This window comes from Henckelia pumila, chromosome 2 (assembly GCF_033568475.1).
Source record: "Henckelia pumila isolate YLH828 chromosome 2, ASM3356847v2, whole genome shotgun sequence".
In the NCBI taxonomy this organism is placed as follows: domain Eukaryota; kingdom Viridiplantae; phylum Streptophyta; class Magnoliopsida; order Lamiales; family Gesneriaceae; genus Henckelia; species Henckelia pumila.
The window spans coordinates 123,987,025-124,127,337 of NC_133121.1; the positions used below are offsets into that span (position 1 = coordinate 123,987,025).

The 140,313-nt window shown below is 36.4% G+C and overlaps 17 protein-coding genes and 2 long non-coding RNA genes across 31 annotated transcripts; 14 read left to right on the top strand and 5 right to left on the bottom strand.

The window, feature by feature from the left end:
- The first annotated feature begins 24,628 nt into the window (after positions 1–24,628).
- On the top strand, positions 24,629–32,839 carry LOC140880629 (uncharacterized). 3 transcript variants are annotated; one of them, XM_073285237.1, is made up of 21 exons: positions 24,629–24,852; positions 24,935–25,011; positions 25,188–25,265; positions 25,370–25,501; positions 25,924–25,974; positions 26,066–26,209; positions 26,316–26,438; positions 26,578–26,655; positions 27,922–28,014; positions 28,086–28,208; positions 28,799–28,882; positions 29,210–29,308; positions 29,447–29,644; positions 30,229–30,304; positions 30,618–30,721; positions 30,797–31,053; positions 31,137–31,223; positions 31,326–31,556; positions 31,766–31,844; positions 31,947–32,010; positions 32,448–32,839. In XM_073285237.1, exons 1-21 carry the CDS (start codon positions 24,762–24,764, stop codon positions 32,564–32,566), a joined length of 2,388 nt encoding a protein of 795 aa, XP_073141338.1. In that variant the 5' UTR covers positions 24,629–24,761; the 3' UTR covers positions 32,567–32,839. The 3 variants fall into 3 exon arrangements, with proteins under 3 accessions (XP_073141338.1, XP_073141339.1, XP_073141340.1); XM_073285238.1 differs by having other exon boundaries at positions 28,086–28,202; XM_073285239.1 differs by lacking the exon at positions 24,629–24,852 and having other exon boundaries at positions 24,999–25,073.
- An 88-nt stretch (positions 32,840–32,927) lies between these two features.
- Positions 32,928–36,172, bottom strand: LOC140880631 (uncharacterized). Its single transcript, XM_073285244.1, has 7 exons — positions 35,879–36,172; positions 35,709–35,798; positions 35,190–35,270; positions 34,957–35,088; positions 33,952–34,170; positions 33,731–33,823; positions 32,928–33,374 (listed from the first exon to the last, which is right to left on the bottom strand). Exons 1-7 carry the CDS (start codon positions 36,119–36,121, stop codon positions 33,213–33,215), a joined length of 1,020 nt encoding a protein of 339 aa, XP_073141345.1. The 5' UTR covers positions 36,122–36,172; the 3' UTR covers positions 32,928–33,212.
- An 875-nt stretch (positions 36,173–37,047) lies between these two features.
- LOC140880630 (O-fucosyltransferase 16-like) lies at positions 37,048–42,502 on the top strand. 3 transcript variants are annotated; one of them, XM_073285240.1, is made up of 10 exons: positions 37,048–37,338; positions 37,431–37,481; positions 37,650–37,740; positions 37,831–37,907; positions 38,440–38,528; positions 38,610–38,793; positions 39,309–39,490; positions 39,793–39,895; positions 40,442–40,773; positions 40,865–42,502. In XM_073285240.1, the coding sequence occupies exons 1-10, from the start codon at positions 37,171–37,173 to the stop codon at positions 41,301–41,303; spliced, it is 1,716 nt and encodes a 571-aa protein (XP_073141341.1). In that variant the 5' UTR covers positions 37,048–37,170; the 3' UTR covers positions 41,304–42,502. The 3 variants fall into 3 exon arrangements, with proteins under 3 accessions (XP_073141341.1, XP_073141342.1, XP_073141344.1); XM_073285241.1 differs by lacking the exon at positions 37,431–37,481; XM_073285243.1 differs by lacking the exon at positions 37,048–37,338 and having other exon boundaries at positions 37,655–37,740.
- Positions 42,503–43,765: 1,263 nt separating this feature from the next.
- On the top strand, positions 43,766–44,834 carry LOC140880632 (uncharacterized). Its single transcript, XM_073285245.1, has one exon. The coding sequence runs from the start codon at positions 43,979–43,981 to the stop codon at positions 44,696–44,698; it is 720 nt and encodes a 239-aa protein (XP_073141346.1). The 5' UTR covers positions 43,766–43,978; the 3' UTR covers positions 44,699–44,834.
- A 10,602-nt stretch (positions 44,835–55,436) lies between these two features.
- Positions 55,437–58,383, top strand: LOC140884109 (lysine histidine transporter-like 8). Its single transcript, XM_073290780.1, has 5 exons — positions 55,437–55,810; positions 56,084–56,220; positions 56,660–57,090; positions 57,666–57,797; positions 57,888–58,383. The coding sequence occupies exons 1-5, from the start codon at positions 55,443–55,445 to the stop codon at positions 58,374–58,376; spliced, it is 1,557 nt and encodes a 518-aa protein (XP_073146881.1). The 5' UTR covers positions 55,437–55,442; the 3' UTR covers positions 58,377–58,383.
- Positions 58,384–59,140: 757 nt separating this feature from the next.
- Positions 59,141–62,726, top strand: LOC140883089 (cytoplasmic tRNA 2-thiolation protein 1). The gene is made up of 10 exons (XM_073289399.1): positions 59,141–59,362; positions 59,435–59,549; positions 59,949–60,091; positions 60,452–60,571; positions 60,836–60,948; positions 61,100–61,192; positions 61,329–61,369; positions 61,507–61,573; positions 61,659–61,770; positions 61,947–62,726. The coding sequence occupies exons 1-10, from the start codon at positions 59,252–59,254 to the stop codon at positions 62,109–62,111; spliced, it is 1,080 nt and encodes a 359-aa protein (XP_073145500.1). The 5' UTR covers positions 59,141–59,251; the 3' UTR covers positions 62,112–62,726.
- A 1,681-nt stretch (positions 62,727–64,407) lies between these two features.
- On the top strand, positions 64,408–68,981 carry LOC140885480 (L-ascorbate oxidase homolog). The gene is made up of 8 exons (XM_073292469.1): positions 64,408–64,803; positions 64,994–65,103; positions 66,325–66,595; positions 67,058–67,160; positions 67,285–67,630; positions 67,725–68,090; positions 68,192–68,270; positions 68,508–68,981. Exons 1-8 carry the CDS (start codon positions 64,669–64,671, stop codon positions 68,718–68,720), a joined length of 1,623 nt encoding a protein of 540 aa, XP_073148570.1. The 5' UTR covers positions 64,408–64,668; the 3' UTR covers positions 68,721–68,981.
- Positions 68,982–69,967: 986 nt separating this feature from the next.
- Positions 69,968–74,740, top strand: LOC140883177 (uncharacterized). Its single transcript, XM_073289544.1, has 16 exons — positions 69,968–70,136; positions 70,325–70,698; positions 70,896–71,016; positions 71,173–71,290; positions 72,043–72,167; positions 72,382–72,453; positions 72,787–72,855; positions 72,963–73,043; positions 73,124–73,243; positions 73,316–73,390; positions 73,480–73,560; positions 73,721–73,794; positions 73,866–73,926; positions 74,057–74,112; positions 74,177–74,317; positions 74,400–74,740. The coding sequence occupies exons 1-15, from the start codon at positions 70,026–70,028 to the stop codon at positions 74,256–74,258; spliced, it is 1,620 nt and encodes a 539-aa protein (XP_073145645.1). The 5' UTR covers positions 69,968–70,025; the 3' UTR covers positions 74,259–74,317; positions 74,400–74,740.
- A 436-nt stretch (positions 74,741–75,176) lies between these two features.
- Positions 75,177–77,484, top strand: LOC140883176 (uncharacterized). Of its 2 annotated transcripts, XM_073289543.1 has the most exons (3): positions 75,177–76,561; positions 76,655–76,994; positions 77,095–77,484. In XM_073289543.1, the coding sequence occupies exons 1-2, from the start codon at positions 75,252–75,254 to the stop codon at positions 76,983–76,985; spliced, it is 1,641 nt and encodes a 546-aa protein (XP_073145644.1). In that variant the 5' UTR covers positions 75,177–75,251; the 3' UTR covers positions 76,986–76,994; positions 77,095–77,484. The 2 variants fall into 2 exon arrangements, with proteins under 2 accessions (XP_073145644.1, XP_073145643.1); XM_073289542.1 differs by having other exon boundaries at positions 76,655–77,484.
- A 747-nt stretch (positions 77,485–78,231) lies between these two features.
- On the top strand, positions 78,232–79,377 carry LOC140883179 (thioredoxin-like protein CDSP32, chloroplastic). The gene has a single exon (XM_073289547.1). The coding sequence runs from the start codon at positions 78,373–78,375 to the stop codon at positions 79,270–79,272; it is 900 nt and encodes a 299-aa protein (XP_073145648.1). The 5' UTR covers positions 78,232–78,372; the 3' UTR covers positions 79,273–79,377.
- Positions 79,378–79,500: 123 nt separating this feature from the next.
- LOC140883178 (pentatricopeptide repeat-containing protein At1g20300, mitochondrial) lies at positions 79,501–81,855 on the bottom strand. Its single transcript, XM_073289545.1, has 2 exons — positions 79,964–81,855; positions 79,501–79,695 (listed from the first exon to the last, which is right to left on the bottom strand). The coding sequence occupies exon 1, from the start codon at positions 81,622–81,624 to the stop codon at positions 80,017–80,019; it is 1,608 nt and encodes a 535-aa protein (XP_073145646.1). The 5' UTR covers positions 81,625–81,855; the 3' UTR covers positions 79,501–79,695; positions 79,964–80,016.
- A 529-nt stretch (positions 81,856–82,384) lies between these two features.
- LOC140883405 (uncharacterized) lies at positions 82,385–84,099 on the top strand. Its single transcript, XR_012150385.1, has 3 exons — positions 82,385–82,687; positions 82,772–82,794; positions 83,813–84,099. It is a non-coding gene; the product is annotated as an uncharacterized lncRNA (long non-coding RNA).
- Positions 84,100–89,023: 4,924 nt separating this feature from the next.
- Positions 89,024–91,304, top strand: LOC140883406 (uncharacterized). The gene is made up of 3 exons (XR_012150386.1): positions 89,024–89,921; positions 90,006–90,029; positions 91,048–91,304. It is a non-coding gene; the product is annotated as an uncharacterized lncRNA (long non-coding RNA).
- Positions 91,305–98,602: 7,298 nt separating this feature from the next.
- LOC140878331 (uncharacterized) lies at positions 98,603–101,402 on the bottom strand. The gene is made up of 3 exons (XM_073281933.1): positions 101,000–101,402; positions 99,381–99,889; positions 98,603–99,304 (listed from the first exon to the last, which is right to left on the bottom strand). The coding sequence occupies exons 1-3, from the start codon at positions 101,400–101,402 to the stop codon at positions 98,735–98,737; spliced, it is 1,482 nt and encodes a 493-aa protein (XP_073138034.1). The 3' UTR covers positions 98,603–98,734.
- Positions 101,403–103,633: 2,231 nt separating this feature from the next.
- On the bottom strand, positions 103,634–104,727 carry LOC140878332 (RNA pseudouridine synthase 2, chloroplastic). Its single transcript, XM_073281935.1, has 4 exons — positions 104,633–104,727; positions 104,294–104,372; positions 103,825–104,000; positions 103,634–103,733 (listed from the first exon to the last, which is right to left on the bottom strand). Exons 1-4 carry the CDS (start codon positions 104,725–104,727, stop codon positions 103,634–103,636), a joined length of 450 nt encoding a protein of 149 aa, XP_073138036.1.
- On the bottom strand, positions 103,868–109,981 carry LOC140879815 (pentatricopeptide repeat-containing protein At1g20230). Of its 8 annotated transcripts, none has more exons than XM_073283733.1 (8): positions 109,467–109,981; positions 108,975–109,118; positions 108,584–108,817; positions 108,261–108,463; positions 105,489–108,126; positions 104,749–105,154; positions 104,294–104,372; positions 103,958–104,000 (listed from the first exon to the last, which is right to left on the bottom strand). In XM_073283733.1, exons 1-5 carry the CDS (start codon positions 109,785–109,787, stop codon positions 105,660–105,662), a joined length of 3,369 nt encoding a protein of 1,122 aa, XP_073139834.1. In that variant the 5' UTR covers positions 109,788–109,981; the 3' UTR covers positions 103,958–104,000; positions 104,294–104,372; positions 104,749–105,154; positions 105,489–105,659. The 8 variants fall into 8 exon arrangements, with proteins under 8 accessions (XP_073139837.1, XP_073139831.1, XP_073139830.1 ...); XM_073283732.1 differs by having other exon boundaries at positions 103,968–104,000; positions 104,633–105,154; XM_073283730.1 differs by having other exon boundaries at positions 103,931–104,000; positions 104,294–105,151.
- Positions 109,982–124,942: 14,961 nt separating this feature from the next.
- Positions 124,943–133,013, top strand: LOC140884700 (calcium-dependent protein kinase 29). The gene is made up of 8 exons (XM_073291541.1): positions 124,943–125,663; positions 131,017–131,160; positions 131,274–131,426; positions 131,515–131,630; positions 131,768–131,938; positions 132,108–132,235; positions 132,608–132,707; positions 132,820–133,013. Exons 1-8 carry the CDS (start codon positions 124,943–124,945, stop codon positions 132,904–132,906), a joined length of 1,620 nt encoding a protein of 539 aa, XP_073147642.1. The 3' UTR covers positions 132,907–133,013.
- A 602-nt stretch (positions 133,014–133,615) lies between these two features.
- On the top strand, positions 133,616–135,413 carry LOC140884846 (uncharacterized). Its single transcript, XM_073291726.1, has 4 exons — positions 133,616–134,018; positions 134,376–134,478; positions 134,872–135,033; positions 135,132–135,413. Exons 1-4 carry the CDS (start codon positions 133,744–133,746, stop codon positions 135,318–135,320), a joined length of 729 nt encoding a protein of 242 aa, XP_073147827.1. The 5' UTR covers positions 133,616–133,743; the 3' UTR covers positions 135,321–135,413.
- Positions 135,414–136,929: 1,516 nt separating this feature from the next.
- LOC140880346 (uncharacterized) lies at positions 136,930–140,287 on the top strand. Its single transcript, XM_073284701.1, has 9 exons — positions 136,930–137,183; positions 137,374–137,501; positions 138,140–138,220; positions 138,317–138,405; positions 138,554–138,628; positions 138,888–138,952; positions 139,031–139,105; positions 139,349–139,534; positions 139,998–140,287. The coding sequence occupies exons 2-9, from the start codon at positions 137,379–137,381 to the stop codon at positions 140,081–140,083; spliced, it is 780 nt and encodes a 259-aa protein (XP_073140802.1). The 5' UTR covers positions 136,930–137,183; positions 137,374–137,378; the 3' UTR covers positions 140,084–140,287.
- The last annotated feature ends 26 nt before the right edge of the window (positions 140,288–140,313 follow it).

Genomic DNA, 140,313 nt, shown 5'->3' on the forward strand with positions numbered 1-140,313 from the left:
TGGAATGATTGAATAGAATAAAGATTGATATGAATGTTTTGATGCTATGTTTCAGATTTGAAGCGTTCAAAACATAAGAAATACGAAGGTATAATGACGACATCGCGAGTCAGGGATTTTGAAACTCAAGATCGATTCTTCTTAAGTTGTCCCGCCAAAACCACATACATATTTATTTTTTTGATTAATTTTGATGTTGTCGATCCATCTCAGGTAGTGGATCTTTGAGTTTGAGTCGTTATGATTATGATATGAGATGATATTGAATTGATTCTATGCCAAGATCTGAGGCGATCTTATTTTCAAGTCTGAGACGACTTCGATAGATGGATATCCATGTCAAGATCGGATACGAATCTTGATGGCAACGATGATTTATGAATCAATTCTTATTCGAAGCGTTAATTACTCTATTTGTTGAGTCTAGTTAAATAGAGTTGATATGATTTATTTAACGCTTTTGATATGTTGCTTATACTGAGATGATTTCTCACCGGAGTTTATCCGGATGTTACTTTGTTTTGTATGTGTGCATTGCAACAGATAGGGCAGGATCTGGTCTGAGACGACATTGACAGCATGAGAGCGAGACTTAGCACGTGAGGACTCGGGTTTTAAGTTGAAACTATGATGTAGAATACATCAAACTAGTTTGAAGAAGTTTATAATTTGAGTTTCACTTTTGAAAGGTTGTATAGTTGGTTTTTACTTACCTTTATGAGCTATTAGTTTGATGTATGAAATGCATGAATTAATACTTGAGACTGGTTACAAGTGTATGTGCATGTTTTTAGATTTGATAACATGCTTGGAATTGATTTTGATGAAGATTCATACCTTGTACCAATGTTTGACAACAAAAGTGATTCTGCAGATTTCTGAAGCAGAAGAGCCGCTCGATCGGGTGAACTCTACCAATCGAGCGAGGCCCTTAAATTTTAAAACAGAGAATCGAGCATTTTGGGCTGGCTTGATCGGTAGGATTTGACCGATCGAGCGAGGCCAAATTGTGTTCAGACCCGAGAGCATGATTTTCTTGCTCGCTCGATCGGAGGCTCCGGAATTTAAAAAAAAAAATTTGCACTTGTTTAGTTTATTGGTTAATTGTATGATTAATTGTTTTATTAATCATTAATTGCCCTAAGATGAGATTAGCAACCCGGGGTCCCCACAGCTATCCCACTAACGATGACTGCTTTTACCTTTCAATGCAAGTAATTTCAACTCTGGATAAGCTACAATAAGCGTCTCAAAATAAGGAAGGCCAGAAAAATCCGCTGTCCAACACCTTCCTTGCTGTCATTTTTGCTCCAAAATGGCCACCACATGCATAAGAATGAAAAAATATGAGGATAGGGATTACCTCGCTCACGAGGACACATCGACGCATAACTTGATCAGCGCAGTGTTTCCACAAGTAAGGATCATCCCACACATAATAATTTGCATCGCTTCTCACCTTGTCTTTTTGCGCCCTAGAAAATTCAGAGGGAAACCCATTAGTAACTAAACAATTCACAATATTTGCGTACCAGGGTAATTCGGCGCTCGCTGAAAATAACTTCTCATCAGGAAATTATTCTCGCAAATTCAGCTCCTCATCAACATGAACTAGGCGACTCAAGTGGTCAACAACTCGATTTTAGGTCCCTCTTTTGTCCTTGATTTCCACATCAAATTCGCTCAAAATTATTATCCATCTTATCAGTCTTGGTTTTGCCTCCTTCTTCGCCATCAGAAAACAAATAGCTGCATGATCATAGTAAACAATAACTTTAGCACCAAGTAAATAAGAGCGAAATTTTTCTAATGCAAAAACAACAGCTAAAAGCTCATTTTCAGTGGTGGAGTAGTTCCGTTGGGCATCGTTCAGGATACACGAAGCGTAATAAATGGCATGCGATGCTTTCCCAACTTTTTGGCCTAAAACCGCGCCAACGGCATAGTCACTGGCGTCACACATAATCTCGAATGACTTGCTCCAATCCGATGGCTGGATTATTGGTACAGATGTCAAGGAGTCTTTGAGTTTATCAAAAGAGGTTTTGCATGGTTCATCAAACTCAAACGGGACATCTTTTTGCAACAGCTTACACATGGAGGATGCGATCTTGGAGAAGTCCTGAATGTACCTCCTGTAGAAACTTGCATGGCCAAGAAAAGAACGCACTTCTCGCACACATGTGGGATAAGGGAGAGACTGAATAATATCAATTTTAGCCTTGTCTACCTCTATTCCCTTGGATGAAACAACATGACCTAACACAACACCTTGCCCAACCATAAAATGACATTTTTCAGAATTTAAAACTAGGATGGTTTCGACACACCTCTTAAGGACAAGCGCAAGGTTAGACAGACAGTTTTCAAAGGAATCACCATAGATAGTGAAATCATCCATAAAAACTTCTAATATATATGCTCAATGAAGTCCGAAAAAATACTAACCATACACCATTAGAAAGTGGCCGGTGCATTGCAAAGTCCAAAGGGCATCCGTCGATATGCAAAGGTGCCAAACGGGCATGTGAATGTCGTATTTTCCTGATCTTTCGGCGCAATAGAAATCTGAAAATAACCAGAATACCCATCAAGAAAACAATAGTAAGGATGACATGCTAAACGTTCAATCATTTGATCAATAAATGGTAAAGGAAAGTGATCCTTTCGGGTTCCCGCATTTAAATTCCTATAATCTATACAAACCCTCCACCCGTTTTGAATGCGGGTGGGAACCAATTCATCATCCTTGTTTTTCACCACAGTTATCCCGGTTTTATTGGGTACCACTTGGACTGGGCTGACCCACTGACTGTCAGAAATTGGGTAGATGACTCCAACTTCAAGTAATTTCAAAATTTTAGCCTTGACCACCTCCATCATCAATGGGTTCAACTTCCTCTGCGGTTGACGTGAGGGATTCGCTCCATCCTCCATCAAAATTCGGTGCATGCATGTGGACGGGCTAATTTCCTTGATGTCTGCTATAGTCCACCCAATAGCAGTCTTGTGCTCTTGTAGTACCTTGACTAGTTGTTCCTCTTGGCCGGCTTCCAAACTATTGGAGATTATGACTGGTAATGTTTCTCCTTCTCCAAGGAAAACATACTTAAGATGGTTTGGAAGCATCTTTAGCTCGACCACTGGTGCCTGCAAAATAGATGGAAGACGCCTAGTGTTAGGGATTGGTAAAGATATGTAAGAGACATTACCTGCAGGAGGTAGTTTAGGCGAACTATTCAGAATTTCCTCAATCTCCTTCACTTCCTCGCTGAATCCAATTCCATCATCCTGCTGAATGGGTGCAATAATAGCCACCTCTAGATCATCTTTTCCTGCATGCTCACAATAATCTTGTGCCAAGTAATCCACAATATCAACAGAAAATACACAATCATCACTATCAGGAAATTTCATAGCATCATAAATATTAAATTTCACAACCTCGCCATCAAATTCCATAGTAAGTGTGTCACTGTGAACATCAATTTTAGTCATGGAAGTTTTCAAGAATGGTCTGCCTAACAAAATATGACTATTATGATCACCATTTTCCATGTCTAGCACATAAAAATCTGCATAAAATACTAATTCATTTACTTGCACTAACACATCCTCCACTACTCCCCTAGGGTATGCATTAGACCTATCAGCTAATTGAATAAAAATTCCAGTTTTGTTCAATGGGCCAAGTTTCAAGGATGCATAGATAGAATAAGGCATAACATTGATTGATGCTCCTAGATCTAGCATGGCCTTCTCAAGTCTAACATTTCCTATAGTGCATGGGATAGAAAACATACCTGAATCCTTGCATTTTTCTAGCAATTTCCGTTGGATCACAGCAGATACATTTTCACCAAGTTCCACTTTTTGACAGCCCTTCAATGTCTGTTTTCTCTTTGCTGTGCACAATTATTTCAGCGTATCGAGGTACCTGCTTAATAGCATCTAACAATGGAATATTCACCTCACATCTACGAAAAGTCTCATAAAGATCCTTTATCCCTTCATCTTTTCTAGATTCCTTAAGTGCTAAGGGGAAAGGGGCAACATGCTTATATTCAGAAAGTGGAGGAAACTTACCTCTAGGCGCGTCTTCCTTGGTTGCTTCGCCATCAGTCGATTCCGGCTCTTCTTGTGGCTTCTCCTTGGGTGAAGCCTCCACTTCTTTTTCCTTGATCTTCAACTCCTTCCCATTCCTTAGAGTAATTGTACTTGCGTTTTCTCTTGGGTTTGGAATTGTTCGAGATGGAAAAGTGTTGGAATGTTCTGCCTCCAACTTATTGATGACGGTGGCAAGCTGTCCTATCTGGGTATTCAAGTTTTGAATACTTGTTCTTGTTTTCTGTTGAAAAGCTACAGTGTTAGTAGCAAGGTACTTAACAATATTTTCAAGGAACTCACCTGGATTTGGAATTTGAGGACGCTGCTGTTGTGGAGGATACGACGGCCTAAAATTTTGATTGTGCGATGGTGCTTGAGGCCCCGATTGATTTGCTTGAGGATTCCCATATCTCATATTTGGATGATCCTTCCAACCAGGATTGTAGGTGTTGGAATAGGGATCATATTTCCGCTGTGGTGGTCCAGGAAATCCTCTGGTGGCATTGACCTGTTCAACCTATTCTTATTGAAGTGTGGGACACATATCAGTAGCGTGTCCCACTGCAGCACAAATCCCACATGCTTTTACGGATTGTCCATTCTCTATAGCCATTTGACGCACAAGAGTCGTCAATTCAATTAATTGTTTCTCAAGGGAAGAGACATTTACCTCGTTGTTCTTTTTCAGTACATGCTCATTCCTGATGGTGCCAAATTGTTGAGAATTGGCAGCCATATTCTCAATTAAGTTCCTCGCTTGCACCGGTGTTTTATCCATGAACACACCTCCACTTGCCACATCTAGCATACTCATGTCATGAGGCAACAAACCTTCATAGCATAATTGAATTAACTGATTTTCACTTATCTAGTGTTGCGGACAGCTAGCACAAAGCTTCTTGAACCGCTCCCAATATTCATGTAGTGATTCCCCCTAGTATTGCTTGATTCCATAGATTTCCTTCCGGATGTTCGCAGCTCTAGAGGCCGAAAAATACTTATCCAAAAAGATTCTTTTCATCTCCGTCCAACTTGCGATAGAACCAGAGGGCAAGTAATATAGCCAATCCTTAGCAGCACTCTTCAAATAGAAAGGAAAAGCTCTAAGCTGAATCTGCTCCTCTGTCACTCCATGGGGTTTCATACTCGTGCAAACCATGTGGAATTCCATTACGTGTTTATTCGGGTCATCACCTGCAAGACCATGAAAAGCAGGTAATAAGTGAATTAATCCAGACTTAAGCTCAAAAGTAGCATTATTTTCTAAAGTAGGAAAAGTAATTCATAAGGGTTGTTGATTGGGATCAGGAGTGCCCAATTGTCTTAAACTCATATTAGCATTGGCAGCCATTTCTTCTTCTGGAAAATCAGCTCGAGCAGCTTCCTCGTGTTGCTTCCTACGAATTTTTCTCCTTCGCCTATGCAAAGTTCTTTCAATCTCCAGATCGTAGAAAAAGTCTTCTTCAGCAAGATCACCTGAAATCATGAACAAGAAAGAACTAGAAACAAAGAAAAGAAAAGATAGTGAAATGAATCAAAACAAAAAAAAGAGAAAAATAACACAATAAATTAACACTGTTCCTCGACAACGGTGCCAAAATTTGGTAGCGCTTAATCGTGTCACGCCCAAATTACCCAACTCAATCAGATAATCACTAAAAATGTAGTAGTGTGAGTAGGGATCGTTTCCACGAGAAAAGGTAAATTTAATGTGTTCTAAACAAGTAAAAAGGGGGTTTGAGATTTGAGATTAACTACTGAAAATTTTAAGCAATTAATAATCACTAGCATGCAAAATTGAATATTAAACCTGAGAAATCAATAAGAGACAAGACTTGGTATCGGTCGACTACACCCTTGATATTCACTCATTCAATCATCGATTCCTTAAAAATAATTAATCTTATTAAATATTCGTCATTGAAAATCAAATTTCTGTTTCACCGTAATTTTAGTTAATTAGAAAATAACATTCTAAATTAACTCTTACCAATAAATTAACCCGGATTCCAGCGATCTAGATTTAAATTTAAGGTAGCATTTAAACAAGTAAAACTGACGAACCTATACGATTTAATAAATTCAACAGCATAAAGTATCAAACGTAGTTGCTTCGCAAATTAGTTCATTCAAAAAATTACGGATTTGAATTTTAATTTAGCTATCGTTTGCAAAACAAAATCCTAAGATGGCCAATCCTAAAATCTTGCATACAAACATGAAATAAAACAGATCAAATTGATACTTAATAAGAATTAAACACTGAAAATCGAATCTCATGAATAAAATATATCAAGGTTTCGTCTCCCTCAACCAAATATAAAAGTTTAGCTACAACGATTCATGAAAACTCAAGAAAAATTCCAAAGAAGAGAAGAAAACTCGAGAGAAAATTGAAAGAACAAAATCTAGCCGCCTTAGAGGTTGTCCAAGCCTGATAATAATCCCTCAAAAACGGAATTAAAAGCCTAATAAAGACTATAAACTAAAATAACAAAGTTTCCAAAAATATAAAAAAATCCTTCCCGAACAGCCTAGCGCGCTCGAGCGCATTGAGTACGTTCGCTCGAGCGCATGATTTTATGCGTGCTCTCTATTTTCAAACTTCTCGGCCCGCGCTCGATCCTATTGAGTTCATCCGCTCGAGCGCGTGATTTTATGCTATCCCACTGCCTTCATAATCTGGATACCGCGCTCGATCGCATTGAGTTCGTGCGATCGAGCACATGGAAAATGGCCAACATTCTGCCTTCGTTTTCTTCAACTTGAAATCTCCTACACATTAAACCCGGGAGTACGTTATGAATGTAAATGCATGCAAAAGACAAAACTAAGATAAAACATGAACAAAAACAATTAAAAACATGCAAACTAATAAAAAAATAACAACAAAATATGCAAAAAAGCACGACTATCACGGATCAAGTTACTCTTGTTGATATTATCACCCCTCATCCGCAGAAAAGAAGAAGAATAGTCAGGTTTCCTCCTCGGATTCCACTGCCTATTCCACCTGCACCAGTTCCAGCTATTCCCCTCTCCTTGGTGGAAAGCATTGTTCCGCCGGTGACTCAGCTCAACATCTCTATACTTCAGTCCGGATTCTTCAAACAGCCTGATGATGTACCAAATCTACTGTCGAACATTCAAAGGATTATTGATCTGACTGCTGAACACATTATCAAAAATGTGAATATAAAAATGAAGTTGTTTGACAAATGGGTTTTTCATTGAACTGAGGATCGTTTCTCCAACATCAAAGAATTGAACACACTAGACAGAATTGCAGCACTTGAAGATAAAATTCTTGAATGGGCTGAAACTAAAATTGTATCTAGATCTTTGAACAGAAGAGAGTTTGTTCAACTTAGGCTACGGGAAAGCACTCTTCGAAATCACATTCGAACACAGCGAGCCAAGTTCAATCCAACCAGTCTGAATATCTTTGATAAGAATGCCGCATTTAACCAATTGGAGAACGATGTAAGAGTGGGTGCCCAGTGAGCCAACTGTGTGGCTATGGGCTTTGTTGACTCTTTGTATAAACAATCTTTTGTTTAATATTATTTACACTTTTATGGCAATGACTTTATATTACTTCATATTGTTATATTGTGATATACTATTGTTGTTTTGATAAAGACCTTGAATATACTATAGTGTATGTAAGATGTGGTAGAACATGGAGATGTCTATCATGAAATACATCTTATAGTCACTGTATGTTCTAAAACCGTTCCTAGTCGATTGAGCCGTCCGATAATAAGGATAAGGATCGCTCGAGTTTGAGACTAGCATTTGCGATGCGGAGTACCACGTTTCATTGGTAGGGAACATGGAGATGTTCGAAGCATGCAAATGGATATTCATAGGATGAATAATCGAACTACCCTATCCGGACTTTCCAAGTGGTTATCACTTATCGAGTGGATAAAGTCCGCGGTTTTGGTTGTACACCATTAGTCCTTACGACTTGAAACATCATGGAGACTCTATATGCTAGTACTGTGCTTTGACTCGTTTACCGACTCTGAGGGGGTCATCAGGTGTCGAGATTGGGTACAGTTACGACACATATAGGAGTCAATGCATTGTTGTCAAGGATTCACCACATACTTGCGAGTGTGGATATCCTATGCGATCTGAGGAGATATTAGTGTGACAAATCTCTGGCCAGAGTACTTGATGTGATTTAAGAAATGGTTTCTTAGTAGCACATGCGATGTCACTAATTTGATCTTCAAGATGTATTGCATAGTTATCGAATCTTGAGCGACTCTCGATATACCAATGGTTGTTGATTCGATCGGGATATATGGATGAAGGGACCGTACTGTACGCTAACCAAAATCTACTGGTTCTTGTAGGCACTATCAGTGATACCTAGGGAATCATGGGGCGATGTTGCTAGGCGCTTTACCATGATTCGTTGGGCAAGTCGGAAAGTGTTGTTCCGAGTCACAAGGAGTTGTGAGCCCACGGCTAGCTGTATCCCTGAACCATTGAGGGTCACACAGTGTAATGGAGTTTTAATCCCCGTTGAGATAGTTAAATTTAAAGAGTTAAATTTAATGAACTAAGGAGTTGGACTTCTTAATTAAGAGTAAGGGAGTAGGATTTCCTAAAATGACATAGGGATGGACATTTTTGGAAACCACTGAATTCGGATTCAGGAAAATTTATTTTGACTTTAAAACGTGCAGAAATGGTTTCTGTGCACATTGGTGAAATCGTTTCATCAATCGGAGTCACGATGAATTTTATATTAATTTCTGAACGAGCGGGCTTTGCTTGTCAGGCCCCAGCTTATGATTAATGGGCCCTAAGGTGTTAGTGGCCTGCATTATAAATAAGTTATTTCAGTACAGAAATTACACACAACAGGTCATAATTTTTGAGAGCAAAAATCGAAAAACCCTAGCTCTCTCAAATAATATTTCGGCCGCCCCCTTGCTCTGTCACAGAGAAATTCCGGTCTGTGATTTTGAATCACAGTAAGGAATAACGAATCAAATTCGTGTATTCTCTTCGCAGAAAACTTCTGATAGATTTTCTAGTGCAATCTATCAGAGGGATTAAACCTCTGTTCGTGGACCTGATTGAAGGCGTTCATCGGTTCCAGGGAGAGACAACAAGAGCAGAATTGTTCTGTTGGTGTCCATTAATCTCGTTGCGAGATTTGAGGTAAAATTTATTTAATTGTTATTTAAATTTTACACACACAATAATTTAATCGTTGAACGGTTGATACCCACACTATGGAATTGTTCCATAACAAAATTTTTAAACTTCCGCTGCACCGGGTATCAATCGTGATTGATCTGACCGCCAGTTTTCCAACAGTGGTATCAGAGCCAGGTTGCTCAGATCAAACGATTAAATTAATCAATTGTACAAAATTTTTGAGTCTCGGTTTTTGAAACAAAATAAATATTTTTAAATAAAAAAAAAAAAAATTTTCGGGGCAAAACCCGGGCAGCGATTGGATCGCTGCCCGGTGGGGCAGCAATTGTTGCTGCCCCGGGCGGCGCACGGCGCCGCCCAAAGGGGGCGCACGGCGCCGCCCAAGGCGGCGACCGTCGCCGCCCAGGGCAGCGCTGTGCGCTGCCCAGCGCAGCGCTGGGCGCTGCGCAGGGCAGCGCTCGGCGCTGCCCTAAGGGGGCAGCCGGGCTGCCCCCGGCCCGCGCCCCGGGTGCGGGCCGGCCCGGGAGTGTCCCGGGCGGCCCGCGGAAAAAAATTATATTTTTATTAATTTTAATATTTAAAATTTTATTTTTGGTCCGGTCAAAAATTGTTTTTGATTGGTTCACGAGATTTCGGATCGAATTGTTCGAGTCCGTAAATTTTAAAATTGATTTTGGATAAATTTGAATTTTTGGAAAATTTTAATATTTTATCCGTAAATTGAATTTTGAAATCAATTATTTTGGTACAATTGATGATAAGATATGATCTTATGATATATTGAGTAAAATATGATTTTATTTGTAAAATTGGATTTTATAGATAAAATATGATTTTATTTGATATGGAGATAAAATATGATTTTATATGTGAAATGTGATTTTATATATAAAATATGATTTTATCTTGTTTAAATTTGAAATGCCACAGCATGTTATCCAATAAATTAATTTTGAATTAAATGTTATTGGATAAGGATGATCGATTGCCATGACCAATTTTGTAGGTGTATGTTAGGAATTTACATTTTGTCTTTATTGTTGTTGGTTTTATTAATGGGCCTGGTTTATGGCCCGATATGAATGTCATATGTAATAAAAGTGGGCTTGGTTTATAGCCCGTTCCCACCCCCTAAAAATGTATCCCCTACTTGTCATTGTTATTTATTGTAAATACATTAGATTTAGTGGGAGATCAAGATTTGAAGATGGTGGGCCCAGCAGACAATGAAGACTGAAGAAATGTAAATTGGAAGCATATGTAATAGGATTGCATTTGCATACTGCATATTACCTAGGATTGGACTAAGACCCGTGATTGGCAACCACGGGTCAATTAGAAATGGAATCGATCATCCTATATAATATGTGATATTATGATTGTATGCATGTTTAGACATAAATTGCGTGAATCCGGCAATGCATGCAATAAATTAAATATGATGAGACAAATATTTTTATAATTAAAAATCCCTCATTTTAAATATGATTTAAAATTTATATCAAGATAAATAAAGGAAATTTAAATATTGTTTAAATGTTCCTACCTTCCATCAACGGTCAATGTATGTGATGCTACCCGCGGATACGGTCCGGCTCATATTATTGGGGGGGCCCGTCCGTCGGAAAGCTGTACATTGGATCGACAAATGTTGTAAGTTGGGTGGAACTCCCATGGGATCGGCTCATATTATTGGGGGATCCACATGGCGACCGTCCATCACAACTTAATATTGATGGGTCATCTTGACATGTCACTTTAAACGGCGTCATATTATTGGGCCCTTATTGGACATGAGGTAAACACATAGGGGTTGCTTTGGAAGCAATTGGGCTCTACCTTTTGAGAATTATGGTTGGCTGATATTATTCGGGACCATAAGTTTGTCAATTGGACTCCATGTTCTCACTAAGGAAAAAGTTTCCCGTTTTCACTAGAGGGTGGTGAAATCGTTAAAATAGTGGGAGTGAGATTCATAAAATTAAATTCGCCTATTTTATGTCTTAGTAAATTGTTAAACAATCATTGATATATGTCTGTTTTCCTTTTCAGTATTTCATACAATGAATTCGCGAAATCCTTTATTCTCGATCCTCGAACAAAACAAGCTGACTGGCGCCAACTATACGGAATGGTTCCGGAAGTTGAAGATTGTCTTAACTTCGGAGAAAATGCTCTACGTGTTAGAGAAAGCACCTCCGAAGGAAGCACCAGCTGACATAAGTCCGGAGAAATTGGCCAAACCTGATGCATGGTGTGACCATGACATCAAGACCAAATGCTATATGCAAGCCTCGATGTCTGATGAACTCCAGAGGCGATTTGAGGACACGGTGAATGCTGCTGACATTCACGCGCAACTCAAGGAACTTTTTGGGGCTCAGTCGAGGGCTGAAAGGTTCTCTACTGTTAAGGAGTTGATGACGTGCCGCATGCGTGAAGGGACTTCGGTCCGTGATCATGGGGTACGAGTGATTTGGCTCATACAGAAGTTAGCGACCCTTGATTTGGTGTTGGAGCATGAACTCAATGTGGACTTGCTGCTTCTATCTCTTCCTTCTTCATTTGATGGATTCGTGATAAATTTTAATATGAACAAGATAGAGGCCACCCTTGAAGAGATGGTCAATATGCTCGTTACATATGAATCCACACTTAAGAAGGATAAGCCAGCTTTCTTGGTGGGCTCCTCATCTTCTGCTAAGAAGGGGCCAAGTATGAAGGGCAAGAAACGTTCTGCCCCACCCAAGAAAGTGGAACCCGAGAAGAAGCAAAAGACAAAGGCTTCAAACAATGGAAAATCCAAGGATGTTTGCCATTACTGCAAGAAGCCGGGTCATTGGAAGCGCAACTGCAAGGAGTATCTTGAGCAGTTAGGAACTGCAAAGGGTATGTTCTATATCGAAATAAACATGTCACTTAATACAACTTCTTGGGTATTGGATACCGGATGTGGATCTCACATTTGCAATGATTTGCAGGTGATGACAAGAAGTCGCAGGCTTAGAATGGGTGAGACCCAGCTGAGGCTCGGGAATGGTTCCAGAGTTGAAGCTACGGCCATTGGAGATGTTTGTTTGATTTTGCAGAATGGTTTTAAATTATTGTTGAGAAATGTTTTATTTGTGCCAGATTTAATTAAAAACATTATTTCTATTTCTATGCTTGATAGAGATGGTTATTCTTGTAATTTTGTGAATGGGATTTGCAATATTTACAAGAATGAATGTTTAATTGGAAATGGACAACTTGAAAACGATCTATACAATTTAAAACTAAAAGACGTTCCAGTGAATTGTATTGACAAACCGGCGACAACAAACAAAAGGAAAATCGATAGTCAAAACCCGGCAAACCTTTGGCACGCTAGACTAGGTCATATTTCCTCAAGGAGGATGAACAAGCTAGTGGGAGAGGGCATGTTTGATATGTCTGATATTAACTCTCTACCTACTTGTGAATCCTGCCTAAAAGGAAAAATGACTAAATCTCCTTTTAAGGGGAAACCTGAGCGTAGTCAAAATCTGTTGGATTTGATCCATACAGATGTTTGTGGTCCATTTAGAGTAGGGACTCAACATGGCCACACCTACTTCATTACCTTTACTGATGATTATTCAAGGTATGGGTATTTATATTTAATGAAATATAAGTCTGAAGCATTTGAAAAGTTCAAAGAATTCAGGGCTGAAGTAGAAAACAAGCTAGGTAAAAGTATTAAAGCACTTCGATCGGATCGAGGTGGAGAATACTTGAGTACCGAGTTTTTGGACTATCTGAAAGAGAATGGGATTCTCTCTCAGTGGACTCCTCCTATGACACCACAGCTTAATGGTGTATCGGAGCGTCGTAATCGAACTTTGTTGGACATGGTTCGATCTATGATGAGCTTCACTGAGCTTCCACCTTCGTTTTGGGGCTATGCGCTTGAAACGGCGGTATTGTTGTTGAACAACGTCCACACTAAAGCAGTGGACAAAACACCATACGAGTTATGGAATGGCAAAGCTCCTAAGTATTCGTACTTGAGGATTTGGGGATGTCCTGCTTACGTGAAGCGGACAGTGGGAGATAAGTTGGATAGTCGATCCAGCTTATGTTATTTTGTAGGGTATCCGAAGAATTCAATCGGATATTATTTCTATTATCCTGCTGAAACAAAGGTGTTTGTTTCTAGGAATGCCACCTTCTTGGAGAAGGAATTCTTATTGGATAAGAAAGGCGAGATGATGGAACTCGAAGAAGTTCGAGAAGAACCCGAAATACAAAATAACGATCCTACACCTCAGGAACCATTGCTGGACACGCCTGAACCTAGAAGATCCGAGAGGACTTCTAGACCTCCTATTCGATATGGTCTTCTTCTTGAAGGGGATCAAGATGAACCCGACATTGGATGTGATCCAAGAAACTTCAAGGAAGCAATTTCTGATGCGGATTCGAATTTATGGCTTGAAGCTATGCAGTCAGAATTGGATTCGATGCATACAAACCAAGTTTGGTCTTTGGTAGATCCTCCCGATGGAATTGTTCCGATAGGGTGTAAATGGATCTACAAAAGAAAGCTTGGGCCTGATGGTAAGGTATTGACCTACAAGGCGCGATTGGTGGCTAAAGGTTATACTCAAAGGCAAGGAGTTGACTATGATGAAACCTTTTCACCAGTTGCAATGTTCAAGTCCATAAGAATCCTGATTGCCATAGCTGCATGGTATGACTATGAGATATGGCAAATGGATGTGAAGACTGCTTTTCTTAATGGAGACATTAAGGAAGAAATCTATATGAAGCAGCCAGAGGGGTTCACATCCATGGGAAGCGAGCATAAGGTATGCAAGCTTCAGAGATCAATTTATGGTCTAAAACAAGCATCAAGAAGTTGGAACCAGAAATTTGATGAAACAATAAAAGATTTTGGTTTCATCAAGAACCCGGAGGAACCATGCGTGTACAAGAAAGTAGTTAAGGATGCGGTGACATTCTTAGTACTTTATGTTGATGACATCCTACTCATTGGGAATGACGTAGGGATGTTGCAGTCAACAAAGATATGGTTATCAGGTAGATTTTCGATGAAGGATTTGGGAGAGGCATCCTACATTCTTGGGATACAGATCTATAGAGATAGGTCTAAGAGAATGATAGGACTCACTCAATCAACCTACATCGATACCATATTGAAACGGTTTTCAATGGATGGGTCCAAAAGAGGACATCTACCCATGTGTCATGGAGTTTCTCTATCCAAGTCTATGTGTCCCAAGACTGATGAAGAGATAGAGAATATGACACATGTACCATATGCGTCAGCTATAGGTAGTATCATGTATGGGATGATATCTACCAGACCGGATGTAGCATTTGCTCTGAGTGTCACGAGCAGATATCAGTCTAATCCTGGTCAGATGCATTGGAAAGCCGTGAAGGACATTCTTAAGTACTTGCGAAGGACTAAGAATATGTTCATGGTTTATGGAGGACGAGAACTCAAACTGGAAGGCTATACCGACTCTAGCTTCCAAAGTGATGTGGATGACTCGAAGTCAACCTCTGGATTTGTGTTCATGCTCAATGGCGGTGCTGTCTCTTGGAAGAGTTCCAAGCAGGACACCACAGCGGATTCCACCACTGAGGCTGAATACATTGCAGCATCAGCTGCTGCTAAAGAGGCCGTTTGGATGAGGAATTTCGTCCAAGAGTTGGGCGTCATTCCTGAATTTGTTGGTCCAGTCCCGGTGTACTGCGACAACACGGGTGCCGTTGCTCAAGCAAAGGAACCAAGGTCTCATCAAAGATCCAAACACGTACTGAGGAAATACCACATAATCCGGGAGATTGTGGAAAGAGGAGACATCAGTGTCGAACGAGTGGCCTCTGCAGACAATATCGCTGATCCGCTTACTAAGCCCTTGCCAGGACCATTGTTTGACAAACATCGCGAAGCAATGGGTCTACGTAGTATGACTAGTTGGCTATAGGGCAAGTGGGAGATTGTAAGAGTGGGTGCCCAGTGAGCCAACTGTGTGGCTATGGGCTTTGTTGACTCTTTGTATAAACAATCTTTTGTTTAATATTATTTACACTTTTATGGCAATGACTTTATATTACTTCATATTGTTATATTGTGATATACTATTGTTGTTTTGATAAAGACCTTGAATATACTATAGTGTATGTAAGATGTGGTAGAACATGGAGATGTCTATCATGAAATACATCTTATAGTCACTGTATGTTCTAAAACCGTTCCTAGTCGATTGAGCCGTCCGATAATAAGGATAAGGATCGCTCGAGTTTGAGACTAGCATTTGCGATGCGGAGTACCACGTTTCATTGGTAGGGAACATGGAGATGTTCGAAGCATGCAAATGGATATTCATAGGATGAATAATCGAACTACCCTATCCGGACTTTCCAAGTGGTTATCACTTATCGAGTGGATAAAGTCCGCGGTTTTGGTTGTACACCATTAGTCCTTACGACTTGAAACATCATGGAGACTCTATATGCTAGTACTGTGCTTTGACTCGTTTACCGACTCTGAGGGGGTCATCAGGTGTCGAGATTGGGTACAGTTACGACACATATAGGAGTCAATGCATTGTTGTCAAGGATTCACCACATACTTGCGAGTGTGGATATCCTATGCGATCTGAGGAGATATTAGTGTGACAAATCTCTGGCCAGAGTACTTGATGTGATTTAAGAAATGGTTTCTTAGTAGCACATGCGATGTCACTAATTTGATCTTCAAGATGTATTGCATAGTTATCGAATCTTGAGCGACTCTCGATATACCAATGGTTGTTGATTCGATCGGGATATATGGATGAAGGGACCGTACTGTACGCTAACCAAAATCTACTGGTTCTTGTAGGCACTATCAGTGATACCTAGGGAATCATGGGGCGATGTTGCTAGGCGCTTTACCATGATTCGTTGGGCAAGTCGGAAAGTGTTGTTCCGAGTCACAAGGAGTTGTGAGCCCACGGCTAGCTGTATCCCTGAACCATTGAGGGTCACACAGTGTAATGGAGTTTTAATCCCCGTTGAGATAGTTAAATTTAAAGAGTTAAATTTAATGAACTAAGGAGTTGGACTTCTTAATTAAGAGTAAGGGAGTAGGATTTCCTAAAATGACATAGGGATGGACATTTTTGGAAACCACTGAATTCGGATTCAGGAAAATTTATTTTGACTTTAAAACGTGCAGAAATGGTTTCTGTGCACATTGGTGAAATCGTTTCATCAATCGGAGTCACGATGAATTTTATATTAATTTCTGAACGAGCGGGCTTTGCTTGTCAGGCCCCAGCTTATGATTAATGGGCCCTAAGGTGTTAGTGGCCTGCATTATAAATAAGTTATTTCAGTACAGAAATTACACACAACAGGTCATAATTTTTGAGAGCAAAAATCGAAAAACCCTAGCTCTCTCAAATAATATTTCGGCCGCCCCCTTGCTCTGTCACAGAGAAATTCCGGTCTGTGATTTTGAATCACAGTAAGGAATAACGAATCAAATTCGTGTATTCTCTTCGCAGAAAACTTCTGATAGATTTTCTAGTGCAATCTATCAGAGGGATTAAACCTCTGTTCGTGGACCTGATTGAAGGCGTTCATCGGTTCCAGGGAGAGACAACAAGAGCAGAATTGTTCTGTTGGTGTCCATTAATCTCGTTGCGAGATTTGAGGTAAAATTTATTTAATTGTTATTTAAATTTTACACACACAATAATTTAATCGTTGAACGGTTGATACCCACACTATGGAATTGTTCCATAACAAAATTTTTAAACTTCCGCTGCACCGGGTATCAATCGTGATTGATCTGACCGCCAGTTTTCCAACAGACGATGCTAATCTGATGACAACAAATGCTCAACTTACGAGACAAGAATTTCCATCCGAAGCACCAGTCAGAGTTCAACCTTCATCTTTGTCTCCTCCGTCTGATACAGATGAACAATCACTGATAGATGAACTTATTCTCTCTGTCGAACCAATCAATCCAAACATTTCATCAGCTAAGGATACTTCTGTTCCAGAAGAGTCATTGATCATTTATGTTGTTCCCACAGATCAGTCTTCCCAGGAACTTCAATCCAAGGAACCACTGATTCCTCCTCCCTTTGAAGATGCGTCAAGTGATCAATTTGTCAATACAGAACAGCCTGACTCTTCTGTCCCTCCTGATTTTTCAACCATTGTGAGTGATATAGAAGTACCACTGGCTGCATCTACGGTTCTCAACACTCTACTAGTTGAAACCATTATCTCTGTTGCAGAACAAGTTGCAGATGAATTTCAATTTGATACCTCTGTTTCGGATGATTCCCTTATTGCCGAGATAATCATGGACTCTCCAGAACGAACAAAGACCTATCCTATTGATCCGCACACAACAATGGTACCATTTGTTCCAATGGAAGAACAAAGTTATCTCTTGTCTGACGATTCTCTGAAGATAGAATTTTCTGAACAATTGGTAATGGATCTGCCTCCTATCTTTGAGATATTTAGAACTGATCTTATTCATACTATATTCAGGCCTATTACCATTATGTTCAAAGATAAGTTGGATCTTCCATCTACATCTCTCTCAGAGATCTCCATCACAGATCCAGATGAATCATTCAAGCTTATGAAGGATATTGCTCTTACACCTCCTGTTGTCTCTGCTCCACTGATTCAAATTTGTGCTTCTACTTCTTTTGACGCCACTGAGCCTTCTTTCTCTCATCCGACTGATGTCAGATCAACACTTGACTAATTCACTCACTCAGCTCTCTACTATAGTCGGTGAATTGCATGTTAATCAGATGCAAACTTCTACGGAGCTTCGTGATTTCAAGTCACATGTGCTGACAATGGTGAATAACATCAGTGAATCTGTCTTGAACAGTCGAAAGCAACAAATCGCCGAATATATCAAAATTCTTGGAAATCTTGAAAGCTTTACTGCCTCCACTGAAGCTCACAACAAGCAGATTCATGACACATTTGGTACCCAACTCACGGTTATTCTCGACCTTTTATCTGAGGGTGGTGATGCCAAAAAGGGGGAAAATATTACCTTGTCAAGAGCCAAAGGCAATAGGGAAAGAAGTAAAAATTTCCAGATCAGAAGAAAAGCAAAGTCAAGCAGATCAAGCAGATCAAGTCAAGGAATCTTCTGAGAAATTAATTTTTGACATTTATTTTGTCTAAAATTACTATTTGATCTATGACAGAAACTTTTGGAAAAGTTTTACGATCTATCGTCTTCATCATATTTTTTATCCGGATATTAACTTGGTTTTGACATCATCAAAAAAGGGAAAATTGCTGGAGATCAAACTCTAAAGTTTCGGTGATAATAATTCAAAACAAAACCAAGTAAATAAATTAATCAGACTTGTCAAAGATTAAAGGTTAAAGATTTCAATCTACGAAAGTTGCCAGATCAAAGTCCCGTGACAAAAATACAGATCAAACTCCATAGATCTTATTACACTGGATCGATCGAAACAAGAACAGATAATCAACAACCAGATCGAAGCCTCATCCGGAACATAACCGTTGCTGTATTTGAAGAAAACGACAAAATCATTCAATAAGATTTTGAACGTTGATCGGCCTACGTTTTTAAAAGTCAAGATTTGTGAGCTATTTATTAAGATATGCTTGTGGCCCAAAATTAGAAATTGTTGGCGGCTCACTGTCTACTTTTGAAGACTATAAATTATCAAGCATTTCGAAGATTCAAGGCACGAGACCAAGAGTGAAAAATCACAAGAAATCAAAATCAAAGTTGAAAAAGCCTTCACTCAATACACTAACTCAGATACACACTTTATCAGATCAAAGTCTCGATATTCTAAGTTAGAACATTACAGATCGATCAATCTCAAAGAAACACTCCAAATCGATCCAGATCAAAGATACAGCTTTCCAGATCAAACCACCGAAGCATACTTTGTTGCTTCACTTTGTAAACTCTAAGTAGAAAAGTTGTTCTGCTTCGAGTTAGAGTTTTGCTAGGAGTTCCTATCAAATAATTGATTGTATTGGATTTGTACAAAGGGATTGTATAAGTCAAAGTCTTCTAGTGGAATTATCCTGAAAACAGAAGAAGGGGTGACGTAGGAGAATTCATCTCCGAACATCCAGAAACAACCCTATCTCTTTAATGCACTTATTTCATCTCATCTGCATTAGGTTTATTAAGCATTCAATCTGTGAGTAAGATTACTTCCGCCTGACTTGCTCAGATCTTTCAAGCAGATCAAAATTTTTAAGCAACAAAAACTTATGTCTGATTCTTACAAATCAGATCGAAGAACCTTTTAAATTTTTAAATAGTGTATTCACCCCCCCTCTACACTTATTTCGATCCTAACAATATATATATATGTATATTAAAATTTTCAAATCTTTGGAATTATTTTTTTGTTGTATTTAAGAAGGGCCTAGAAGTTAGTAGTGATTTTTTATATTTTTAATTAAGGTAATGATTTTGTAGGATTCTAACTCGCAATAATATATAGTGATTTTTTATAGTTTTAATTACAGTTGTGATTTTGTATAGTTTTTTTATACAAAATTAAAAATGCAAATATTATGCAATTTTTTATTACGTAATATTGTGATTAAGTCTGGAATTTAAATTTTTTGAAAATCCTCCACAATCAAAATATGCCAAATATAGAATAATTGATTTAATAATTTGAAAAATTATGATTTTTTAAAACTATTTTTTCTGTTTCTGTTCTGAAAATTTTCATTTTCTATTCTTAGGTTGGATTTTATTTTAAATATTTATTTATGATTTTTACAATTTTTTAAAAGCAAATATTATCAAAAGAATGAAATTAGGGAATAATGTAAATAATGTTGTGTAATTTTAATTGGATATATATATATATAGGCAAATATTATGAAATGTTTAATTATATTAATATTGTTAATTTCATAATTAAAATTTGAAATGTTTTCTATTTTTTACGGGCTGAAAAATAATTAGTGATTTTTATATAGTTTTTATTTTATTTACAAATTATATATATAGACAAAGATTATGTAAATATACATAAAGACTATGGAATTATATATTTGTATATAAATATATGTAAATATTTCTACGTAATTAAATATTGATATATAAAACGGAATGATTTTATATGTTTATATATATATATATATATGTTTATATTTATATTAAAATTTTTGTATCTTTGGAATTATTTTTAGGGAAAATTGCTTTTTTGGTCCTATATGTTTGTCACTTTGCGATTTCAGTCCTTTATATTTTCAGATTTCAGTTTTAGTCCGGTATCTTTATTTTTTTTTGCAATTTTAGTCCTTTTTCTGACGTGGCGCTGATGTGGCACCAATTCAGTGCTGACGTGTACAGTACCACGTAAGCATTTTCGAATAAAAAGGACCAAAATTGCCAAAAATCAAAACTTGCAGGACTGAAACTGAAATATGAAAACATAGAGGACCAAAATCGCAAAATGACAAACAAATAGGACTAAATTTGCAATTTTCTCTTATTTTTAAATAATTCATGATTTTCAAATTTGTTTGGAAAACAAATATTGTAAATATATGTATATGTATATAAAAGATGCAAAGATTATGGAAGTCTTAATTTATATATATGTATATAAAAAATTCAAAGATTATTTAATTTTTAATTAATTTAATATTGAAATTTAAGTATGGAAATTTTTATTTCCGTTTTTGGCAATACACTTTTGGCGGGAATTTTCCAGAAATGGCAAAACAATTATTATATATACTAGTGTTTCACCCGTACGATGCACGAATTATATCTCGCATGTAGTATAATTAAATTGGTGAATGATGTGAAAATTTTCGAGTCTTAAATTAAAATATAAACAACTTTAATTTTACAATGACTGATAAGAATAACGTGAAAAACATTTAAAAACTATAAAACACAATCTTTAAATAAAACAGATGTCGTGTGTGTTGTACGTGATGTTATTTTATACAATTAATGATTAAAAAAATAGTAAAAATGAACATTTGAACAAATAGTTAAAATTCAAATTAGCTAAAGGGATTATATATCATACAATTAGAAAACAAACAAATTATCTTATAAATTTTGGAAAACTTTCTTAAAAACAACATTTGTTGTTGAATTTTTATGGTTATTCTTACCATCACATATCAAGATTTTGAGACTCTTAGAATTGATAACTCTAGATAGCGACATACAACTGATCATGACTAAACACGAGATTTTTAAAAAAATTCCTATATGAGACAATGATTGACTCTGACTTTTGTTGATTGTCATTGCATATGATACAATAAAAAGATACTGTCTTCTTTGAAATTTAAAAGAAAGTCTTGGATCATAATGCGTCAAAGACATTCTTGTAATAAGAAATTTGTGACCCACATTATTTCCATTCAGAATTTGTCCTTCCAAACATTGGTTTCCGAGCCTCGTCAATATCAATATAGTGTCATTGCATAAACCAAGAGAATGATCTATGTTCCGTAGCAACATAACCGGAGTTTCAACCTTCAAGTTAAACCAAGAGAATAATCTATGTATATTCGCTGGTACAAATCTGTTTCGTTGTTCTGAAATAAAAAATTAAATTTTAGATGACTAAATATTCTTAAAGATCCGTGATATAAAATCTATTTCATCTCGGATTATAATTTTTTGGTATTTTGAAACAAATTCCATGTTTCTACCGATGAACATATTCTCTGAACATATTTCATAGATCATTTCGTATGATCAACATTTACGTTTTTATTTGTACAATCTTCCAAACGAAAAAAAATATTTTGATATTGGAAGATTATCCATCATTTTTTAATATTCTGAAACAAAAATAAGTTTCACTCTTAAATTTTTCCGTAAAACAAATAATTTCCTGTTAATAATTCCTAATGTTATTTAAATCCTGATATGTATGTTAAATCCAGATTTAAATAACGTATAAACACTTTGAAATGTTGCATGTAATTATAAATGATTTTGGGTAATTATTATGTGGATGACTAATAGATGAATTCGATATATGCATGTACTTAAAATCATATGTTATTTTAATATCCTTCTACATTGAAATTTTAACTTACCATAATCTACACAAGTATAATATTTATTCAACAATGTTTGTTTATTTGCATATTATCAATATAGTATGAATTACTTATGATATCTTCTCAGAGTTAAGTTGTCTATAGTAGATAATACATTTTTATTTGAAATTTATTGATAACAATCGAAATATCATCTTAAGCAAATGCTTATATATCTATATCAATTTCAGATGCATACCACCAAAAGGGGTTAAATTACAGAATTACAGGTAAATAAAAATGGTAAAGACAATTTTCAAATAATTTATTTCAAAGATACATTATAAGGTATGCATAGCTATCAACTCAATCACAAAAGTTAAATCAAAAGTATAAGTTAAAGAATTACCCTTTGTTTGAATGATATTTTTTTCTGTTTTTTGGGGCTTATAACTGTAGATTTTTTCGGTCGCTTCATTGTTGTTTGGTGCATTTGAAATTCTACAGTATTTGTTATGTTAGAATACTTGCACTTTCACTGTCGCAACATTGGGGTCGATCTTGAAATTTTCTTTTATGTGAGTACGTGGTAATTGATTTTGTAAATATATGTTTAGATTTGAGATAGAGTTTTCAATTCCTCGGCTATGAGATTGGGTTTGCGAATTTCTCTGGAAGATGGAGGAATGGTTTGATTTAATATGCTCCATATTTTAGGGATTTTGTTGATTGATTGAATCTTTAATTGATACCGTACATTAAGAAAGCAAATATATTCTAAAATTTGATTGATTTTAGTATGTTACAATTTTAGTATGAATTTTCAAATTACATGTTTCTTTAATATATTATGGAATGTGTTATATTTATTTGTCCGTATTTGAATTTGAGATGAGTGATTTAATTTAAAATATGCTCTATATTTAGGAATTATATTGATTGATTTGTTGAATTTTTATTTGATATGAAATTTTTAATTGCTTCAAAACATATTTCAAATTACTTGTTTCTTTAATCTAATTATAGAATGTGTCAGATTTGCCGGTATTTGATTTTGATTGAAACTAAAATGTGAATAAATGTTGAATTTAAAATTAAATTAAAAATTTATGTAGATTGATTTTTGGAATCTTTATTGATGGGTTAATTTAGAAAACAAAGGTTATGTCAGATTTTTTGCCAAATTGGTTTGCATATTATCACGTATAAATTTTTTAATATTTATATGGTGTTTTCAATGTTATTATTTTTTATTAATATTTTTCTTGCCTAATTGGTTTGCAAATTATCACGTATAATATTTTTTTTACATTTATATGGTGTTTTCAATGTTATTAATTATTAATTAATATTTTAATTTTAGTCATGCATGAAAATGTTATATGCTTGTGAAGTTTTAGAATTTATAATCTCTTACGTGAGCTTTCATAATAAAATAAAATGTATTGTCATAAAAATAATATTAGATAAATATATATATTATCAAATTCGAATTTGTGATATGAATAAATTTAAAACTGATAATATTGGTACATTGCTATATATATATATATATATATATATATATATATATATATATATATATTATGTATGAAGAATTTTATATAATATTTTCAAATGTATATGAATTTTAAAAATTAATTGTAATTAAATAAAGTGATGACAAAGAATCAAATTTTGAACTAAAAATTGATATTATTATATATATGTGAAATTAGTTATTATATATTTTTATTAGCATACATTTAATTAAATTATGAAAATCTTATTCAATAACGTTTCAAAATTTGAAATTTTTTTAGTGTACAAATTAAATGTGTTATGTATATATAGTAAATTAAAAAAATTTCATATGTTTAGTATACATTGAATCAAATTATGTAAATATAAATTATTATCATTTTTAACTTAAGTTTTTTAGCGGGATTTTACTATATATAGTAGAAACTCCACTTTTATATATAATATAGATATAGATATAGATATATATATATATATTTTAAAATTGTTTTATATTTAGAAGTCAAAATAGTTTAATGCCCTTGGTTAAATTTTCAACATATTATTATTTTTGTTTTCGAAGTATGTACCAAACAGACACTATTATTTATCACTACATTTGTGTTTTTGGGATTATAAATTTATAAACCCCACTTCCACCCGGTTTCGGTAAAAGAAATATTAAACAGTACTTGGCCCAACATTTGGGCCCAAACCAGACTTAAGTTTTATAGGTTACCGAGAAATAAAAGCGAAGGACGAAACGTATGATGCTTCATGCTCAGCTCAGAACACACCATTCACTTCCTCTCTCTCTTATATTGCAGTAATAAAAATTTCTGGCAAGAAAAAAAAAAGAAAGAAAAGGGATCAGGGTTTAGGGTTTTGTCCGTGTGACAAATTTCCCCAGAATGGGAGGTTCTAGAGTTCAATTAAACAAACATCATAAATCCCGATTTGCTTCTAAATCTTCACGGAATGTTCACAAAGTTTCTTCAAAAGGTGAAGATGTTGATTTTCGAATTGTTTTTATCTATCACAAATAGTCTCAATTTCGATGTTTTTTTTGTTCTGTTTCTGTCAGATAAAATCAACAAGTCAAAACCCGAGCTTAATGTTGTCAAAGGAGCGAAAGCTGCTCGACTTCAGCGCAACAAGATGGTATCATTTACATTTATGTAGATTACTGCATTCTTTTTACTAGATTTTCTATGTCCATAGGTGTAAGTGCACTGGTTTATATCACAAATTACTGGTAAATCGAGTCAAGTAGCGTTAGTTGTTGAAATGTACTGAATCGTTCCACTGAATTCTAGTTAACAAACATGCCTCTGCAGATAAGGGAACAGAAGAGGGCCGCGGTATTGAAAGAGAAGAGGGCATTGTCAGGAAACATGAGCCCTCCTCGCGTTGTTGTATGCACTCCTTTTAAGCAACTACACCGATAAAGTTTCTGCTTGTTTGAGTAATTATTTTATTTTATTTTTAAGTACGTTGCGATGTTGTGTATGTATCTTAGGTGTTATTTGGCCTTTCGGCCTCAGTGAACTTGAATTCACTTGAAGAAGACATCTTAGCTCTGTTGTCTGGAGAGAGAAATGGAGCAAAATTTCCTGCTGTTGCATCACCTGATTACAAGATGAGAGCCACAGTATGTTCGCAATATGGTCTATATCCCCAAACTTTCGTGTGTATGTCAAGGATGGATTTTATAGACAGCCCACTTTCTTCTATAATATTAATGTGTATGGTAGCTTAATAGTTTACTGTTTACCTTTTCGTGGTTGCTTTTGTGCTAGAAATATGTAATTTTGTGGGGGTTCGGTTTTTTAATCGAGAGCTTCAGAGGGGTTATGGCTTAAATTTTGGACTTTTATTTCCATCAAATTCACCAAGGATAGAATATTTATTAACTTAAGTACCAATTTAAGTTCGGAGCTTGTGCCTGTTCGTTACTAGGAAATATGTGAACTGTGATGAAGAATAACAAATAATTTCCTTGGTAATGTTGTTTGAAAATCGATAATGTTAATGTGCAAGTTGAAGGGCATTAACTTCATGTGTTTGCATTAGGTCTTGAAAGCACCTCATGGTGATTTGCTAGCATGTATGGAAATGGCCAAGGTAATTACTGGTTCATTTTTTAATTTGCAGATCTAATACTTGTTACTATCGAATTATCTGTACTTTTTATGCTGACACGTTTTTTTCGTAGATTGCTGATTTGATTGCATTTGTAGCATCCGCGAATGCATTTTCTGAAGAGAGTGACTCTGGTTTTTTAATTGATCCATTTGTATCTCAATGTCTCTCTGCATTCAGAACACTTGGTCTCCCAAGCACCATGGTGCTAATTCGGGTATATGATTTTTTCCATTGTCATCTCTCTATGCCCAGCCGCTCATACTGTTAGTTGTAGAATATTGGAAGGAAATTATGTGTTGAAACCTCAGAGGTGTCTGTAGGATCTTCCTGATGACTTGAAAGGGAAAAATGAGCTGAAGAAGATGTGCATGTCTGAGCTTGCTTCTGAGTTTCCAGAAGATTGCAAGTTTTATTCCGCAGATAAAAGGGATGAATTGCATAAGGTCTGTAAATCGTTAACTAATTACCCTTTTTCATCGCAATGTCATTACCAAACTGAGGCAACTAAAGCTGTCCGACAATCCTCAGTTTTTCTTGGCTCCTCACTGATACTTGTACTCTTTACTTCGTTTGTGGTCATAGATCCTCTCACTTTTCAAGGAACAAAGGCTTAAGGTGCCGCATTGGCGAAACCAAAGGCCTTACCTTGTGGCTCAAAAGGTACATTATGGCAAACTTTTAGGCTGTCTTGTAGAATTTTCAGTTCCTTTTAGTTGCTTGAATTGCTTGTATCATAGTTTTCCCATTTAATTTCCTAATCTTCATTTAATATATTTTGCACTTGAATAGAGTTTTGTTTAAATCCCCCTGAACCCCCCTTGTGATGCTGCTAACGAGTTTGAGATGCATGGATGTGGTGAAGCCGACTTACTTTTCTCTATTAACATCGAGATTATTGTTTTTAACTCTTATTTAATTTACATTAAAAAATGAATTACTATTACTTTATAATTGTTTCGGGTGAATCCATTTCCTATCGAGTAATTCTTGATGACAAAATGTAAGGTGGTGTTCGTGTCAAATTGTTGAACTTAGTTTTTAAATGTGATGTGCGTTGGGAGCTTTTTTTTTTGGTAGCAATTTGTGGGATATATATTTTAATGTGATAAACTTCTACAAGGGAAGGGACGAAGGGTACTAGGCCAATATCTTCTGTGTAATCAAATGACATAAAGCAAAGACAACCATAAAAAAAATAAAAGTTACAATTAAACTTTGACCAAGAACCCATGGACGGGCTTCCTTGTATTTTAGCTTGACTTCAAGTGAGCATGTTAGAATTGCCACAACCACCCCGACTGGTTACATATCTTTGAAGATTATCCATAGAGCCAGCTTTGTCATCTTTGAAGTGGATATTAAATATTTTAAATCTTCCAAATCTTTATGACTCATCTCAAAATTTTGTGACCCTATAATTGAGGACTGGAACATCATTGGTGGCATATCATGGTATAGGGAGATGGCAATTTGCATGCATGGGTGAGGAGTTATGTCAGGGACCAATAGTAGAGGCCAGAGGGCCCAATTACTAACAATGAAAATCCCATTATTAAAATAAGCAACAAGAAGAATATACTAGAAGAGAGTAGAAAGGGGGTCACGTGGAAAGAAGGGGTTGTTCTCTTGTAGAGAGTATTAACTCTGTGATTATATTTCTTTCAGTGTCATTACATTTGAATATTTCATCTTGAATCTTGTTCTTCATTTCTGTTAGAATTGTAGAATTTCTTGGGTTGGTTGCAACAAGTTATACGTAAGATTGCCAAGTTACAAGGCCACCTATAGTTTATCACTGACAAAATAGTAGATTGCATGTGAATTGGCTTCTAACTCGTGGGAAGAAATTAGATGCTGCATAACTCAAGAGTCTCAGATTCAAGGAATCTTGCTTTTCTTATATCGAAAGCTTCAATATTGTCTCAGGTTGACCTTGTGGCCAATGATTGCAGCTCAGAACATTGTATCATTGTCCTTACGGGTTATCTTCGTGCTCGTGGTCTATCAGTAAATCAGCTGGTGACACCCTCGGCCTCAGTAGTTGATTTACTGCTATGATATCTGTTAGTGTCTGAGTTTTTCTGGATCAGGTACATGTAACTGGTGCAGGGGATTTCCAGTTGCACAAAATTGAACTTCTCAAGGATTCGTGTACTCTGAATGTACAAAAAGGAGGGGACTTAATGGATTCAGAGGGAGTAAATGATGTACAGGTATGCCATTAGTTTAAACTTTAATGCAGATTTATTCAGATGGATCACATTTATGATGTGACTACTTGCAGTTGCTGTAACTGACCCTATTCCATGAACCAAAGGACGTACTATGTCCAATCAATGCCCAGGCCCATAGTTACACAACATGATATACGATAGAATTTGTTTATCTTTGCGCCTCCATGTCAACATGTTTGGTGGTTATTTATGTATCTGTTTTATCTTACGGAGGATTTGGATGGTCATCGAAGGAGTAATCCATGCTATTATACTCTATTTACTTGAGTTTCAGTGTGGTTCTTTTCGAATGTAGCGTAGAAAAGACAAATCTAGGATAGACCAACTCTATGGATTTTCAATGTGAATTGGCTGTCGCCTGTCAGAAACTTAGCGAACAATTTTGTAGGGTAACATGCTACTGTTATGGTATCTTTAGTCGCACGTTAAGTTATTTAATATGTCATGATTAGAACTTGGGTTTTTTCCACAGGTGGAGGGTGTTTTATCTTCATACTAAATTTGACATTGAGCTCTTGTCCACTTGTATCCAGTTGTATTCATTTTGTTATTTTTCTTGCATATTACAGGTTGTGAGGAGCCTTACCCCTGATCCTATGAAGCAAGAACCTTTAGTTGTTGAAAATATCCCAGATCTATTGGCAGGAGAACAGGTTGATATCTTGTGATTGGTGCTCCATGCATTTTCAGCTTCTGGATAATTGATTCTGTTCTATATCTTTTGCTTCTGTTTGGACCTCACATCAGGAACCTTGACTTCAATTTCATGGAATGCTGTCCTCAATAAAATTATAAGATGATTTCTTACCTATGCATCTTGTGTGACAGCTGTTTGCTATGTCGGCAGTTATCTGAGATAACTTGTTGTACACTTGAAAAGCACGATTCCAATATTCATTAAATTTTCTTCTGATACGTATCTCTTTCCTTCATCTTTATATTATCTCTACCGAGTACCTGTTGATATTTTCTTAATTCAGACATGGCCAACAGAGGCAGAAATGGCTGAAGGTGACAAGTATGAAGAGGAGATAAGGGTGAAAAAGAAAAGGCTTCCTAAGGGCACATCTGAGTATCAGGTGTGGCCATGCTTGTTTCCTTGTTTAATCTACGCTTTTCTTAAATGTAAATTTTTTTAAAGGGGAGATTGGTAACACACTAGGTCACTTCCTATGCATTGTTATTAAATGCTATTACTGTTGTAAAAAAATTTACAGGCTGCATGGATTATGGATGATTATGGCGATGATTATCCAGCCAGTGATGAAGATGGAGCTGATGATATGGTGGTGGAAGATGGCGAGGCCTGCTCTTCTGATCAGAAAGTCGAGAATGGCTTTGAGTTAGACGAGGATCAGGCTTCACTGAATTTGAGAGATTCTGATGAAGAAACTGACTTAGATTCTTCAATGATGGTAAATAGTTGATCTTATCGGCCCTAAAACCAATGTCATTAACCTCTAAAAGCACTATAAGCAGGAGGCATACGCCTAATGCATTACAATGAAGTGATACTTGGCATGAGTTCCCTTCACTGAATTTGAGAGATTATGATGAAGAAACTGACTTAGATTCTTCAATGATGGTAAATATGTGATCTTGTCGGCCGTGAAGCCAATGTCAATAACCTCTACAAGCACTATAAGCAGGAGGCATATGCCAAATGCGTTACAACAAAGTGATACTTGGCATGAGTTTCATATCTTCTTTAACTGTAACAAGTTCTTTTAAGAGCACTCTTTGGAACAGGCCACCTATGGTTGATTTTTGTGGTTTTTTTTAATTATTTTTATTCACGAGAAATACCGCACATTATCTATTGATGAATACTTCAGTTGTCTCAATCGATAATTTAAACAGAACACATTAGTTTTCTCACTCTAGTGGGGTTGTATTGTTCAATCAAAAGTAATTTGAAGCTCATTTTTTTAATGTCTGCTACAATGGTTGATTATTTTTTTTCCTCTGAATGTGTAAATGAGGTTACTTCGTTCTTCAGGAAGGTGAGAATTTAACAAAAGAGCAGATAGAGGCTCAAATTCGAAAAATCAAAGAAGCACATGCTGAAGATGAAGGTAAACCTGTTCAATATTTTATTTATTTTCCAACATTTATCTAATTTTTCACTTTTTAGTCTGTAGTCAATTACATGAATTATAAGCTATGGTCTTGGGTTGTATGGCTATTTTATTTTGATTTTTCCCAGAAGAGACCTTGCACAGTTTGATGTTTGAATAATATGTCTTGTATTGGTATACAAAAAATCTTTGAGCATGACATTCATTTAATTTATTGCCATTGTATTTGACTTTCTTCTCTAGTTCGTGTTTACTGAAACCCATCTAATTCTCATCCGGTTGCTAATTGTGTCTACCCGTTGCAATACAGAGTTTCCTGACGAAGTGGATACTCCATTAGATGTCCCAGCTCGAAAACGGTTTGCCAAGTACAGAGGTGTCAAGTCTTTCAGAACCTCTTCATGGGACCCCAAAGTATGTTCGGTAAAATTAATTGAACTGTCCTGGAACTTTGTCGGCAATGTTCTGAGGACTTTTATTACTTTGTAGGAATCTTTGCCACCTGAGTATTCCAGAATTTTTGCGTTTGATAACTTTTCAAGAACGCAAAAGCATGTACTTGCAAAAAGTCTTGGTATGGAACAAGACACAACTGACTCTGTACCAGTTGGCTCGTATATAAGAGTTTATATCAAGGAAGTTTCAGTTAACGTTGGATCAACGCTGTGCAAATTGGTGAAGACCATGCCAGTAATATGTTCTGGTCTTCTGCAGCACGAGTCTAAAATCTCTGTCCTCCATTTCAGGTGCTTTTTATCTGATTTCTTGTCGCATCAATTACTTTATAAATGCATTTTTTTTGACAATTTTTAATTTTATTGTATTCTAGCATTCGGAAGCATGACACGTATACTGCTCCTATTAAAGCAAAAGAAGAACTCCTGTTTCATGTTGGCTTCCGCCAGTTTATATCTCGGTAATTTATGTTATGTTAGTTAAGTTGCTTTAGAAGACATAAAAGTATGATTCTATTGTCTTATCTACCAATGCTTATCTCATTCTAAATTGGGTACTGCAGACCTATTTACTCCTCGGACAGTATCAATGCTAACAAGCACAAAATGGAGAGGTTTCTTCATGCAGGGCGGTTTTCCGTAGCTTCAATCTATTCTCCGATTTCTTTTTCATCACTTCCCTTAATAGCCTTCAAGAGCCATGGAGAAGATGCCACTCTAACCATTGCTGCTGTTGGTTCATTGAGAGGTGTAGACCCTGACAGGATTGTTCTGAAGAAAATTATTTTAACTGGGTATGACAGATATCGGCTTCTTCTTGTGTATGCCTTAGACAAATGTGATCGTTCTTAGCTTAATATTTTGATGATTAGGAAACTTGTTCATAATGCAACTCGTTTATGAATAATTAGTTTGTGTCGATTTTGGAATTGATAACATGGTTTTGCATTCAATTTACACTTCAAAATTGGATAAATAATTCAGCAGGATGCATCTTATGCAGTTATCCACAACGTGTTTCGAAATCAAAAGCAACTGTGAGATATATGTTTCATAACCCTGAGGATGTGAGATGGTTCAAGGTTAGGAAATCTGTGAAATTTAATTGACCAATGAAGTTTAAAGTCATTCGAAATTTATTTGTGTAGTGGTTTCTTTGTTCACTGGTCCTCTGTTGGTTGCAGCCTGTTGAAGTTTGGACAAAATGTGGTCGTCGCGGTCGCATCAAGGAACCTGTAGGCACACATGGTATTTCCTCACCCTATTGAAATTTGTGAGAAGGTTTACTTATGTGGAAAATGTTACCGAGAGTTTAAAATTGAGCTTATTTACTGGTGTGCGCATATGCAAATTCTTTTTACCCGTTAAAAGAATTTTCTGATGGATAGTAGAGGCCTGCATTTTCCATCATATGATGAATTTTTTTTTTTTGCTTTGTTTCCTATACAAAATGAAGGTGTGACTTTGTGGCACCTATTTTCCTCTATTTTCCTCGTTTTCCCTCACCTGCGCATAACTAAGAAACACATTATCCAAACACAATCAATTCTCTTTTCTACAACTTTTGTTAATTTTTGCTATGCAAAAGTGGACTGGCGAAACATGTTCCATTTGTCTGGATTGATGGCATGATTGTATTTTCGATCGCATGATTGGTTTTTCTATTGTTTCGTTTTCTCCTTCAGGTGCAATGAAATGCATATTAAATGGGGTTCTTCAACAGCATGACACCGTTTGCATGAGTTTGTTTAAACGAACGTATCCAAAGTGGTCCCAACAATGGTACCCGCTACAAGATGCTTGAAACTGCAAATTACTGTCAACTGGGAATGAAGCTCTGGTTCCGATTTGATCACTTATGTTTGCTCGCTACCTTTTGACAGAGCTCACAAGGGAAGCAAAATTTTTGATTGTACACTAAGAATCTTTACATTATTTTTTTCATTTAGTATCAGTGTCTGCTTTCGATATTTTGTGCTACGGCTTGGCTCACCGTATCTACCTGGATCCCGTGAGCAAGGACAAAAATTAACCAATTGTTTTCATCTTCTTACAGAAAACAAATATGTTCTCAGCTGATTTTTTTTCATAACGATGTATATATTACACTAATATATGACAAAACACATCTAAGAAATCAAGTTAATTAATCTAATTTATATGACTCGAGTATAGAGCCGTGTGAAAACTCGTGTGATGCAGAAATTTTAGAGACGTGGGAATTCAATTGAGTTACAAGTATGACGATGGAATGGTGAAAATCCTTATTGAATTCCTATCGTGCTTGTGATGCCACTTTCAATCACAAACGGAAGGCATGCTTGATGCTTTACCTTATAGTGGTCAATTTTCTATCATTCTTCGATGAAAAATCAGAGTTTTTCATTCCACTTGCAGTTGCACAGATGTGATCTGCTACTCCTAGCATGTCAAGAACTTCAAACTGACCATTAGATGTTTTCACCTGGGGGGAGCTCCGCGAGTTTTGGTGGAGCACCAAGAACCCGTTCCATGTCAAAACGGACTTCAATATTCCTGATACCATAACCAACCACCATGAGCCAGTAAAGCAGCTTGGCGAGTTCTGGAGCACTCGTCTCTGTCACACTAGTCTGTAGTAACCAAACACAAAATTCTTGGATGGAATTATTAAGTAGGTATAAAAAGAGAAAACAACTTGAACCCATGCCTACAATTAGACTAGCGGTAGAGATCAACTTAGTAAACACAGAATGCTGATGTAACTTAGCAAATGTGAAAAGCAAAGCCACACACACTAACAGGACTTCATTTTTAATATCAGCCTTCACTTATCATTAGCATCTTGTCCAGTTCTAACACACAACAGCTGCAACAATATGCCCGACAAAAATTCTTCAAATAAAAAAAAAAACGATGACAGGATTTGATAATCTAAAGTGTATTGCTACCAAAGAGTACAAGCATCAGCAGAAGCTAGTAAATTTACCTTCATTTGACTCGGATCCGAGACAGCCAATAATCGTCTTACAAATGTGTTCATCGCCAGCACAGCATCCTCTCCCGCAGTACTGGTCAGCTCCTGAATAATTCTTATTTCGTAAGTATTGACTTGTTTATTTATCTGTTCATTATGGTGTCTATGGGCCATAATGAGTTTTTAGAATAATTTATTTGCTTCCATGCACCAAGTGCAGACAGATTTCTGACCTTGAGATTTTGAGGCTCGAGAGATTTTAGATATTCCATCAGTTCATTTTGCTCATTTGTAGATTTTTGAGCCACTTGTCGATTTAGTTCCTCAATTTCCGCTTCAAGTAGTTCGATGTATTTTACTGCATCAATCTTTTCTGGACCTGAGATTTTGTTCCACCTTATAACTTCACCAGTCACTTTTTTCTGCGTACCTGGGGCATAATCTGGCACATCCTAAACCTCAAAGAGCAAAGTCAAAAATCTGACTACATTTTTGTTATGTTGGCGAGGTAACAGATACAAACATGATAGCATTAGAACGCAATAGTAAAAAACGCACATATTGGTAAACACGCTTATGGTACTCGACACCGTTCTAGACCCTCGAGATTTATATATGTTAATGATCACCAGCCTGCCTAATCATTTGATGATCTTGAAAACGGATCTTCAAGTTTTATGTTTAACTATTTTTTGTTTGTGTAATTGTGTTGGTTATCATGTTGTGTGAATAATGCTGGACATTGAAGAGATGATTTCAGTAAAATAATTAACGAGTTTGATAAGAATTTGGTTTCTATAGTTAAACCTAGATGTTCTCTACGAGGATAACAGTGGTGCTCATTTGGAAGCTATTCTTATATCTACTCCTGCTGAGTCAGTGGACTACATGGGTCATGGGTCTATTCAGCAAAATAAATAATGGGTTTGATAAGAATTTGGTTTCTCTAGTTAAACCTAGACGTTCTCTAGGAGGACAACAGTGGCATCCTTTTGAAAGCGATTCCTAGATCTGCTCCTGCTGTGTGCATTTCCTTACTGTGTAAAAGCATTGATAGCTTCTCTTTTTCTTAATTCTAAATGCTAAAGGCACGTATTCGCAGTATCACTTTATCTAGGTAGACATGGCAAGACACGTCTCTACAGAATCTCTGTCTTTACCTCTCATGCACGAACATTACATGAAACGAATAAGAAAGGGGAATTGGGAAAATTCAAGTTGTAACCTAAAGAACTCACCTTTTTCTCTTGTGGCTCAGGAAGAGCAACTTGTTCCAGGCTTTGTTGCAATTCCAGCCGGTATTGAGCATTCCTAAACATATATCCAGTCATCAAGACACTATACATTAGCTGTGCTAGATTTTCAGCGACCTGCACGAAAAAAAATGATTATCATTGCATGGTATGTTCCCAGCTTTTGCGATACAGAACTGCAAAAGTAAAACTTCAGGATTAACATATTTTATACTTACAGTGGTTACTGTCACCGCAAAAAATTGTGGGGGAAGAGTACCAATCATGTTCGTCACTGTTTGACGCATGGCATCAACTACCTAAAGTAAGACCAACATAGACCATTGAAATAGAGCATAACTGCACACATTCTTAAACTTAGAAAAGACTGAATCTTTATTTAGTCATGCTGCTAGTTCAAGACAGAAGTTGGATTGAAGGTATGATCTTAAAATGGGTTTGAAGGCATGCACTTCAAGTCACTCTAATATCCGAGATTTTGATTTGCGTTTCTTAATGACAGATAGAAATGCTTGAAACATAAATAGAGCATCTGAAATACACAAAAATTTCAAAATTATCTGGACAAAATTACAGCTATCCAAACAAGTCTGAGTGAGACTCATTTTATGAATTTAAAACACTCAACCAACAGTTAAAGATAAGGAACCCAGAAACTTCCGGCACCAATATTCACCCAACACCACAGCTCAAAGAAAACGAAACATATATATATATTTCCCATTAGTTAAAAACACCTGCTGAGGAGCCCTTTTGATGAATAATTCCATAAATTCGGGCTGCACAGTTTGCACGTACTCCAACAAAATCTCTTTCCTGCTCTTCGGCTGCAGTATCATTCATCAAAGGGAATTAAACATTTTTTTTCCGATAAAGAACAAAACTTTCTAATCAAAAAGGAAATTACCAGAGTTCCATTGGGAGGTTTGGAGTCGCCGGCAGCAGGGGAACTCTTGAGGTCATTGTCATCGGCATTTCCCAAAGAATCAACGGATTGAGCTCTGATGACGGCTAACTTCTCTCTGCGGATCGATAATTTGCTAGGGATGAAGAAGGAAGAAGGCGGAGTAAACGACGCCGTAGAAAGTGAAGGAGAAGTGGGTTTTGATAATAAGAAAAAAGAAGAGAGCTTCAACGTTAAAGACGCCATTTCAAAAGAAGCAAATATCGAACTAACTCCCCTTTCCTATTTTGTACTTGTTATTTTCTCTGTTCTCTCAATAGTAAAATTACTTCAAAACCAATCCAAAAAAGGCCCTCGAGATTTCTCATTTCCAAAATAAAAATCATCCAATCAATAAAATATAAATTTTCACAATCACTCCAATTTTTTTTTATTTTTAATAATGTAATATAATACATATTATATAATAGAAATTTTCACAATCACTTTATTGACTTCACTAGTCACAAACGGACACGTCCTTTCGTGTGTAATAAATACATCAGTGAAATGTGAACAATTGAAAAAAATGAAGGTTCTTTTAGATAATTCAAAAATTATAACATTAAATTTGTAAATGTAATGTAAACAAAAAGTAATCTAATTAACTCATAGTTATGGTAATAAAATTAAATACATCTTATTATCACTCTTTGAATTATATTATCTATTTTTTTTACAATGAATGATATTATATTATATTATCTTATTCTTTTTTATATAGAAAATATCATATTATCTTATTCTCTCTTAATAAAATCTTATAATCTATCTAGTATATAAAATGATCTTAAATGATCTTAGGTTGTGCTTGGATGAAAGTATTTCAAATCTATACGATTTTAATATTGACAATGAAACATAGATAAATCTTAAATTCATTATTTACATATTAGTTAGATGAATTAAAATGCATTTCAAATGACCATTTTATTGGATGAGTTTAAAATCTATCATAATTATCATGAGATACAATATAAACATAAAAAAAAATAAAAAAATTGATGTTTATACTTTATGATAGTATTTTTTAAAAAAATAAATGTATATTTGAAATTTATGAATTTGAAATATTATACATTTATACGAGAACAACACAGCCTTATAGCGGCTCGTGTTTAGAGAATCAATCCCATTGTCGAGTTGTGCAATGGTCCAAACGTGAAATTCCAAGAATTGCTTCCCAACTTAAATGATTGTTCCCTCCACTTCCGCTCAATCATAGCATTTCCCAACCCCATCCGCCGCCGTTTCACATGGCTGTTCCGCGGCGGCGTCACCATTACTCCCGCCGCTCACGGTACTTGATACCCACCATCTCCGCAGTATCCGCCGCTCTTCTGTTCCTTTACCTTTTTCTCTCGTTCCTAGCGCCATCTCACGTGGACAAGGATCACCTCCGTCACCCTCTTCGCTCCATCATGGTACCTCAGAAATGATTAATCTTTATCTGGGTTTTGGTTATTACTGTGTGTTTGTGCATTTGGATTATCATTCTTTTAATCGTATACCCCAGATGGATAATGGCGTTGGAAAGGGAAATCTAGAGCCTCTGTTTCGTGTCCCGGTTAGGGTGACTTTATCTCAGCTTAATTTTCACTTTGATTACTTCGGAGTTAGCTAGTGGAAGTTTTATACTGATTGGTTTACTTCTGTTGGGACCAGCTGGAAAAATTTACATTCCAGCTAATCTGTGTTGTATACTGATATCATGTTTATTGGTCATGAAATGTAGAATAGTGGAGGCGTGCAGCATCGAGATCTTTGGATGTCCAAGAATGCTCAGTTTTATCGTGGATGCAGCAACTCCAGCAGCAAGTTTTTAAGTGTGTAGACTTGGTTATAACTTTTAAAGGTGGTTGCTGATAAATCTATTTCTGATTTTGTTTGTTTGGTATATTGTTTTTGTTTGACAGAAGCTACTGCAATCACTAGACCAAATCGATATTTGGCGATTGCAACCAGTGGAGGTCTGAACCAGCAGAGAACTGGGGTACTGAGTTTTTGATTTGACATTTTTGTCATTTGATCACAAAGAACTAAGAAGTGTTTATAATATCTTTCAGTTGTCTGTTTGTCTGCTGAGAGAGACATTTACCTTTATCACCATGATCAGCAACATTGGTATTGTGGTCATATATCAATTTTCTGATTCATAACTCATTATTGAGGATTTTCATGGATCATAAAAGCATGCAGAATAAGCTAGTACATATTGGGGTTTTTCTTGTCACATGATTTTTCTTCATGCAAATTGATTGCTAACAGTTCATTTTTCAAAACAAAGCAATCTTGAAACTGTGAAAAGTTTATCATAAAGCACATCCCTTTTTCTTTCCATATATCTGCATATATACATACATCTCACATCATGCTTAGTGACCTCCATCATGTGCCAGTAATGACCTTTCTTCAAGAAAGATAGAGGCATGAACAGTAGTCCAATCTTAATTGGTTTTCTGCAATCAGTAAAAGTTTTACTCAAATGCATATATCAGTGCTAAATCCCTACACCATCTTGGCAGATAACTGATGCTGTTGTTGCAGCTCGCATTTTGAATGCCACCCTTGTTGTTCCAAAATTGGACTCAAAATCATTTTGGAATGATGCCAGGTATTGTCTTTAGAAAATTTAGCCTAGGTTTTCACAAATTTATGGCTTCTTTTAGATGCTTAATGGCCCTCTCTTCCACAGCAACTTTTCGGACATCTTCAATGTTGAATGGTTTATATCATATCTAGCCAAAGATGTTAAAATTATTAAAGAGCTTCCTAAAAGAAGAGGGCAGATATGGACTCCCCACACGATGCGTGTTCCAAGAAAGTGCAATGAAAGATGCTATATTAATCGTCTAGTACCTGTACTATCAATGAAGCATGTGAGTCATGGTATCCTCTCATGAATTCTGTTCTTCGGTGTATCAATTGATTTAAGTACGCCTTGGTTCTTTATGAACTTTTTTATGCAAAAAATTAGTTGCTCTGCTCTTATTTGTCATGCTCAGTCAATTTTTCACATCTATGCACAACATCAAGTGAAAAAACTAAATGGATGTCAAATCTGGGAAACAACTGTTTTACTAGAGGTTGTTGTGATTTTGTGCTTTTTGTTACTCTTTAGTCATTAAGAGGAGCCTAACATGGTAGCACACTTCATTGCTAGAAAGATAACCATTAATTTCTTGGTGTATTGACTAAAAATATTGAAATTGTGTGACTAGAACAATGAGTTGAGGTGGTTTTCTGCAAATTGGTTCTTTAAGTCCTCTTTTCAGCCAAAGATATGAAGTTGTGGGCTGCGTGATGAAAACTCAACTTTGCATGTTGGTGCTGATTTCCCTTTCTTTTTTCCTTTATTCCAAATCACTAACGACTTCATTTGTAATTGTGATAGGCTGTTCAGTTGACCAAATTTGACTACAGACTTTCAAATAAGTTGGAGACAGACTTGCAGAAGCTCAGATGCAGAGTGAATTATCACGCCCTGAAGTTCACTAGTCCCATCCTTGAAATGGGTGCAAAGTTAGTACAGAGAATGAGAAGTAGGAGCAAACACTATATTGCCCTTCACCTAAGGTGCCTCCGTACCTAAATAATACTATGTTTCCGCAATCATCTGATTTTATTTCACCTGATGGATACTAGGAAAATATTTTATTGGACCCTTCTTGTTCTGTTGCATTCTTGTCATTTGTTTTTGTAGATCTTGCTTGGGCTAATTTTTAGTCAAATCGATGAGAGTAATTTGTACTTTGGGAATTTGGTCCAACTTCTCCTTGTTGCATTCTGGTTTACTTGTTTTGCGTGATTAAGATGAGGGCGAGGTTTTTTTTTAAAATTTTTAAATTTTTTTTATGAGATTGTATGTTTTGTTACAGGTTCGAACCTGATATGCTTGCATTCTCTGGATGCTATTATGGAGGAGGGGATAAAGAGAGGAAGGAACTGGGTAAAATACGAAGGAGGTGGAAAACTTTACATGTAAGGCTTTGATGTAATTTATTTTATTTTTCTAAAAAGTCTATTTTAGTTAAATCTCAACAAGACATAATAAATGTTGAGAGAACAATGATTAATTTATAATTCATTCCCATAGTGAGATTTTTCCAGTGGGTGGTCGGTAGGAGGGGTGTTTTTTTACTTGTGATTTGGTTGTTCTGAATTGCCAATCCCCAATGTAAGTGGGAGTTATTGGCTTGTGATTCGACTGTTATGGAATGAAATGCCAAGATGTTGAATTTGAAGAAAATGCGTAGGCGTTGGTGTTTGTGGATGTGCAATTAGCAGCACAAGAACCAGAAAATTAAGGATTCATCATATATGCTTGTGCTGCCAAAACCCTTTAAGGTCTAGTTCCTTAAAAAACAGGTCTCAGGTTTGAGACCCTTAAACACAACCCTCGCCCAGCTCAAAACAATATACATGTATTTTGTTGTGTGTGGTTGTGTAGTTACACTGTTAATTTGCATAGAAATGATATATATATTTTTTGAATTATATTTCATACGATTATTGATTGATATGCAGAACAACAACCCAGATAGGGAGAGAAGGCAAGGAAGATGCCCTCTTACTCCGGAGGAAGTTGGTCTGATGTTAAGAGCACTTGGATATGACAGGGAGACTCATTTGTATGTGGCATCTGGAGAAGTATATGGAGGGGAAAATACGTTGGCTTCGTTAAAGGCACTTTTTCCAAATTTCTATTCAAAAGATACTATTGCAACAAAAGAAGAGTTGGAATCGTTTTCTGCATTTTCTTCTCGAATGGCAGCTCTAGATTTTATAGTCTGTGATGAAAGTGATGTATTCGTCACTAATAACAATGGGAACATGGCAAAAATTATAGCTGGACGAAGGTATGTCTTGCTTCCTTCTTTGTTTCCTCCAACTTTTCTAGAACTGAATTGAATTTCAGGCCGTGTGATGATAAGTTGCATTCGATTGCAGGAGATACTTTGGACACAAGCTTACCATCCGTCCAAATGCCAAAAAATTGTACAAGCTGTTCTTAAATAGAGACAATATGACCTGGGAAGAGTTCTCCTCAAGAACCCGTAAATTCCAAAGGGGTTTTATGGGACAGCCGAAGGAGGTGAGGCCAGGCAGGGGGGTATTTCATGAGAACCCATCTTCCTGCATTTGTGAAGATTCTGAGGCGAAAGCAAATACGATTTCAGTTCCGCAAAAACCTGGTATGGGCTCCATTAACATAGATGCGGATGTTGCAGTGGATGATCAAAATTCGAATGATGAAGAATGGTCTGACCCTGAAGATGACGATGATCTGAATAATCAGACAGGGAACATAATGTACAACGAAACAAGTTTCGACTATGATACTCTGTTGTCCGATGAGCCTGAGTTGGAAGAGTTGCTTTCAGACTAAAATTATACACATATTGGTGTCTATAGCATTCTTGCTCTAACAATGTGCTGCTACTGGCACATAGTTTAATCACGGGCAAAGGTGTGTGCTGACAATGTTCTCATTCGACAGCTCCGGGATATGCCTGAGGTGCATGAAGGTAAGTCGTCCTTCGGTCATCTGGCTAAGATTTCAAAGAAAAATCTGACCATGTTCCTTGGAACACTTGGTCCTGTCACTGGAGCGGATTTATAGCAACTAATCTGACACCTGAGTATAGAAGTCATTGACCAAATCACTGGTTTTTAGGCAATTTTGGTATTCTATATTTTTAGATAATTTTGTATTTTTTGTGTTCGAAGTAGCATCACATGACTTTGGGAATTTCATAGCGGAGGCCAAGAATCGAATCGTTGTTAAGAGAAGGCTCTATTCAATTTCAATGGACGTGGAAGTTATTAAGAGACATGTAAATTCTATTCAATTTCCCATCTAAATTGGATGTCATGTTAAGCAATTGCAAGATGTTGGCCTTCAAAAAAAAAAAACTATAGTTTCAAGATTCGACGATGACGGTGGTGATGACGTTGAAATAATTAATTTGAATAATGTTATTGGTACAACAAATATCGTGTATAACAATAACTATTATATCGTGAGATTTTGATATTATATCGAAAGATTTTGTAACGTATTATGAAATTTTAATAAATTAATTTTTTCTAGAAACTATATAGTAAGGTACTTTTGGAAAAAGAAAATAAATGAATAAAATGGCTTGAGTTCCAGGCTTTCATACTCCATTTATTGAGAAAAGGGTTGACCTCGAAGGGGAGTCATTCCACATGAGTCAGAGGCTCATTGGCTCATGCGGAGGGTAAATGATGTGCACGAGCGGCAGGGACCTGAAGGAGGGAGCACATGACCCAATCCCCAAAGCATATCCCACAATATTTCAACAGGAAATATGCTCCACACGAGGATCGAACCCGCAACGCTGAGGAATTTTTTTCCACGTCACCTCAGGCCTTACCAACTCGCCTATGTCCCTGTGGGCTTTGATACTCCATTTATTATTTATTATAAAGTGACCATATCATTCAGTTCAGCATTTTCAGTGCTAGCCGCATAAATGTTGTTGATCTTTACTTTTGTTGCGGATACAAACAAAACTAATCAGCCATACCAATTAAGATCACAGCCAAACGCCAGCATCGATGTGCATTCATACAACAGCCTGGAGACAACACAAAATTACCCTAACAAGGATGAATTTTTCAGTGGAAGGTTAAAATGTTGTAATATTAATATTAACGACCAAAATATACGTTGCGTGCATGTTTGTCTGTGTTCTGGGGAAGATGTTTTTCAAGTGGGTCGAAGTTTCCTCGAATAAAATCGATTTACAAATTAAACTATTAGCGCATGATTGAAAGCTAGCTGAACTTTAACACTTGAACAACCCCAAGTTTAAATTATTTAAAATGACACCCTGTCGCTTCGAAGACGAAAAACATAAGATATATACCATGTAACTTTAACCTTTTGCGTGATTTAAAAAAAGTATGATAGTATTGGTCTTCCCTATATATATATATATGGGCCTATGGCCAGCTCGCATGTAAAAGTATTTCGTACAGACCTCATGCACGGCCAAAAATCAGTGGTATGTAAAACTTTACAACATAATTATTTTCATGGAATGTAAAACCGATACTTCATATTTTATCACGTAAAAAAATATCTAAAGTTTACATCCCAAATTTTAGAATTCAAGAATTTCAAGGGATCCCTCAATTAATATTCATCAATATCGCCGGAGAATACCAAATGACATAGTATGTGTAAGTATTAACTCCAACTAGCTATTAATTACTAAAATTTATCTATTTCATCTAGCTCTAAAAATCAATAATGATAATTTTGAAACTTGTGATTCCAATTTTGAGGGAAGGTACCATGAGGATTTCAAATCGTCTTATCTAAGCACAACCTTAAGTTTCCAAGTTTTATTACGGAAAAGTATTCACATACGTATGTAAGGCTTCATGAGATAATCGAACTTATCAGATTTCAACATGGTTCCGGTTACTTCTACGAATCATAAGAAATTTTTTTAGAAATCTAAACAAAAAATATTCGATTTTTCGATTCCGATTCACTTGCATCTCACTTTAATATCAGCATGATGTTACAAATAAATATTACATATATGTTGAAGAAATTGAAAAAAGACGAGCCAGAGCAGGAATAATAGGATAATATTGTTTAAGCATGGAGGCTCACCAAATTGGAATTTGGAACAACCAATTAATTAACAAATGTGTACATGCAATCTTGGAAGCTTCCTGCTAGCAACTTTGGTCCCCTAGTTAGCACAACAATTCAGTACCAGAAAGTATGCACGATCTTTCCAGTCCTTTTCCTATTCATCCATCTGAGAATCCAATTCCCAATTAATTTCTTTTAATTTAATCATTAATTGGTTCTTTATTATGATTCTTGTTAGTTCAAATTTCGTGATTGAATGAAATAAAATATCAGACGGGTCAAATTTAAGTTTCTTTATATATGTCCTAAGATTGTCTTATTTGAAAATTCAAAAGTTTTACACAGATATATATATACATACAAGAAAGAATTCTATATCGCCCATTGATATTGAAAGTGGTTGAGAAATTTGGTTACCTGCAGAAATGTCGAATCCCAATTTTGATTTTGATTTTGATTTTGAAGGTCTGAGAGATTTACACGATTCAGTGAACGATCTGCTGCATTCTCCGGCGACCAAGCTGGAAATAATCAACCACGGGAACGAGAAATGGGCGTACGAAGTCTCCGAGGCGTCGCTGAAAATGGCGGACTCGTGCGCCGCCGCCAAGGATCTCCTTCTCGTGGCCAAGGACCACCTCCAGCGCCTGCAATCGGCATTCCGCCGTATATCCGCCACAAGTACCGAATCGGACAACGCAGGGAATCAATTCGCGCCGTATCGCCTCCCTCGGAAGCAGCTGAAGAAGGCGATCTTAAAGCGGATCCAGTCGATCAAAGGGGTGAAGAACGGGTATCTCGCCACCGCGACGGAAGATGATCCGAAGCTGGCGTTGGTGGTGAATCTGCTCAACGAAGTGCTGGTCGCCATCTTGTTCGTGGTGAAATCACTGTCTCCGTTGATCTCCACGCCGAATCTGCAGGAGGGGAGATCGAAACCCATGGAGATGTTTAAGCAGCTGAGACTGACGCGGGTCGACAGCTTGATAGTGTGGGGAAAGTACGACGCGGCGGCGATTCGGTCGGCGTTGAAGAGGCTGGAGGCGGTGGAGGTGGTGGTGGAGGATCTGGAAGGAGAATTGGAGCAGATGTTCAGGCGGTTGATTAGAACAAGAGCTTCGCTTCTAAACATCATCAATAGCTAGGAAAAATTGAACGGCTTCCACTTTTTATTTTAATATTCTTTTATTCTTGTTACATCAAAACTACGTACAGATTGAAATATTTTTGGGAATTTCTAACCATTTTTATCATAAAATATATTCATTAATTCGAATACAATGTGAAATCTTTTTAATTTACTTATGAGCAACAGTACCACTACAAAAAAAAAGATCGTCATTATAATTGTTCGTCGCGACAGATTATAATTGTTCGTCGCTATTCTGTCGCTAAATTAATTTAACGAAGAGAATAATTGTTACGTGACATCATGATTGTGTATCAATGAAGCTCAAAAAATTTTCATACGCTCGGGAAGGCTACTGTATGCTTGTTATTATTTGTTTTCCTTTTAATTTTTTTTTTTAAAAAAAACACAGTTTTAAATGATCTATTGGATATCATCATATCATGTGTGATTTTGAATTTTCAGGTGATGCTAAATATTATTTATACTGAATCTCTTTTATTGTCCTAAAAATGTGGCCCATTTTCAATTTTTAAGGCCAATTTTTCTGTAAGATGTTGTTTACAACCAAATTAGATACTGTTGTGTTGCTTGAGCCAGGCCCATATGTATGTGGCTTCTCCATTCTCCACCGTGTGTTTTTCACCCGGTGCAGCCCATATGAACCAAGTTCTTTTATTTATTTAATTTTGTTTTTCAAAAAAAAAAAAAAATTTGTCCTCTCCACGAATTTAGAGTGTTAGACATGATACGCTTTACTAGAGATTAGAGTCCAAGAATGAGAATGCATTAATTCTTAATTTGATTTTTGACCAAAATTGTTCACGTGTTTTTCTTTGACAAAGGATGCCAAAAATACAAGTCAACAACCCCAGGTGGCTGTTACCTTGTATGTACTAATCTTTTGAAAATTATCACGCAGAAACTTTCAATGTTAGAACAATTTTCAAGCTTTGGGGGAAAATTAGTTAATAATACACGTATAATTTAAGATGCATCAAAATTCATATATGAGAAAAAAAAAAAGATTGGATCGATCGACTTTTTTTTAAAATAAAAAATAAAAAAATTTGGGTAATCATATACGTACATGCAACGAAAGGTGTGACAAAGAATTTATCAAAGTATAATAGGAGATCATAACGAATAGGGGAAGAAAGATTCAAAGACGTGGTCATTTTATTTTATTTTATTTACAATATAGATCACTTGTATTATTTGAAATCGATCAAAAGGAGTCAAGCCATGATTCTGGGAATATCAAGGATTTGAATTCACGATCATTATAAGTTTGCGTCGTTAAGTTCACTAAACGACGACATTTATCGTTCACCAATTCATATAAAACGGAAATTTCAATTTTTTTGTGTGTATGAAATGTAATGACAAAGTGAGACTATGACACACATAAACACACTCTTCTTGTGTTCTACGCAAAAACTTATATAAAACAATTTTACGATAAAGTTATTCTAACGATGACACAAAATTTCTCTTCAATTTTCAATTTATACTTACTGATTTGAAAATTCTTAGGTAATCAATTTTCAATTTATACTTATTGATTTGAAAATTCTTAGGCAAATAATTAAAACGGGAGAAATAAAGGACTAGATTAATTAGTCAATCATCGTAATCATATTACAACTTAGAGAGTAGCTAGTTAAGATCATAGTACGACTGCTCCAAATATATCAGTGATTCATGTTCAATACGAAATACCTAGCATAGCAAATTTATTTTTATAATTTTCTTTTTTTAGTTATTATCACGTGTATCCTCTCTACTCAATACGACTAAATTATCTAGTTAGTTTGGGATACCAAAAATTGGTTGTTATACTATGATTGACACACACACACACAAACAAATCAGTATCATTTTTAAACCAAAAAAAAAAAAAACACTAGAGAAATTAAGTTATGATATGTAATTTATTTGAGAGAAATGATGGGTAATTTCTTCTTTATATAGAACCTTTTATATATCATTATTAATTTGGTAAAATAATTTCAAATTTTTTTTTGGAAATAAATAATTTCAATTTCAAAAGGCTATAAATGTACATTGTGCCGGTTAGAATTATTCGTCCACCAATGACCAATCTAATATTTGGTCAACACTTCAGACATAAATAGTCAAAACAAACAACATTAATTTGAGGCATCAAAAGTCAAATAAAATCCAGGTCCCCACTGTCCACCATATGTTTCCTAATGGCTAATAACATCGCAAGTGGCGACATCAAAGTTAGCATGCACAACACCGTTAACCGAATACATATTTCATTTATCAACACGTTTTGTTACGTTCATAAGCAATCATGTGTAGTTTCATATTTTATTTGGGGACAAGTTAGCGAAATATAATTAATTATATTGTGATATATCATTTTTAAAAAATAAGTAAATGAGTCAATTATGAATAAATCCCCAAACCCAAACATTTCTTTCTCCCAACTTCCTCCCTTAAAGATTCTTTCTTTGCACTTCCTAAGGACCACAAATTTGATTATTTTAATATTTAATTCTTGTACTCAATATGGGTTGTTTTGTGCTTATATCTGAAGGTTTTATACTTATATCTAAAGATCTCTATGCTTATATCTCATGTTTTAATGCTTATTTTGGAACAAAGAATTATGTGCAAAAAATGGTATCAGAGCTTTAGGTTAAATATTCAGACTTAATATTATTCGTTAACTCATACTTTTCTTTGTTGAGGGGAAGATTTTTTACAAAAGATGACTTCAAACGAAGGTTTGAATCAAGAGGATTTTATTTATATGAAATCCTATAAACAAGTTAATCTGTTCACAATAGATTACTTACGACAGAAAGATGATTTCTAACTCTCAATTTTTAGAAATTACCCCAGATTCCTCTAAACTCTCCGGAGATCTTAGAGAAATTCAAAAGACGGTACAATATTACAGCAATCAGCTGTATGAAATACCTCGGCAGTTTGAAGGAATCCTTAAAAAACAAGAAGAAATTCTTGTAACCCTAAAGGATCTTCAAACTAAAATCACAAATCTAGAACAAACATCAGGTTCTAAAAAAGGAAATACAGGAGGAAGGTTACCACTCTCGTTTGGTACCGAACCGTTGTTACATCAGAAAGGTAAAACCAAAATGGTTCAAAAACCTTTAACTGATGATGAAAGGATGATTAATCTTATAAAAGCGGTATCAGAGAAAAACACTATCTGATGACTACTTTAGAGAGATTAAATCTCGAGGATCTACAAGATCTCGCGGATTCTTTTGCGAATCTCAAAGTAGTAGATCTAAAAATGAACTCCCCTGAGGGTGAACAACCCATAGGGAATCCCCCAAGATATGCGGTTAAAACAGAAGAACCACATAGTGAGTTTCAGGTTGGAAAAAATTCACATCCAGCAGGAACCAGATCAAGAAGGAGTAAAATCCCACTCCATCAAACTCCTTACGGAAAAACTGTTTTAGATCCAATACATCCTTACGGGGTTATGTTAAACCTTGATGTTTTGGACTTTAAAAATAGAGAAGATCTTATAGATGATTGGACGTCAGCTATGAGAATTGCAGCAGGGACATTAGATCTCAATAAAGAAGGATTCATTAAACTTCTAGAAATGAGTCTAATGGGATCTGTCAAGATTACTTGGGAGATGACTATGCCAGATACGAAGGAATCAATCTTAGCAGGAGAATCCCTCAGCGAAATTGGAGAAAGAATGGCCACCCTATTTAAAGCACAATTCATAGGGGTAGACTATTTCAACAATCAAGATACATAGAAAAAGAGAAGATATACTCAAGCTCTGTATAGCCTCGAGTTACATGATATCTGTTTAGTTGATGAATAAATTATGTTATTCACTAAATACAGATGGAATTCAGGAGTCGAGGAAAATGTAGCTATTCAGCTATTTTTTGCAAAAATGCCAAGTCCCTGGAGAGAATGCTGATTAAAGAATACGTTCCAGGTCATCTTGACACTTTGGAAAGACGCGCGTCCTTTTTTAAAGGAAAATTGGCAGAATGGTGCCATATGGCAGCATTACAGAAGAACTACAAGAAAATAAGGGGTATAAATAAACGTACACCTTTATGTTGTAAAGATAATGATCTTCCAACGATCATTGAAAACAGATCACAGGGATTTAAAAGGAAGAAATTCAGAAGTAATCCCTACAATAAAAGAATGAGAAGTTCTTGGAAACCAAGAACATTTTGGTCCAAACAAAAGGCCAGATCTTATAGGTCAGGAAGAAGAAGTGGACCTACAAGAACATCCTCAGTAACAAGCTCATCACAAAGCAGGGGAAGAACACCATCAAGAAGAACTTTCAGAAGAACTCATACAAGAGCAAGTGAAAGTTTCAAGGATTGCAACTGCTGGACATGTGGAGCAAGAGGACATATATCTACAAATTGTCCAGAAAACGAGAAAAAAAGAGTTAAACTCTTTGAAGCAACACCAGATATGGATGATGCGGTCTTCTTTCAAGATTTAGTCCAAGTATATCAATTTGAGGATATCCCCTCAGATGAAAGCATATACGAAGAAGAGATATTGTTTAGTCAAGAAGATTCTGAGGATGGATCAGAATCAGAATCAGAATAAAGAAGAAGTGTTTCGGCATGAAAAATATGAAAGTTTGGCTGGATTCTTTAGCCAAACCACGATATCTCATAATATGGTCCAAAGGATTATGAGAGAAAATCCAACGTTACAAAAGTACCAGGGATTTTTGGCAGGACAAGTAGAAAGAGTCTTAGGCAACCTAGGGCTTAGACAAAGAAGACATAATTTGATTTACAAAGTATCCAGAAGGGAAATGGCAATTCCCATGGAGTTAACAAGTAATCAAATAGAGATGCAGTTAATTCCTTTTGAAGAAATAAGAGAGGAATTGCAAAAGTTGAAAGGTGAAGTAGCAAGGACGATGTCTTGGATTCATATTGGAGCAATCCAAATAATGATCAAGGCAACTTTTAAAGAAGGAATAGATTCACCCATAGATATCGTAGTATGCGATAAAAGAATAGGGAATATTCAAGATGCTGTCCTGGGTACTATCTCAGGAAATCTTTGTGCAGGAAAAATTGTAGGAGTTATCTATCCAAGAATAGCCTACAATTTAGCTGACATGGACTTTAGTCGAGCCTTGACGTTGCATCAAAACTTCAAGGAAAAGAGACTAATGAAGGAAGGTAATAGACCATATTCTATTACATATCAAATTTCATATACTCTTTCTAATACTCATCATTCTGAATTATTTATTAGAAATGAGTTCATTGAAATTCCAGAGATCTTTGGGAAAGTTGCTCATGCAATATACCCAGAAAGAATCGAGTTTCCTTTAATTCAGGAAACAGACATTCAAATCCAAGACAGACCGGTTCTATACAGAGACCTTAAAATAGAACCTCGAAGGTTATCTTTTCAAGGAAACCGAATGACAAGTAGGAGATGAGACAAATCTCCTATTCAAGAAATTCCACCAGAAGAAAAAGAGTTTTCTATAATAGGAAAACTTAGATCTCCAGAAGGATGGAAAGAAGTGAAAATAGTATTCGATATTACAAGTCATCGGAACCAGTTCCCTTGTAACTCGATTTACTATTTGGAACAACATGAAAAAGGAACTTACCAAGGATTGATAAATATTGGAGAATTGGAAGTTCAAATATATGAAATTCCAGGAAAAGAAGTGGATCAACTCATTCTTGGCCTAGAGTTTCTGGAGGACCATAAACTATGGAAACGCCTTGAAAAAGGAATAGAGTTCATGGCAAAAGAAAAGACTTGGAAGATTCAATAAGAATTCTACGAAATGGAAAACCAAGAGAATTGGATAAGGGACAATCCCTTAATCAGATTCAAGAACTCTGTTTACAAACAGAGGAAGAAGCAGCTGTTGAAATTAGTAAGTCATGAACATGATTTACTAGATCGCATTGAAGAGGTAGAAAGGAGTAACCATACTCTACCTTCTGAAGCCTTAGGAAGACTAAAGGTGAATAGTCTTAATCGGATTACTGAGTTACAACACAGTCTGTTAAAAATGGCAGGGCCATTTAGTAATCCCTTTAAAAAATGACAACGAGTCCTTTCTCCATATACATTCCGATAGGGATGTTGTATGAACAATATAAGGCTGAATACTTTGCAGCTTATATTGATTCGAGAGCAGGAATTTGTACAACAAAAAGAGGAGTCTTCCCTGAAAAATGTGAAGAAGATTTGCCAAAAATTGTTGGACGAGATTTCTCTCGAAGAATTTTAATTCTTTGCAAAGGAATAAAACAAGCAGAGATCATTATAGGAGGAGCAGGTCAGACACCTTGATACAAGGTAAAGACACCACCAATCTATTTACATGATACAGGAGCTGATATCCTGTTAGGAAATAACTTCTTCTAAATGTTTAAGAAGTACACACAAGACAATGAGTCAAGAAAACTTATGTTCACTACAATTTGTGATCATAAAATTATCGTTCAAAGACTCAAAGTTTTTTTTTATCGACAATTGCCGATAATATTTCGTAGCCAGCGTGGTGATAAGGGACAACTTTTTTACCCTAAAATGAAAGATCCAAGAAGGTTTGGAGAAACCATGTTGAAAATAACAGAAGAACAAGAACTCCAAACAGAGGATATGGAGCTTCTCAAGGTAACTCTAAATCATAGAGATATAGAGTTAGAAAATAAGGTATCCCTTGAAGATGTCAAAAAGAGGCTCAAAGAAAGTTATAATGAGCATCCTTTGGCATGGTGGGATAGAAATCAACTCAAAGCCTGTCTTACTCTAAAGGAAGGCAAAGAGTATGAATTCGTCAGATATAAGCCTATTCCGATGAACATAACAGATCAAATGGATATGAGAATGATTCTCAAGGAACATTTGGACCTTGGTCTAATCAAAAAAGGAGTTTCACCATATAGTAGCCCAGGTTTTCTGGTCAGAAATCATGGTGAAATAAAAAGAGGGAAACCCAGGTTAGTTATTAACTACCAAGGTATTAATAAAATCCTGGAGTTTGACGGGTACTTCATACCTAGTAGAGAACATCTAATTAGCTGTGTACGAAATGCTAGAGTGTTCTCAAAATTTGATTGTAAGTCTGGATTCTACCAGATAAGAATGGAAGAAGGCAGTAAGAAATTCACAGCCTTCTCTACTCCACAAGAACACTATATTTGGGAAGTTATGCCTATGGGATTGGCTAATGCACCCCAGATATTTCAAAGAAAGATGGATAACCTTTTTAGAGATTATGTCAACTTTATGTTTGTTTATATTGATGATATTCTTATAGCATCAAAAAATATAGACGAACACGTTAAACACTTAGAGATTTTCTCTAAAATTTGTAAACAAGAAGGACTGGTGTTATCTGAAAAGAAAGCAGTCATAGCAACAAGGAAAATTGAATTCCTCGGTATTGAGATTGATGAAACAGGAATAATTCTACAACCCCATATTGTGGAAAAGGTAAAGAATTTTCCAGATAAACTCAAATATGTAAAACAACTCCAGAGTTTTCTTGGAGTAGTTAATTTTGCAGGGATGTTCATTAACAATCTAGCAATGTATAGAAAGGTGTTCAGTCCTTTGTTAAAAAAGGATGCTAGGTTTATATGGACCGATGACCATACTAAAGGGGTAAACCAATTAAAAGAGATATGTAAGAATCTCCCAAAAATGGCTATACCCGTAGATAAAGATGATCTGGTATTATTTACGGATGCCAGCGACGATTGGTGGGCGGCAGTCCTTACCAAAATCACTCCAGATGGGGAAATACCATGCAGATACTGTAGCGGTCTTTTTTCAGAATCTGAGGCCATTAGATGGCATATCAACGAGAAAGAATTTTATGCGGTTAAAAGGGCTTTTGAAAAATGGCCATTATTTTTACTTGCTAAAAAATTTACTCTGAAGGTTGATAACATCCAGGTAAAAGCTTTCCTAAAGAATAAGATTGAATCTAAACCTGAGAAAGCTAGGTTATTAAGATGGCAAACATTATGTCAAAATTATATTTTTGATATTGTTATTATTAAATCTCATGAAAATATTCTTGCAGATTTTTTAACAAGAGATGGAAGGCAGTGACGTGGATTCCATCCTGAAAATGTAGAGGCATCTCAGGGAACACCTTGGGTTGCTTCAAAACGAGTTCAACCAGTTAGCCATTAATGCTGAAATGGCCGGCAGGTTACAACAAGATGATCGGATCAAAGTATCTAATCGAATTACAGGATGTATGCAAGCTCAAAGACAACTATGAGCTGCTATTCAAGGGCCAATTGTGAAGGCTATAGAGAAACCATTGGTTTCTCATAAACAAGATATACTAAAACCATTGGTTTTACAAGAACAAGAAATACAACCACCAGTTATGAAACAAGATGTTGAGGAATCTAAAACTCAAGAAACAAGAGCTAATCTATCATCAGCCTTTGATGATCTGGATGAAGCAACAATTGATGAGGATAACTCATCAAGTCAACCCTCCGCCTCTGGGGTAAAAGAGGAAGAGATCAATCTTAGGCCCAACACTGACAAGGGCAAATCTAAGATTGATACTAATCCATCTATTATTTTTCCATTCCAAGTTTATCAACAGAAGTGGAAGAAATTGAATACAAGGAATGAAATCAACCCGAACACTTGCAGGGTTGATGTTGCAGGAATATATCCAAGGGTTTGGCTAAAAAACAATGTCAATCCTAAAGATGTAAAACTCTGGTATGAATTTGGGGCTTTGGCCTCAGTTTATACAACGTCACCAAGCTTTCTGGAGATATCACAGTTACCAAAATGGATTCAGAAAGCAGTCCAAGAAACATGGGCAAATAATGATCATTTGTCCAGAGGAGATGTGTTTGAGTTATATTTTTTCAGTGCAGCTCCAGAACCAACAGTGAAAGGATCACACGAACCCTTTCATTTTATCAAGCTGAGGAGACCTGATATAAACAGTCATAAATTTATCAAGGATCCTAAAACTGAAGAAATACCCTTGGTATCCACTTTCGGGGAAAATGAGATCTCAACCAGAAGGGCATGGGGTATTTGGGTCTGTCTTACTGAGATGGACAAAGTCAAGTTTCTATTCAAATTTTATCAGAATTCTGTGAACGGATCGTTCCTGTTGAACACAATGACAGGAAAAACTACAGCATTTGCGAAAGAACTCTTCGAAAAGAAGAGAAATCTTTTGTGGAACAACAAGCTGCCGAGGAGTAAAGAAACTCGCCGAAAATTTTGTAACATGGCTCATATTGGACGATGGTCAGAGAATATCTGCCCAGAATGCCCAAGTCAGAAGGAGCCAGAATTTGGAAAAACCTTTAGACCCCGAACGGATCGAAAGGATTTTTCCGAGACAAGCAAAGGTGGACAAAGACCACCAAAGATGCGTTTTCACAGGGGACTACTTCAAAAGCAAAAGATGTCCCGACAACAATAAAGCAGGCATGTGAGGAGAATAAAGTCAAAATAAAGTGGCAGGCATGTGATTCCTCCACTAGTAAAAGATGCCATCAATAATGGCATAAAAAATTCAAGACAGCTGCCTCCTCCACTAGTAAAAGATGTCATCAATAATGGCATAAAGAAATACAAGACAGCTGTAAGATTCCCTGAAATTTCTCGGTGAAACAAGTGGAACTACAGCTATAAATACAGGCATTTGAGGAAGCTGAAGACATCGATCATTCCCTTCAGTTTTCTTACGAATAAAATTGTTGTAATATTTCTCTTTCTATTGTAATAAGTTTTCGTTTATGTATTTCAAGAACGAGCCTACTATGAGTAGCTAAACAAGTTGTCTTCCCCTCTTCAAAGGAGTTGATTTCTGTAATAATATTATGTCTGAATAATTTTTTTTAAAGTCTCTTGTTCTTTCATGTTCATATTTTATAATTAAATTTATATATCATACGCCTTAAGGTAGAAAATGAATTAAGGCTGTGCTGGGTGTCGTTGAAGGAGCTTGTGCAGAAACCATCTGTTGCGACTGCGTGGTTGGAGTGTGAGGAGCACTTCGTAAAACTCGACAGGTATGACCCGACGACATTATGGTCAAAGAGGTATTTAAATTTGATTTACTTTACGGAAGCATGTTGGACCCTAATATAAAGTATATAGGCTGGAAACCTTGCGCAACCAATAGTTCTTCACGACATGAACTGGTTCGATAGGTAAAACAACGCCAAAGTACAAAAGATTAGTTGAATACTTGTATAATCAAAATTGGGGACCACTAGGGAGTGCAAACTAAAAAATTTGAATGTAGGGAGTTAGGAGAAATTTATGTTTAGATTTAGGGATTTTAAAATAATTACCCCTAAGTAATTATAATTTTGGTTATTTATTTACGTAACGTTAATATAGTGCTGACACGACATCAACATAATATTTAACTATGCATTAGCGACCAAAACTAGAATTTTAAAAATATATACATTCAATAATATTCTCACTTTCTCATTTTTGGAGCATATGAAAAGATTTCTCCGAAGCTACATGCAAGTAAATTTCCACAATTATAGGTAATATGTATTGACGTTTTGCGTATCTAACTTCCAACGAAATCCAACGCCTAAGACTAAACGCTATCGAATATATCGTTTTCAGCTAGCACAAAATTCCTTGCTGCAACCTCCACATTCATACCTCTATAAAATCACCCACATATAATTACCAAGTAATCACCTGCGCATATACACACAAACAAATTAAACGAAAACCCAATGGCGGAGTTGATCGAAGAAGGCCCGACGACAGCTCCGCCAGCGGGTGGCGGCGACATATCCGTCCCGTCGTCCATGCAAACACAATACAACTCACCTTCACTATCTCGGAAGCCACTGCTCTCGCTGATCGTGCACCCGAATTCGGCCCCGGCTCAACCCCGTTTTCGAACTCCGAATTTCATTTCCCCGCTGGGGAGCCCGTTGCGAAGGGCGATCAAGCTGACGAGGCTGGATCCTCATGATGCTTGGCTCCCCATCACGGAGTCTAGGAATGGTAACGCTTTCTATGCCGCTTTTCACACGCTCTGTGCGGGTATTGGGATCCAAGCCCTTGTGCTCCCTGTTGCCTTCACCATTCTTGGTTGGTAAGAGATGGAAGAATAATTCAACCTTTTTGTTGCAGTGCAAAATTCTTTATTTCTTGAAATTAAGCTATAAAAATTTAATTGTCTACAAATGTCCACTCGAGAGCTTATTCACAAATTTTTTTTTTTTTGAGTGAATAAATTGTGATAATTTACTTGTAGAAATGTGATATTTGAGGTTGCACAAATCCTCGTTCCAAAATTTCAAATTTAATCGTCTACACTTGCTTTTCACATGCACTTTATAATAATGGGCAAAATGATCATTTGCAGGAGTTGGGGGATCATAAGTTTGACGGTGGCATTTGCATGGCAACTATACACTTTCTGGTTGCTCACGAATCTGCATGAATCCGCTGAAAATGGGATACGTTACAGCAGATTTCTTCAACTCTTCAACGCTACTTTTGGTACTAATTAATTGTCGAAAAAATAAGTTTTTTGGTCCATTAACTTGTTCATATTTTGGTTTTGATCCATTAATTTTTTCGATATGGGTTTTGGTATACTAACTTTGCATTTTCAATGTTTTTTTGGTCCAAACGCATATGTGTCAACTTCTGATTGATCCAAAATGAAGACGTGGACCAATCAAAAGATGACAGTTGGATTAAAAAACACCGAAAATGCAAAGTTAGTGTACCAAAATCCACATCGAAAAAGTTAATGTACCAAAACTCAAAAGTATAAAAGTTATTTGACTAAAAAACTAATTTTCCCTTAATTAATGTCTATTATACTCCTAGTTTCATTGTAATATAAATCTTGTATCATCGTGTGTTCACAAAATTATAGTATATGATATCATGTAGTCTTTAAGCACGATGACATGCATTAATATCATGACAGGAGAGAAACTGGGGAAAATCTTGGCGCTATTCCCAATCCTGTACCTATCCGGGGGCACATGCGTGGCCCTGATCGTCGTGGGCGGCGCCACCTCGAAGCTCTTCTACCAAATCGTCTGCGGAGGCCACGACTGCGCCGCCAATCCCTTGACCACCGTGGAATGGTACCTGGTCTTCACCTCCGCCGCCGTGCTTCTGTCTCAGCTCCCGAATCTCAACTCCATCGCCGGAGTGTCACTCCTCGGCGCGATTACGGCCATAGGGTACTGCACCATGATGTGGTTCGTGTCTGTTACAAAGGGCAGATTGCAAGGTGTTTCGTATGATCATGTGAAGCCGAGTACCAATACCCAAAGCTTTTTCGAGATTTTGAATGCGTTTGGGATCGTTGCCTTTGCTTTTAGGGGCCACAATGTGACTCTTGAAATTCAGGTACAGTTTTATCACTAATGCCAAATTCTTACCTCATAATAAGCCAACAACAAACAAGATAGGTACTAGAGATTTTGTTGGGAAAACGGTTTTTTTAGTTCATTAACTTGTCTATTTTTTGTTTGTGATCTATTAACATTTCAATGTTTTGTTTTGATACATTAACTTTTAATTTTCGATAATTTTGGTCAAACGACTGATATGACACCGAAAAAATAGTGATATGACGGAGAAGTCGATGCCACCTTGGCGTGTCAGTTTGTGATTGACTAAATTTGTGGGATGACGTGTCAAGTTGACACATCAATAATTGGAACAAAATCACTTAAAATTAAAAGTTAGTGTAGCAAAACCAAACTTTAAAAAGTTAATGGACCAAAACCGAAAAATGCACAAGTTAATTGAACAAAAAAACATTTTCTCGATTTTTAATTTAAAGGTTCACTTTTTGCTCGAGTTGAAGGAGAATTTGTTAGGATTAGATCTTGAACCCGAAACCTCGTTTCAAAATTGGGATCATGACGTAAATTTATACCAAGTCTTTTAACTCAGCATTGACTAATTGGTGCCTGCAGGCAACTATGCCTTCAAGTGAAAAGAAGCCATCTCGGGTGCCCATGTGGAGAGGGGTCCAAGCTGCATATTTCATTGTTGCGCTATGCTTGTATCCTCTTGCTATAGGAGGATATTGGGCATATGGGAATAAGGTATATTGTATCACAAAAAATGTACATGGCCAAAACTATATATTATCACTAGTTTGTTATTTGAAAGCTGACATGTTTTGCAATGTTCAGATACCAGCCAATGGAGGAATGCTGTCGGCGATCTACGCCTTCCACGGTCGAGACACGTCCCAAACAATCCTCGGATTGATAAGCATATTCATCATGATCAATGCGTTAAGCTCATTCCAGATATATGGCATGCCTATGTTCGATGACATGGAATCAAAATACACCAACTTCATGAAGAAGCCATGCACTTGGTGGCTAAGGGCAGTATTCAGGGTCATGTTCGGCTACGGTTGTTTCTTCGTGGCCGTGGCGATCCCGTTTCTCGGAAGCTTGGCTGGATTAATTGGTGGGATAGCTGTTCCTGTGACATTTGCCTATCCTTGCCTGATGTGGATCAGGATCAAGAAGCCCAAGAAAGGTGGATTCATGTGGTGTTTGAATTGGGGATTGGGGATTTGCGGGATGGTGTTGAGTGTGTTGCTGATTGCGGCCGGGGTTTATGTTGTGATCGACACTGGGATTCAAGTTAGCTTTTTTAAGCCTCACTAGCTAGATTCTCTTATACCAGCTAATGTGACATGTTATGTAATTTTTGAATCCCTTACTATATTAGGAATAAACTTTTGCCTCTTATGTTAACGAGCTTGTCACACTCGTTGCACATAATGGAACTAAAAAAATTGGAGAATCCGGAACACAAAAACTAACAAGGCAAATATACCACCATTATTGATTTCAAATACACGAAAGGATCTTTTGAACTTTCACCAAGTTTTGATACAGATTATTACCAATGCTTCGTTGATTCCAAATTCGATGTGGTACTCATAGTTTTAAAAGCTATCAGATTTATTAGTTTTTTTCCCCCAAATTTTAAGAGAGGAATACGTAATATTTAAATATAATTGGATTTTCTGGTCAAAATTTAGGGATGCAGATGTAATTATTCGTTAATTAAATAAGTTTTCAAATAACATCGAGCAACTAGGCTGAAACATGCATGATGAGACGAATTAATTTGGAAACAGAACAACTCAAATGATGAAAAGAACTGTAATAATATATAATTAATTAATGTTTCATACTTTCATTTAATTTTAAGAATAATATGTATAAATTTAATCACTCATGCAATTTTTAATAGTTTAAAAATAAAAACGTACTACTGCAATTCAAAATATTTTTAGCTTCAAATTTTTTTTTTCCAATCAGAAAATATATTTTTAATATTCAACAAAGATTGTTTATTTGTTTTTTTAATTAAATTAAATTAATTAAAAATTAAATAAATGGGAAAACAGAAACGTGAAAAAAACCGGAACGAAGGAAAACGAAGAGAAACTCAGAAACAGGCCGCTGGTGTTTTCACAACCGTCGCCGTAACATAGTCCGTCGGCAAAAATATCCTCCGATTTTTTGTCTGAATGGCGGCGGAGTTGGCCTCGGCGACCGAGACCAAGCCGAAGGGTGGTCGTTTCTGCTGCATCTGCAGCACCAGACGCGCAGCCCTCAAGCGCCCCAAAACCCTCGAACAAGTATGTATTTAATTTTTGTTTGGTATTTCGAAGCTTCAACTAAGTAAAATGCTGATTTTCCCTCGGTAAAAGATATGCAGGGAGTGTTTTTACTCTGTTTTTGAAGATGAAATTCACAGAGTGATCGTAGGTAACAATCTTTTCAAGCCCGGTGAACGCATTGCTATTGGAGCTTCTGGTGGAAAAGGTGAGAAAATTCGATTGCTGTTAATTACAAAATCCTAAATTTTGTTAATGGATTAGGATTTTCAAGTAATTAGAATGGGAAGCTATTATTTATGTATGTTATGTATCTTATTTATGAGCCTTCCAGCAATTTAGTGCAGGACAACTAAATACATTTTGATGCACAAAGATTATGCTTCAGGTGGCTGGAATTAGATATTTATATCTTTTCGAAATTAATATTATGTGTAAGCTTATATAGACCAACTGGAATTTAGTCGAGGAGAATGTAATTAATGGTGAAGCTTACAATTTCAGAAAAATCATGTGAAATTTTATTTCATTTGTTGGCAAGGTCCTTCTGCACCTTGCTAGTCCGTATGAGATTTATTAACCTTTGCTGTGGATGGGATTGTTGCAGATTCAACCGTCCTTGCATACGTGATGTCGGAACTAAATCGACGGCATGGTTATGGGCTGGATCTTTTCCTCCTTTCTGTCGATGAAGGTATCACTGGTTACAGAGATGACTCACTTGAAACGGTCAAAAGAAACGAAGTTCAGGTAATAATGTGATGGCTTTGTAGCTTTGCTGGAGTTGCGAATTGCAATTCATGGATTTTGACTAGAATGTTCCTCCTTATAATAATGATTGTGGCAATTGCTATTTTTTCATTCTATGTTAAAAAAACCGCTGCAATATTACTTTATTCTGTTTTTTTGTTTTTTTATATATTACTATATCGAAACTATGGATTATGAAGGTTTCTTATGATCTAAGGAACAGATACTGTAGGCTTTGTTTGTTCTCTAGTGCTTGATTCCTTCTTTTCCATGTATCATATTATCACATATTTTTCCACTTTAACCTTTTCTGTATTGTCGTCATATTTATTGGTTTTTGTTGTCATTTGTCTTTGTCAGTATGGACTTCCTCTGAAAGTTGTTTCTTATAAAGAAATGTACGGGTGGACAATGGATGAGATTGTGAAGTTGATAGGTTTGAAGAACAACTGCACGTTCTGTGGTGTGTTTCGTCGCCAGGTAAATAGTTATTTATTGAGATTGTAAAGTTGATAGCTTTAAATTTGGCTTCAGCTAGTATATTTTCGACATTATGCCATTTTGATCTTTTTTATTTCTTTTATTATAAGTGAAGAAAATAAACTTCACGCTCTAGAATAGTTCGATTTTTGGTACCATTTTTGTTGCTTTTTAAATTAGTTCATCAGATTCTCTGGATTTCAAGACTTTAAACGAGGGTTTGATGGCATGATTTAACTTTTTTATTTCATTTTTGCGCTCAAGGCCCTTGATCGTGGTGCTGCATTGTTGAATGTGGACAAGCTGGTTACTGGGCACAATGCCGATGACATTGCTGAAACGGTTCTTTTAAACATATTACGAGGTGACATTGCTAGGTAATGCATTTATATTGAGATCTCATAATTGACTCTCTATCCTAAAATTTACATCTGTTTAAGCCATAAAGAAAGGATCATCAAACTGAAGGAGAGAAATGGTTGAATATTTTTTATATCTGGCAGAAGATTAATATTTTTAACCTTTCAGGTTGAGTAGATGCACATCAATAATCACAGGAGAAGATGGACCTATTCCAAGATGCAAGCCTTTTAAGTACACCTACGAGAAGGAAATTGTGATATATCCTTGTTTAACTGCTGTATTTTTCCTTATTCCGTATTATTGCTTGATCTGCTTCAGATGTTTAGAAGTACATATATAGTATTTTACTTAATTAACAAATAACAGTAAATCGAAGACCTTAACTGTCTCCCACGTATGCTTACTTCAAAAGGCTGGATTACTTCTCAACAGAGTGTAAGCTCGTGTCTCCCCAGCAGTTTTGCCTATGCTCATCATTTATTTTTTGTAAATCATGCATGCATGAGCTACCTCAGTTACCTTTTTCCTGCTTTAGGTTCTTTTTTCCTCAACTGCTTTGAGAAATTTTGCAGGCATTTACTCCCCAAATGCATACCGTGGATTTGCTCGGGAGTTTATAAAAGATCTGGAGAGGATGAGGTCAAATCCCAAGTCATTTTATGCAGTAGTTGAGGTGTTTCTGTATTTGTTTCTCGCTTACTTATAGCTGGTTTCATCGATTCAGACCGAGAGCTATTCTTGACATCATCAAGTCGGGTGAGGATTTTAGGATCTCTACTTCTACAAAAATGCCTGAACAGGGAAACTGTGAAAAATGTGGTTACATTTCCAGCCAGGTGAGAATGCCTCTACCTTTGCCCTTGGAATTGAAACAAGTAATTTTTTATGTCTCTTCACTGATTTAAAAACGTCACTATGGAAGCCACAGTAAAAAAAATAGTCGTAGCCAAATATGGATTAGAATGTATACAGAAAAATGTGTATTAATACTCACACCCTCTGATGTATCCAGAAATGGTGTAAAGCTTGTGTGTTGCTAGATGGGCTGAATCGTGGTCTGCCAAAGAGGGGTATTGGGCGTACACGAGGCCTTGATAATGACTGTAACAAGGACACAAGGCAAACTAATGGAACAAAGAGTCTGCAAAGTAAACAATGTGGGCCATTGGACTTCTAATGCTCCTGTGCAAATTCAACCAACGTAAGTGAGTATAACACATCAATATCACCCAATTTTTTTCTTACTCCATTTCACTATCTTGTGCATGGCTCTGAAACTTGATTATGTGAGTTATTAATGTAATCTTTGGAGTGTGACATGCCAACTAATTGTGATTTTTGTGCGGTCCCGTTCTAGCTAATCTTAATTTGTCTATTGTTCCTTCAAGAATCTGCTTACATTTGCCTTCTGCTTTGTATTTAATTTAATGTTACGCTGTGTGAGGGTGATGGGCTGAGATGTCTATATTGTGAAAGTTTGTAGACATCGTTTTAATGTAAAAGAAACTTTTGATGTGTTCAATTGCCTGGTTGCGCATCTTTGCATTTACACATGTGATGTACTTTCGTTCATATTTATGTTTGATTTATAAGTAATAAAACTAACCATGATTTATAAGTAATAAAACAATTTGAAATCTCTCATGATCAACTATATAATGAAAATTTCTCTGTTATCAACAAATATTGAGTGGCAAACTAATAATTTCAATCGTGTGAATATTAGAAGGATGGGGTTACAACATTTTCTCTATGTGATTGTCTCACAAATCTATATATGTTATCTATGAGACGGTCGACTCGATTCATATCAATAGTCAAAAGTAATACTTTTGACATAAAATGTAATATTCTGGCATCATTTACTCCAGATTGAAGAATCATCTTATAAAATTATCTGTGGGACTGTCTTATATAAGAAGAGTCATCTTATAAAATTTAACATGTGAGATTGTTTTATATAATTTTTGTGTTAATATTTAGGCAAGTATTTCAAAATGTATTAAATTTGCTTCATCTAGTCGACAGATCAATTATGCTAATAATGTCGAGATCTGAGTTAAAAAGAAAAAAGAACATGGCATGTGTGAACAAAAATCGGTCCCCATGTTGGACTCTATAGGCCCACCACCGACACATTATTTCGAAATTTTCCCACCCAATCCTTTTTATTTAATTTTTCCCAATTGTGCACATGCCTAGCATCGTATTGTACTGAATATTTGTTGCGAGATTATAAGATCACATAACTCGGTTATATACATCTCAAACCAAAACCTAATTATGTCGTTTGACCTATTGCTGGATCATTGTAACCCAACTGCAACTCGGGAACATGACTTTCGTCCTATTCTAATTTTATTATTTATATATTAAAACATTTTAAATAATATTTACTCTTTACAATATATTATATATTACAAAAACTCCAATGAAATTTTCGTACTATGTTGTGCATTACAAAAACTTCTATGAAATCTTCGTACGAATCTCATTTACGAGATAGATTTTCGAACCAATTCGATCCATTACTTTTTAGGCTACTATGGACTAAGTTGGCTCGTTTCATATATATATATATAAATTTATTGTGCTAATTAATTTTAAAGATATGATTAATTAAATATTCAAAATTTTAGATAAATTTAAAATAATATTTAGTATTTAAAAAAATTTAAAACTAAATAAGATATTATATATAGATTACAAATAAGTTAATTACTCTAGACTCACTCTCTAATCTTATTAATATATTATATGCATAAATAATGATATAATTGTAATTCTTTTTAAAACTTACCCAATAGGGGTTATACTTAATATATACTCCCTCCGTCCCAATTATAATGTCCATGTTTCTTTTTTTATTTGTCCCAAATATATAGTCATATACCATAATTAGTAATATTTTTTTACACTCATTTCCTAACATACCCCTATTAACTACAACTTGAAAATTGTGCAATCATTTTTTAATACATTAAATAGGGATAAAATAGGAAGTTTATATAAAATTTGATTTCCCAATAAATTTTTCTTAATCTATGTGAAAATCCAAAGAAGACATTATATATGGGACGGAGGGAGTACTAGTCTTGAATGTGATGTGTGTGTATATATAAATTTGTTTTTATCTAAATTAAATTTCATGTTATTTTGAGAACTTGTATAATGAATTAAATATTTAAAATTTTAGATTAAGATAAAAAAATATATAATTTAGTAATGAAAAAAAAGATAAAATATGATAATTAAAGATGAATTACAAATAAACTAGTTACTCTATAATCTTTAACATTATTAATAATATATAGATATAGATGATGATATAATTGTAATTCTTATTTAAACTTTACCAAATTAACTAAAAAAAATATTTAACATAAGGTCCAGATTTTTAATTAAATAACAAGGCATACATCATTCATTTGTACATCTATAAAAATGAAACAAAGAAATTTGATTTATGAAAAAATTCCATATTTCCAGAATATTACACCCCCACTTCTTCATAGCCACACAGCCTTTCCCACAGTCGCAGTCTGAATGAACAACACCACTTTTACATAAATACACACACACAACTTGTGTGTGTGTTTATATATATATATATATATATGCCAGCAATTACCTCCATCGTTTAAAACTCCTCCATACCATTAAGCGCCCCACAAAACATCCAGTCCCCATTGCTGGCCTTTTGTGGCCAAAAAAGAGAAGAAAAAAAAAAGAAAATGGTGATGAAATTTGCAGCAGTGTTTTCTGTGCTTTGTGTTGTTTTCATGGCGGTTTCGGCAGATGATCCCTACAGATTCTTCACATGGAATGTGACTTACGGCACCATTTATCCCCTCAACATCCCCCAACAGGTTTCTGTTCTGTTCTGTTCTTTACTTCTTTTTTTTTTTTTTTTGGGGTAAATTTATGTTGTTTAAGTTTAGATCCCTGGAGTGTGGAACAGTTGTGGAGTAGTTTAGATCAAGCAGCAGTTTGGGTGGTGGGATTTTTGTGTTTGTTTGTTTATTTATTTGTTTGTTTTGTTTTGATTTGATTTTTCAGGGTATTTTGATAAATGGGCAGTTTCCTGGTCCTGAGATTTACTCTGTCACCAATGATAACATCATTGTCAATGTGTTCAATAGCTTGGATGAGCCTTTTCTCATTCACTGGTGAGAACTCGTGATTTATTATAATACTAGTACACTAATTATATGCATTCCAATGTGTACATAATATAATTTTATAAAAATAATAATTAAAAATTAAGATAATGGGATAGCGAGATAAGATGTGAGAGTTATAAACTTTACTATCTTATTTTCGATCGTCTCTTTTTTTGTTGAATGTCTTCATTATATAAATTAAATCATGTGTTGATTTGACATTTATTTTAAAGTTGGGATGAAGTAATAATGTTATGATTTATTAAAGATTAAAATGAAAATTGATGCATGTATAATAAATGTTACACAACACCTTTGACCGTGTAATCTCGATTCTCAATGAATAAATCTTTCCATTAATAGTATTACTGTAAGTTCAAAAATAACATAACCTTAGTTACACCTGTTAGATAACTTTTGTAAAATAAATAGAGCTGCTTTTTTAGACATCGATTGGGTCTCATCTATTCCCCACCGAATCTGCATTTTAGCCAACTTCTCTTTCTTAGATGGTTTCACATTGATTCTTTCCTTTGGAAATAAGGCACCGGTGAAAACTTTAGGATCATTCACAAAATATTATTTTATAATTTGAAAAACTACAAATTTACAATTTTAAATATTATCAAATCGAGTACCAACTTACGATTTGATGACGTTAATAAATATTGCAGAATAAGCTTGCTTTCCATTTATTTTTATTTTTAAATATAAAGATTACCTATAATTACTTTTCAACTAGGAAAAAAATACTAATAAAATAATAAACAATTATATGGACAAGGGTCCTGAATTTGACAAGATAAAATATGTAGGCGCGGTACAGAATCCAAGGATACAACAACCGAGGACGATGACTCTTTGTGTACTAAATGTCGCATATTTTAATTGAAAAATAGCCATAAATTTGATCTGCCTTGCTTGTTCTTCTTCCATATTTAAAATTAGATCTGACATTATTATTATTATTTATTATTTGTTATTTATTATTCGTGCACCAACCTACTACTATGTCACATGGGGTGGGTTTTAAGTCTTGGTCTAGGAGACAATATTTACCATTGGAACCAATTACATACTTGTCTTTGTTTTTTTAGAATCGACTCAAACAGATAATCTAATATTTTTTGAATAATTAAATTAAATAAAGATAAAATAGAAAATGGATTTGGCAATTTAGCAACAAATACTTGTTTCTAATTCAGAAATTGGTCTGAAAACATGCAGGAATGGGATACAGAACAGGAGGAATTCGTACGAAGATGGAGTGTACGGGACGACATGTCCGATCCCACCGGGGAAGAACTTCACATACATCCTTCAGATGAAGGATCAAATCGGGAGTTTCTTCTATTTCCCGTCATTGGCCTTTCACAAAGCCGCCGGTGGGTTTGGCGCCATCAGGATTCTGAGCAGGCCCTTGATCCCCGTCCCTTTCCCGCCTCCCGCCGACGATTACTCACTCTTGATCGGGGATTGGTACGCCACTAATCACACTGTAAGTATTCTCGCTGTATTTTTGCAGTGTCGGCAAATATTTGTGGGGTCTCCTTTTTTGGGTTTCCCCCAATAAATATTAAAAAAATATTACTTTATTCATTTATTAACAGCTGGGATATGGGGTGATCCAGTTTTCATGTTGGGATTTGGGCCCAAGCTGACTGATTTGAACTTTGATTCTACTCGTCACACCGGGGTTTATTCCTTGATTCTCGTAATTATTATTAAAAGAAGAATTGGTTATTTAATATACATGGATTAGTTGTGAATTTGCCTTGTAATTATGGGTGGTAACTTGTAAAGGATATGTTTTTGGTTCAAAAACATTAAACACAAACTTACGAATAATAATAATAATAATTATCATTGCATTGTGTCACTTTCTTTGATCCAGAGTAATCCAAATAGTAATTGTAGATTGGCTATTATTAATTTTTATATTATGTTATACTATACGTAGGATTTGAAGGCAAAACTTGATGGAGGCAACAAGTTACCTTTCCCGGATGGAATTCTTATCAACGGACGTGGTCCTAATGCCACCTCCTTCAATGTTCAATCAGGTCTAATTTTTTCTTTTGGGACTATTTCTTGAATGATTTCATGTTTTGGGTCGGGTTTAGGACAGGAGTTTCGATACGAAATGTGCACTATGAAACTATATATGAAAGTACCTTATTGTGACAGGGAGTACGTACCGGCTAAGGATATGCAACGTTGGATTGCAAAACTCACTCAACTTCCGAATCCAAGGCCACAAGATGAAAGTGGTGGAAGTTGAAGGCACACATACGTTGCAGATCAGCTATTCGTCCCTCGACATTCACGTCGGACAGTGCATGTCTGTTCTTGTGACAGCAGATCAACCTGCTCGGGCCTATTACGTCGTCGTGTCCAGCCGTTTCACCACTCCTGTGCTTGTCACCACCGGTTTTATTCGATATGCTGGCTCCAGCAGTCCTGCCTCCGGACCGCTGCCCGGTGGACCGACGACTGAGATTGATTGGTCCCTCAACCAGGCTCGTTCAATCAGGTATATATAGGTTTCATTTTCTTGATTCTTGATATGTAGGCATTGGACAAAGACTGGTTAGTTACGAGCTAATGAAATATTCTGTTGCCTCTAGGACTAACCTCACAGCAAGTGGACCGAGACCGAATCCACAAGGTTCGTATCACTATGGTATGATAAACACCACAAGGACCATCAGGCTTGCAAGTTCTGCTGCCCAAGTCAGTGGAAAACAAAGATATGCAATCAACAGCGTATCCTTTGTGCCGGCTGACACCCCTCTGAAGCTTGCTGACTATTACAAGATCAATGGTGTTTTCCGTGTTGGAAGTATCTCTGATGCTCCCACAGGCGGAGGAGTGTATCTCGACACATCAGTGATGGGGGCCGATTACAGGGCATTCATCGAGATTGTCTTTGAAAATAGTGAAGATATCTTGCAGAGCTATCACTTGAATGGCTACGCCTTCTGGGTAGTAGGGTAAGAAATCCAAAGTTTGAAATCTTGATACGTTTTCTTCGTGCATTACAAACTTTTGATACGATACCTTTGCTTGTATGATGTTTCCATTACAATGGCAGGATGGATGGAGGGCAATGGACCTCGGCAAGTAGAGATCAGTACAATCTCCGGGATGCTGTTTCTAGATGCACGGTTCAGGTAAAAAAGAAGAGGAGTGATATATACGTTTAGATCCATTGCTGGACCGATGAAATTCGTTTATGAGGGAGGATTTAGGGAGTCAAAACTAGTTTTCTGATTTGAAATATCCTGTTTAGTATACAAACTATTGCCAAGCACCATGTAAGAGCTAGAGTATACAAACTATTGCTGAGTGAGCTCCAATGAGATCAAATTTCATGGAAGAATTCTAACACGAGAATCCCTCGAATGCAGGTGTATCCCAGTTCTTGGACCGCGATTTACCTTCCATTAGACAACGTAGGGATGTGGAACTTGAGATCGGAGTTTTGGGCACGACAATATCTAGGACAACAATTTTATCTAAGAGTCTACACATCGTCAACCTCGCTTAGGGACGAGTATCCGATTCCAAGGAACGCGCTTCTTTGCGGACGGGCCAGTGGCAGACGCACCCGTCCCCTTTAAAAACATGCTGATCATTCACAAGGCGTAAGCTCAGTTTCTGTCTTTGCCAATGGGATGCCATTTTTGGAATTAGAGAACTTGTGTTTCTGGTAATTTGATCAAGTTCTGACCTTAACTCAAGGTCATACATATTCTTTATATTTCCATTGGATATTGTTTTCGTTTGATGCCATCTAGTTTCCAAATTGATTTGTGTTGTCTGGCAACATGAATTTGTATCATCTATTCGATGTTTACATTAATATAAATATAATTATCTATTTACAGGCAATTACTAATCTTAAATAGTTTATATTGATTGAAATTCAATAACTGAATCAAAGGGACATTTTTTTTAAAAAAAATTCTGAATGTATAGCTTGTAATGTACACATTGGCTTAAAAGGTTTTATTTAGTTTTTACTTTGGTCAAAGGGACCTCATGTTTTTTTTTTCAGTTAAAGAGACTTAATTGTGGTTTGGCCCTTGTTTTTTCAAAATTTCAAGAATTGGTCTTAAAAAAAATGAAAACACGAAACATAATTATGATTGTCAACATCTGGTATCGAACATGGATAATTCATACCACTATTGACTACTCCACAACTTTTTTTATTTCTTAATATTAAAAAATTGTTTCGAAAAAATATATTAAATATTATACATATATAAATTGAAAATCGGTTAACCATGAAATGAAAATTAATCGAGACCATTATTGTCTACAGAGTCGATCCACTCCACTCAATAGACACCAGCAAGAGTAATATAATAATTACATTGTATATGAATTTTGATGATGAACAGGTTAGATTAATTATTAAAAAACTGAAATTGATAAAAAGTGTTATTGAATACGTGTGAATAGTAAGTAAGAAACATGAAAAAAAAAAAAAATTGAAAAAAAAGTATTTTGGATATAATAAAAAATAAACCGTGACACCAAATTTAGTTATTCTAATATGCTTACACTTAATAAATAGTAATTAAAGATAAGATTTATGGAAGCCAATAGATATTTGTGCAAGCTAATTCACAGCCGAAACTTGAAATTTCAGTTTCCAAATGAATCACGAAGCGTATATTTTTAAAATCTATTGTATCGAATTTCTTTTTTTTTTTTTTTGAAAGTTATTGTATCGAATTTCTGAGTATGAAAATCCAAATTTAAAATTTTATAAGTTTCAAATAACTATTTTTTTTTTTTTTAAATTACTAACTAGGGTAGAGAAGTCAAAACACAATGTTTGACCAACAAAAGACGGGCCTTTGTTAAGAACTCGGGGATCTTCTTAACCGGAACTCAGCGGCGCCGTTTCAGAAGGAATGGCGAGTGTTGGCTCCACTTCGGATGCTAGCGAGAATGGCCTGAAACACCTCCGAGACGCCGTTCGCGCGCTGCCGCCTCAACCGGTCCAAGATTTGCTGTCCAACGGAGTTCGTCCTATTCTCCCATTCACTTCTCATCTCTGATTCTTATCGTTTATCGGCATAATTAAAGCTAAAAGAAATAATTTTTTGGTTGGGAATTGTTATTGATAATAAAGTTAATAGTTTTAACGGTATTTGTATATTATTGGATATCTGGTGTAGTGGAGGTAACTTTACAGTGTGTATTATTGCAGGCATGCCCGCGATGCGTCCTACGGTTATTTGGTCTTCGTGAGCAAATTTGTTCATGCCCTTCGGTATCCACACCAGTTCTGAGTGAAATTCTTAATGATTTATCAGAGAATTATACTAATGGAGAAAAAATCAGTAGGAGTGATCCAGAAACTATTCAAGGGTCAGAGGAGGATATTAATTTCTGTGTGATATGCTTAGGCATCTTGCAGTTTGTACATCTTGATAAAAGTGGAAAATTGACCAGAAAAAATAGCGCCATTGATTTTGCTGCAGCAATAGCAGATGATGTAAAGACACAGGGCCACCAAATTGACAACTACTATCTTGAAGTCTCTATTCCGCCAACTATCGTTGAAAATGAAAAAGCGGTTTGGTCAGCAATTTGTTTGGATTTTTTGAGTTTAAATTGTCTTATAATAATGCTTGAAACAACAAAATTGTAGAAAGTTTGATCTTTACAATGCCATTGTAGTATGATTAATGTAGCCCTCATGCTATATAATTATGTGTGTATCTGTTGCTGCGAACGATTACCTGCTCAGTAACTGGAGATTATTTTATTTGTTTCAGGTTGTATATTGAAAAGAAGTTCAGCTCCGAGCCTTGGTTCACCCAAAAGTTTCCACATGAACTTACTGGCACTAAAGATTTTCTGAAATTGTCCTTGTCAAGTCTTCTGGAAACATTGTTGGTAAATTTCAAAACTCAAACCCAGTCTCATATAAGTCGTCATGACCCGCATTATTGTTAGATGTTTTTTCTCCGTTCCCTTGTAATTGCTGTGAGTGGGGAGGGGGGTTGACCAATTTAATAAGGACAATTCTATAAAATATTTGAAGTTTTTCAGGATGCAAAAGCTCATTTAAGTGATTTTCGAATACGCTTGACATACACATTACCCGATGAATCAGCAAAGAGCCAGCATTTAAGTGAAAGGAATGGATGCATTAAGAGAAGGAAAATAGGTACATTACATGTATATTTTTTTCTTATGCACCTGTGCTCGCGACGATACTTTACCAAAGATTAAATCTTAAACATTTAAAATTTTAAAGTTAAAGATGGTGATTATTTTAATAAAATAGTATTGATAATGATCGATCTGACCTTGAACAATACTGGACACGTGAAGATGCGGTTGAAAAATCTGGTAATTTAAACAAGTCCTTGCACCACACTAGTTAAATTGGCATTTCTCACATTGCTACCTTGTGGTACCGTCAAAACATGATCAAGTCATAATCACAATTAGCAGAGGATTGTATTCCTGTTGATGAATATAGGAAAATGGTGAGATTACAGTGACTAACTTCTCTTTGAGTGTGCTTAGTAATTCTTTTAATCTAGTTTTTGTTCATTTGTACTTTCTGATTATGTATGTAGAACTGCTTGCTAATGTTGTTTGATGTGTAGTTGTGTATGCTGTAGGGAGAGAAATGACCCATACATTGTAGCATACTTTTTTCTACTTGACTTCTGGAATAAGTTTGCACTGTGAAAGAAACCTAAATTTGCATTTATTCTATGTCCCTGCACTCCTCTGTCCTGGGCATTGGATCTTATTTGTTCTTTTCTGAGAAATAAAAATGAGCCACGCCACAATGAAGACAGGCGTTTAGGAAGTGTTATTGTTCACTAGTATTGTGTCTGCACATTTACATAAATTTGTTCTTGCATCCTGAATATTTATTTCCTTCGGAATTGTTAATTGCAACAGGTGGCAATGATGTCCAGAAGAAGTATGCTGTAGTGCTCGAGGTTGAAGGACTGAAATGCTCAGATAACTCTTCCAATGAGTTGGAAAATCGCGAGTTTGGTTTCTTGAAATTCCCTGTCAAAATGGTATATTTGGCTATATCACTTTGTTGGGTTTGGTTGCTTTTTGTTGCATGGTTCTTGATTTTTTGTCATGTATTCTATGCTTGTCAATTTTTCTCTCACTTGAGGAGCTAAGAAGCAACTTCATGAAACATTTAATCACTTTAATTCCTTGAAAACTTGAATTGTCGATCTTGAGTTACGTAAATAATTTTGGCGACAAATTCTTTATTTTCAGATCAATCGATGCTGCTCATTGGTTTTTCAAGGGTACAGGACTCCCGTCTTCATCGGTGGGAGATATCTTAAGGTGCAACCAAGTATCTCTGTGATGTTGTTAAAAGTAATGTCGTATTGTCATAAACTTCTTCTTCCATCTATACGGGGTCTTGGAATTTTACCTTTTTAATCCCCCATTACATTCTATGGGATTCAATCCTGGAGATGCAATTGGCTAATACCTAGATGGCCAGTTTTTCAAATCCCATAAATCATATGTTGTTTCTGGGCATTTTCTACTTTACGTCGTGGCATTTGGTATCTATTTCATAGGTTTACAATTCGTGAAAATTCTCCTGATTGACCGGGTTAACATTTGTCATTCCAAATACCTTAATCATGCAAGTCACTCTTTTTGACGCAGTATTCAAGAAATGTCAGCCAGACTCGCTGGATTATTGATGATGAGAGAAAGGGCGAAGCATCCGTTGAGGTAAGAAAATTATAGGACTACAATGGTACAATTATAATTTCCTGGCTGGTGATGTGGAATATCCTCAGGTGTTTTTTTCAAAAACCTTCCGTACTATATCTTTGCAGGAGATAGTTGGCTGCAATATTCTTCCCATTTGCCAGGGTGACAGTTATAAGTTTCACGCTGCTGGCAGAGAGGATATGGATGTAATGATCTTAGATCTCTCAACCATTTGTTAATGGACAAAATAATTCTTCTTCAAATCACCCTCTCCCTCTCTCTCCAGGTTCGGATGTTGGGCACTGGGCGGCCTTTTCTGGTTGAGATCCAAAATGCACGCCAATTCCCTTCTGATGTCTTGGTAAAAGATATGGAAAACAAAATAAATAGCCTGGAAAGCAAACTTGTAAGTTTTATTGGTAATTTTTATTTCCAGATCGATTTGTTATTTAGTTGCTCTAAACAACGACCCCTGCAGGTACGGGTGAAAAATCTCAAGGTTTTTGGTAGTCATGGTTGGGAGCTGATGCGTGAAGGAGAAGCAGAGAAACAGGTTATAGCTTTATTTCGGATGGAATTGCCATATGGGTCACCAGATCTATTTTGATGTTTAATTGTAAATGATTTAATTAATAAGTGCAGAAGCAATATGCCGCACTTGTGTGGATTTCTCGTCCTGTTACCTCCGATGATGATCTGACCCTATCATCTCTCAAAGACATGGTGAACACCATTTTTTATGTTCTTCCTTTCTCATCCAATTAACTTTTTTTTTTGTGTAGATTGGAGATTAGTTAATCCCTGTATACTCAGAAGCAACTGTTCCTTTACATATGCAATAATATGGCTATTAAATGTTGTATGTTACTTTTTTATTATTCAGCCTATTCAGCAGAGAACACCAGTAAGGGTTCTCCATCGTAGAAGTCCATTAGAGCGCGAAAAAATCATACATTGGTACGTGAAATTAACGAACAATTTTCTGGTATCATTTTAATGTGATATACTTACATTTCATGGCATTTCAGGATGAAAATTGAGAGGATAGCTGGGCAATCTCAATATTTCTTATTGCATCTATGCACACAGGTAATCTTTGTAGCGTTTAACTGATGCAGGATTGTCTTCGCCAACTCTTAAGGCTTCCATACCATCGTTATATAAAAATGCTGTGAATTTTTTTACTGGCCAGTGGTATTGATGATTGTTTCTCGAACAGGCTGGAACATACATCAAGGAATTTGTTCATGGAGACCTTGGACGGACGCATCCTAGGTATGAAAATCAATTATTTTGCGTACTCTATAATTTATCTTACATATACCATGTTGTATTGCAGTGTTGGTTCAATGCTAGGATGCAGAGCAGAAATATTGCGACTTGACGTGACCGATGTGAAAATGGATTGCTTCCAGTTATAACCCATTTTCTAACCTCCGATTGGCTTGCCTTCCGTTGTGGTCGCCAAATTCAAAGCCGAGTAAGTTTCTTCTTCTCCGACGTCTCCTTGTCATCAATACTTAACTGTTTGAATCTAAATCTTTATATGTCGATTATATCAGGTGGACCCTTGCAGTAGGTCTCATTGCAATTACCTTCTTTAAGCTTGCCCAGTGCCCCTTGAAATTCTGGGGATGAGGGAGTGTTCAGTCATTTATGACAAATTTTGCTGCACAGATTTTGTCCAAATGCCGCATGAGGGTGGTAATAATGTCCAAAGAGGCCTTTTAATTTATAGGATGCGTGACAAATGATGTGGCAAATACTTCGCACCATTTGCAGTATATTTTTTGTTGAACTTATTTATCTCATAATAATCAATAATAGACGTCCAATTATGCTTACTAGAGTTTATGGTCTCCAAACATGTAATTAGATGGTAATTAGGTGCCTCTGCGGCTCTACCAACTTGGGGCTTTTGGTCATGAACTACAGAAAAGAGAGATTACACTAAAGATGTAAAGGTAAAACTAAAGAAATTTTCGACAAAAGTAAGGGAATCGTCCGTATCATATAGGAAAATAAATCAAGATATGTTGGTAAAGTTATTAACATCAGAAAATGTTAAAAAATTTAGGAATATAACTAAAATCAAAATGCTCATCATTTTATGCATGATGAACAATGCTTAGAAATGTTAGGTTGAACACAGATTATTATATTATATGATAATGTGGTCAAATATTAATTCTTGGATTATAACACATATAAATTTTTTTTCGAATGATATGATCAAATATTAGTTTTTGAAATATAAACATATATATCAACTCTCATAAAAACATAAAAGACGCGGTTTGAACCCTTTAATGATGTGCATTGTTATTTATCCTCGTGCCAAACACGGTTTTAAAAATATATGAATGGTTGTCTAGGGTTTTACAGACCTCTAATCTCACCATTTCAGCCTATTCATGGATATTCATATGGATTCAGACGCCCCACATTCTAACCCAACGCCACAAGAAGACCAACCCAATCCCAAACGTCCAAAAATGTCAGCCACCACCTCCGATGACGAAGATCATTACGAGAATACCGCCGCCGTTCCCGCTGGCGAAGGTGAAAATCTTACGAAGAAACCCAAGTTCAAGCGGCGGAAAATCGCGATATTTTTCGCTTACTGCGGAGTGGGCTACCAGGGGATGCAGAAAAATCCCGGCGCAAAAACCATTGAAGGCGATCTCGAGGAAGCCCTGTACCATTCCGGAGCTGTTCCTGAATATGAGAGGGGTCTGCACAAGCGCTACGACTTTGCCAGGTCTGCCAGAACCGATAAGGGCGTCAGTGCAGTCGGTCAAGTAGTGTCTGGTCGATTCTATATCGATCCACCCGGATTGGTCGAGAGATTGAACTCGCACCTGTCCACCCAGATTCGGATTTTTGGTTACACACGCACCACGCCTGCCTTCAGTGCTAAGAAGTTCTGCGATAAGCGGCGGTACGTTTATTTGATCCCTGTATTTGCGCTCGATCCATCTTGTCATCGCGATAGAGAGAGTGTCCTTGCTAGCTTAGGGTCTGGGAATGAGCTCGTTAAGTGTTTGGAGTGTTCGGAAAGAGGGCGGAAGGTAGTTGGATTGATGGGAAAGCGGAATTCCGAGTTCAAATACGTATCTGAAGAGGCTGTAGTTGGTTCAGGCAATTCGTTTAACAGTGGATTTGCTTTATCAGAAGAGAATGTTGCTGCGACTTCTGGAAATGATGCTGATGATTGTGAAACTAAACCCGAAATTGGGGTTTCTGAAACGAAACCCGAAAATGCTTCTGGAAATGATGCTGATGATTCTGAAACAAAACCTGAAAATGGGGTTCCTGAAACGAAACCCCAAAATGGGGTCACACAACACGGGGAGACGGAGGAAGGCAAGGTTGACCTCGAGAATGTGAATGCTAATGGCATAACGAATTTAGAGAACAAGAAAAAGTTTTCTTATGATGAGGAGGTAAAGAAGATGTTTAATAGGATACTCAAGAATTACGAGGGAACCCACAACTTCCATAACTTCACTTCAAGAATCAAAGCAGAGGACCCATCCGCCAAAAGATACATCATGTCGTTCACCGCAGATACCACGGTACATGTTGATGGAATTGAATTCGTGAAATGCGAGGTCGTGGGGCAGAGCTTCATGCTTCATCAAATACGCAAAATGATAGGTCTTGCAGTCGTGATCATGAGGAACTTAACCCCTGAGTCTTCGTTCGAAAGCGTCTATGAACAGTGAGTGCACGATTCTTTGGAACCCTATAGTTTGTTGAATTTTTCTTGAATGAACATTCTTGTGTGGCTAACTTACATTTTTTATGAGTTCAGGAAAGTTAACATGAATGTGCCCATGGCTCCTGAGGTTGGATTGTATCTGGATGAATGCTTCTTCACCTCTTATAATAAGAGATGGAAAGATAGCCACGAAGAGTTGTCATTGAAGGGTTATTCAGAGGAAGCCGAGGGCTTCAAAATGGCGTATATTTATCCACACATCGCATCAACAGAACACAAGGATGGAGTTGTGGCCCTCTGGCTGCATTCTTTGAACTACCGCAATTTTCCTGACTTACGGGCTGGAGATAATTCTTCAACCTCTGGAGATGGTATGGGAAATGATAAGGACACAGTTTTGAAACATGGCGAAGTTGTTAGTTAACATTGCTATGTGAGTCACTTTATAGACATTCTTCTCCCATTTCCTGCTCTCTTGGATTTGTTTTGTTGGAACAACCTAAATTATATGAGGAATGCTGCTTTTTGAATAGATTCTTGAAATTCATCGGCCTCCAAAGATCGTACCTATGATGGTGATATGTACTCTAATCGAAGACATCTAACCTTCCACAGTTCTCGCTCGCCTGCCGATGCAGACATCTAACCCGAATATTATCTATTGTTAATCTTTCCGCAGCCCGTTTGGGCATTTGCATGTTATCTTCGCTCTACTTGTTTGGCCATGCGTGTCCGACTGTGCTCCTTTGGTGGTTCTCCGACTTTCCCATGTAATCATCAAAAAGTTGGTTTTCAATTTTTTCCAACTTTTGGGCTCATATAAATCTTCTTGTTCTTGCGTTATCTATGCAAATATTTCTATTCATTTTTTTCACATGTATTGGTTAACAAGTTTTACCTAAGCACGTTTTGTTTTGGCAGCATATCTAGATTTTTTTGTATATAATATAGAATCTCCTTTCATGTGTGAGCGAGCTTGATCAATCACCCGATGTTCTTATCAAGTTTTCATTCAATTTTATTTTATTTTAATTGTATTTCAAACACGAGACCTCGAGAATTCAAATGAATATGGATCTTTGGCGTGGAATAGATTTTTATTTCTCTCTTCCTAAAGGAACCAAAACCTCCAAGTCCAAAACCAAACACGATGAAAAACATGAAAGCGAAGGGAATAATTCGCTAATCATTCAAACGCCAGGTTAGAGTTCGAGAGTGTCCCCTTCGTGCGGCCTTCGAATGCTTTTCACGATTGAGACGAATAAATGAAACAACATTAACAATTGTTACCACTAAGCCTAATCCAATACGTTCTATCAAATTACTTTCACACGGACTCATGATCTCTGTTCAATAGATTTCATAATTACTCCCTACGTTCAATATATAAATTTATCTAGTGCTTGGACAACTTTTTTCCGCGAATTTCGTCATCTTCAAGAAATCGTTTAAAAGTTACCATCTTTTTAGTATTTTCTACGTGACTTTTACTCATTTCTTGGTTGAACCTCAATCGATTTTTACTGATTCAAATCTGTAATGATCAAGACACCAAATGGATGGATTACATGTCTAATTTAACGAGGGGTTTTTAAAAAAAAAACAAAAATCTAGAAGATGCGGAAGGAATATCTTCCGAGAGGGGAGAAAGACAAAGTAGTTGTGTATATTGTGTGGTTAAGGTTAGTCCTCCATTCAAGTGGATATCAAGAACACCATCTACCTTCCACTATTTAATTTAATTTAATCCAACTGCAATCGGGATTATCCATCTTCTGCAAATCTTCCCAGATTGTATTTCATATTTTTCCATGGCTGCCGTTGCTAATTTCTTAGCTAAACCACCTCAGACCGTTACCACGATACCAAAACTCGTGCCCCTTTACACCAGATTTTTGGGCAACAACCTCCAGATGCCATCGAATCCTAAACAGCTGCTGCACAATACAGAAGCATCCCGCCTGAATCTCTTGCCCCGGGCCACGGCGGCGCCTGGGGTGAAGAAAGCCAACAGCAACGAACGAGTAAAACAAGTCCACAGCACCGCGGAATTCGACGATGCTCTACGGGAGGCCAAGAATCGTCTGGTGGTGGTAGAATATGCCGCAAGTCACAGCGTGAACAGCAGCAAAATCTACCCTTTCATGGTAGACCTGAGCCGTAACTGCAGCGACGTCGACTTCCTGCTCGTCATGGGCGATGAATCGGAAGAAACCCGCCAACTATGTGCTCGCGAGAAGATCGAGCAAGTACCTCACTTCAGCTTCTACAAAAGCATGGAGAAAATCCATGAAGAAGAAGGAATCGGCCCCGACCAGCTCGTCGGAGACGTTTTGTACTACGGCGACAACCACTCCGCCGTGGTGCAGCTCCACTCCGGTGAAGACGTGCAGAAATTGATCCAAGAGCATAAAATTGACGGCAAGCTGATCGTTTTGGACGTGGGATTGAAGCACTGCGGGCCGTGTGTGAAGGTTTATCCCACGGTGATCAAACTTTCGAGATCAATGGCAGATACCGTGGTTTTTGCGCGGATGAATGGGGATGAAAACGAGAGCTGCATGCAGTTCTTGAAAGATATGAATGTGGTGGAGGTGCCTACTTTTTTGTTTATCAGGGACGGTGAGATTAACGGGCGGTACGTTGGATCTGGCAAAGGGGAGCTTATCGGGGAGATTCTTAGATACCAAGGAGTTCGAGTCACTTATTAAATTACTATTGTTGTTTGATGAAGAAAGATTGTGGATTTTGGTTAGTTGATTTTGGAAGTGGATTACCACTCAATTTAGTAAATTGGAATTGAAGTTGAGGGTTGAGATGGGTTTGAAGTATATACTTGTATGATTTGCATACAAATACACACTTTTCAATTTTCATTTCTTATTTCAAGTTTCTTCTTGAAATTTCGACCGGACTGGGATAATTTCTGCTGTCACCGGTAAGAAAACACAGCATATCTCATATAATAATATTTCACCTATCAGCCTACATAAATGGGGCTACATACTTGTATATTGAACAATCTAACCGTCAACGAGATTAAAAAGAAATAAAATGAGTAATGAAAACAAGATTACCTCTCTCGTTCCTCTAGGTACGATCTTCGGCTTCTTGCGTGCAGGAAGCAAGATCAACTTTTCATGCATATATTGGAAACGTTTCACATTAACATAATATCATCGAAAAGATAAGTGAACCTTCATATTTATCAAATAAAGCTCCAAAAAATTGATTTCAACTACGAATGCAGGCACTTGTGTCTAACCGTATAGATTCAATCCAAAAAAGATAAATCTACAAGACTTTAGAGTCTCTCAAACCTAAATACTGCCCACCTGTGAAACTGCCACTTCGTAAGAAATAGTACAAGAGATAGGATGCCTAAGTTTTTCGAGTTTATACCTTTTTCTTACAAGAACCTTATCAAGGACAATCCATCAGGCCATGCTAATGGGTCAATCCAATAAAGGGCGAGTAACAAATCCTCGATCCATCATCTTCTGGACCAATTCCTCGTGTTTCTTCAATTGGCCGGCATTTCTCAACTGCTTCATCACCATTTCATAGAGTTGCTGACTAGGCCACAAACACTTTTCCTCAATCATCTCTTTCAAATACTTGTAAGCATTGTTCCAATGCCCCATCGAACAGTACATCGAAATAAGAATCTTAAAAGTAATCACATTTGGCTCCACTTCATTTTCTTCCATTTCTTTCCAATGCTTGATAACCATATCAGTAGATTTCGACTCAGCAAACATCTGCATCAGTATATTATATGTCACAGTGTTCGGCTTACATTTTAGCCCTTTCATCTTCTCAAACAATCGATGAGCAGCATTAACATCCTGGGCTTTAGCAATGCACCTAAATATCGGATTAAAAGTATGAGCATTAGTTTCACAGCCTTTCTTGACCATCGAATTAAGCACCTTAATCGCCTCTTCTCGATTATTGTCCTTACAGTGAACATCTATCAAGAAATTATATGTTATCACATCCGGCTCACACGAAAGCCTCTTCATTTGATTATACACTTGAAGTACCTTTTCTGTTCTACCAGCTTTCACATGAACCCGCATCAGATTATTGAAGGTAACAGCATTTGGCTCACAGCCCACATCAAGCATCTCTGCGAAAACATCATGGGCACGGGTTATCTGCCCAGACCGACACAGTGTATCGATCACAATGCTATAAGTATAGACACTCGGTTGAACTCCAACCTCTTTCATTTCTTTAAACAGCCTCTCGGCTTCGGAAATATTATTCGCTCGACACCATCCATGTAGTAAGCTGGTGTAAACCACAACATCTAGATCAAATTTATCCTTCAAGCTATCAAAAAATGCTTGAGCTTCAGCTGCTCTTCTTTTCTTACCCAACATATTAATCACTATAGAAAAAGCCTTTTTATCAGGCTTGCAGCCATATTCATCCATTCTATTAAACGTGTGCACTGCCTCTGCAGCCAAACCAGCACGAATGTAACGGCGAATCAAGATAGAGAAAGTCTCAATCGGGATTGGCACATTTTTCGATTTCATTAAGTTAATGAAGTGCCAAGAAACATCAAATTGGCGAACCTTTCCCGAAAGATCGATCATTTCATTGAAGACATCCACATGATATGGTGGCGATAACATGGCCCAGTTGAAGAATACGACAGTTTGGGAAAAAGGGATGCCGTGCCGTGGCGCACCGCATCTTTCTATCACACGGTGGATGACGGAAGGGGATAGGGATTCTACTGGGGAGATTCTCGAGAAATCGGAACATAACGCCGGGAAGGATACATTAGGGTTTAACGGGGCGCTGGGATTCAAGAGGAGGTTAGGATTTTTGCGGTGGTGATCTTTGATTGTGGAGTGGAATTTATCGGCGAGCAAAACTTCGGCGGGAGAAAGGTCAGCGGAGATGCAGACTGAAGCTACTTCGTCAGTCTCGTCTTCCGATGGGCCGTGACACTGAGGGTGTATCGCTGCTGTGGAAAGAGAGGAGAATAAATGTATACGTCTATGTATGGGGACATTTAAGCTTAGCTTTGACCTGGCGAGCGCCATCAGATACTGGAGAAAGCGGAATTCGGAGTCCAAATACTTGTCTGAAGATGCTGCAGCTGGTTCAGGCACTTCGTCGAACACTTGATATGCTTTATCAGAACAGAATGTCGCTGCTGCTTCACGCAAAACGTAATGCTAGTAGCGTTGCGGGTTTAGAGAACAAGAGTGAGTTTTGTGATGGAGACGATAGAATACACAATAATTAACCGTTGTTTTTAGAACCGATATTGACTGCAAACTATCCAAATCGATCGGACCGGTCATGAATCGGTGGATGGATTAAGAGGCTGTTTGGCAATAATTTGATAAAGTTAAAATAAGTTGTTTAACAGTTTATATATTTTTTTTAAAAAAAATTTATTTTAAAATTTTACTTCTCCAAAATAGTTTTCTATATTCCCATAAATCCATGTCATGTCCTCCACTTATAAAGTATTTAAATATTTTTTGAAAATGAAAATTCCAAAGAATATCAATTTTTTTAAATTAAAATATGAAATATGTAAGGACCCGATTTTACTCTATTAATTAATTTGTGTGTTAAAAATATGTATTTATAAATATCGGTTTATAGACGATATTAAATTGCATATTTGATTTATAAATCATAAAGGAGTTGAAATAACTCAAACCGGGTCAAGTTTTAATTCCGAATGAATAAAATAAGACACACATTTAAACTAAACCATATTTTAATTATGGATATACATATAGATATGATACATATCATATTCTCTCTCATCACCATCATCTTCTCGGCGTCTGTATCGATTTTTCTTTCTTTTTCTTTCAACATTTCTTCCGTCACTTTAAATGCCCGTATCTCCTTCGTTTTTGGCCGGATTTCAAAAGTAAATATAGTTCCGAAATCCTCGTGACGAGACCTATCTTTTGATACCGCTTTTGTAATATTTCCTCGCAATACTCGGAAACCCGCCGCCCCCTGTTCACGTTTTCCGGCCGATTTCCGTCGCCATCATCGCCAGTCTTCGTGGTGTTTGCTTTAGAGACGATTTGAGTTTAGTTTTGAGTCCTTAATCGCAACTTCAGAGACTGTTTTGGGGTGAGCCGATTTTTAGTTCAACTTATATGATTTTTGGTTGAATTTTGATTTAAAGAATTGATAATTGTTGTGTTTTGGATGTAGGAACAACATTTTGTGGATTTGAGGTATTGAACGAAATTTCCAGACTTAATTGTAGAATTTTGGAAAATTCAGATTTATATAAGTTGGGATTTTTGACGTTTATAGTTGTTTTAATCATTATACGGTTGCTTAGTTGTGTTAGAACTAGTATATATGATTTTTTAGTATGTATGAGCAATTTTTTGGAAAATTTTAGATTATTTACCTTTGGGTATTGCGACATTTTAGAGTCATTTATCGAGATTTAGACATTGATAGGATGACTGAATATGAAATATGAATATTTGGAATTGTTAGTTTGATTTTTAGACTTAGTTCCGATAATTGTCAGATTTGTAAACGAAAATAGGAATTGATGTGAAATAAATGGTTTTTCACAGGATTGGAGTATTCGAATATTACTTGAGATATTTCTGTGGTAATTAAGTGTTGGTTGATGTACGTATGAGCTATTTATATTACGACGCCTATAATGACATGTAATGATATTAAGTATTTTGTAATGAGTGATAATGTGTTTTATGTGCTTACGTGGATTATATGATTGCATTCACTCATTTACAAGTTTACATAGCACGTTGAGCCTTGACTCCTTTGATTACTATTGATATTGATCTCTTGAGATGTAATGAGTCATCATGGAGCGAGTGACATTGTTTTAGTGCACTCCTGAGATAGCATGAGGCACGGACAGGTAGCTCCTGTCGCCCTCTGATGCTACGTACGACACTCCTGATGACAGCATGAGGCTGGACAGGTCGCTCCTGTCACCCTCCGATGCTACGTGTATGGATTAGCAGTGATGATTCGAGGTCTGCTGCGTTCCTGGCACGGGTGGCCACTGAGTTTATTGTGATACGATTATTTGGACTCCTTTTGGTATCCCTTATTTCATTGATACTTGTCACGCATTACATTGCATTTCATTGCATTGTACTTGATTTTATTCATGTCAGTTATATTTGTCGTAATTTTTATAGTTCGTCGTACTGGGGTCCGACCCCTGTTTTCTTTTTATGCTGTGGTTGTTTGTGATTCCAGAGCAGGTTATCCAGGGGGATTTGACGCATCTGGTGGAGCGTCATCTAGTGGTACCCAGTGAGACGAGCGTGGAGTCGAGTTCCCAGATATATGTATATATATCAGTTTAGCGAGTTTTATATTTGCCGGGGTGATGCCCTGTGTATCTGTATAAATAGTTTTGGACCTTGTTTTGAATTATTATTTGTGTGATCGAGCCTTGCCGGCTCTGCATGTGTTTAGTCCTGGCCAGTGCGGCTATAGGTTCGTAAATTGGAGTTGTGACTCTATTTTCGAGTATATATTGCTGGTTGTGTTGTACAGGTTTTTGGGATGTCCTATTTACGAATAGGTCATGCCGAAATTTCTGTAAGCCCAAACGCAAATTTTTAACTCATTTTCGCTGTTTACATTAATTAATCCTGGTTGTTTGATCATTAAATATTAAATCAGGACACGGGCCCTTTCATTTGGTATCAGAGCGTATACTGGGATATGCTCGAATTAGAGTGTAGGACACTCGAGGTTAGACACTAACAAAATGGTTGCGTATGTGTGTGACTACTTGTTCTTACGTGACTTACTTGTGGTGTTTATTTTTGAACGTATTTGTTAGAACCAGTAGTTCTTGGCTTTAGAACTTCGTTTATGAATTCATATTAGAACTCTGAGTTTCTATCATAGTTTTCTGTTTGTTAAGATATTTCTGCCTATATTTAAATCCTTGTGTCTTGTAGAATGACACCGGGAGGAAGAGGTAGAAAAGGAAAAGAAGTTGTAGAAGAGTCTGCAGCGGAAAATGTTAGAAATCTTGATGATATTGTCAGGGGAAGACGTGGTCGACCAGCTGTTCAGCCTCCGAAAGATGTGGAATTAGAGGTGGAACAACAACCACGGGTAAATCCTGACAAAGAAAAAGCGATTCAGGCTGAGGCTGATCCAGTAGCCCAATTGACTGAGAAAATGGGAGGAATACGATTAATAATTTCTCAATTTCAGGAGTTGCGTCCGCAAAAGTTCTTTGGAAATGAAGGAAGTGAGAAAGCTGCTAGTTGGTTGAAAAGTCTCAACAATATGTTTAATGGATTAGAATATCCTGATGACATTCGACTGAAGTTAGTTCCTTTTCAGCTGAAAGACCGAGCGCAACTGTGGTGGGAAACGACAGCAGAAACACTTTCTGATTCTGGTGAAAAGATCACATGGGAAGTATTTTGTAAGCAGTTTGCACAAGAATATGCACCACCATCATACTATTCTGCTAAAGAAGATGAATTTAATCTGTTGGTGCAAGGCAATAAATCTGTTGCTGAATATGCTTCTCAATTTTCTGCTCTTTTGCCTTATGTCCCACATGTTGCAAAGAATGATCGATCAAAGCTTTCACATTTCTGAAGGGGCTTACACGAACGATCCATACGTTGGTAACTACTGGAACTCCATCTACTTATATGAAAGCAGTAGAAAAGGCCAAGAAAATTGAAGCAAGTCTACTCAGGGGTGAACCACAATCAATCCCAGCAGCTAGTCCTCAAGGAGCTGGAAGACACCAATGGGTTTACCTTCATATCAGCCTACGCAATCTTCTCAGCAAGCGAAAAGGCCTTGGTTTAAAGCTATAGGGAAGCCATTTAAAAAGAAACCACAGTCTAGTTCCTCCAGTTCCAGTGGTAGTCGTGGTGGAAGTTCAGTTGGATCGTCTGGGAGAGTGTACTGTGACAGATATGGTGGTAATCATTTGAGTGCACATTGTACGGGATTTCCAGGAACTTGTTATACTTGTGGGCAGGCTGGACATTCGTCTCGAGTATGTCCAAATGCTGGAAGACAGCAATTTCAGCCACAACAGTTTGGCCAGTCTTCTGGACGACCATCATTCAGACCATATGCTCCTGTACCACAGTTTGCTCCTACACAGCCTTATATTCCAGTACAGTCCACTCAGCAGCCTAGGTATCCATCTCCTCAGAGTCAGCAATGTTTTCCAGGTCCACAGCAGGCTCAAGTCCATGCTATGACTCAGGATCAGGCACAAGATGCACCTGGGGGAGTTATTGCAGGTATTTGTTATATTTTTGAGTATCCTGCACGTATCTTGATAGACACAGGAGCATCTCATTCATTTTTATCTGTTACATTTGCTGATGAGCATGAGATTGCTTTTACCCCGTTATTGGATACTGTGTCTGTTGCTACTCCTGCTGGTGTTTTCTTGATGTCTAATGAGATAGTTTTGAATTGTGTGATTAGATTTGAGGATAAGATCATGATAACCAATCTAATCAAACTAGCTATGTCTGATTTTGACTGTATCTTGGGTATGGATACACTGATGAATTATAGAGCTACGGTTGATTGTTTCCATGGCATTGTGAGATTTAGACCGTATTATGGCAATAAGTGGAATTTTTATGGTAGTGATTCACAATCTCGAATTCCATTAGTATCGACAATGGAAATGTTTAGATTATTGTCGATAGGAAATGAAGGATTTATGATTTATGCTCTTGATGCGACGAAGGAATAGAAATTGAAAGTTTCAGATATTCCTGTCGTTAAGGATTTTCCTGATGTATTTCCTGATGCGATTCCGGGTTTTCCGCCTCAAAGGGAAATAGATCTTAGCATTGAATTAATGCCAGGGACAAGTCCTATTTTCCGAGCTCCATATCGATTAGCTCCAGCAGAATTGAAAGAACTCAAGACGCAATTGCAAGATTTGCTGGAAAAAGGTTATATTAGACCAAGTGTATCACCTTGGGGTGCTCCAGTCTTGTTTGTGAAGAAGAAAGACGGAACGATGAGAATGTGCATCGATTATCGGCAATTGAATCAGGCTACTGTGAAGAATAAGTATCCTTTGCCACGAATTGATGACTTGTTTGATCAGTTGCAAGGTACATCTGTATATTCTAAAATTGATCTTCGTTCCGGATATCATCAACTTCGAGTTCGAGAGGAAGATGTTTCCAAGACAGCATTTCGAACGCATTACGGACATTATGAATTCTTAGTTGTGCCTTTCGGGTTGACTAATGCTCCAGCGATTTTTATGGATTTAATGAATCGTGTGTTTCGGGAGTTTATAGATCGATTTGTTATCGTTTTCATTGATGACATTTTGATTTATTCTAAGTCAAGAAATGAGCATAAAGAACATTTAACATTAGTTCTTCAGACACTCAGAACATCACAATTATATGCTAAGTTTTCGAAGTGTGAATTTTGGCTGGACAGAGTATTATTTCTAGGACATGTGATATCAGCACAAGGGGTATCTGTCGATCCTAGTAAAATTGAAGCTGTTCTTAATTGGTCTCGACCAACCAATGTCTCTGAGATTCGTAGTTTTTTGGGTTTGGCTGGATATTATAGGCGTTTCATCAAGGGATTTTCCGAAATAGCTAGGCCTATGACTATATTGACGCAAAAAGATCGACGTTTTGTGTGGACTGAGGAATGTGAAGCTAGTTTTCAGACTTTGAAAGAGAAATTGACTACGGCTCCAGTACTAGCATTACCTTCAGGTTCAGGTGGATTTGTTGTCTGTACAGATGCTTCTTTGAATGGACTGGGTTGTGTTTTGATGAAAAATGGACGCGTGATTGCGTATGCATCTCGTCAATTGAAACCACATGAGACTCGTTATCCAGTTCATAATTTAGAATTGGCTGCCATTGTGCATGTATTGAAAATATGGCGTCATTATCTGTACGGTGAGCAGTTTGTGATTTATTCCGATCATAAGAGTCTGAAATATTTATTCACACAGGCTGATTTGAATATGAGACAACGTCGATGGTTGGAATTACTTAAGGATTTTGACTGTGATATTCAATACCAGCCAGGAAACGTGAATCAAGTTGCAGATGCTTTGAGCAGAAAAGTTCATACTAAGATGTTGGCATCGTTAACTATTTCTAAAGTTCATGAGCATTTGAGAACTTCAGGATGGACTTATCGAGCTAAAGGTAATCATTTCATAGTTTCATCTATACAAGTTGAACCACGAATAATTTCAAAAATCAAAGCAGCACAAAAGACTGATACATATATTCATCATTTGAAAGAATTAACTCCAGCTGGTCAGTCAGGGAAATTTCTTGTTGCTTCTGATGGATGTTTGCGTTATAATGGTAGACTTGTGGTTCCGAATTTGATAGATTTTAAAGACGATATACTACGAGAAGCTCATTGTAGTCGACATAGTGTACATCCTGGAATTAGAAAAATGTATCATATCTTGAAAGCCCATTACTGGTGGGAAGGTATGAAGAATGATATTTCTGATTTTGTGGCTAAGTGTTTGACGTGTCAACAAGTTAAGGCTGAAAGAATGAGACCAGGTGGTATGTTACTTAGTCTTGAAGTACCACAGTGGAATTGGGAACACATTACTATGGATTTCGTGACACACCTACCTCGATCTAATCGTGGTTGTGATGCCATTTGGGTTATTGTGGATAGATTGTCTAAATCTGCCCATTTTATTCCATATGATCGTACGTGGACATATACGAAAATGGCAAAAATGTACATTGATCAGATAGTGCGATTGCATGGTGTGCCAGTTACTATAGTATCAGACCGTGATCCCAGATTTACTTCTAAGTTTTGGTCTAGTTTGCAATCAGCTTTGGGTTCTAAATTGGCCATGAGTACTGCCTATCATCCACAGACAGATGGTCAATCTGAAAGGACTATTCAGACACTTGAAGATTTATTACGAGCTGTTGTGATGGATTTTAGTGGTGGTTGGCAAGAATCTTTAGCTCTGGTGGAATTCTCTTACAATAATAGTTATCAAGTATCTATCGGGATGGCACCATTTGAAGCCTTGTATGGCAGAAAATGTAGATCTCCGATCTGTTGGGAAGAAGTAGGAGAACGACAGTTGTCAGGACCAGAGTTTATTCAAGAGATGAAAGAAAAAGTTGACCTGATCAGGAAAAGAATGAAAGCAGCCCAGGATCGTCAAGCCAGCTATGCTAATAACAGACGTAGACCTTTAGAATTTCAGGTTGGCGATTTTGTTTTCTTGAAAGTATCACCATTTCGTGGTACTATGAGATTTGGGCGTAAAGGGAAATTAGCTCCTCGTTATATCGGTCCATACGAGATTGTTGAGAAGATTGGTATGTTAGCGTATCGTTTGAACTTGCCGCAGAGTTTGTCTGCGATACATGATGTATTTCACGTATCTATGCTACGGAAGTATGAACCAGATCCTTCTCATATCTTGAGGGCTGATGATGTGGAGTTGGATAGTTCCCTTAGCTATGTTGAATATCCGGTGCAGATTCTTGATCGTAAAGAAAAGCAACTTAGGAACAAGACGATTCCTTTAGTTATGGTGGAATGGAGTAGACATGGGAGAGAAGAAGCCACATGGGAATTGGAGTCTAGAATACGTCAAGAATGGCCTCACTTGTTTGAAAATATGATGACTTATTCCATGTACTCTAATTTTCCTATGTACTATCAGTGGTAGATGTTTAACCACTTTGTATATAAGTTTGATGTGTGTTTAATTTCGAGGACGAAATCTTCTTTTTAGAGGGGGAGAAATGTAAGGACCCGATTTTATTCTATTAATTAATTTGTGTGTTAAAAATATGTATTTATAAATATCGGTTTATAGACGATATTAAATTGCATATTTGATTTATAAATCACACAGGAGTTGAAATAACTCAAACCGGGTCAAGTTTTAATCCCGAATGAATAAAATAAGACACACATTTAAACTAAACCATATTTTAATTATGGATATACATATAGATATGATACATATCATATTCTCTCTCATCACCATCATCTTCTCGGCGTCTGTATCGATTTTTCTTTCTTTTTCTTTCAACATTTCTTCCGTCACTTTAAATGCCCGTATCTCCTTCGTTTTTGGCCGGATTTCAAAAGTAAATATAGTTCCGGAATCCTCGTGACGAGACCTATCTTTTGATACCGCTTTTGTAATATTTCCTCGCAATACTCGGAAACCCGCCGCCCCCTGTTCACGTTTTCCGGCCGATTTTCGTCGCCATCATCGCCAGTCTTCGTGGTGTTTGCTTTAGAGACGATTTGAGTTTAGTTTTGAGTCCTTAATCGCAACTTCAGAGACTGTTTTGGGGTGAGCCGATTTTTAGTTCAACTTATATGATTTTTGGTTGAATTTTGATTTAAAGAATTGATAATTGTTGTGTTTTGGATGTAGGAACAACATTTTTGTGGATTTGAGGTATTGAACGAAATTTCCAGACTTAATTGTAGAATTTTGGAAAATTCAGATTTATATAAGTTGGGATTTTTGACGTTTATAGTTGTTTTAATCATTATACGGTTGCTTAGTTGTGTTAGAACCAGTATATATGATTTTTTAGTATGTATGAGCAATTTTCTGAAAAATTTCAGATTATTTACCTTTGGGTATTGCGACATTTTAGAGTCATTTATCGAGATTTAGACATTGATAGGATGACTGAATATGAAATATGAATATTTGGAACTGTTAGTTTGATTTTTAGACTTAGTTCCGATAATTGTCAGATTTGTAAACGAAAATAGGAATTGATGTGAAATAAATGGTTTTTCACAGGATTGGAGTATTCGAATATTACTTGAGATATTTCTGTGGTAATTAAGTGTTGGTTGATGTACGTATGAGCTGTTTATATTACGACGCCTATAATGACATGTAATGATATTAAGTATTTTGTAATGAGTGATAATGTGTTTTATGTGCTTACGTGGATTATATGATTGCATTCACTTATTTACAAGTTTACATAGCACGTTGAGCCTTGACTCCTTTGATTACTATTGATATTGATCTCTTGAGATGTAATGAGTCATCATGGAGCGAGTGACATTGTTTTAGTGCACTCCTGAGATAGCATGAGGCACGGACAGGTAGCTCCTGTCGCCCTCTGATGCTACGTACGACACTCCTGATGACAGCATGAGGCTGGACGGGTCGCTCCTGTCACCCTCCGATGCTACGTGTATGGATTAGCAGTGATGATTCGAGGTCTGCTGCGTTCCTGGCACGGGTGGCCACTGAGTTTATTGTGATACGATTATTTGGACTCCTTTTGGTATCCCTTATTTCATTGATACCTGTCACGCATTACATTGCATTTCATTGCATTGTACTTGATTTTATTCATGTCAGTTATATTTGTCGTAATTTTTATAGTTCGTCGTACTAGGGTCCGACCCCTGTTTTCTTTTTATGTTGTGGTTGTTTGTGATTCCAGAGCAGGTTATCCAGGGGGATTTGACGCATCTGGTGGAGCGTCATCTAGTGGTACCCAGTGAGACGAGCGTGGAGTCGAGTTCCCAGATATATGTATATATATCAGTTTAGCGAGTTTTATATTTGTCGGGGTGATGCCCTGTGTATCTGTATAAATAGTTTTGGACCTTGTTTTGAATTGTTATTTGTGTGATCGAGCCTTGCCGGCTCTGCATGTGTTTAGTCCTGGCCAGTGCGGCTATAGGTTTGTAAATTGGAGTTGTGACTCTATTTTCGAGTATATATTGCTGGTTGTGTTGTACAGGTTTTTGGGATGTCCTATTTACGAATAGGTCATGCCGAAATTTCTGTAGGCCCAAACGCAAATTTTTAACTCGTTTTCGCTGTTTAAATTAATTAATCCTGGTTGTTTGATCATTAAATATTAAATCAGGACACGGGCCCTTTCAAAATATTTTTATTTTTTTGTAATATAGGTTTAATACTTGTGATAAAATTTTAAAATTATTTTTAAATAAAATTCATAGTATTATACTTTTTTTGTTAATTTTGACAATAAAAAGATCTTATAATGTCAAACACATCATCATCTTTAATTCGTTTAAAATAAGTTCAGTCAAACACTTTAACAGCTTATTTTTAAAATAAGTCGTGACTCAAGCTATTTTTAATAAGTTTAATCAAACATCCTTTAAATACATATCGGACATTAATTTTTAAATTTTTAATTATTATTTTATACCATCGGCCCACAATTTCCAATTTCCATAGCTTCACTTCAAGAATCAAAGTAGAGGACCACCCATCTGCCAAAATATACATTATGTCGTTCATCGCATATATACCACGCTGAGATGAGTTTGGTTACAAAAGTCGCAGCTTTAAAGAATACTTATAAAAGTTTAATTTTTATTAGAAAAAATAAAAGTGATTTTAACGTTTAAATAAATATTGAAAACTATTTTTAAATAGAAGCTGAAGCCATTTCTAGCTTCTAAAAAAACTTAAATAAGTGTATTTGTAACCAAACGCCGTATTTTAAAAAATACATATATATAAGAAATGATTTTCTTTGATTGACTTCTCCAATCAGACGTGTTAACTATTGATGGAATAGAATTCGTGAAATGTGGTGGGGCAGTGTTTCATGCTTCACCAAATAGGCAATTGATAGGTTACACCTAAAAATTCAACTGGGCCTGAGCCCAATCATGAAGGTCCACTCCAAATATTTTTCAGGCCCAAGCTTATTTAAATATTTTATATATTTAATTCAAGCAGACCCTGAATTCTACAAAAGCCCATAAGAGGCTCAAGCCCGTGAAACTCTTCGAATATCTATAAATAGCTTAAGTCACCTCATTATTAAGGTACACACTTTCTTGAGCACTATATCGCTCTACTCTTGATTATTATTCCTTGAGTAATAACTGACTTGAGCGTCGGAGTGCCTTCGCCGGGAACCCTCCCGGCTCCTCTGACTTTGTTTTGTGACATAGGAACAACCCACTGAAGATCTCCACCAGGAACATACAAGGATACGTTGATACTCCGGAATCTGCGGAAGCAACGTGTCATATACAAGTGATTTTTGGCTACATCAGCTTGGCGCCGTCCGTGGGAACCCGTTCACTACGTCATTGAGAACACATATTACTTCAAAAATGTCTCAAGGAAATATTAACAATGGAAACGCACCGCCGAGTATTACTCTCACCCGTGAAGACTTGACTGCGCTAATGGAAAACACAGCCGCACTCGCAGCAAAAGATGCAGTTGCTCAGTACCTAGAAACCCGCAAGCGCAAAAGCAGCAAGAAAAAGGCTCAGACTGAAGGCTCGTCATCTCTTGACCCTAATAACGGAGACCCAAATAAAGATAAATCTAAAGTGAATGATAAAGATCAAGGGGGGACCAAGAAAAATACTACTCAAAAAGACGGTGAAGCAAGTGTTCACACAGTTCATGACATTTCTGGCGAAAACAAGATCACTAATCCAGCTCGGAAGGATGGATCTCGCACACATGTAACTGGAGAGAATATGTCCGCAATTTTGCCGTCACGCCGAAGCCCCTTCACTGATGACATATTATCTGAAGCATTACCAAAGGGAGTCAAAATCCCCAGCTTACCTGAGTTCGATGGAACGAGTGACCCCCAAGACCATATTGACAAATTCTACGCGAAAGCGGATTTGTATGATATCACAGATGCTGCATACTGTAAAATTTTCCGAACAACATTATCAGGAAGAGCACTCACATGGTTCAACAAGTTACCCTCTGGATCTATTGCCAATTTGGAGCAACTTACTGACTGCTTCATCCAGCAATTCTCAATTAACAAAAAATACCCAAAAACAGCAGCATATTTGTTCACAGTCATTCAAAAAGAAGGAGAATGTTTGAGGGACTATGTTCGGCGATTTACTCATGCGGTGCACGAAGTCTTACACGTGAACCATGATTTGTTAGCTGGAATAATGCAACAAAACTTGCGCCATCGGAAGTTCAAGAAATCAATAGCGGGAAGGCCGCCCAAAAACCTAGAAGAATTACTGGAAAGAGCTGAGAAATACATTCGGGTTGAAGAATCTATTGAACCACACTACCTGAATAAAAGAAAGAGAGAAGAAGATAAACCAGATATTAGAAAGCGAGACGAGAAGCGAACAGCATAGAGCCCTCGTCTCCAGAATACACCCCTCAATGCACGTCTGACCGATATACTGGTAGTGGCTGAAAAACAAGGATTGTTGCGACCCCCTCGCCCAATGCAGGATAACCCAAAGCGCCAACGTTCGGAAAAGTATTGTCATTTTCATAAAGATAAAGGCCATACTACAGAAGATTGCTTCAGTTTGCGAGCAGAAATTGAAAAACTCATAAAGCGCGGACATTTGGGAAATTTCGTGGACAAGTCCCGCGGTGAAAAACGAGATGACAGGCGTCGGGACGAACAGCCAAAACATGACTATCAAAAGCGCCATGACGAAACTGGGAAACAGCATGAACGAGCGGATGAAAATTTGCCCTCGGGAGGGGTAATCGCCGTAATCACTGGGGGGCCTGCTTGTGGCGACTCGAACAATGCAAGAAAAGCTCTTCTGCGAGCAGCAAAAGGAACCAACAATTTATCCAGCCCCACATCCTTGTCAATATGTGAAGTTGGAACCATCCAAGATGGATTATCATTCAGTGACAAAGATCTGGAGAACCCTCGGGGTACCCATAATGATGCTTTAATCATCTCAGCCACAATCTCCAATTTTTGGGTAAAGAAAATTCTAGTGGATTCAGGAAGTTCGGCCGACATAATTTTTCATGATGCATTCGTCAAGTTGGGTATTAGTAATGCACAGTTAACTCCAGTCAACACTCCACTAGTCGGATTTTCCGGAGAAATAGTTGAAGCTTTGGGAGAGGTAACGCTTCCTCTATCCTTGGGTTCTTACCCCAAGCGGTCTACTAAGATGGTGAAATTCCTTGTGGTAAAAACTTCATCGGCGTACAATGTGATATTGGGACGACCAAGTCTCAATATATTCCAAGCCATCGGATCGACATATCATATGAAGTTGAAGTTTCCGACTCCAGGAGGAGTAGGAGAAGCCCTTGGTGATCATCGTCTAGCTAGAGAGTGTCATGTAGTGACTCTGCGGGGTTCGTCAGGAAATCGGAAAAGACAAGTCTCTAGTGAGGAAAAACCACCAAAACCCGGAAAGCTTTTGCGTGAAAATGGAATACATTTGGTGGATGAAGAAGCTGAGAGCAAAGAGAGAATAACAGCAACCGAAACTTTGAAACATGTGGCAATCATTCCAACTGATCCCAAGAAAACCCTAAAGATCGGGACCGAATTACCTCGTGAGCTGGAAGAGAAGTTGAAAAATTTTCTTGGTCGCAATTTGGACGTGTTTGCTTGGGGTGATGAGCATCTGCCAGGAATACCTCATGAATATGCGCTTCATCACCTCCGTGTTGATCCGAAAATGAGACCGGTGAAGCAAAAGAAAAGAGCATTTGGTCCAGAGAAAAATCGGCATATAGCCGCGGAAGTGGAGAAACTCTTAGTGGCAAAGTACATCAGGCCAGTTTCATACCCAGATTGGCTTGCAAATGTGGTTTTAGTACCGAAACCTGGAGGAAAGTGGCGTTTGTGTATAGATTTCACTGATCTCAACAAAGCATGCCCCAAAGATCCGTTTCCACTCCCTCGAATTGATTTGTTAGTCGATTCGACAGCAGGATGCGAGCTGCTCACTTTTCTTGATGCATATCAAGGATACAATCAGATCGGCCTAGCGCCAGAAGACCAGGAAAAAGCAAGTTTCATCACTGATCGAGGAATTTATTGTTATGATGTAATGCCGTTTGGTTTGAAAAATGCTGGAGCTACCTATCAGCGTCTGGTAAATACCATGTTCGAACACTTGATCGGGCGTAACATGGAAGTTTATATAGATGACATGCTCGTCAAAAGTATTCAAGCATCTAATCATTTGGAAGATCTTGAGGAATGTTTCAGTATACTCAGAAAATACAGGATGAAACTTAATCCGGATAAATGCACTTTTGGCGTACGAGGAGGCAAATTTCTCGGTTATATGGTGTCAGAACGAGGAATAGAGGCCAACCCTGAAAAAATCAAAGCAATTTTAAACATGAATCCTCCGAAGAGTGTAAAAGGCATCCAAGAATTGACAGGACGTTTGGCCGCTCTCAACCGATTTATCTCAAGATCCGCAGACAAGGGTTTACCATTTTTCAAAATGTTGAGGAGTGGGAAGGGTTTTCAATTGACAGAAGAGTGTCAGCAAGCATTTGACGAGTTGAAAGTGCATCTGACCTCTCCGCCGTTGTTGGTAAAACCAAACGAAGGTGACACCCTGTTGATTTATCTGGCAATATCTGCGGAGGCGGTAAGTGCAGTATTGGTCTCTGAAGTAGGACGTGAGCACAAACCAGTTTATTATATCAGTCGAACTTTACACGGAGCGGAATTAAGATATACAAAGATCGAGAAACTGGCACTGGCTTTGGTAATTGCAGCGAGAAAATTACGTCCTTACTTTCACTCTCATCCAATAATTGTACTCACCAATCATCCTCTCAAACAAATTATCTCGAGTCCTGAAGCATCAGGAAGAATGGTTAAGTGGGCTGTTGAACTAAGCCAATATGGAATTGAATATCGCCCGCGTCCAGCGATTAAAGCACAAATTCTGGCTGATTTTCTAGTAGAAATGACAGTAACTCAAGAAGAAAGCTCCACCCAAACATGGATGGTTTATGTCGACGGGTCATCAACCTCTACAGGAAGCGGTGCAGGTATAGTGGTGGAGAGCCCACAGGGAGATAAATTTCAATACGCCGTCAAATTTCTATTCACTGCAACGAATAATGAGGCAGAATATGAAGCTTTCATCATGGGAATTAAATTGGCCCTGTCGGTCGGAGCAAAAAGACTGACGATACACAGTGACTCCCAACTTATCGTCAGTCAGGTTAATGGAAATTATGAAGCGAAGGAAGATAAAATGTTTGAATACCTCACTCAAGTGAACGAGCTTCTCTCGCGTTTAGACAGCTATGATATAAAGCAGATACCTAGAGGGGAAAATGAGTCAGCAGACCGCCTTGCCAAGTTAGCAAGCTCCTTGGCCAACATTGATAGTAGGAAAATTACATTCCTAACTTATGGCAAGGAAAAAACTGATGGAAGTGATGTTACAATCTTCTGTGCTAACAGCAAAGAGCCTAGTTGGAAAGATGAAATAATCGACTATTTAAAGCAAGAGAAACTACCTGCTAACCAAGTCGAAGCTCGAAAACTTAGAGTGAGAGCTGCTCGGTTCACGATCATTGACGGAGAACTGTACAAAAGAGGTTTCTCTTCACCTTACCTAAAGTGTCTAACGCCAGCCAAGGGAAACTATGTGCTCCGTGAAATTCATGAAGGAATATGTGGAAATCATTTAGCTGGCAGAGCTCTCGCGGGGAAAGCATTGCGCCAAGGGTACTTTTGGCCAACGATGAAGCAAGACGCTATTGAGTTAGCAAAACATTGTCACGCATGTCAAGAGCATGCCAACTTCCATCACCAGCCGGCTACAATCTTACAGCCCCTGGAAAGTCCTCTACCTTTTGCTCAATGGGGAATGGATTTGGTAGGTCCTTTTCCTCCTGCTACCGGACAAAGAAAATTTCTGATAGTAGCTGTGGATTATTTCACCAAATGGGTCGAAGCTGAACCATTGGCCAAAATATCCGAGAGAGATGTAATCAATTTTTTATGGAAGAATATAATATGCAGATTTGGCATTCCTCAAACCTTGGTTTCAGACAATGGAACTCAATTCTCTGGAGCGAAGATAAAAGACTGGTGCAAAGGACTCTCTATCAGGCAGTTCTTCACTTCTGTAGGGAATCCTCAAGCAAATGGGCAAACCGAGGTCACCAACCGGACCATTCTACAGCACCTCAAAACACGCCTAGGCAATGCCAAAGGAAAATGGGTGGATGAGTTGCCAAGTGTTCTATGGGCATATCGAACCACTCCACGCTCTTCAACTGGAGAATCTCCTTTCAACTTGGCCTACGGAGCGGAAGCTGTGGCTCCTGCCGAAATCGGAGAGCAATCATGGCGAGTGAAACAGTACACTTCATCTGGGAATGACCAAGCCCTCCGAATTTCATTGGACTTGGTGGATGAACTGAGAGATGAAGCTTCGACACGAGCCGAGAGATATCGAGCTTGTATGACTAAAGCTTACAATGACAGAGTCAAACCAAGATCTTTCCAAGTAGGAGATCTTGTATTGAGAAAATCTGACATCTTGAAGTCTGTAGGCAAGCTGGATCCGAAATGGGAAGGCCCCTACAAAGTAATTGAGATTGTGAAGATGGGAACATATCGCCTCCAACATTCAGATGGAAGAATACTTCCCAGGCCTTGGAACGTGGCCAACCTGAAGAAGTTTTATGCATAAACTGCAACTCTCGTCAATAATAGGCTAAATTTATCTTTTTTAGCATATTTTCCTTATGTTTTCATATTACAATTTTGTGATACATTTTTCAACTAATTGGATTATTGTTTTTATATAAACAGATTACTTTGTCGAAAGCATATCATATCTCCTCTCCTATACTAACGCTTACTTACGACATAAACGTCATAGACCCTAGCAATCATAAAAAATTCCCAACAATAAGAGGCTTGGCCAGCCCCTTGGGACATTTGAACTTATGACGCTGTAAGAGGTCAGGACGACATAATAACATTATAAGTCCCGGGATACCTCACCACGCACCAAGTGGGTTTAGGAATTCCCCATGAGACAAAATCTTGGGAGATTGATCCCCTCCCAAGTACTCCATTGTTAAAGCGATAGTATTTTATTCATCAAACAAGTATGCAATAGCAACTTCAGAAAACAAAGAGATATGATAACTGACAAAATTGAATATATATAAAAAAAGGGGAAAATAATTGTTTTTCCTTTGCTCCTCCACCAACTGCTTACGCACTCAAAAAGAGCAAACAAAATATAAGACTTCAAAGTCTTTATTACAAATAAAAAATATTGCCCAAAAGTGGCAAGAAATAATAAACTAAACTGCTCCACGGCTCCTAAGAGTACTATCCATGTAGATTCGACATGCACCTGTCGTCGTTATTCAAGCTAGAAGTTCGAACGCAAAGCTTCGATCATCTCCTCGTCACCCAGACCTCCCAATAAATTGCCTAAGGGAGGATCCGAGTCATCCTCAACTCTTGCAGTTCTAGGCTCCGGAATTTTAGGGTGAATCATCATAATAATTTCCTCCGGAACTAGTTGAGTATCCCGTAGTTCTTTGCGACAATCCACGACAACTTCGTCATGAATAACAATCGCCCGCTGAATCACTTCATCTCTAAAAGCTGTGGATGCTTGATAGCCTTCAATTGCTTTTTCTCCGGTACTTCGCAAGAGATTCTTGCCTATTGATGAATTGAGAAAAGTCTCACCGGTCTCCGATTCATGGGAATATTTTCCCCTAAGTAGCTCCATATCCTTGCACATTGCATCATACTTTTTGGATTTCTCTTCAAGCTCCTTTTGCGACTTGAGAAAATCATCTCGTGCCTTAGTAGCTTCCTCGCCGAGTCTTTTGCACTCTCCCCTTAATGACGTTACTTCTTCATCCAATCTCTTATCAGAATTTTGGGATCTCTCTTCTCGAAATTGAAAAGTTTGGGCAAGCGATAAAATCTGCAAACACCCATAGATAAAGAATATTATTTACTACATAAAAATCATAAAGAGTAACAAACATATAATAATATACCTGGAAGGCAGACGAGGCAAGAGACCGAGTTAATACTTCGATAGGCTGAGGCAGCAGATGCAACCTGTCATGATCTCCAATTAGATTAGCTCCGATTCTCCAACCAATCTCTGGATCCTTCAAATCCCAAAAAGAACCAGCATTATTCTTATGATTCACACCCTCCAAGAACAAGTGACGACCCTCACGAGTGTCGGGAGGAATTGTTCGTTCATCATCACGTCTTCTTTTTGGATTTATTCTACCATTAGCATTCTCCCTAATACGGGTATCACGGTCAGCATCATTTCTTTTACCACCATTCCTTCGGTCACGAGTGTCAGTATTTTTAGATGGAGGACCAGAACGATTGACACGGTCGGATGGCCTAGGAGAATTCCTCCTCCTTGGAATCCCTTGGGAATTGTGATTACCTCGATCCACTGGTGACTCTTTTCTCGAGGTCTTTGACGGAGTTTTCTCGTTTTTCTCTATGCAAGCGCGAACCTCCGCCAAACTTATTTTGTCACCTACAAACAAACACAAAGAGAAGAGGGACAATGATCAGTGAATAAATTTAATAAATTTTAAATTAACATGAGTAGAAGAATCCAAAGAAGACGCAAAATACAGTTATCAAAATTCAATTTGAACAAAACATTACCGGTAGGAATCAAACTTTTTGGGTCAAACAACTTCTTGAAGAGGCCTAAGGAACGACATTCAAGTTGCAATTCACGGTGGATTTTGCTGAAAATAATTTTCCTATGGCCCGGACTCCAAACTATGGGAACCTCCCAACCATAATCCCATGCATAAACAAAATTTTTTCTCCAATCACTTTTCGGAGATGGACAACGAGATAAAAACTTACAATCTCCCCGAGGTAGATAATAAGTATAGGAACCCGGCATGGAGCGACACACCGAGAAAAGCGCATAGAATAAGTCTATAGTCGGGGACATTTTAATTTCACTCACTCTACGTAGGAAACACGTAAAGAGAAGAATTGCACTTGGTGTTAATTGACTTAAACTCACCCCGAGACTATCTACAATTTCTATCAAAATGGCATGAGGAGGAAGCGAGAAACCAAAATTAAAGTACTCCAGATATACGGTGAAATAACCCGGAGGCGGTTCATGACATGTATCTCCAATTTTGGGAATTTTAAAAATATGTTTAGCGGATAAGTCAAATTTTTGGCATAGAGTTAGAATATCAAACTCGTCCAAAACACGCTCTCTCACTCCTCCTGAAAACTCTTGGGATTTCCTATTATCGCAATAATTCAAACAACTCATAGGGGATAAACACTCGTCAATTTCACTATTATTGTCGGACTCCGCTGGCGAGGAGGGATAAGTATCTCGGTTTGCAACCAATACCGACAGTACCTTACCCCGCGAATGACACCCTGCAATGATTTTTTTTTAACATAATAAACATATAAAAAACAAATTTTACCAAAAAGTAATAACACATAAGTTAATTAAAAATAATAAAGCAAATAATAGCATCAAATACGTGGTAATTGATTATATATGTTTATTAATATGATTCGTGTATATATATGTATATATTTGTCCATCCCATCATCGTCCGGGTTATCGTCGTCAACATCGTCCACAACCGCCGACCAGCCTTCATCGGCCGACCGCCGCGCAGCCACCACCTTCTCCGGCGAGTTCCCGCCACTGCACAGCCGGTCTCTATCTCCGACGAGCAATCACCCTCTCTCCGTAAAGGCCAGATTTGGATAGCTTTGAAGCTACACCATGGCTGGCAATCGACGTGAGTCCATCGTCGGATCAGCACCATCTTTTCCATCATGTTTGCGTCCACGCCGCTTCTTCGAAGTTCAGATTTGGTCAAGCTTTTGATAGCTTGATCCATGCTGAAAAACGAAAAGCCCTCCGCTGGAATGACCACCTCGTCGTCCGCCTCCTCAGTCTCGTTCGAGTCCAGATTTGGACGCACCCACAAGCCGGGGATGCAACTCCGTGGCTGGTACTCGAATCGCCGGAAACACCACCCCACCATCGACGAAGCTGCAACACCCCATCCTCACCTTCGCACAGCCAGCCCGTCATTTTCCCTTTTCGACAATCACCACGACGCCTTGAAGCTTCTAGGTCGCGCATCGTTGCTGGTTCAGCGGCGGAGTGGGGCGCCGACAACAGCTCACGGACATGGATGGAAGATCGATACACATATACATATATCTATATATATGATACATCTATTAATGTGAACCGAAACAGAAAGTAAACGTTGCACAAGGCCAAAGATAGAGGAAAGAGAATAAGGAAATTAATAATATATTGCACATGTGTTGTCCACTTTCGTGGACCATGATGAGGAATTTATTGGTAGGTACCTGCCATGATAAATCAGATTGTGTTTCCTCTCTCTAATCGTGGGAATGTTGCAGTACAAGATTCAAAAATCAAATTAAGTTAGTACGCCGTAATGAAAACATACTGCGGCGTTGAATTTATAATGACATTAGCCATCAGAGTTCTACTGGGCTTCTACAATTATTATTCTGGCAGGATTTTGATATTCAATTCCACTGAAATTATTATTCTGCCAGGATTTTAATTCTATTGCATCACAGTCCTACTACGTTTTCTCCATCATGGTATCTCCATGTCTGATCCCCGCGACCTGACCGGGCAGGTCGATCCCCGTAATTTTTGCAGTGGCAAACAATATTCATTCTCGGCAACTAAATTTCTGGCAATACTCCGGTAAAAATTCTACTCTCGGACCTCTCCACACACGCGACATGCCCGAGAGTGGGGGGCCTATGATAGGTTACACCTAAAAATTCAACTGGGCCTGAGCCCAATCATGAAGGTCCACTCCAAATATTTTTCAGGCCCAAGCTTATTTAAATATTTTATATATTTAATTCAAGCAGACCCTGAATTCTACAAAAGCCCATAAGAGGCTCAAGCCCGTGAAACTCTTCGAATATCTATAAATAGCTTAAGTCACCTCATTATTAAGGTACACACTTTCTTGAGCACTATATCGCTCTACTCTTGATTATTATTCCTTGAGTAATAACTGACTTGAGCGTCGGAGTGCCTTCGCCGGGAACCCTCCCGGCTCCTCTGACTTTGTTTTGTGACATAGGAACAACCCACTGAAGATCTCCACCAGGAACATACAAGGATACGTTGATACTCCGGAATCTGCGGAAGCAACGTGTCATATACAAGTGATTTTTGGCTACATCAGCAATAATGCAAATACCAAAAATTATCGGTCTTGCAATCTTGATCACAAGGAACTTAACCTCTGAGTTAACCATGGACAACTTCTGGTAGAAAATATGAGAATAAAAATAAAAATAGACGCCAAGATTTAACCACGGACAAAATGAAAATATATACCTATATATTTCAAGAATTACATCATCTCTTTGTGATTCCAACACTTGTCCTCAATCATCTCTTTCAAATACTTGTAAGCATTGTTCCAATGCCCCATCGAACAAGTACATCGAAATAAGAATCTTAAAAGTAATCACATTTGGCTCCACTTCATTTTCTTCCATTTCTTTCCAATGCTTGATAACCATATCAGTAGATTTCGACTCAGCAAACATCTGCATCAGTACATTACGTCATGGCGTTCAGCTTACATTTCAGCTCTTTCATCTTCACAAACAATCGAAGAGCAGCATTGACATCCTGGGCTTCAGCAACGCACCTAAATATCGGATTAAAAGTATTAGCATCTATTTCACAGCCTTTCTTGACCATCGAATGAAGCACCTTAATCGCCTCTTCTTGATTCTTGTCCTTACAATGAATATCCATCAAGAAATTATATGGTATCACATCCGACTCAAAAATTTTGTTATTTTGCATTAAGAACAGATTTCCTTCAACCGTGAGTTAGCTCATGAAAAAAGCTTTCGTGCAGCAGCATTTCAAGCTTGTTAGTTAAGCCAATAAAGGTAGAGTTTATGGAATTTCAGAAGCTCCATTTGTTTACAATCTACCGTCCAACCTCTAAAACTTCGCAATATTGGTGCGTATCAGCCCTTTTTAACTTCCACCCTCATATCCAAATTCTAACTTAGCACAACATTGAGACAAACTGAGGATGCACACATTTCCAGAGCCGGAGCGCTAACAAGACCAAAATTAAATTAACAGGACTCAACTATCTTTAGCTGAATATCCAATCAGTATGAAAAATAAACATGCACACTTCATACCAGGAAAAAATTCAACACGAACAAAACAAGTTACCTTTTAGTTGAAAATGTGGCGAAGCTGGTCCAAAATCTCAAGAAAATCAAGTGGTGGCACTTGAGAAAAGCGCAAGCGTTCTCCAGTTCGTGGATGCTCAAACCTAATAAACAAAATAAAAAAAATTTATTGAACACAATGAAATGTAGTGACCGTAAACCTAAGGTATAGGTATCATATTACCATAACCTCACCCAAGAGTTAAAGCATGGAGGCATGGTCTTTCTAACTTAGAAACCAGCTGAAAAAGCTGGCTGTGACAACTAGGAGAGTTCCTGGATTGAAGGAGTGACAAGGCCATGTTCTTCGTGCCTCCGTACACATCATCTCCTAGGAGTGGAACACCGAGATACTTTGCATGGGCTCGAATCTAAGTACAAAAATCACTTCAGCAAACATTACTGATGGTGAACACTGGCATTTTACAGCAATTTGCATGTCTACCAAGGTTACACCAAAGCATTAAATGAATCAAGATCTTAAAGGGCTTCATGGTGTATGAAAATATGTTGGACTGGACTAGGATGATTTGATACTTACATAATATTGAGAACCCTTATTAAAGAATTTTAGAGGCCTATAACGAGATATTTCAACTAAGAATCTGTATTTATGAAGTAACAAAATGACTGTTTAAGTGTTTGGACAAGAGATTCATTGAACCTGATGTGTGCGCCCAGTTTCTAACCTCCATTCCACCAATGCACAACCACCGCCGGCAAGAACTTCTATAACTTTATACCTGAACAAAATTAAATTGACATTGACTAAATGTTGCGCTTAGCATGTTTAATGGAAATTTGTAAAAACGAGTTTTGAGGGGGATTTGAAGCGGTGCACTACAAGAATAATTGGCTGGACAATGTAAGGAGTGCAGAGGATGTTATTCAGCTGAGTAATCTGGCAAGGAATACTAAAATTGTGGAGACAGACAATATACCAACTTCGAAAAAATTAAGATGGCAGGGTTGAGTTGGACAAGGAAAAAATATATCGGTATACTTGAGATGGATTAGAGCAACCAAGATTCTTATGTTCTCTGATTTGCCTAATGCAGCATCCAGTACGCATTTTTCAGATTTAACATGAGTCTGCATGCTTTCGATGCCAGGACTCACTCCAAAATAAGGTCACAAATGCACCCCAACTCCCAATCTGATCAGCCCGTATAAATTTGCATAAACAAATATGTTGCTTCAGTGTCGGGAGGAAACCCTCTGAAAGTCCTCGAGAACATTTGCAGGTAAAGTGAATGGATTTTATCACGAAACTAGAATACTGCAGATAAACCAATTAATGGAAATGATTCCAAAATCTCACTTCCATCAACAACGAAAGCCACTAGACATCAGCACACTTCAGAAATATTCTTGAAAGATACTTATGTGACCCACAGGCATGCAAAATGAGTCTACTCAAACTGATACCAATGGGTAATAACTATACAAGTCTGCCTGTTTAGCTCCTGCAGTTAAGCCATCATTTTATCCGTTTTTGCAATCAGATCAAATCCTCCAATGCCTGCTGGATAGTAAAAAAGGACTTTTCAATAGCTTCAAACAATTCAGAAGAAAAGGTTGAGCGGAAAATTTATATTCAACATCAGGATGATGTTTAAGGGAAAGAATCTCAATTCTGTCGATAATACATCGGAGTTGAGCATTAATGGCTAGAACTGGCAAACAAACGATAATTTATCAATACCAGAAGGAAATAACTCAGTAATGTTTTGAGACACAAAACCAAACCCTCGCCTATGCATGAAGCAAAACTAGTAAAGAATTCTAATAGCACAATCAAACTCAGAAAACAGAGAAAAAAACTGAAAAATCCTAAAGAAAATGAATAGAAAGTTTACCAGTTGTATATCAATCCGCATCCAGGTCTTTGTGATAAAATCTCCCACTCCAAACCCAAAAGTTTCAGAAAAAGCTTCCTTTCACGTCCTTGTGCAGTTGTGCCATCCAACTATTCAAAAATTCAATCTTAAATTCACAATACAACTCTGGAGAATTACTCTGGAACTTCATCACCAATAATCCCCACATGAGCAATCACCATCCTTGAAGTGATGATAGCGATTTGTGTCTCTGACAGAAATTTCTCTCCTCTCAAATCTAGATATAAACTTTATAACGGCATGGCAGTCTCCACAAATGCGCAAGTTTTTAGTGACTCTGAGAGGTGACCCATTGTTAGTGTTCAAAATTCCAAAAACCACAGCCAACTTTTCACTGTGGCCACATAAGATGTGTTCCTTCTCCTGATCCTCCACATCTTGTAACACATAATCAGTATCAGGGAAGTAGCCAGATTTCTTCATTTCCATGCTATATTCATTTAACTTATCCATAATTTGAGTCATTTCTGGAAGTGATTTGTCACCAGCCAAAAGCATGTGAACTTTGTTTTTAATCTCTATCCAACTGCAGCCTGGGTTCTTCTTCAGCCCTTTATCTCTCATGATATCTCTTACCTCATCTACTTTTTTCCATTTGCCTTTAGAGGCGTAAATATTAGACAACAAAATGTAATTTCCAGGATTGTTAGGTTCTAACTCAAATAACTTATAAGCTGCAAGCTCACCCAAGCTCATGTTATGGTGAAGTCTACAGGAACTTAATAATGCACCCCAGACACAAGCATCAGGCTCAAATGGCATTTTCTTGATCATTGAATGAGCTTCATCAAGCTTTCCTGCACGACCAAGCAAGCTTACGACACAAGCATAATGCTCCAGTTTAGCTTCAATTCCATGATCCACAGACATGCTTTCGAAGTAATTACGCCCTTCTTCTGTAAGGCCACTTTGGCTACATGCAGATAACAGGCTAGTGAAACTAACAGAGTCTGGTTTCTGCCCACTTCTTTGCATCCAGGTAAAAATTTCAAGAGCTTCCTTACCCTTTCCATGCATTGCATATGCTCCCAGAATTACATTCCAGCAGACCAAGTTATGCAACGGCATCCTGTCGAAACAGCATCGAGCTACCTGGATCCTTCCACAATTAGCATACATATCAATCAGTGCACTTCCTACATAAACGTCATTTGAAATCCCAGCTTTAAGTGAGAAACAATGTGCAGCCTTTCCATACGTTAGAGCTGCAATATTCCCACAAGCAGGAAGCATGCAAGGGATGGTCACCGAGTTTGGCTTTACCCCAGTAACCTGCATTTCTCTAAAAAGATCTAAAGCCTCGATGTCTCTACCATGCTGTGAGCAACAAGCAATCACTGAGGTCCAAGAAACAACATTTAATTCGATTTTCTGGCCTCGAAAGCCTTTAAAGGCCTCTAACGCCTCACTGACAAGACCTTGACGAGAGAGTCCGCCAATCAACGCATTGCACGCCCCAACATCCACTAGACCCATCTCTTCAAACACACTAGACATCTCCAAAGAACATCCGCATTTTCCATACATATTAATAAGTGCACTAACAATACATTTATCCATCACAAATCCAATCTTAATCACATGATTATGAATCTGAATTCCCATAACTAAAATACCCAAGTTACCTATGGCAGGTAGAACACTAGATATATTAGTCCCATCAGACTTAAAACCAAGTGAATGCATTTGCTGAAACATCAAAACAGCATCCAAGAAACACCCACTCTGATTAAATCCCGCAATCATACCATTCCAGGACACAGAATTAGGTTCAAACTCGAGATTTTGCACTTCATTAAATACCTTTTTCGCATTGACCACATCACCGTTCCTTGCATACCCTGCTGCCAATGCGCTCCAAGACTGCACATCTCTCTCAGCCATAGTATGAAACACCTTATAGGCACAATCTAATTCATCACATTTCACGTACAAATGAACCAGCGAGGATCCAATAAAAGGGTCCAAAAATAGACCAGATGACAACGAATATCCATGAACTTGTTTCCCAATTCCGGAGGACAATAATCCAGTGCAAGCCTTGATAACACTCGGTAAAACATGTACATCGGGAAAAAGCCCATTTGATAGCATTTGAGAAAATAAACTGAGAGTATTCTTAAAATCATTGAATTTTGAGGAAGCATAAATTAGGGTAGTGAATGAGAAGATATCAGGGTTGATGAGAGAGCGGATAAGGTTTTTTGCATCAGAAATGCATTGGCAATTGGCATAGAGTGAGAGGAGCTTGGTGTTGTAATGAGGGATATCAAAAAGGTGATTTTTGAGGAGTTGAGCATGAACCTGTCGTGTTTGACACAATGATGTCGGGACATTGGGACTTAGTAGATGTCCAATAACTGAATGAATGCTGGGTTGAGCTATGACCTCACTGCTGGCATCGATGCTAGAAGAAATCTGGCGATCAAATCCCTGATTTTGGAAATTCAATTGCATGGTTCTGTTCATTTCAGTATCAGAAAAATTGTTTGGCTGGTCAGAAAATGGTTCTTGGGAGTCGTTGGAATCTGAGTTCGAAACTAATGGGTTACTGTGAAATGAAGCTTTACAATTTATAATAGGAGTTATAATCCCACTGCAGACAAAGTAATAAACTAGCGTGTCAATTATAAATTAAAAACTTCCAGGGCAGTCAAGAGTAGTTTGACATTAAAAGACACAATCTTCTCAAATAACAACTGAAGAAAGGTATGGAGAATCATATCCCACCTACTAACAGCATGACGGGTATTTCCATGGGTACCAGATCCCGGAAGAGCAATCATGCGAATCCTATTATTCATATCACGACCAATAGGAATATCAACACGCCCTGATGTAGATGATGGCACTCCACAAGTAAGACTCACGTAGACTCTCTGTATGGAGCGTTCCTTGAATTGTCCAGCTAGATGGGCATGAGAATGTTCATCCTGTTCAGAGAAAAATAAGAACAGCAAACTTATATACTGATTACACTCGAGTTCAACCAACAATCAGAAAGAGCGATGTTAAAACAAATTATTGATTTTCAAGAGTCGGAGAACCGGAACCTTTGCTACAACAAGCAATCCACTGGTTCCTTTATCTAATCTGTGAACAATTCCAGGGCGAACATCCCCATGATATGCTTTGCCAATAGAGAAGTCACAGACCTCGTCAGCAGAAACATCATCATCATCGAATGGTGCTTCTGAGTGGAGAAACGATGCTGTGGAAAGCCTGCAATGGTGTAGGATACCATTTACTAGCGTTCCAGTTGCATTTCCTGGAGCAGGATGAACAACCTGCATTTTCACAATCCTTCAGCGGTCAAGGCTTGTCAGTTTCATTACTTTAAACAAAATTTAGCCTCAACATAAAAAACAGTTGCATAATTAAAATGGATTATCAAAGAAACACCGACATGGTCTTAGACTGCTAGCAGAAGTTTTGAGGGCATACCATATGAGCAGGCTTGTTGACGACAAGCACGTGTTCATCTTCAAATACAATGTCCAACGGAATATCCTCGGGTTCAGCTCTCAAAGGCTGCAACTCTGAGATAGTGCAGTGGACCATATCTCCATCTCTCACCACATGTGACACCTTCAAGAAATTTAATTAATAGCATTACCAACAAACTCTTAACCAGAAAAGAAACCGAGAACTGAGATCACTCAGGACTGATCTAGCTTGACAGTACCTGCAAAAGACTAGAAAACATTTCAAAATTCCCTAAAAATATAAGCTTGCCTAAAAAATGCACACTAAATATCTTGATTCCATCTTTAACTTTCAGCAACTTACACCAACCATGAAACTAAATATAGAGACTCTCCATTACAAAAGTAACAGCATAACCCGCACTGTACTTTCCTTGAATACACTGAAGAGACGCAAGCTTCCGCATGAAGAGACCAGGAAACAGAAAAAAGATAAAGAAGAGAAAATAACCTTACTGACAACGTGGCCATTAACAGACACCAAACCCGAGCGAATGCTGGACTGGACTCTAGCTCTGCTGATGCCATTTATCCGGGAAGAGATCCAGGAGTCAAGTCTCAGCTTTCCTGAATCCAACTTCACGGTGTCCTCGATACTGGTGCCGGAATAACCGCTCAACCTGTTAGATAGCTGTTCAATAGAATCGGGAAATCCTGGGTTTCCGGCGGGAATGGTTTTGGTATAAGAACAAGCTGTGACAATTAGCCTTCCCAATGAAAAATTCACAGGTCTTAGGGGAAGGTTCCAAGCCAAAGCGTTGAGCGAGAACATTTTCGAGGCTTTCCTACCAAATTGAGATTCTCATCGGTATCAGTTCGTAACAAATACCTTATGGACAATATGCAAACTTGCGGGAAGATTTACATGTCCATCTTCCCTGAAAGTGAAGTAGTATCAGATATGGAGAAGAATCGGCGGCGGAGCTACACCTCCAGATGCCCCAAAACGCCGCTAAACATTGCCACCCTTTTTTTCAGGATTAATTTTTAATTAAATTAAATATTTTCAATATATATATATATTCCTCGGATTTTTATTTTTATTTTTTTAAAATGTGAAACCTATGTCTTCGTTTTTGGGTGAAAAAAAAAAAAGAAAGAAAAAAGAAAAAGAAAGTGATATTCTACTCGTCATAGTATATAGATAATAACTTGCCCTTCTCGATTGAATTTTGTATAGCTAAACATTTCTCTGAATCGATTGAATTTTTAATTTTTTTCAAAAAATTTTACAACGGTGATATTGTAAAAATTTGTCTTTCGATTTAAGTTTGTTTTTATGAAATTATTTTTTAATAGATTTTATTTTTATTCTTACATAAATATTAACTTTCTAAAACAGTTCTATCCGAGAGTGAAACTAAAAAATAGTACAATAATTTATAAAATTAAATAATTAAGTAATGTTATGATATAATATTAAATTTCACCACTTCATTATATTTTTTCTAATCATCCATTTGAATGATTATATATTTATTATTTTTATGTACCGAATAAATAAAATAATTTTGTAATTAGTATATATATTTTTTACCAAAATTAAAAAATGCACTTTTATTAAAAAAAATTATGGTGAAATTTAAAAAGAACATAAAGGTAATTTTGTCGTTTTTAGTGCAAAAGGTCGAATCGGGTGGATTTAACAATTTATGGATGTAAAGATTATCTTTCAAAAAATTATATATTATCAATTTATTATTATATATTGACTTAGAAAAACTAAAATAAAATAAATAAAAACTTATTGGTGTGGAGCTTCACAATACATTACAAAAATACATTTTTTTTCAAAAATAAAACAATAATATATTACTCTGTCTCTATTATGGCTAAATTATTATATATTGTTTCTCACATCCAAAATGGTATTCTCTTCATTTTTTTTATTTTGAAATGGTAATATTTCGGAAAGCCAGAGACATCAGGGTTTCGGGAAGGTAGGGACATTAGGGTTGTTTCCTTGCAGGAGAGTAAGTAGGGTTTGACGAAGTCGGAGTAGTAGCTTGGGAATAAGGAAGTAGCTCATCTCAGATGGATGTATGAGTCTGGAAAGACCAAGTTCTCATGACTCGGTCAGCACCTATTTTTCAGGAACATGACCCCCACGTTGCCATAACCCCGATCCTTTTGGCTTGATCGTGCGCGACAGGTAGACGTGGGCAACCCCTGCACTCAACGACCCAGGTCGTGGCCGTTATCCTAAAATTGCGGAGTTGCTCTCTCACTCCAAGACCTATAAATACATTGTCACAGCTATCAGTAGGGGTATGTTCATCTAATCCAAAAGGCACTATATTTACTAGTTTTTTTAAAGTCCACTCTATTTCTGAGTCTGACTTAAGCATCGGAGTGGCCCCACCGAAAAACCTTCTAACGCCCCAACTAACATGCTTTTGCTGCATTTCCTTTGTGTGCAGATCATCTTTACCCAGGAGGAAAATATCTTAGCTCAGTTTATTATCATCTTCACCAGCCCGGCTGACTAATCAGGCCCACCTTACTACCCTGATAGCTCGGGCACCCGGTTTAGCAAAACCGCATCATGAAAGAAAATCATATTCTCTTATTTTCGTAAATTAATTCGATACCTGAAACTTTATTTTAAAAAAACTTATAGCACAAGCTCAGTTAAGCACTTAAGCTAGAATGTCGAAGTTCAAAGTTTAAAGCAATATTTGTGTGATAATTATAGGGCAAATTATTTTAAAATCCCCAAATCAAAATATTTATTTCTTTTAACTCCCTACACTCAAATTTTTTTGTTTCAACTCCCTAGTGGTCCCCAAATTTGTCTTAACAAAGTGTTTAGCATTTAATCCTTTGTACGTGGCATTGTTTTACCTATCGAACCCGTTCAGGCCAAGCAAAACTATAGGTTACGCAAGGTTTCCAGCCAATATACTCTGGATTAGGGTCCAACATGCTTCCGTAAGATGAATTAAATTCAAATACCTCTTTGAACATAGTGTCATCGGGTCATACCTGCCGAGTTTTACGAAGTGCTCCTCACACTCCAACCATACAGTCGCAACAGATGGTTTCTGCACAAGCTCCTTCAACGACACTCAGCACAGCCTTAATTCATTTTCTATCTTAAGGCGTATGGTATATGAATTTAATTATAAAATATGAGCATGAAAGAACAAGAGACTTTAGAAAAATTATTTAGACATAATATTATTACATAAATCAACTCCTTTGAAGAGGAGAAGACAACTTGTTTAGCTACTCATAGTAGCTTTGTTCTTGAAATACATAAACAGAAAACTTATTACAATATATAGAGAAATATTACAATAATTTATTTGTAAGAAAACTGAAGGAAATGCTCGATGTCTTCAGCTTCCTTGAACGCTTGTATTTATAGCTGAGGTTCCACTCGTTTCACCGAGAAACTTCAGGGAATCTTACAGCTATTTTGTCTTGTCCTTTTATGCCATTATTAATGGCATCTTTAGCTAGTGGATGAGTCACCCGTTATCCACCTTGTCCTGTTATGCCATTATTGATGGCATCTTTTGGTGGAGGAGTCACATGCTGTCCTTTTTCTTTTGGCTCTATATTCCTCACATGCCTTTTTTATTGTTGTCGGGGCATCTTTTGCTTTTGCAGTGGTCCCCTGAAAAAACGCATCTTTGGTGGTCCCTGTCCACCTTTGCTTGTCTCGGAAAATTCTTTTCGATCCATTCGGGGTCTGAAGTTTTTTCCGAATTCTGGCTCCTTCTGGTTTGGACACTCTGGGCAGATGTTTTCTGACCATCTTCCGATATGAGCCATGTTACAAAATTTTCGGCGAGTCTCTTTACTCCCCGAAAGCTTGTTGTTCCACAAAAAGTTTCTCTTCTTTTCGAAGAGTTCTTCCGCAAAAGCCGTAGTTTTTCCTGTCATTGTGTTTAACAGGAATGATCCGTTCACAGAATTCTGATAAAATTTGAACGAAAACTTGACCTTGTCCATCTCGGTGAGACAAACCCAAATACCACATGCCCTTCTGGTTGAAATTTCATCTTCTCCAAAAGTGGACACTAATGGTATTTCTTCAGATAGGGGATCCTTGATGAATTTTTGATTATTCATGTCAGGTCTCCTCATCTTGATGAAATGAAAGGGCTCGTGTGATCCTTTCCCGGTTGGTTTTGGAGCTGCACTAAAGAAATATAATTCAAGCACATCTCCTCTGGACAAATGGTCGTTATTTGCCCATGTTTCTTGGACTGCTTCCTGAATCCATTTTGGTAACTGTGATATCTTCGGAAAGCTTGGTGACGTTGTATAAACTGAGGTCAAAGCCCCAAATTCATACCAGAGCTTTACATCCTTAGAATTGACATTGTTTTTTAGCCAAACCCTTGGATATATCCCTGCTACATCAACCCTGCAAGTGTTAGGGTTAATTTCACTTCTTGTACTTAATTTCTCCCACCTCTGTTGATAAACCTGAAATGGAGAAATAATAGCTGGGTTAGTATCGATCTTAGATTTGCCCTTGTCTGTGTTGGACCTAAAATTGATCTCTTCCTCTTTTACCCCAGAGGCGGAGGGTTGACTTAATGAGTTATCCTCATCAATTGTTGCTTCATCCAAATCATCAAAGGCTGATGATAGATTCACACTTGTTTCTTAAGTTTTAGATCCTTCAACATCTTGTTTCACAACTGGTGGTTGTATTTTTTGTTTTTGTAAAACCAGTGGTTTTAGCATATCTTGTTTATGAGAAACCAATGATTTCTCTATAGCCTTCACAATTGGCCCTTGAATAGTAGCCCAAAGTTGTGTTTGAGCCTGCATACATCCTGTAATTCGATTAGATACTTTGATTCGATCAGCTTGTTGTAACCTGCCGGCCATTTCAGCATTAATGGCTAACTGGTTGAACTCGGTTTGAAGCAACCCAAGGTGTTCCCTGAGATGCCTCTGCATTTTTATGATGGAATCCACGTCACTGCCTTCCATCTCTTGTTAAGAAATCTGCAAGAATATTTTCATGAGATTTAATAATAACAATATCAAAAATATAATTTTGACATAATGCTTGCCATCTTAATAACCTAGCTTTCTCAGGTTTAGATTCAATCTTATTTCTTAGGAAAGCTTTTACCTGGGTGTTATCAACCTTGAGTGTGAATTTTTTAGCAAGTAAAAATAATGGCCATTTTTCGAAAGCCCTTTTAACTGCATAAAATTCCTTCTCGTTGATATGCCATCTGATGGCCTCTGATTCTGAAAAAAGACCGCTACAGTATCTGCATGGTTTTTCTCCATCTGGGGTGATCTTGGTAAGGACTGCTACCCACCATTCGTCACTGGCATCCGTGAATAACACCAGATTATCTTCATCTACGGGTATAGCCATTTTTGGGAGATTCTTACATATCTCCTTTAATTGGTTTACTCCTTTAGTATGGTCATCGGTCCATATAAACTTAGCATCATTTTTTAACAAAGGACTGAACATCTTTCTGTACATTGCTAGGTTGTTAATGAGCATCCCTGCAAAATTTACTACTCCAAGAAAACTCTGGAGTTGTTTTACGTCTTTGAGTTTATCTGGAAAATTCTTTACCTTTTCCACAATATGGGGTTGTAGAATTATTTCGGATTCATCAATCTCAATACCAAGGAATTTAATTTTCCTTGTTGCTATGACTGCTTTCTTTTCAGATAAGACCAATCCCTCTTGTTTGCAAATTTTAGAGAAAATCTCTAAATGTTTAACGTGTTCGTCGATGTTTTTTGATGCTATAAGAATATCATCAATATAAACAAATATAAAGTTGAAATAATCCTTAAAAAGGTTATCCATCTTTCTTTGAAATATCTGGGGTGCATTAGCCAATCCCATAGGCATAACTTCCCAAATATAGTGTCCTTGTGGAGTAGAGAAGACTGTGAATTTTTTACTGCCTTCTTCCATTCTTATCTGGTAGAATACAGACTTACAATCAAATTTTGAGAATACTCTAGCATTTCGTACACAACTAATTAGATGTTCTCTACTGGGTATGAAGTACCCATCAAACTCCAGGATTTTATTAATACCTTGGTAATTAATAACTAACCTGGGTTTTTCTTTTTTTATTTCACCATGATTTCTGACCAGAAATCCTGGGCTGCTATATGGTGAAACTCCTTCTTTGATTAGAACAAGGTCCAAATGTTTCTTGATAATCATTCTCATATCCCTTTGATCTGTTAAGTTCATCGGGATAGACTTATATCTGACGAATTTATACTCTTTGCCTTCCTTTAGTGTAAGACTGGATTTGAGTTGATTTCTATCCCACCATGCCAAAAGATGTTCGTTATAACTTTCTTTGAGCCTCTTTTTGACATCTTCAAGGGATACCTTATTTTATAACTCTATATCTTTGTGATGTAGAGTTACCTTGAGAAGCTCCATATCCTCTGTTTGGAGTTCTTGTTCTGTTGTTATTTTCAACATGGTTTCTCCAAACCTTCTTAGATCTTTCATTTTTGGGTAAAAAAGTTGTCCTTTATCACCACGCTGGCTGCAAAAATTTATCGGCAATTGTCGATAAAAATCAACCTTGAGTCTTTGAACGATAATTTTATGATCACAAATTGTAGTGTACATAAGCCTTCTTGACTCATTGTCTTGTGTGTACTTCTTAAACATTTGTAAGAAGTTATTTCCCAACAGGATATCAGCTCTTGTATCATGGAAATAGATTGGTGGTGTCTTTACCTTGTATCAAGGTGTCTGACCTGCTCCTCCCATAAGGATCTCTGCTTGTTTTATTCCTTTACAAAGAATTAAAATTCTTCTAGAGAAATATCGTCCAGCAATTTTTGGTAATTCTTCTTCACATTCTTCAGGGAAGACTCCTCTTTTTGCTGTACAAATTTCTGCTCCCGAATCAATATAAGCTGCAAAGTATTCAGCCTTATATTGTTCATACAACATCCCTATCGGAATGTATATGGAGAATGGACTTGTTGTCATTTTTTAAAGGGATTACTAAATGGCCCTGCCATTTTTAACAACATGTGTTGTAACTCAATAATCCGATTAAGACTATTCGCCTTTAGTCTTCCTAAGGCTTCAGAAGGTAGAGTATGGTTACTCCTTTCTACCTCTTCAATGCGTTCTAGTAAATCATGTTCATGACTTACTAATTTCAACAATTGCTTCTTCCTCTGTTTGTAAACAGAGTTTTCGAATCTGATTAAGGGATTGTCCCTTATCCAATTCTCTTGGTTTTCCATTTCGTAGAATTCTTATTGAATCCTCCAAGTCTTTTCTTTTGCCATGAACTCTATTCCTTTTTCAAGGCGTTTCCATGGTTTATGGTCCTCCATAAACTCTAGGCCAAGAATGAGCTGATCCACTTCTTTTCCTGGAATTCCACAGATTTGAACTTCCAATTCTCCAATATTTATCAATCCTTGGTAAGTTCCTTTTTCCTGTTGTTCGAAATAGTAAATCGAGTTACAAGGGATCTGGTTCCGATGACTTGTAATTTTGAATACTATTTTTACTTCTTTCCATCCTTCTGGAGATCTAAGTTTTCCTATTATAGAAAACTCTTTTTCTTCTGGTGGAATTTCTTGAATAGGAGATTTGTGATATGAATTCTTAATGTATGGAAGGCAAACACGACTATATTAAAATCGTACCCTCAATCCAATAACAAAAGAAATCAAGAAATTTCCCGATCTTGAAAACAAGTAAAAAGTTTTGGATTAACCACCTCTAGCTTACAACGAAACTAGCAACAGTAATCACGAAGAAAACAATTGATCACAACGGGACCTTCAGAAAACCTGTTTCTGACAACCCACGAGGATAATCAATCGACAAACGCCACAAAGTTGAAAACTTTGATAAGTTTGATTTTTGGGTAAGCAAAAGCTTGATAAAATTCTAGAGAGAATTTTAATTGATCAATATCAAAAATCTGAAATTCTTCATAATAATGAATGTTTTGTTGTATTTATAATACAACTACAAATAATAGAAGATATCGCAAAATAATTCAAAATATATCTAAAGATATCAAAGATATCTCATAAAAGTTTCCTATTATAATTGAAAGACTCAAAAATAGGAAAATAATGCCAAAATATGAAAAAGTCTCGCACACACATAAACACGTCAAACTGTGTGAAAACAAGTGCAGGCGCGGGCGCGCATGAAGTTCTGTCCGTCAGGCGCGGGCGCACGTCAGGGAGGCACGGGCGCGCATGAAGTTCTGTCCGTCAAACTGCAAAATTGCTAGACAGCGCGCGGGCGCGCGTGGACTAGGCGTGGGCGCGCATACGTCTCGGGATGTGTCACCTATTTTTGTGTTCTTCTTGACATTTTCTCCACTCCCTTGAATTCTTTGGACTTCAATAACATTGTAGCATCCTTCAAAGTGATCTTCAAGTACTCCAACTTGATTGCCATGAATTCCAAACCCTTTAACTCTCGAATGTAAATCTTGAAGCAAGTCTTGGAACAATATGAATCTTTGAGCGCCTTCTAGATTCATATCATACTCCCCTTCTTCAAAAAGATTTGTCCTCAAATCTTGCCCCTTACCTACAAAATTCAAACACGATTTAGAAACTTTAAGACTAATTTCCACATTTACTAGTATACGTTGCTCACTCAAAACTATATCAAGACTCACTAAATTTTTTACACTTAAACTAAACACCTTATAACCACTCACATGCTTAAACATGATTAAAATTTCATTTAGAAAAATAAAGATCAAATTCCTCCCCTTCTTAGACCTAGTTAACCCCAACAAAAAGTTCATAGTTAAGTACAACCATTGCTTTCTAAGAATAAGAAACAATTTGCATGTAATATGCCACTCACAATTCCACTCGATATATCTCTTCATAAGTAACCATAACAAATATTCATCCATTAGACTCATTCTTTTGGATCTCTCAAAATTACACTTCAACCTCAAGACACGTATCCTTTCATCAAGCAAATCATGCAATGACAAACATATCCTTTACACTTCAACCTCAAGACACGTATCCTTTCATCAAGCAAATCATGCAATGACAAACATATAGAGAAAAACTTATTTTCTTTAAACAAATACTTGCTCACATAAAATTTATCATGAACATTGCACAAGTATTTTTCAAACCATAAGAACCATGTAACCAAAAGAGATAAGAAATCATACCTTGGTGATAGTGTAGTAACTACCTCATTTTCCTTACCTCGTTGGTACGTGATCAACGCTTCACTAAAAATTTTGCTATATACTAAGATAAAATCAAAGTATATCACAACAAAGTTACCCATAGATGCATGAAAAACACAACTCATCAATTCCATGAAAGTATTACGCACATTAGCTAGCCCAAAAGTTAACACTAGCCACTCGCACACAACAACATAAGCCAAATCACTCAATTTCATAACATACAACGATTCAAACACCTTGAGATCAAAAAGTGACTTCAACACATCAATATGATCCAAATCAATCACTCTTGTAGTATGCAAAATTTCAAGAGACTTAAAATCACAATTTGAAATTAAAGCATATTTCATAGATATCATAGTCACAAACCTCTCAACAAAATCATTAAATCCCAACAATTGAGATTTGAGATCATACCTTTGAAAGTAGACAATTTGATTGGTATTCAACATTTAAGGTTAAATCATACCTCTCGAATGGAACAACTCTCAAATCCCTAACCTCTCCAAGGACGTGACCAACCTCATATGGAACCAACATGTGAAGACTTTTAGTATGACTTCTCCTTTGCTTCTTCATCAATGAATCACCAAAATCCTGCAAAGAAGAACAAACAATGCTCGGGATTGAACCGGCTAAATCATGACAATGAGATAAAACCTCTTTGTACAAAAGTATTTTAGGGATTTTATTCATTTGAACAAAATTTTCAACCTCACTATTTTGGACCATAATATTTTCTTTTTTTATTGGTCTCTTTCCTCTCTTTTCTTTCCTCTCTTTTTTTACCTCAAAGGTCATCTCACTCTTTTGAACTCTCTTTCTTTCGGCCTCTAAATTTTCTTTTTTTTTTCTTTTTCTATGGCTATCTCACTTTTTTCATCACTCTTTTTTTTAGCCATATCACTCAATTTTTCAAATTCTAATTGATCCTCAAGAAGTTCTTTTGGACTCAATTGAATAGAAAGATTACAAGGCTCATTCAACAAATTACTAGTCCCACTATGAAAATCCATAGGACTCTCATCTACCACAAAAATATTAGATGAATCATCTACCACTTCACATTTAGATTCAATACTAATACCACTATCAACCACACCATGTACAATAGAAGAGTTTTCATCAAGCCATTCACCTTCCACCGCACAAATTTCGACACTCACATCATCAATCAATGAAGTTTTATCAACATAAAGTTTCTCAATGTCTTTAACTTCAACTTTTGATTCAACCTCTACACAAGAATCCGACACTTTCATCATATCCTCCTTAAAACATTGGCTCATATCATGCATATCTTTTCTACGACACCATAAGCAGGCAATATCAAAGGTACTAGAATTTGAAAGTTTAGATGTACCTTGATGTTCACGTTTGAAAACTTCACTTTTCCTCTCATAGTGATTAGAAGCAAAGCGTTTACTCAACACCCTTTTCAACTCATCCCACGTAGATATAGGACTCATTCCACCCCTCTCCCGATTCTCATCTAACCTATCCCACCAAGTGCAATCATAGTTGGTAAATACTTTTATGACAAGTTTCACCTTCCTAGCTTCAGAAATATCACGATCATCTAATACACTATCCACCCTTTTCTCCCACTTCAAATACGACTCCGAATCCGAATAACCATCAAACGATGGAATTTTATTTTTCTTAATCCTATCCAAATAATATTCAAAATCTTTTTCTCCACGACAACCATCATCATCTCTATACATATCAATTTTTCTCTCTCTCCTACTCCCATAATCAAACCTCTTTTCACTCTCCCTATACCCATTGAATTTTCTTTCAAACATTGTACCTGCAAAAAAAAGGTTAGTAATAAAATATCCTCACCCAAATTCTCACTAGGCACTCCAAAGAAAATCACTCAATCACTCTTTTTTTTTTCACTCAAATATATGGAATATCTTATGCTTTGTGATTTTAAATATCAAACTCACAAGTTCAAAACTTGTAAACACTTGCCAATCGACTCACGTAGATGCACAAAAAAAACAAGAATTTGACTTTATGAAGATTGAAATAGACTTGGCACTCAAGACTCACAAGACACAAGACATTATGAACACAAGTTATTTTGCTTCCTTTTTTTTTCGACAATTTCGGTCTTCTCTCTTTTTTTTTTGACCGATTTCAAATATCTTTTTTTTTTTTGACAATTTCGAAATCCTCTTTTTTTTTTTATAACTTGTAACACAAGACACGAGACTTGGATAACAAGTTTGAAAGAAACGACACAGAAATTCGACGAAGAAAATATTCCAACGATGAACGATGAAGAACGGATAAGAAGAACGAAGAACGCGAAGAACAGAGATAGATGAAGATAGATACTTACTTGATTCAAAACTTTGGCTTTGATACCAAATGATATGAATTCTTAATGTATGGAAGGCAAACACGACTATATTAAAATCGTACCCTCAATCCAATAAAAAAAAGAAATCAAGAAATTTTCCGATCTTGAAAACAAGTAAAAAGTTTTGGATTAACCACCTCTAGCTTACAACGAAACTAGCAACAGTAATCACGAAGAAAATAATTGATCACAACGGGACCTTCAGAAAACCTGTTTCTGACAACCCACGAGGATAATCAATCGACAAATGCCACAAAGTTGAAAACTTTGATAAGTTTGATTTTTGGGTAAGCAAAAGCTTGATAAAATTCTAGAGAGAATTTTAATTGATCAATATCAAAAATCTGAAATTCTTCATAATAATGAATGTTTTGTTGTATTTATAATACAACTACAAATAATAGAAGATATCGCAAAATAATTCAAAATATATCTAAAGATATCAAAGATATCTCATAAAAGTTTCCTATTATAATTGAAAGACTCAAAAATAGGAAAATAATGCCAAAATATGAAAAAGTCTCGCACACACATAAACACGCCGAACTGTGTGAAAACGAGTGCAGGCACGGGCGTGCATGAAGTTCTGTCCGTCAGGCGCGGGCGCACGTCAGGGAGGCGCGGGCGCGCATGAAGTTCTGTCCGTCAAACTGCAAAATTGCTAGACAGCGCGCGGGCGCGCATACGTCTCGGGATGTGTCACCTATTTTTGTGTTCTTCTTGACATTTTCTCCACTCCCTTGAATTCTTTGGACTTCAATAACATTGTAGCATCCTTCAAAGTGATCTTCAAGTACTCCAACTTGATTGCCATGAATTCCAAACCCTTTAACTCTCGAATGTAAATCTTGAAGCAAGTCTTGGAACAATATGAATCTTTGAACGCCTTCTAGATTCATATCAATTTGTCCCATCTCCTACTTGTCATTCGGTTTCCTTGGAAAGATAACCTTCGAGGTTCTATTTTAAGGTCTTTGTATAGAACTGGTATGTCTTGAATTTGAATGTCTGTTTCCTGAATTAAAGGAAAGTCGATTCTTTCTGGGTATATCGCATGAGCAACTTTCCCAAAGATCTCTGGAATTTCAATGAACTCATTTCTAATAAATAATTCAGAATGGTGAGTATTAGAAAGAGCATATGAAATTTGATATGTAATAGAATATGGCATATTACCTTCCTTCATTAGTCTTTTTTCCTTAAAGTTTTGATGCAACGTCAAGACTCGACTAAAGTCTCTGTCAGCTAAATTGTAGGCTATTCTTGGATAAATAACTCCTACAATTTTTTCTGCACAAAGATTTCCTGAGATAGTACCCATGATAGCATCTTGAATATTCTCCATTCTTTTATCGCATACTACGATATCTATAGGTGAATCTATTCCTTCTTTAAAAGTTGCCTTAATCATTATTTGGATTGCTCCAATATGAATCCAAGACATCGTCCTTGCTACCTCACTTTTCAACTTTTGCAATTTCTCTCTTATTTCTTCAAAATGAATTAACTGCATCTCTATTTGATTACTTGTTAACTCCATGGGGATTGCCATTTCCCTTCTGTATACTTTGTAAATCAAATTATGTCTTCTTTGTCTAAGCCCTAGGTTGCCTAAGACTCTTTCTACTTGTCCTGCCGAAAATCCCTGGTACTTTTGTAACGTTGGATTTTCTCTCATAATCATTTGGACCATATTATGAGATATCGTGGTTTGGCTAAAGAATCCAGCCAAACTTTCATGTGTTTTCTACCGAAACACTTCTTCTTTATTCTGATTCTGATTCTGATTCATCCTCATAATCTTTTTGACTAAACAATATTTCTTCTTCGTATATGCTTTCATCTGAGGGGATATCCTCAAATTGATATACTTGAACTAGATCTTGAAAGAAGACCGCATCATCCATTTCTGGTGTTGCTTCAAAGAGTTTAACTCCTTTTTTCTCGTTTTCTGGACAATTTGTAGATATATGTCCTCTTGCTCCACATGTCCAGCAGTTGCAATCCTTGAAACTTTCACTTGCTCTTGTATGAGTTCTTCTGAAAGTTCTTCTTGATGGTGTTTTTCCCCTGCTTTGTGAAAAGCTTGTTACTGGGGATGTTCTTGTAAGTCCACTTCTTCTTCCTGATCTATAAGATCTGGCCTTTTGTTTGGACCAAAATGTTTTTGGTTTTCAAGAACTTCTCATTCTTTTATTATATGGATTATTTCTGAATTTCTTCCTTTTAAATCCCTGTGATCTGTTTCCAATGATCGTTGGAAGATCATTTTCTCTACAACATAAAGGTGTACGTTTATCTATACCCCTTATTTTCTTGTAGTTCTTCTGTAATGCTGCCATATGGCACCATTCTGCCAATTTTCCTTTCAAAAAGGACGCGCGTCTTGCCAATGTATCAAGATGACCTGGAACGTATTCTTTAATCAGCATTTCTCTCCAGGGACTTGGAATTTTTGCGAAAAATAGCTGAATAGCTACATTTTCCTCGACTCCTGAATTCCATCTGTATTTGGTGAATAACATAATGTATTCATCAACTAAACAGATATCATGTAACTCGAGGCTATACAGAGCTTGAGTATATCTTCTCTTTTTCTCTGTATCTTGATTATTGAAATAGTCTATCCCTATGAATTGTGCTTTAAATAGGGTGGCCATTCTTTCTCCAATCTCGCTGAGGGATTCTCCTGCTAAGATTGATTCCTTCGTATCTGGCATAGTCATCTCCCATGCAATCTTGACAGATCCCATTAGACTCATTTCTAGAAGTTTAATAAATTCTTCTTTATTGAGATCTAATGTCCCTGCTGCAATTCTCATAGCTGACATCCAATCATCTATAAGATCTTCTCTGTTTTTAAAGTCCAAAACATCAAGGTTTAACATAACCCCGTAAGGATGTATTGGATCTAAAACAGTTTTTCCATAAGGTGTTTGATGGAGTGGGATTTTACTCCTTCTTGATCAGGTTCCTGCTGGATGTGAATTTTCTCCAATCTGGAACTCACTATGTGGTTCTTCTGTTTTAACCACATATCTTGGGGGATTCCCTATGAGTTGTTCACCCTCAGGGGAATTCATTTTTAGATCTACTATTTTGAGATTCGCAAAAGAATCCACAAGATCTTGTAGATCCTCGAGATTTAATCTTTCTAAAGTAGTCATCAGATAGTGTTTTTTTTTTGATACTGCTTTTATAAGATTAATCATCATTTCATCATCAGTTAAAGGTTTTTGAACCATTTTGGTTTTACCTTTCTGATGTAACAAAGGTTCAGTACCAAACGAGAGTGGTAACCTTTCTCCTGTATTTTCTTTTCTAGAACCAGAAGTGTGTTCTAGATTTATGATTTTATTTTGAAGATCCTTTAGAATTCCAAGAATTTCTTCTTGTTTCTTAAGGATTTCTTCAATTTGCCGAGGTATTTCATACAGCTGATTGTTGTAATATTGTACCGTCTTTTGAATTTCTCTAAGATCTCCGGAGAGTTTAGAGGAATCTGGGGTAATCTCTAAAAATTTAGAGTTAGAGATCATCTTTCTTACTGCCTTCAAAATTAAGAGCATTAATCACAACCTGTTGTAAGTAATCTATTATGAGTAGATTAACTTGTTTATAGGATTTTATATGAATAAAATCCTCTTGATTCAAACCTTCATTTGAAGTTATCTTTTGTAGAAAATCTTCTCCTCAACAAAGAAAAGTATGAATTAACGAATAATATAAAGTCTGAATAATTAACCTAAAGCTCTGATACCAATTTTGCGGATGATTCAAGTACCATAATTGAGCACAAAAATAGCATAAATGAAGTATATAAATGCATAAATTGGGTACATGAATTAAACATTGGATTTGACCAAGTTTGGTGGTCCTAGGAAGTTTTAAGAAAGAATTTTTATTGTAGGGATTTATAAAAAAGTTAGGTTTGAATTTAGGGATTTATTCACAATTCACTCATAATTATATACATATACATTGCACAAACAATTATTATAAATAAATAATAAATAAATAAATAAATAAAACCGTATATTACACTAAATAGTATAAAGAAAAGAAAGAGAGGTACCAAAGCAAAGAACCCAAAAAAAAAAAGCAGATGACGAGCACACGCATCCCCCCATCCAAGAAATTTGATGACAAAATATAGAATATTCTTGTTAAAAAAATTTCTGATAGAATGATGATTTAATAATTTTCAACATCGTATTTATTTTAAGTATTTCGAAACTTTGAAATCAATAAAATATTAAAAAACTGTATGTAGATATTATTTCGAAACTTTCTAATCAAAATTTTTTATAGTTTTATTAGCAGCCACCCGGCCCTTCATACTTTGTTCTCTAAAAAAAACACTTATTCCAAATGGGATTGTGCTTCACCAAACTCAAAAAATTCAAAGACATCCCAATATCATCATCGCCACCACCTCCCCCTCATCACCGATATTCCGTCCCGCAGCACCGCCCCGCCCCAGCATCACCGCCGTGGAAACCATCTTCTCCTCCTCCTCCACGAATCGCCACCACCACGGCCACGACCATGACCACGCAAAGGCCACCTAATTCCAATAATATTGGACCCATTCTTGCCAAGCCTTACACGGACATAACCAAACTCTACGATCTCGACAAAGAACTCGGCAGAGGCCACTTCGGGATCACCTATCTCTGCACAGAAAAGGCCACTGGTATCAAATACGCATGCAAGTCCATCTCCAGAAGGAAACTGGTGACCGAAAAGGACATACAAGATGTGAGAAGAGAGATCTTGATCCTTGAGCATCTCACGGGACAGCCCAATATCGTGGAGTTCAAAGGGGCTTATGAAGATACAGAACACCTTCATTTGGTGATGGAGCTGTGCAGCGGAGGCGAACTTTTCGATAGGATCGCCGCCAAGGGGAGCTACTCAGAGAAAGAAGCGTCCGGGATCGGAATGCAGATTCTGAACGTGGTTCATGTTTGCCATTTCATGGGGGTCATGCATAGAGATCTCAAGCCCGAGAATTTCTTGATGGTGAACACGACTGAGGATTCTCCATTGATGGCTACTGATTTTGGCCTCTCTGTTTTCATTGAAGAAGGTAATATTTAACAAACATTTCCAATTAATTAATATACCGTATTTAAGTATAGAGTTTTGATATGGTGATCAATGTTTTAATTGATTAAACATTTGATATAATTAAATTTTGTTAATCCTTTCTTGAAGTATTTGATTATTAATTAATGACGTTGCAGTTGGTTCGTCATCTGTGTTTTGTTTGCTTTAATTTAATCCAAATATTTGCATGCTTCGGAGGCAAGTAATAATGGTTGCTGCAAATGCGACTTTATTTATTCGATCGTGCTAGTTTAGTTCACTTCATCCCATCCTTTTGTGTTTTGCAAGTTTAGTTTTTTAATTAAATACACACACGCACAATGTTTATTATTGGGAAAATTGTTTTTTCTGGTTTGGTAGGTTCGTCACTTTGCGATTTTGATCTTCTATATTTTCATATCTCAGTTTTACTCTTTTATATTTTCAAATTTCAGTTTTAGTTCGCTATCTTTATTTTTTGGCAATTTTAGTCCTTTTCCGATGTGACACTGATGTTAAGCTGACATGTATAGTGTCACGTAAACATTTTCGAAAAAAAAATAACTGAAATTACCAAAAATCGGAACATGTAGGACTAAAATTGAATTACCTATTACATCTATAAATATGTGAGTTTTAATTGTGAATTTACATGTCTATCCTTTTCTATTAATACTATATAATTAATGTGTTTTTTCAATTATCTATTTATGTGTCTCTTCAACTAATTAAGTAATTCATTTAAAAAATTATATAATGTACTTTTTAAAATAAAAAAATTAAAATTTTGTACATCTACTATTTATTATTTGGCCTTGTTTTGATATGCACTGTTTTAAATAAAAAATGATAATCTATTACATATATAAATATGTGAGTTTAATTGTGAATTTACATGTCTACCATTTTCTATTAATACTACATAATTAATGTGTTTTTTCAATTATCTATTTATGTGTCTCTTCAACTAATTAAGTAATTCATTTAAAAAATTATATCATGCACTTCTTAAAATAAAAAAAATTAAAATTTTGTGCATCTACTATTTATTATTTGGCCTTGTTTTGATATGCACTTTTTCAAATAAAAAATGATAATTTTGTGAATCTACTATTTATTATTTGATTTTTTTATTTTTTATTTAATTTATCTATTATATATCTCTAATATCTAATCTAATACTATAATCTATACTATAACTATAAATATATGAGTTTCATTTGAGACCAATTTTATTTTACCTTTATCTAATATAATAATATAATCTATACTACAACTATAAATACATGAGTTTGATTTGTAACTAATTTTAACCTCTTATTTATTTGTGGTTGTGAATTTACATGTTTACCCTTTTCTATTAATACTACATAATTAATGTGTTTTTTCAATTATCTATTTATGTGTCTCTTCAACTAATTAAGTAATTCATTTAAAAAATTATATCATGCACTTCTTAAAATAAAAAAAATTAAAATTTTGTGCATCTACTATTTATTATTTGGCCTTGTTTTGATATGCACTTTTTCAAATAAAAAATGATAATTTTATGAATCTACTATTTATTATTTGGTTTTTTTATTTTTTATTTAATTTCTCTATTATATATCTCTAATATCTAATCTAATACTATAATCTATACTATAACTATAAATATATGAGTTTCATTTGAGACCAATTTTATTTTACCCTTATCTAATATAATAATATAATCTATACTACAACTATAAATACATGAGTTTGATTTGTAACTAATTTTAACCTCTTATTTATTTGTGGTTGTGAATTTACATGTCTACCCTTTTCTATTAATACTACATAATTAATGAGTTTTTTTAATTATCTATTTATGTGTCTCTTCAACTAATTAAGTAATTCATTTACAAAATTATATCATGCACTTTTTAAAATAAAAAAATTAAAATTTTTTGCATCTACTATTTATTATTTGGCCTTGTTTTTATTTGATATGCATTGTTTCAAATAAAAAATGATAATTTTGTGCATCTACTATTTATTATTTGGTTTTTTTATTATTTTATTTAATTTCTCTATTATATATTTCTAATATCTAATCTAATACTATAATCTATACTATAACTATAAATATATGAGTTTCATTTGTGACCAATTTTACCCTTATCTAATATAATAATATAATCTATACTGCAACTATAAATATATGAGTTTGATTTGTAACTAATTTTACCCTCTTATTTATTTGTGGTTGTGAATTTACATGTCTACCCTTTTCTATTAATACTACATAATTAATGTGTTTTTTCAATTATCTATTTATGTGTCTCTTCAACTAATTAAGTAATTCATTTAAAAAAATTATATCATGCATTTTTTAAAATAAAAAATTAAAATTTTGTGCATCTACTATTTATTATTTGGCCTTTTTTTATTTGATATGCACTGTTTCAAATAAAAAATGATAATTTTGTGCACCTACTATTTATTATTTGGTTTTTTATTATTTTATTTAATTTCTCTACTATATATCTCTAATATATAATCTAATACTATAATCTATACTATAATTATAAATATATGAATTTTATTTGTGACCAATTTTACCCTTATCTAATATAATAATATAATCTATACTCTAATATAATAATATAATCTATACTACAACTATAAATATATGAGTTTGATTTGTAACTAATTTAACCCTCTTATTTATTTGTGGTTCGTAAGGTTGTTTATGTCATTTTTTGCACAAACTTAATAGAGTCATTTATACTATAAATAACTCTACCAAATTTCATAACCTTGTAGTTTTAATGTTTAGTGGAAAATGATATTTCTAGGAAAAATAAGAGCTAATTTTTTTTCTTATTTGATGTAAAATGGAAGGTTTATTGATTGATGCATGGTAATTGGATCCTTGTGTTTTCATTTATTTATTTCGGTAATGTGTGTTAATTATTATAATCGACTACCCACTTTAATTTTTGTGAAATTAATGTTTTTTTCCTTTTCATAAATATAAATAAATTTTAATTTCATCTTCGTGTCTTTGATTTTATTTCAATATGAAGGATATAAAGGCGTCTAAATTTTTTCAATTTGGTTTCCATATTTTAATTTTTTTTAAAAAAATTAATTTTACGTGTAATTTTTTGCTAATAGCCACAAATAGAATAAAAAATTAGAAAATTAAAAAAAAATCCACAAGTGCCTTTAAATATGTCAGTAAATGTCATTTTTTTAGTTTCTTTCCAATGAAACTGGGTATTGAAACAGGTAGATTATAAATGCGCTTTTGTAAATTTGTCTAAAGTTTATTTGCAATAAAATTTGATTAGTTGATTTATTTTCAATTTCATTTATATATTTTATTCTTTTATCTATAATTTATTTGTGGTTCATAAGGTTGTTGTGCATGTCATTTAATTTTATGTACTAATTAATATAGTCATTAATAGTATACTTAACTCTACTTATTTTGATAACCTTGTAGTTTGAGTGCTTAGTAGAAAATGATATTCCTAATACAAAAATAAGATCTAATTTTTTTTAATTATTTGATGTATAATGGAAGGATTATTGATTGATGCATTCGAAGCGTGTGTTTGCATTTAATTATTTCGATAATGTGTGTTAATTATTATGACCGACTATCCATTTTTTGTAATGTATTTTTTTGTTTCCTTCTCATTTTCCTAAATATAAATATATTTTTCATTCATTTTCTTGTATTTGATTTTTTACTTCGATATTAATGATATAAAGACGTCTATATTTTTTGTTTGGCTTCTAGATTTTTTTGTTTTTCAACCTTTACATATAATTTTTGCCTAATAGCCACAAGTAGAATAAAGAGATTAAAAAAAATAAAAATACTTAAAAAAATCCACAAGTGCCCTTTAAAATATGTCAATATATGTCATTTTTTTAGTGTGTCTTTCCAATGAAACTGAGTATTAAGAGCATGTGAATTTTAAGTGTGCTTTTGTAAATTTTTCTAACATTTATTTGCACTTTAATTTTATTAGTTTGATTTATTTTCAATTTTATTCATAGAAAATAAATTAATGAGAAGTTTTAAATGATATAAATTACTTTCTACTTTTGAATTTAATGTAGACTATATATAATATAATATTAATTATAGGAAAAAAAATTTACATGTGACGTTTGATTCTTTTTTTCTTAAAACACATATTATATTTTTTGTTTTAAAATATGTGTTTTTATTACACATATTTATTTAATTGATCATATATATCATGAGAAATTTTATTTCCCATGAAATTAATTTTCATCAATATTAATTTACAGAAGAATCAATGTGACATAAAATTAACTATTTCTATTATGTAACTCTAAAAAATAGAGAAAGGTTTTAAATGATTGAAAATTTCGCACAAACATGAGTGATATTGAATTTAATAACAATTTTAGGGTTTTTATTTAACATTAATACGATCATTTTTTTAATTAAGAAATTTTTTCGAGGCATAGAGCTTGAGTTGTTGTGCAGTTTAAAAGATTTGAATTGCACCGTCACCACCAGCTAAAGCTATTGGTAAGTGTCATACAATCGGTCCTACATTATTTTTAGGATAATACTACATGTTCATGGAGAGTTACACGTTTACACATTACACTTACAATTACATGATTATCCCTAATACATTTTTGAAAGATTTTTTTTCCAAATAAAGTGTTGGGATAATCATGTAATTTTAAGTATAATATGTAACTCAACGATGTATAACAATCCGTGTACATGTATAACACTACCATTATTTTTATTGGTTTTATTTATTATTAGTATTAATTTAATGGAAAAAATACTCTATATGTCCAAATTATGTAGGTCATGTTTTTTTTTTTGTCTCAAATGTATAATAATATTTATTACACTCTTTGACTAATATACATTTATTAACTATATCTTAAAAATTATGCAATTATTTTTTGAATACATTAAATAGGGATAGAATGAGGAGTTTGTACATAATTTGTTTTCCAATATTTTTTTCTTAATCCGTGTGAACAAATAGGTCTATATAATTAGGACGAATGAAGTATTTTTTTTTATTTGAAGAGAGTTGTCCTTACATCAAGATCACACAAAAACACGGATTGAAAAGTGTCTTATTTGGATAGGTGAATATATATTATTTATTGTAATGCACAACGTTTTCCTAAAAATAGTATTATTAAATGGATTTAGACAATATCTAAATTTCGTGATCATGTTTTCAACCATTAGTCATCCACGTGCAGCGCACGTGCACTTTTCTAGTATATAAAAATATAGAAGACCGAAATCGCAAAGTAACAAACATAGAACTCTTTGTGACGGATGATTTCATGCACATAATTATTTTAAGGAAGAACCTATAGAGAGATAGTCGGAAGCGCGTATTACATCGCGCCGGAGGTGCTTGGACGAAGCTATGGAAAGGAGATAGACGTGTGGAGTGCTGGAGTCATACTCTACATACTTCTATGTGGATTTCCTCCTTTCTGGGCTGGTAAATTTTTAAAGATTATTCTTATCAATCATATTTAGTAAAGGGACGAATATATTATTATATAATTTATTTTATCTGTATCAAAATGGCATTTAATTTAATTTAATTTCCAGAAACGGAGAGAGGCATACTTGAAGCAATCAGGAACAATCACGTAGATTTTGATAGCTCTCCTTGGCCTTCTATATCCAATGCCGCAAAGGATCTCCTCAAAAAATTGCTGACCAAAGATCCCAAAAAGAGGATCACTGCTGCTGAGGCCCTTGGTATTTTAGAAAAAAAATATCTTATCTTAATTTGAAAACGAGCATTATATTAATTTAATATAATAATTTATCATATGTTAAATAATAGAGCACCCATGGCTGCAAAAAGATGGTGAAGCATCCGATGCACCAATTGACAGTGCTGTATTGATCAGGATGAAGCAATTCCGGGCAATGAACAAGCTGAAGAAGCTTGCTCTTAAGGTATATATTATATATATATGATCAAAGTTTACATTTTTGAGCTAAATAATTAACTTCCAAAAATTGGAAAATCTGGCTCCTAATTAATTAACCAACCATTTGGGGCTACTATATATATTGAGAATATTTCTTTGAAGGTAATGGCAGAAAGCCTGCAGTCTGAAGAAGAACTCAAGGGATTGAGACAAATGTTCAACAACATCGACACGGACAGAAGCGGTACAATCACATATGAAGAACTCAAAACTGGCTTAACTAAGCTAGGATCCAGGCTCAGCGAAACAGAAATACAACAACTGATGGACGCCGTATGAATTTCTTTCGATATATCGATCGCATCTAAATTACCATGTGCATGCATGCTTTTGGTCATATGCATATGTAACACTGATTTAATTAATTAATAAGTCTCCCCATAGATTTTATATTAATCTTATCATTTAAGACTCATGAGATTCCTGTTTTGAACGTATGCAGGCGGATGTGGACAGGAATGGAACTATAGACTACATCGAGTTCATTACTGCAACTATGCATAAGCATAGACTCGAGAAAGAAGAGATTTTGTTCAAGGCGTTCAAGCATTTTGATGTGGACAATAGCGGGTATATATATACAAACGCCGGCCTCTAACTCTATGATAGATATTGTTATAATCGAGTGATCTTTAACCTGAAATCTCGTCTCAAATATAAACCTTAGTAACACATCATCCTCTAATTAACTTCTAAAACTTTGAATCCACCTAAATGAATAATCTCAATGTAGCTAACACCAAACTTAAATTCAAATAATGTTATCATATATAAAGAAAACCAAAAAACTAAAACAAATTAAAGAGCTCTTTATTTGAATTAGCATGCACATCATCTGGGTTTATTCCTAGTCAATATATAGTACTTTTGAGCCATGCTAAGTGGTTTACTTAACCCAATTCCATTTTCTTGAAAAATTAATATATTGGATATATCAACCAGATTTATAACAAGAGATGAGCTTAGACAAGCGATGGAAAAATATGGAATGGGAGATGATGCTACAATCGATGAAGTCATCAAGGATGTAGACACTAATAATGTAAGCATCTATATTTTTATTTTATTTTTTTAAATCTATGGTGTACTTTTGCTTTTGCATTCACATTTAATGGGAAATAGAGGATGATTGAATTCTAAGAATTATTGCACAGGATGGAAGGATTAATTACGATGAGTTCGCGGCTATGATGAGGAAAGGCACCGTGGAAGTTGATGGACAACAAAGAAGAGATTATTAAAATGTACCGTGATTTTTCATATTTGGAACTCACAGTCATCTTTTGTACTTCGGTAAATTCCTATTTGGAGAAAAAAAATTGAAATTTGGATTTAAAATTATATTAATATTTTTCAAAATATTGTTAAAATATTATTATAGAAGAGTGGTACTATGAGGTTGGTTTAGCGGGGGTCCTCAACCCATAATTTTGGATTTTGGTAGGTCGGAAAATTGTCAAACAAAATCATTTTTTTATGTGATGGAATGGGACCGACTTGGATGATTTAACTGGTTTTGATAACTCTAATGAATAAATTAAACGAAAAGAGTTGATATTTACACTATATTTTGTGTTACTTACATTACAATTTATGTGTCAAATTTATTTATAAGCGGAGAGTAAATAACTAAAAATAAAGGGTAAATATCAACTACATTATACAAGATGGGGTTAAATAAAAACTTCAAATAAGGTGAAAAGTTTCAAACTTGGAATTGAAGTTTGAAATCCTCCAATGGCAAGTACCTTGGAAACTTGGACTATTGCATTGTATTGGGGCGAAGGAGAAGGATTAAATGGCAAAAGCCAGAAACTTATTATTGGGTCATATGATATGGGCCAAGAAACAATGGCCCCAGAAGAATAAAACAGACCACAACCCATGAAAAACAGGCATATATATATATACACACACACAATTTCAGTATTGCAATTTTGTGGCAAAAATAATCCACATGGAAGACTCAGATTTAGCTGCATTCGGAGAAATAGTACAGGTGTTGTGTTGCAAACTCTGCATCCTACTTCAAACGGCACACAAAACATAGCCATTCGAAAAAACCCAGATTTGAAAACATGGATTTCTTGCGCAATGATACGAGATATCGTGGCTGTATTGTGCTGTTTTGTCTATGGATATGCTCCTTCCTAATCGAAGCTCCGGCCCAGTCTCTGGTGAAGCAAGAAGGGTTTTGGTTCGGCGACCAACCTGCCAGTTCTGAATCAATCTTGATCGAAGCTTTCTTCGACCCGGTTTGCCCCGACACTCGGGATTCTTGGTCACCTCTCAAAACAGCCCTAGACCACTACGGCTCTGCCGTTGCTCTTGTTGTTTATACTTTTCCGTTGCCGTAAGTTTCTGGGTCATTTGATTTCCTTTCGGGGTTCTTTTTTTTGGTTAAGATTTTGAGGAGGGATTCCTTCTGGTTGCATTCTAGTAGTTGATACAGAAAATAATCTGGCATAAAACTCGTAACTTTACCTATATATGACTTGTTTTTGAAAACTGAAAATGTCGGGTTCAATTCAAAATTTTGGGTGGACTGTGCAAATTGATGGGCGATCCTTTGGGATTGTGGTGTGTGCAGATTCTCAGATAGGCCAAAGTTATGCAATTTGACCAATTAAGAATGTTCAGGGCAAAATTCGAGCCACAGTGAACGCGTTTGTGTTCTTGAATTTGTCTGATATATTTCTTAAAAATGCAGTTATCATGATAACGCTTTCGTGTCTTCCCGTTTGTTGCATGTCGTCAACAAACTGAACGCCTCAGCCACATTCAATGTGCTGGAAAAGATTTTCGAGCATCAGGTGGAGTTATTTTTTATACAATGTGTGTATCAAAATCAAATATAGACAAAGGTTCCGGATTTTTTCGCCTTGTTTTTGTCGCTTTGATATGAAAGAAGATTAATGTAATTAATAAATTTAGTATAGTTTTTGGGTTGATCGAACTGTGAATTTTGTGTCTTTGTTGTTCGCCTGGAGTGATTACTGATTCGATTACTGATCTACTTGATCTCTTCTTGAAAAATTTCCGAATCCTGCTTACTTGAATCATGTACAATTATATCTGAATCAGTTCACTATGAATCATGTGGAATACCATTTTTCTGACGTTGTCCCGGGCTTAATAGTTAAGGTCATACAAGGTACTTTAAACTCAAGAATTTTGGGAGTACTGAAATTTACATTGTTGAACAGAAAAGCTTATATGGGGCAGCAACGTTCAACGCATCGAGATCAATCGTGGTGGACAAGATGGTAAAGTTTGCGACCGATGCACTTGGAACATCGTACCTCTCTTCGATCAGATCTGGTTTTACAGACCCGAAGACCGACCACGCAACAAGAGTCTCTTTCGAGGTACAATCGTGCACTTGCGAAAAATTTATGAAGTTTAGCTTTGCTGATATCTACTTGTTGACAACATTTCAATCTTTTACCACCTTGTCTGATTTCAGTACGGTTGCATACGAGGAGTTTATGGCACGCCTTTCTTCTTTGTGAACGGATTACCCTTGACAGACGTGGGCTCGGAGCTGAGCTATGAAGAGTGGAGAAGGGTAATAGATCCTTTGGTGAATAAATATGGCATTGGCAGAGGAAGTAGTAGTGAGGATTCTGGTCTCAGTACTCTTCGGAGTAAATGATGTGTGAAAAACCGAGAACTTTCCTTCTCTTCCTTGTATCATGCTGTACAATTTGCTGTCGTTTATGTGGAATAAAAACTCTTGTTCGAAATATTACACTCTTTCATGAGAGTAGCCAATTTAAAAACACGGTTATAAAATTGAAGTAATTTTTTTTTTTTTTAAAAAGAAAAGTTTAAATTTGGGGGCGTTTAGATTATGGCCAAAAGAGTGTGTTTGGTTATAAAAGTCAATCAAAAAATCATTTTATTTTTGTGTATTTGGTTATAGTAGTCAATCAAAGAAAATCATCTACCCGACTCGTCTTGATCATGATAAAAAGTAAGTTTGGATTGAGTCAAAATTTTAGCAACAAGTGCCTGAAAAGGAGATATAGATAGTGTTTGAGAGAGCTTCTAAGAAGTATTTATCAGCTTTTCGTTAACAAAATTTCACAAAATTTTAAATTTTTGTTAACGTAAAAGCTGAGAAGTGCTTTTAAAAATCTCTCACAAACACTGCCATAGACTATTTGGGTTGAGGGTTAGATCTAACTAGCTACTCATTTGTTTTAATAAGTTAAATATATATTTATCACATATTGTCTTTATAAATTTTAACATCCTCGCTCTTTCTAAATTTTAAAACATATGATGTCATGGGATATATCCCGAGATATCGTCTGATATCTCGGGATATATTTATTTTTTCACATGAATTTAGACCGGAATTTATGATAACAAGCAGGTTATTGGTGGTAAGTGATGTCTTATAATTATTATTGGATATGAGCCTTACAAATATTCACTATCTATATCTGGGCTTGCACTTGACGAATATTAGGAGATCATGGGTCACATCTCATCAGATCATAGGAGATCCTTCGATCCTACCCCATGGGCATTACCCCTTGATGTGAGCCCCATAATTTGACCAATCATGTGCTTCCACCTATCACATGGGGTAAAACCCATGGGATATGATGAAGTTTTCCAATCATGGGTCTTTTTCTCTCATGTGTGGGCTGACACCTGTACACGTCTTCCACGATCTACATGACAGGGAAGTTTATATATATTGCTTCTTCGTGATTATACATACAACGTGGGAAGGGAGTTTTTGCACTTTCTTCCCCATGATGTCTCTCACAATTTTCTTCTATTTTTTCTCCCATGTTTATCTGCCTGACTTAGGCAACGGAGGGGTCATGCCGGGAGAAATCCTGGCACCCCCTAACCGGTTTATTCATGATTTTCAGGCAAGAACAGTCGAAGGATTCATAAAGATGACGAAGGAATTTTTGGGATGTCATCAACATACTACATTAAATATTTAAGTTTTTAAACATTTATTTTTTCTGTTCTCAATTTTCATTAGTTTATCATAGCCTATAGCTTGGATTGAATTTTTAAAACTCTACAATAGGTAACATAACTGAAAATCTCAAGCTGAGATTACATTTTTACTAACTTAAAACTTTTATAATAATCGAATTCAATAATGAGAAATGTTTTTTGAATATAAATTTAAAAAACCAAACCTGATTGGACCCGTACGCTTTAAAGCTTGTACTTTGTATTATTATTGTTTTTGTTTTAAAATATGAAACTTTGTGGCCTGAACGTATCCCAGCCCCAGGTGAGGTCAACTATAACAGAATTTAGCATGCAAATATGAGGCTGCGGTTTAATCCCAAAACGGATTCCCCCTAGATTTTTCTATTAAAATATAGAAAGAAAGTACAAATGTGAGCTAGGGCACAGCCACTATAAATAGCTAAGGAGATTGCAGGGCGGCGGTCTGCACGTAACGAAGAAACTCAGCCAGAGACGAGGGCTTGTCTTTCGTGGAGTTTGAAAATCTTATCCTTGCGTACATTTTCAGGTTAAATTTTTTTTTTTGCTGTATCTGTTACTGTAATCGTTCTAAATTTGGAAAGGAATCCGCAATGAATATCTCTAGATCTGTTGCTTTGGATTTTTTTTTCTTTATTTAATTTATCTGCGGATTGATATGCGAACAATTATTTCAATTTTTGTGATTTCTTTTTTTTTTTTTTTGGTTGCTGTTGAAGTGGACATGGATCGGTATCAAAAGGTGGAGAAACCTAAGGTGGAGACAACGATTGATGTTAACGAGATTCGAATTACGAGCCAAGGCAGGATGCGGAGCTACATCACTTATGCCATGAGCTTGCTTCAGGTGTTCATATTTGCACGTTATGTATTCTTTTTGTTGTTGTTGATGTTGTTATATGTCAAAGTTACTATTTTTTTTTAATTGTTTGGTTCAATTTGTTTTGGAGTGTGACGAATTGAAGGAATTCTGGGCCTTTGGTGACGTTAGTGGTGAATATAAAAATACTTGCCCATCCTCGGCGATTGTTTAACTCTAGATGTTATGAGTGTTATATTATTGCATTTGCACGTGATCTTGTATTATTTTTTAGATTTTTTAATCATTTAATCTGATGTCATGAAAAAAAATTTCGTCAGATTTCGTGGCTTTGTTATTACGCATTTTCTTTTTATTGCATTCTTTCGGAGGTTATATATGGATTTGGTTATTAGACAACGTTAGTGGAGTAACAGTGTATATCTTGGAATTCGTAGGATTACTTTCGCAGTAGATGTTGCATTTTTTTTATAACTAGTGTTTAGTCTATTGTAATTTGTTTGGAATGCATCGGTTATATGGCTTTCTTTCTTTATTTTTTAAATCCAAAGGGATTTTCGTGCTATTCTGTCTCCTTGCATTTTATTTCTGGGCAAGGTTATTCTTTGGGCACATGCTTACCTATAGTGTTTATCATTCTCAAGTTATCATTTAATGCAACTTAGGAGAAGGAGTCAGATGAAATAGTGTTCAAGGCAATGGGCAGAGCCATCAATAAAACAGTGACAATCGTGGAGTTAATCAAGGTTGTCCTTTTCAATGATTTTATTTTGTTTCTCGGTTATCCATTATTTATGGTTGGGGTGTTGATCCAAAATTACTATTCATCGTCTGTCAAATAGAGGAGAATTGTTGGTCTGCATCAAATTACCGCAATTCAATCCACTGATATAACTGACACATGGGAACCATTGGAAGAAGGTCTCCAAACGTAAGACATTTCAAATTTATTGTAATTTGTACCAAAAAATCTCATTGAAAGAAAGATGCTTTTGAATTAAAATGTCCTCACGTCGAGATTGCACAAATGTGACCATTTGACTAGCCAGCCTTTCTGACAATCTTTGCTTATACTACAGGCTTGAAACCACAAGGAAAGTTTCGATGGTCACGATTACTCTCTCGAAAAAGGAGTTGGATAAGAAAAATATTGGGTAACTGGTTTAAGAATTTTCTGTTTTTTAAAATTACTGTTCTGTTCTGTTTGATTTTCCTTGTCCAGCTTTAAAATATATAAACCACTCCTACTTTGACTAGTTCTTCGCATTTCTTGAGGAACAAACAATAAGTTTAATAAAAGTTAAAGATTTGCTTCTTGTTTCGTTAGTTGTAAAGCAAAAGGAGCTTTTTCCAAGTCTTTCATTACGTAACTGTCGCTGTGGAAGTGGGACAATTATTTGTTGTGATGTGCAGGTACCAACCACCCATACCAGCTGACCAGGTTAAGGTTGCAACAGAGCTCGACTATGATGGAGGAGGTGTCAAATTTCGTTACCTGTGATTGTTCTTCATATTTCCGCTCAAGGATATTTGTTTGAACTAGTTTATTTACGCAGAGGGATCACCGTCTACCCAAGGAAGAGGCCGATTTGGTAGGGGGAGGGGCAGGGGGAGGCCCAGAGCCCCAGCTGGTATAATTTTTGTTTGATCACGCCTCTTAGTTTAAAAATTTTAGATCACTAACGCTGCTTGTTTTGTACCTAATGTTGAAAAGATATTTAGTGTTTCTAAACATTTTATTACCGTTTCTTCAAATATATGAAACAATTTTAAATGTTTATGGCAGTTCTTTTTGCTGTATTGTGATGTATGTGTGGAAAGTCGAGTTTAACTCTGAATCCACCTATGATGTATCTGTTGTTTTGATTGCTTAGGGAATGGTTTTGCATCAGCCGAGTATGAGGATGGAGGCTATGAACGGAATCGTGGATATTCTAGGGGCAGGGGACGGGGCAGAGGTTATGGTTACCGTGGCCGTGGCCGTGGAAGAGGAGGGTATGATGGTCCTCAGGTGGATAACCAGTACAATGCTAGAGGCTACGATCAAGAAGCTCCTCGTGGTACTATTTCTCATTTTTCTTTTGATCGTTAACTGTATCATTTAGATTCACATCTTCAGCAGTTTATGTCTATTGGTTGTCGCCAATGATCTAGATGTAGGCTGTAGTACTATACTTGTTGCTTGTCTGTTCAATTGTCCCACTTGATGCTGCTCTCCCATATGGCTTCAGCAGTAGTTGGCCAGCACAGCCATTTTTCTGTTGTGGCGTTTTATGTATCCATCTTGCCAGTTCCAAAGTAATTAATTTATATCAAATGAAAGCTGGGATTCCATTTACCACTTTGGAAGAAGGGTGATAGTATTTTAGTTTATGGAATACATTTGCACTTGATAACTTCGTATTTTTGGTTAATAGTTGTAAACAAACAAATATTTTGAGTAATTACTTTTTTCAAGTCGTATTCATGTGGAACATTCTTCTATCTTGGTCATCCCGACTCTGTCTGTTTCTATCTGTGCAGGTCGTGGCTGGGGGAGAGGCACTCGTGGCAGGGGCCGTGGATTCCGATCTAATGGGCCGATGAATGCTTCTGCTGGAGGTGCTTAATTATTCAAACATTGTGGCTATTGTGTGAGAACATATTTATAGACGAAATATGTATCTTTCGGGTTATCAGTAGTTTTAACAGTAGGATATTGTAGACTAACTTGGCAGGCCCTTGCTCCATGAGCGTTTTTGTTTTCATTTTTCGACTGTGGTTTCATGATTCATAGTTAGCGCGATCCAATTATAAGCTGATACATTCTTTAATTTGTATGTCTTGATGAGCTTGTTGG

Coding starts and splice junctions, on each gene's coding strand:
- LOC140879815 (XM_073283736.1), bottom strand. CDS start 109,787: ATGTTCTCGCTCAACGCTTTGGCTTGGAACCTTCCCCTAAGACCTGTG. Junction 109,119..109,466: donor ATGGCCACGTTGTCAGTAAG/GTTATTTTCTCT, acceptor AATTTCTTGAAG/GTGTCACATGTGGTGAGAGA. Junction 108,127..108,260: donor ACCCGTCATGCTGTTAGTAG/GTGGGATATGAT, acceptor CTTTGTCTGCAG/TGGGATTATAACTCCTATTA.
- LOC140878332 (XM_073281935.1), bottom strand. CDS start 104,727: ATGCAGACTCATGTTAAATCTGAAAAATGCGTACTGGATGCTGCATTA. Junction 104,373..104,632: donor GTTGCTCTAATCCATCTCAA/GTATACCGATAT, acceptor AATTTTGTTCAG/GTATAAAGTTATAGAAGTTC. Junction 104,001..104,293: donor AAACTGGGCGCACACATCAG/GTTCAATGAATC, acceptor TTTTGTACTTAG/ATTCGAGCCCATGCAAAGTA.
- LOC140880629 (XM_073285237.1), top strand. CDS start 24,762: ATGGGAGGTTCTAGAGTTCAATTAAACAAACATCATAAATCCCGATTT. Junction 28,015..28,085: donor GTCTATCAGTAAATCAGCTG/GTGACACCCTCG, acceptor TTTCTGGATCAG/GTACATGTAACTGGTGCAGG. Junction 31,845..31,946: donor AGGATGTGAGATGGTTCAAG/GTTAGGAAATCT, acceptor TGTTGGTTGCAG/CCTGTTGAAGTTTGGACAAA.
- LOC140880346 (XM_073284701.1), top strand. CDS start 137,379: ATGGATCGGTATCAAAAGGTGGAGAAACCTAAGGTGGAGACAACGATT. Junction 138,406..138,553: donor TTGGAAGAAGGTCTCCAAAC/GTAAGACATTTC, acceptor CTTATACTACAG/GCTTGAAACCACAAGGAAAG. Junction 138,953..139,030: donor GCTCGACTATGATGGAGGAG/GTGTCAAATTTC, acceptor TTATTTACGCAG/AGGGATCACCGTCTACCCAA.
- LOC140885480 (XM_073292469.1), top strand. CDS start 64,669: ATGGTGATGAAATTTGCAGCAGTGTTTTCTGTGCTTTGTGTTGTTTTC. Junction 66,596..67,057: donor GGTACGCCACTAATCACACT/GTAAGTATTCTC, acceptor TACTATACGTAG/GATTTGAAGGCAAAACTTGA. Junction 67,161..67,284: donor CTCCTTCAATGTTCAATCAG/GTCTAATTTTTT, acceptor TTATTGTGACAG/GGAGTACGTACCGGCTAAGG.
- LOC140884846 (XM_073291726.1), top strand. CDS start 133,744: ATGGATTTCTTGCGCAATGATACGAGATATCGTGGCTGTATTGTGCTG. Junction 134,479..134,871: donor AAAAGATTTTCGAGCATCAG/GTGGAGTTATTT, acceptor ATTGTTGAACAG/AAAAGCTTATATGGGGCAGC. Junction 135,034..135,131: donor CAACAAGAGTCTCTTTCGAG/GTACAATCGTGC, acceptor GTCTGATTTCAG/TACGGTTGCATACGAGGAGT.
- LOC140883179 (XM_073289547.1), top strand. CDS start 78,373: ATGGCTGCCGTTGCTAATTTCTTAGCTAAACCACCTCAGACCGTTACC.
- LOC140880631 (XM_073285244.1), bottom strand. CDS start 36,121: ATGGCGTCTTTAACGTTGAAGCTCTCTTCTTTTTTCTTATTATCAAAA. Junction 34,171..34,956: donor CTGAGCCACAAGAGAAAAAG/GTGAGTTCTTTA, acceptor TTTGAGGTTTAG/GATGTGCCAGATTATGCCCC. Junction 33,824..33,951: donor TCGAGCCTCAAAATCTCAAG/GTCAGAAATCTG, acceptor AGAATTATTCAG/GAGCTGACCAGTACTGCGGG.
- LOC140878331 (XM_073281933.1), bottom strand. CDS start 101,402: ATGGTGGGGTGGTGTTTCCGGCGATTCGAGTACCAGCCACGGAGTTGC. Junction 99,890..100,999: donor CGGTCGGCCGATGAAGGCTG/GTCGGCGGTTGT, acceptor GTTTGTTTGTAG/GTGACAAAATAAGTTTGGCG. Junction 99,305..99,380: donor TTGCCTCGTCTGCCTTCCAG/GTATATTATTAT, acceptor GGGTGTTTGCAG/ATTTTATCGCTTGCCCAAAC.
- LOC140880630 (XM_073285240.1), top strand. CDS start 37,171: ATGGCTGTTCCGCGGCGGCGTCACCATTACTCCCGCCGCTCACGGTAC. Junction 37,482..37,649: donor AGCCTCTGTTTCGTGTCCCG/GTTAGGGTGACT, acceptor CATGAAATGTAG/AATAGTGGAGGCGTGCAGCA. Junction 38,794..39,308: donor CTGTACTATCAATGAAGCAT/GTGAGTCATGGT, acceptor TAATTGTGATAG/GCTGTTCAGTTGACCAAATT.
- LOC140880632 (XM_073285245.1), top strand. CDS start 43,979: ATGTCGAATCCCAATTTTGATTTTGATTTTGATTTTGAAGGTCTGAGA.
- LOC140883177 (XM_073289544.1), top strand. CDS start 70,026: ATGGCGAGTGTTGGCTCCACTTCGGATGCTAGCGAGAATGGCCTGAAA. Junction 70,137..70,324: donor AAGATTTGCTGTCCAACGGA/GTTCGTCCTATT, acceptor GTATTATTGCAG/GCATGCCCGCGATGCGTCCT. Junction 74,113..74,176: donor CTTGGACGGACGCATCCTAG/GTATGAAAATCA, acceptor GTTGTATTGCAG/TGTTGGTTCAATGCTAGGAT.
- LOC140884700 (XM_073291541.1), top strand. CDS start 124,943: ATGGGATTGTGCTTCACCAAACTCAAAAAATTCAAAGACATCCCAATA. Junction 125,664..131,016: donor CTCTGTTTTCATTGAAGAAG/GTAATATTTAAC, acceptor AATTATTTTAAG/GAAGAACCTATAGAGAGATA. Junction 132,708..132,819: donor AGGATGTAGACACTAATAAT/GTAAGCATCTAT, acceptor ATTATTGCACAG/GATGGAAGGATTAATTACGA.
- LOC140883176 (XM_073289542.1), top strand. CDS start 75,252: ATGGATATTCATATGGATTCAGACGCCCCACATTCTAACCCAACGCCA. Junction 76,562..76,654: donor TTCGAAAGCGTCTATGAACA/GTGAGTGCACGA, acceptor TTATGAGTTCAG/GAAAGTTAACATGAATGTGC.
- LOC140883178 (XM_073289545.1), bottom strand. CDS start 81,624: ATGGCGCTCGCCAGGTCAAAGCTAAGCTTAAATGTCCCCATACATAGA.
- LOC140884109 (XM_073290780.1), top strand. CDS start 55,443: ATGGCGGAGTTGATCGAAGAAGGCCCGACGACAGCTCCGCCAGCGGGT. Junction 55,811..56,083: donor GCCTTCACCATTCTTGGTTG/GTAAGAGATGGA, acceptor GATCATTTGCAG/GAGTTGGGGGATCATAAGTT. Junction 57,798..57,887: donor ATTGGGCATATGGGAATAAG/GTATATTGTATC, acceptor TGCAATGTTCAG/ATACCAGCCAATGGAGGAAT.
- LOC140883089 (XM_073289399.1), top strand. CDS start 59,252: ATGGCGGCGGAGTTGGCCTCGGCGACCGAGACCAAGCCGAAGGGTGGT. Junction 59,550..59,948: donor TGGAGCTTCTGGTGGAAAAG/GTGAGAAAATTC, acceptor GGATTGTTGCAG/ATTCAACCGTCCTTGCATAC. Junction 60,572..60,835: donor GTGGTGTGTTTCGTCGCCAG/GTAAATAGTTAT, acceptor TTTGCGCTCAAG/GCCCTTGATCGTGGTGCTGC.